Source organism: Panthera tigris, chromosome B2 (genome assembly GCF_018350195.1).
Source record: "Panthera tigris isolate Pti1 chromosome B2, P.tigris_Pti1_mat1.1, whole genome shotgun sequence".
Classification (NCBI taxonomy): Eukaryota; Metazoa; Chordata; class Mammalia; order Carnivora; family Felidae; genus Panthera; species Panthera tigris.
This window is the reverse complement of record NC_056664.1, coordinates 118,005,845-118,150,023: the sequence shown is the minus strand read 5'-3', so window position 1 is coordinate 118,150,023 and position 144,179 is coordinate 118,005,845. Positions and strand designations below refer to the sequence as shown.

Sequence of the window (144,179 nt, the reverse complement as noted above, 5' to 3'; positions counted from 1 at the left end):
GAATAATGAAGCTAAGGATCCCTACCTTACCTTCCTCACCCAGCTCTGAGGCAGGTGGATAATTCTAGTTGATCAGGAATCAGATCACTCACACAAGAGAAAGACAGACAGAAAGAAATAGGGAAGGGAAAGAAGGAGAAAGAAAGAAATGAAGGCAGAAAAATGAAAACTCATTATTCTTTTCAAAATTATTATCCATTTATATGCCTCCAAGTATATAACCACATTTGATATGCATATATAAAAGGTCTGACTTTTTTAAAATTCACCAATCTGGGGCATCCCATTTTTTCTATCCATATGGTCATGAAAGCTGGTCACGAATGAGCATGGGACCCAAAGGGCCCACCCAAAGGACCACGTGGCCTTTCTTCTCACCCATGGGAAAGAACGTTTGTTACAAAGATGCCATAATTGTAGGATAGTCTGAAGTCTTGGGAGAAGGTAAGAATGTTGCAGCTGTGGGTCCCAAAGAATAAGAATGTACTCTTCCTCACTGTGCTGGTGACATTATCCAGGGCAGCAGAGGCTGAGGTCTGGCCTAGTGTAAGACAGAGTTTTTAATACTTATAATATGGAGTATAGTGGGGCAGAGGGAAGTTCTCTATCCTTAAGCCACCTGAAAGGAAAACATTGGAGAAACAGAATAAAAAAGGGATATGTCACATTTTATTTCAAAATAAACTTTCAAAAAATAAAATGTAAACATACACATACACAAACAAAACAAAAACAAAAAGAAACTCACAAATGCATATAAAGAAAATGTAGATGATTTTTTAAAAATTACCTCATAGTTCTTGACCTTTCAAACAAATATTTTTTGAAAGAATAAATGAATATGAGAGATAAAGTATTATTTTTATTAATAGGCAATGAAATTTATAAGTATTTAAAGTTAATGACAATTTAAAAAGTTTTGTACTTAAGAAAAATTATAAATGATCCAATTTTTTTTTAAGATGATCCAATTTTTTTTTTAAGATAGCTACTTAATGGAAATAGAAAAGCATACAGCCAAAACATTGAAAGCAATGTCTTCACTAATAACAGGAGAATTTTCAAAGAAACGCTGAATTGCCAATGAAATAAAATTAGACAAAACATTTAAAAACGCTTTTTTCATACTGAGTACAGGCAGGTAAGAACTGCTATCCTTTATATAAGTAAAACAGAGTGATCTTTATATTTGATCAGCTTATAACCGAAAGGCAACTTTGAGGCCACAGGGAAGACAAATCCAAACAAACCCTATGGTGTCACTAAATCGAAGAGTCAAATATTGATATTCAGAGAAGTCAAAACAGCCATGATCTATGGGAAAAATTATCAGATAGGAAATAACTAAAAGAGAGAGAGAAGGGAAAGTGGGGAGAGGGTTACTCTGAGCATCTGTAGAGGTGCCCTTAAGATTTTGGGGGTCATGGGGCACCTGGGTGGCTCAGTCGGTTAAGGATCCAACTTCGGCTCCGGTCATGATCTCACAGTTCCTAGGTTTGAGCCCCATGTCGGGCTCTGTGCTGACAGCTCAGAGCCTGGAGCCTGTTTCAGATTCTGTGTCTCCCTCTCTCTCTGCCCCTCCCCCTCTCATGCTCTGTCTCTATCTGTCTCAAAAATAAGTAAACATTAAAAAAATTTAAAATCTGGCCAGAATTATGTCCAGATGGCATTTAGGGGAAAAAAAAAGACTTTGGGGATCATTTGTGTTCTTACTGGCCAGAGTGGAAAAGCCTTAGAAAACACAGGTCACTATAGATTCCTCAGAAGATTATTACCTTGACAATGAAGTTGAAATAGACCCAGCCAAAGCTGGTCTGGATCCACCATACAAAAGCTTAAAAGTAGCCTTGATTCCAAGTAACCAACTAACTATGTGTTAAAGCAAAATCCAACACAATTTAAAGGAATACAATAAAATTTAGCAACGGACAACATAAAACACACCATGTCAAGTGTCCAGTCAAAACTTTTCAGACATTTAAGGAGGCTGAAAAATATGATTTTTACTATGAGAAAAACTAATCAATAGAAAGAGACCCAGAAACGACAGGGATGATGGAGCTGCAGATAAGGGCTTAATAAAATGTAACAGCCCAATTCTTTTTTTTTTTTTCAGTAGCGACTTAGGAAAAATAACAAAGCATATTATAAATATCATACACTTATATACATATTACATTTATATACATATTATAAATATTCTTCATATATTAAAGAAGTTACAGGCAAAACAGTAGCATGATGAAGAAAAAAATGAAAGATGTTAAAAAAATGTAACTTCTTGTGATGAAAAATGCAATATTTGAAAAGAAAAATACACTGGATAGATTTAAGAGCATATTAAAAACAGTATATAGAAAGAACAGTGAAGTTGAAGACACAGCAATACAATCTATCCAAAATAAGTACACAAAGAAAAAAATATGACTAAAAAGTAATGAACAAACCATCAGGGACCTGAAGGACATTTGAGGAGCACAAATGTAATTAGAACTTCAGAAAAAGATTTTGGGGGTGGAGATGGGGGCGGGAGTTTAGGAAAAAAAATATTTGAAGAAATAATGGAACAAAGTAATTGAATAAATGGATCAAAATTTTCCAATTTTTAAGGCATCTATCAACTCACAGATTTCAGAATTTGAACAAATGCCAAGCAGAACAGACACGCAACACACACACACACACACACACACATACACACACACACACACACACACACACACACAAAACTGTATCAAGGCACATCGTAGTCAGATTGCTGAAAACTAGCATTAAAAAAAAATTTTAGCAGCGCCTGGATTGTTCAGTTGGTTAAGCATCTGACACTTGATTCTGGCTCAAGTGAGCCGTGACTCTGACCTCATGGCTCATGAGTTTGAGACCCTTGTCAGGCTTTCTGCAGACAGTGCCCACTGCTTGGGATTCTCTACCTCCCACTCTGTCTCTGCCCCTCTCCCACTCACGCTCTCTGTCTGTGAAAAATAAATAAATAAACACTTTTAAAAAGTCTTTTAAAGCTGTATTATATGCAGAGGGGGTTAGAGGGAAGATAAGAATCACAACAGACTTGTTGGAATCTTTTGCAGCAATAAGATATGGAGAGACATCTTCAAAGGAAAGAGAGAAAAAACACTTGTCAAACTAGATTTCTTTACCCAGTGAAAAATATCTTTGAAAAACAAAGGTAAAATTAAAACATATTCAGACAAACTAAGCTGAAAGAATATATCCCCAGCAGAATTGTACTATAAAAAAATATCAAAGGAAGTTCTTCAGAAGAAGGAAAATGGGATCAGACCAAAATTTAAATCTATACAAAGGCATAAAGAGTATGGGAAATTGTAAATGTTTAGATAAATACAGGGATTTTTCTTTTAATATCTTTAGAGTAGAATTCACTGCAGCAAAATTAATAATAACATACATAGAAGTCAAAGACATGGCAACAATAACATGCAACATGGGAGAATGAAATGGAAATTTACCACTATAAAGTTCATACCCTATGGGTGAAGTGTTACAAAATTATTGGAGGATAAGTTATGACATGTTCAAAGATGTATAATGCAAACTTTAAGTAAACCACTTGTAAAATAAAACAAAACAAAGAGCTAATATGCCAATAATGGAGATAAAATAGAATCATAGTTAATTATTCAAATTAATCCAAAAAATAGGAAAAGAGGAAACAGGAAAAAAACAAAAGATGGGAATATAAAAAATAAATAATATGGTAGATTTAAATCTACTTATATTGACAATAGCCTTAAAAACAAGACGTCCAGGGGTGCCTGGGTGGCTCAGTCGGTTAAGCATCCGACTTCGGCTCAGGTCATGATCTCGCGGTCGGTGAGTTCGAGCCCCACGTCAGGCTCTGGGCTGACAGCTCGGAGTCTGGAGCCTGTTTCGGATTCTGTGTCTCCCTCTCTCTCTGACCCTCCCCCGTTCATGCTGTCTCTCCCTGTCTCAAAAATAAATAAACGTTAAAAAAAATTAAAAAAAAAACCCAAAAAACAAAAAACAAGACATCCAGATGGCTGACAGACACACTAAAAGATGCTCAACATCGCTCATCATCAAGGAAATCCAAATCAAAACCACAATGAGACACCACCTCACACCTGTCAGAACGGCTAAAAGTAACAACTCAGGAAACGACAGATGTTGGCAAGGATGTGGAGAAAGGGGAACACTTTGGTATTGTTGGTGGGAATGCAAAGTGTTGTAGCCATTTGCAAAAACTTTTGAGCCATTTTTTCCTCAAAAAAAAAAAAATAGAGCTCCCTACAAACCAGTAATTGTACTACTTGGTATTTATACAAAGGCTACAAAAATCCTGTTTCCAAGGGGCACATGCACCCTAATGTTTATAGCAGCACTATCAACAATAGCCAAATTATGGAAAGAACCCAAATGTCTATCGACTGATGAACGGATAAAGAAGATGTGGTATATAGGTACAATGGAATATTAGTCAGCCATCAAAAAGAACGAAATCTTGCCATTTGCAACAATGTGGATGGAACTAGAGTGTATTATGTTAAGTGAAATAAATCAGTCAGAGAAAGCCAAATACCATATAATGTCACTCATATGTAGAATTCAAAAAAATAAAACTGATGAATGTATGGGAAGGGAAGGAAAAATAAGATAAAAAACAGGCAGCGAGGCAAACCATAAGATACTCTAAATACAGAGAACAAACTGAGGGTTGCTGGAGGGGAAGTGGATGGGGGAATGGGCTAAATGGGAGATAGGTACTAAGAAGGGCACTTGTAGGGGTGAGCACAGGGTATTATATGTAAGTAATGAATCACTAAATTCTACCCCTGAAAAAATAATAATAATAAATGGACTAAAACTGGGGCACCTGGGTGGCTCAGTCAGTTAAGCATCCAACTTTGGCTCAGATCATGATCTCAAAGTTCACGAGTTTGAGCCCCGCATCAGGCTCTGTGCTGACAGCTCGGAACATAAAGCCTGCTTCAGATTCTGTGTCTCCCTCTCTCTCTGTTCCTCCCCTGCTTGTGCTCTCTCTCTCTCTCTCTCTCTCTCTCTCTCTCTCTCAAAAGTAAATAAGGATTTAAAAAAACTTTTTTAAATGGATTAAAGCTACCTTAATTAGTTTCCATATTGAATAAAAACGCAAAACCCGATTTCATGCTATGCATAAGATACTCACCTTAAATGTAAAGACAGATAGGATAGATGAAAAGGATGGAAAAAGATATACCATGCAACATTAATCAAAAGAAAGCTAGTTGGGGCAACTTAGTGGCTCAGTAGGTTAAGTGTCCAACTTCAGCTCAGGTCATAATCTCATGGTTTTTGAGTTTGAGCCCCACATCAGGCTCTGTGCTGACACCTCAGAGCCTGGAGCCTGCTTTGGATTCTGTGTTTCCCTCTCTCTGCCCCTCCCCTGCTTGTTCTCTCTCTCTCTCTCTCTCTCTCTCTCTCTTTCTCTCTCTCTCTCTCAAAAATAAATAAATAAACATTTAAAAAATGTGAGCATGTTATAATAGTATTCAACAAAGAAGTTTAAAAACAAACAAAAAACAAAGAACTTACCAAGGATATCAGACATTCTCTTATGATAAAGGGGCCAGTTTATCAAGAAAATGTAACAATCCTAAATGTGAATGCACTTAATCAGAATATATATGCAAAACCTTATAAACTTGAAAAAATAAATCTACAATAATACTTGAAGATTTCAACACTTCTCTCAGTAATTGATAGAACAAATAGAAAATCAGTAAAGATATAGAAGAATTAAATAGCAATATCAACCAAAATGACATAGCAGGCATATATATAAAAAACTCCACCCAACAGCCAAATACACCTTTTTTTTCATGTGCTTATGGAATAAAAAACCAATATAGATCATAAGATAAGCCACAATATTTTTAAGAGGATGGAAATCATACAAAGTATGTTCTCTGAACACAACAGATTTAACCTAAAAATAAAAACATTCCCAAATATTTGGCACTTAAGTAGCATACTCCTTTTTTAAAACAATTTTTTCATGTCTATTTTGGAAAGAGACAGAGACAGACTGTGAGCAGGGGAGAGGCAGAGAGAGAGGGAGACACAGAATCTGAAGCAGGATCCAGGCTCTGAGCTGTCAGCACAGAGCCTGATGCGGGGCTGGAACTCATGGACCACGAGATCATGACCAATGCCAAAGTCGGACACTTAACCGAGAGCCACCCAGGTGCCCCTTAAATAGCATACTTGTAAATAACCCTTGGGTCAAAAAAAAAAAAAAATCACAGGAGAAAATGGAAATAGTTTTAATTTAATGAAAATGAAAACATAATGAATCAAAATTTGTTATAAGCAGCTAAATCAATACACACTGGAAATTTTATGATGTTTAAGCTGGTATCAGCAAAGAAGTTCCTAATCAATGACTTAGAATGAAATGAATAAATTAAATTTAGATAAGCTGAGGGAAGCAAATAGTGAAGAGAAGAATAGAAATTAATGAAATTGAGAACAGAAAAAAGGGAAGAAAATCAATGACACCGAAAATGTTTCTTTGAAAAGTTTATAAGATTTATAAACCTCTAGTTAGGCTTACCAGGAAAAAAAAAGAGAGAAGTCACAAATTCCCCGTATTGAAACAGGTGACACAAACACTATGAGTCCTCCGAACATTAAAAGGATAATATTATACACAATTTTATGGGAAATTCTAGAAGAGCAAAACTATAGTGCTGGAAAGCATGTCAGTGTTGACTATAAACGGGCACAAGGAGGCTTTTGGGAGTGATAGAAATGCTCTATATCATGATCGTGGTGGTTCATGACTCCACGTACACACATGTCAAAACTCATGAAACAACACACCTAAAAGCAAAGAATTTCACTGTATACAAAAAGTGCCTCAATAAAGCTGATTTTTAAGAATTAAACAATGAAGTAATATGAACAGAGACTTCTGGGAAATGGTGATGGATCAAAGCATATATATTTTCTTTCTCTTTCTCCCAAACCAAACTAAAATAACAGAATGATTTTTTTTAAAGGCATAAATCCACAAGGGCAAAGAGAAGTGGAGAAGAGATGACCAAGAATATATAACTTTGGGTGGAAAAACAGATGGACCCTTGGTAACTGCTTTAGGAGACCGAAGAAAGTTTAACCCTAAACCAGAAGCAAAAAAACCAAGATGCAACTAGATTTATATGTAGAATGAGCTGCACCTGTTACCTCTGTTAGAGGGCATAGGAGTTGGACTTAAAAACAGGATAATTGGTTAAAAGTCTGTTTAAGAAGTAGAGAGCCAAATTCTCTCCCAGCTCCATACAGTTGGCCTGTCTCTTCCTTCTTTGTCAGCACAAAACTGGATGTTTATTCTGTGGAGAAAATAATTCTATAGAATTAGGATGGAATCCTATCCAGTGGTAGGATGTGGTCAAAGAAGGATTCCCTGAGGAAGTGATGCTTGGACCAAACTTCGAAAGATAAGTAGGGTTTAATGAGAGGAAGACCCAATGATTTTGAAAACTGAACTTTGCTGATTGTGTAACATCTGTAGAGAGGAAGAAATGAGATAAATGAATCATGGGTCATAAACTGGAGACCATTCACATATCAGTTTCTTATCTGCCAATTTTATGGGTTCCCTTTTATACCTGAGAACAATTCAAGATACTCCCAACATTGACGGAAATATTTTTCGGAGCCAGATAGCAGGGGGGCACTTGAATTTACAAGTGGAAAAAAAAAGAAACTTCAAAAAGATGATGACAATAATACACATTTGAAATGGGATTCGGGTATATGCATTCTGAAAATAGGAAGAGAAATAGTAAATTAGATAAAATATACATTTGAAAATAGATTCAAATATGCATTTTGAAAATAAGGGGAGTCACATAAATAAGAAAAGTTATACATCAAAAAGGAGATTTGAAAAGAAAGCAAGTCGCAGAATGATGTCAAGGAAGGAGATCAGTAAAGATATTTTTTGTTTTAAATTAATTTGAGTCCTGAGGCACTGCAACAAGTGACCTAGAGGCGGTTGTCACAGGAAATTGAATGTCTTGTGCTTTTTCTCCTCAATCATATGAAGTCAAACTTTCAAAGACACTTCATAGGAATGAATGCTTGACTGAGAAAAAAAAACTGTAACATAAAGATTTATTCTGTTTTTTTTTTTTTTACATTTTGTTCAGAATAGAGATGTTTATAAATCACAAATCGTAAAAGGTATCAAAATTTTATTTAGTAGATTATTATGTGTCTTTCAAGACAGAAGGACGTGGACTCCATGGGTCACAACGTTGGGCCTTTGTGCATAAAGAAGAAATTGGCTTCCCAGCTCAGAGGTGAGACTGCTACGTGACCTGGAGGCCTAGGCCCCCTCTCTAGCAATTGCTGAAAATTGTAAACACAAGTGAACTAATTCCCAGGAGAGGCAGAAGGACTTTAAGGTTTCACTCAATCACGTTCTTCTGCTCACTAGAAGTAAGCCATGATTGAGATTGGAAAACAGCTGTTGGTGACAGACGCATCTGGTGAGCAGCTGAAACATGAAGTTGCTTTTTTTGAGCCAAGGCTTAATGCCAATGGTATCTCTAGAATTAAACTTACTTGAGAAGAGCCAGTACAAAAAGAACACTCTGACTCTTTCTCTCCGACAGCAGAAAATGAGTGTCCCATGCGAAAGGCACCCTCCCTGCACCGGGATATGGAGACATCCTTATTGCTAAAGATAGGGAATTCAAAGTCAAGTAGGCTTTGTAAACAAACTGCTTAGTTTCCTCATCAGTTAGCACACAAATCTAAGTTTCCTTGTCTTATCACTTCTTCACAGATTTATTGTTTCTTTGTGTAAAAGGTATAAAAGCTCCCTCCTTGGGTCATTTCTTTGGACCTCATTTTCTTATGAGGCTCAGTACATACAAAATTAAATTTATTTTTCTTCTGTTAATCTGTGCTATGTTAATTTAGGTATTAGGCCAGTCAAAAGAACCAAGAGGGGTTGGGGAAACTGTCCCTTCCCTAACAGTTTTGGCACAGTGGGCAGGATACTTCAATGGCTGGACACCGTGTGTTCTGGGACTACAACTGGAAGATCCCAGGGCCTCTGATAAGCACCAGCAGTAAGTAAGAATTCTTACCGGTCAGCCTCCCAGATCTCTATCTAGAGAATTCAACAGAAGTGTAAGTGGTGAAAATCCTTTTGCTCTTTTATGAAATTTGGATTATCAGGAGAAAATATTTGTGGAACTAGTTCCTTGGATAATTTTTTTTAATGTTTATTTATTTTTGAGAGAGACAGACAGAGCGTGAGTGGGGAAGGGGCAAAGAGAGAGGAGACACAGAATCCGAAGCAGGCTCCAGGCTCTGGGCTGTCAGCACAGAGCCCTATGCCAGGCTCGAACTCACAAACTGTGAGATCATGATCTGAGCCAAAGTCAGATGCTTAACTGACTGAGCCACCCAGGTGCCCCACTAGTTCCTTGGATATAATGTCTCTGGTAAAGATTTTGTATGAGTACCCTCAGTTTGTATTGATCCTTTTCCTCCCAAACATGGCCACTATTTATTTCTCTTTGTTTCTGTCTATTATATTATTTATAAGGAGGAAGAATCACAGGGCAAAACACAGGCATAGACCTTGTAAGCCCTGCTGTTCAAGCTAAGCTCACAGACTGGTGAGTTCACAGTTCTTACCAGACCAGTGTCAGTTTACAACAAACTTTGCTGTGGGTGTCCTGTGTGAAAGCTAAATGAGGCTTTACCTTTTGTCCTGTTCTATGTCCTGAGAGTGTGACTTTATGACCAACAAGAATATTCTCTCTGGTCTCCACCATCCAGAAGATGCACTCACCAGTGTCCACTTTGGTGGCCAGTTGAATGGACTGGGATTTCAAGATACCAACTTACAAGCAGCATTCTCTTTGTCTGGATGTGCAGCTCTCAGGGAAATTGGTCAAAACAGGTCCCAGTCCATAAGGGACCTTTGTCATTTCAGCCTTGTTGTCCATTGATGCTACAAAAGTCTCAATTTAGTAGCACCTGCCCAATGTCACAGATTAGTGGGCCTACAACTGGAGGCATCTCATGTTCCTATGAGAGACCAGAAAAACCATTTTCACTTCACCATCCTTTTAAGCTGTCTGGATCTATGAGGGTTGTAGCTCTTGCACTCTCTTGTGGGATGCCTCTTGCATCCTTGGTTTGTTACGGAACCAGGCTGGAATGCTGGCGGAAAAACCAAGCAGCACTTGGAGATCTTGGTGGATCGGAGATTTATTTAACAATGGCGGGCTCAGAGGAGACCATTTCTCTAAGGATCTGAGCCCCGAGTGCAAGTGGGAAGGGTAATTTACAGTTGTCAGCTTCCATATCCATGGCGGGTTTTCTGCGCATGGCAAACAGGGCAAGAAGGACCTGGAAGAGAGGTCTCTAAGCGAGAGACAAGAGCTTGTTTTAGTCCCGTCAGCCATCTTTGGTGCAGTACTTTATTCATTTTTCCAACAGGTTGAGTCATTAAAACAAAGCAAAAACAAAAAACCTGCTGGTTTGAGTCACTAGTTATATTAGTATAAGATCCTATTCATCAATGGTCATACAATGGATCCTTTGAATTGAAAAACACTTCTACATTTTAGACGGCCATCATCCTAAACAATTGTCTGATTGGTACCTATAGAAAGACCAAATTAAAAAGTCAATACAAAAAATATGACGGCCAGCCTTAGGGACTCCATGAACAAGATGAAAGAACAAAATAAACTTTAAACAAAATTAAAGTCCACATCCAACATAAATTCCCCTTCTTAAAATCTGGTCTCATCTTCCCAAATTTTCTTAATACCTCAAACCCCTCCACCCTCCCCAGAAAATCCCTTAAACACTCAGCTGCTTGTTTTAACTTCCTTTTCCCTATAAGATTTACAGAGAGCACGCCAGCCTAATCTCTAGGCCCAAAGTCTACAAGTTACTCATGTAAATGCTAAAAAGGACAGAAATAAATTTAGCACAAATACCCGGTAAGAGCAATCAGGCTCCTTTTGCTGGGTTCTATAATCAGACTTTGCCAGCTTCAGGTCTTCCTATGCAAGGTCCTTTGTGGTATCCAAAATGCCCTCCCAAAAAAATTCATCTTCCCTAGACAGCAGAACATAGAAATCTTTTGATTTCCATCTTAGCTGGGAATTTTCCAATAGATATAAAAAGGCAAATTCAAAATAAAGTGGTAGAGTGGGCAAATCAACCTCTAAGCATTCTAAGGGCAAAGGCTACCCAACTCTTTAAGACAGCTTGTGGAAGCTCAGATTTTAAAAGAAGTTAAAATCAATGATTCTTAATTTATAATGACTTGAGAAATGCAAAAGCAGAATTCTGAGAGCAGCTCAAAATTCACTCAGACCCTTTTCTATTTGCCTTCAGAAATTTGCAGATATTATAAAGAAACCAAGATACTGAAAACAAAATTGTTCTGTACCTGAGAAAAAGAATGAAAATTTAAATAGTAGTTACTTCAGGCTTACCTCCAGTAATAGGCAAATATACCCCAAAACTCTGAGGAAAACACTTGTATTCTTCCTCTGTTCCTTGAAGCTGTAAATCTTATCGTGTCTTTGAAATGGAAATACAACCCACTGAGGCTTGATACTAAGGGGGAAAAGAGAAAAAGCGCTTTTAAAAAATACAAATACTAAAAAGGCTCCCTTGCCCAAACTCCATATCACAGCTTCCTGAAGATCACTTCCAGTGACAAATAAAAATCTTTAAAGTCTTCTCCACAGGGGTGCCTGGGTGACTCAGTCAGTTCAGCATTAAACTCTTGATTTTGGCCCAGGTCAAGATCTCACACTTCATGAGATGGAGACTTGCGTCAGTCTCTGTGCTCTCAGTCTGCCCCCCTCTCTCTCCCTTTCTATCTGTCCCCTCAACCCCTCCTCTCTCTCTCTTTCAAAATAAATAAACTAAAAAAAAAAGTCTTCTTTGCAAATAGTAAAAGGCTTTAGCTATCTGAATGGATACACTTATTCAGAATGTTATTGATAACCTAGTGAGTTTGATATTGTTATACCTGATTCATAACTAAAATTTTAAAATTAAAGCCATAGGATCTCTATTTATGTTTCTCCTCTATGTATGTCTATAATATGTACATTAAAATATAGTACTTTTCTACCTCTGGACAGTATCACCAAAATTAATTCATAAAAGAGCTCTATTTAATCGGGTTAATAAGTGCTTATAAATTAAGTATTTCCAATTCTCAAAAAAAAGGTAATAGAAACTAACTCTATTGCTCTTCAAAATTACATGCCTTGGGAAAACAGTTGTTATTAAAGCAAGTTTAAGTTTATTGGCTTAATTAATATAGATATGTCTTTAGAGTTCTCAGCATTAAATATGATACTTTTATTCCACCTAGGTTTACTAAAATTCAAATAAGCTCATGTTATCTCTGTCACAAAATTTGTCCGCAAGAAAAAAACCTAAGGTAATGACTAAGTGCTTTAATGTCTCGAGAAATTCTCATGAGTAGTCTAAATATGATAAGAATAAATGAGTTAAATAATAACAACAATGATGTTGATGATGATGATGAGTACTTACTCATCTTCTTCAAACAGAAGAATTTTTAGGTGGACTTTTTAGCAATGATTGCATTATGATAGGTGTACTTAAAAAGTTTTCCGAATCTATTTGGTAACTTGCAGAACTTCCACCCTTAGGATTTTGTTAAGTTAAATTAAATTATGGGAACTTATTGAATATCTAGATCATTTCCAAATAAGATAAAATACCAAAACATTAATTGCTAAGCAAGTCTAGGTTTACCTACTTTTGACCTTTTTTTTAAATAAAGAAACTAAAGAGATTTGGGTGTATGAGTAAACATATCTTGTGTTATGTTAAATAAATTGTGCTATAAGGAGATATATACTTCTAGAAATTATGAAGTGTATTAATAATTTTGCCAGTCTAGGAATACTGATATAACAGTTCATAATTGCTTACTTTTTAATTTTCACTAGAAATTAAAGTTTCTAACAGTTAAGAATTCTAACTAATATATGTGATTAAAACTACTAGAAATAAGAGAGATAACTCTGTATGCAAAAACAGTAGGATATATGTTTTTAGCAAGCAAATGAATGAGGAATAAAGATGCATTTTTGTTGAGAGAAAAAAATTAATTTTGTCCCAAAATAAAGCTGATTATTTCTGAATGGGAAAGATAACAAGAGACAAACTAAAATGGACATAGAAAGTTGTACAGGGTTTATGGTGGGGAAAGAATTTTTATGTGATTTAGCTGGACGGGATTGAATTGACTTGTTATTAGTATTGAAAAGATAAGCTTGAGGGATGCCTGAGTGGCTCAGTGGGTTAAGTGTCCGACTCTTGGTTTTGGCTCAGGTCATGATCTTGTGGTTCATGAGATCAAGCCCTGCATCGGGGCTCTGTGCTGACAGTGAGGAGCCTGCTTGAGATTCTCTCTCACTCTCTCTCTCTGCACCCCCCATGCTCAAGCCTTCTTTCTTTCTCTCTTTCTTACAAAAATAAATAAATAAACATTAAAAAAAACAAGCTTGAGTATCAATAGTGTACTTATATCAAAATGGAATTTAGTTTTCTTTCATCTGTTAAAAGAACAAATAAGTTTGCTTGGACTATTGGTCTGCTTCTCACATGAATTTATGTTTCTTATAAGAGATAATAAAGGTTTTTTATTTTTTTAAAGAAATCTGCTTAGAAAACAAGGATTCTATGTTTTTCCAATACAATTTCCTGTGTTATCAGGTCTTTGATTACTAAATTAAACCCTCTTGATATTAAAGGAGCTAAGTTTTGCTCAGAACTATGTAACCATCTATGTTTGCCTATAAGGTCTATAATTATCACTTTGGTTAAATAGATAACTAAGTATTGTTTCACAGTGACCTATGATCCTATTTCACCAAGTGTTTTAAAAGCTTTTCAGTATTTTTGACAAACTTCCCCCAAATCAAATTCTAAAAAAAGTCTTTTGACCTCAAACGTTGAGAATCTTAACAGGGTCCCTGGGATATCTCAAAAGATTTATTCTCTCTTTTTATAAAAGAAATATTACACAAATTAGGCTTATTTAATATATTAAATTACATAGAAGCATTGTCGAATAAGCCATGGTAAACTTTCTTAGGTTGTATGATATAAATGAATGTTAATAATATGAGCATTCTAAGAATTATATAACATTCCTAGAATTGTGATATGTCCTAATATCAACCATAATTCTATTTATTATTATCTTAAAATGTTATGTGTCACAGAAATAAATGATCTTGTCAATTTTTTTTGCATTATAATGAGCTCTCATCAGATGTTTAACTATGGCTATTTTAAGTCTTTTGTTATGTATAGATGGTTACCGTTTTATTTGGATCCTTTTACAAAAGCTTCCTGAAAACGTGTTTCATCTTCAGAGAAATTCATGAAAGGAATCTAACGGGTACTTCGGAGTACAGATTTCTGATAACTTTCAAATATCACTCAACTAAGTAAGAATTTATAGAACCCTTGGTGGAGACACTGCTGGCTTCATAATAAAAGATCAACAAGAGGTAATTACACGGGACTGAATGAATTGAGAATAACGCCTATAATTTTTATGACTTTTTATTTGAAACGTTGCTATTTTTTTAAGGTTATTTATTTATTTTTGAAGGAGAGAGGGGCAGACAGAGGGAGAGAGAAAGTTCCAAGCAGGCAGCAGTGACCTGCACTTGACGTGGGGCTCAATCTCACAAACCACGAGATCATGACCTGAGCCAAATCAAGAGTCGGAACTTAACCAGCTGAGCTGCTCAGGTGCCCCGAAACATTGCTAATTTTGTAATGTTTGGTTTGCTAGATATAAATAAAGCTTTTTCTTTTTTTCTTAAGCTTCCTGTGACTTAGGGCAAAGATAAAACATCTTTTTTTCCCCTACCTGATCCCTCCAAATTTGGCACGGTCAGTGAATATTTTTATATTTTTCTGGCAATTGTGGGACCCAAGGAATTTAACAAAAATCCCCTACCCCTGGACAAGCAGAGCAAGACTAACTCCATTTTGTGCTACACCCACCATCTCATGTATAACCCCCACATGACCTACTTATTGCTTAAGACACTCCCCCACCCTAGTCAAGCCTCTGAGCACACCCTTACTGGAAACCGGCTCATATAGGAATACGGAACCCCTAACCGCCGAAGAATGTAAACCCCACCTTTTGCCCGCCAAACTTGCACGCCAATTCTGACCAGAGTGATAGGCTAGTTCAAACAGTTACTATAGGGTAAATTGTAACTCAATTGGCCACCTGCGTGTGGACTGACATGACTATGCAACTTTCTGTGTGTGTTGCAATCTCATTGGCCCCTGGCCCCTATAAAACTGCTACGCCTCTTAATCTAGGGGTCCAAGTCCCTGCTCTGCTGTGTCGGGTATACTTGGGCCCAAGCTCGAACTTGTAGATAAACCCTTGTGCGTTTGCATCAGTATCGGCTCCTTGGTGGTCTCTCGGATTCGAAATCGGGGGCATTACACAATATAGTTATTTGCATAAGTTCAATAAAAATCCATATTTCACGTATTTTTTTCATTGTTTTCATTACATCAATTCTGTGATGCACTAAAAACATCCTAGTACTTACTTGCCCATCTGTTGTGTGGAATCCCAGGGCAGTCATAAAAATCTATATAAAAATACTCTTTCTAGGCCTCCAACATGTTTGGTAAATCTGCCTCCTAAATGTATTTACTCATACAACTTTTTCCATTAGTTGCAGATATTTTCTTTGGGGATTCTTTTTTGAAGAGCCAAGATTCTCTTTGAAGAGAAGGGACAGTGAGAGCAGGAAGGGAAGCACATGATTAGGTTGTGCCTGATATCCATGGATCCCGACTGGACTGCACCCAAATATACTATTTTGAAGGATCTGCAACTATTTGTTAAGGTAGTTAAAGAAGTATCGTTTTGTGGTGAGAAAAGGTTTTGTAATCAGAATACCTTTGTGGAAGTCCTAGTTTCTCTATTTCATAGTTGAATGACCTAGCCCAATTACCTCACTTCTTTCTGCTTTGGTTTCAACATTTTTTTTTTTTTACTTATTTTTTAATGCTTTTATTTATTTTTGAGACAGAGAGAGAGAGAGAGAGAGACTGAGCACAAGTGGGGTAGGGGCAGAGAGAGAGAGAGGGAGAGACACAGAGAATCTGAAGCAGGCTCCAGGCTCTGAGCTGTCAGCACAGAGCCCGGGACGGGGCTTGAACTCCTGAACCACGAAATCATGACCTGAGCTAAAGTCGGACACTCAACCAACTGACCCACCCAGGCATCCCTGGTTTCCACATTATAAAAATAAGGATAATATAATACTATCTGTTCTGCTTATCTCGAAAGGCTGTTTGAAAGATAATTAAGGGGCGCCTGGGTGGCTCAGTCGGTTAAGCGTCCGACTTCGGCTCAGGTCATGATCTCACAGTCTGTGAGTTCGAGCCCTGCATCGGGCTCTGTGCTGACAGCTCAGAGCCTGGAGCCCGTTTCAGATTCTGTGTCTCCCTCTCTCTCTGCCCCTCCCCTGTTCATGCTCTGTCTCTCTCTGTCTCAAAAATAAATAAAGGTTAAAAAAAATTAAAAAAAAAAAAAAAGAAAGATAAGATTCTGGACGTTGAAAGCACTTTGTAAATTTTAAGGGACCCTTAGAATTGGTGATGGTGTTCCTGTTATAGTCACTGTGGAGCAGGTGCAAATTGAAGCCAACCATTTATTCCTAAAGAGTGAATCTGCCACTTTGGAGTAGTGGTTTGTTTACTCTCAACTTCCTAGGATTTTATTTTTTTTGTTTCAAACGAAGCATTGGCAAACATAACTTGTTAACATTATGTTTTAAATTAATGCTCATTTTTAATTTCAGACCACGACTACTGGAACACAAAAAGGTGTTTTTACCTTGAAAAAAACTTTTCAGGTTAAAAACCACAAAGGAGGCAAACTGGTTTTTCTTAATTGCTCCAAAGGACCTTCTATCCTGAGGTGATCATTGTGTAAATTTACAGACCTGTCTGAGGATCCAAAGTAAATTTCTAAACACACAGAACTCTATGCAAGAAACTAACCCTTTGTTTCAAGGTAAAATGGGAGTTTAAAAATAAAAGTCAGAGTGCTTTTTTATAAGATCTGTGATAAGATAAACAGACCTGCCCTCCCTTTCCCCTCTCCTGACTATAATGACTTTCATTCCTAAAAAAAACCACTTAAGACTTCTTTGCCACTTAATATCACTTTTTGACACGATCCTGGCCTATTTTCACTCCCTTTGAGCCTCTTATTCCAAGACGTCATCAGCTCCAGGTAAAATGGAATATTCAAATACCCTTTCATAAGGAAGATTCTGGATGTTCCTTGATCCTATTGCCCAATCGTCAATATCCCATGTGGTTTTTTTCCCCAAAGATGTATTATTATCATATGATGCATATAATGTAATTTGTATATCATACAATAGTTCTGCTGATTTTAAATTACTCTTTGGCTAATAGTAAAAAGAAGTATTTGAAAGATACCATACTGCTAAAAGAAACAGCCCTTTGTTTTGTTTTCTTTTTTATTGAAGTATAATTGGCATACAATATTATATTAGTTTTAGGTGTTCAATGTAGCGATTCAATATTTACATATATACACTACAAAAATGATCACCATAACAAGTCTAGTTACCATCTGCCACAATACAGAGTTAATACAATATTATTGCCTATATTCCCTGTGCTGGACATTACATTCCTATGATTTTATTTTGTAACTGAAAATTTGTGCTCTTGATCCCCCCTTTATGCATTTTGCCCACCCCCAAATGCCCTTTCCTCTGGCAACCATCAGTCTGTTCTCTGTAACTCTGAGTCGGGTTTTGTTTCATTTTGTTTGTTCATTTGTTTTGTTTTGTAGATTCCACATTTAAGTGAAATCGTATATTTGTCTTTTTCTACATCTTACATATTTCACTTAGCACAATATCCTCCAAGTCCATCCATGTTGTCAAAAGTGGTAATGTTTCATTCTTTTTATGGTTGAGTAATATTCCATTGTGTGTGTGTGTGTGTGTGTGTGTGTGTGTGTGTATGTACCATTTTTTTATCCACTTATCTATTAATGGACACATGTACTTCTATATCTTGACTATTATAAATAACACTGCCATGAAGGTAGGGCTGTATGCCTCTTTTCAAGTTAATGTTTTTATTCAGATAAATACCCAAAAGTGGAATTGCTGGGTTATATGGTAATTCTATTTTTAATTTTTTGAGGAAACTCCATACTGTTTCCCATAGTGGCTGCCCAATTTGCATTCCCACCAATAGTACATGAGAATTCCTTTTCTTTACATCTTCACCAAGACTTATCATTTCTTTTTTGTTTGTTTGTTTGTTGCTTTTTTGATAATAGCCATTCTGACAAGTATGAGGTGATATCTTGTTATGGTTTTGATTTGCATTTTTCCAATGATTAGTAATGTTAAGCATCTTTTCATGTGCCTGTTGGTCATTTGCATGCCTTCTTTGGAAAAACGTCTGTTCAGATCTTCTGAATTAGATTTGTTGTTTTTTCCTCTTTAATTATAAGAGTTCTTCATATTTTTTGGATATTATCGATAGATGATTTGCAAATAGTTTCTCCCATTCAGTAGGTTGCCTTTTCATCTTGTTGATAGTTTCCTTTGCTGTGTAAAGCTTTTTAGTTTGCTGTAGTCCCATTTGTTTATTTTTGCTTTTGTTGCCCTTGCCTGTGGATTCAGGTAGAAAAAATACCGCTAAGAGCAATATCAAGAAGCTTATAGTCTATATTTTCTTCTAGGAGTTTTGTGTTTTCAGGTCTTACATTCAAGTATTTTATCCCTTTTGTGTCAATATTTGGATATGGTGTAAGGAAATGATCTAGTTTCATTCTTTTGAATGTAGCTGTCCAGTTTTCCCAACATCAGTTATTAAAGAGACTGTCTTTTCCCCATTGTGTATTCTTGTCTGCTTTGTCGTAGATTAATTGCTCAAAAAAAAAAAAATTAAGCTCATAAAAAATAATTACTTGGCTTGCATCGAATCCTAGGTTCTAAATTTTCCACCAGTATCAGGACCAGTCTGTGCACAAGTTTTAAATTTGGGAATCATTAAAAAAATTAGGGAATCATGACTTTATAAACAGCAGGCAAACTAGAAGGGAAGAAAGAAAATATGCTCATCAAATTGAATTATTCCAGTTGGCTGGGTTTTTTTAATCAAATCACCAGAATGACTGCCAAATCCATTCTTTGGGTGGTATGCCACATGCTCCTAATATGACCAAAATACCAGGAGTGTTTAGAAAGGTAAACTCCCTACAGGGAGGAGAACTAAGAAATTCCAGTGTTTCTCTAGCCCCCACCCCAACCCCGACTCCCAAGCCCCAAACCCCAGGGTGACCAGGACCCCTGGTGAAATACCCATACTTCAGACCAAAGATCTTCTGTGGAGTATATTAGACTTTCAGTGAGGCTTGTGTATTTGGGGGGAAATACTATTATGATACAATTTTATATTTAAAACACTAAATAAAAATTTTTATTCTAAAATTTCAAATCATTTATTATTAATTTGGATTTCCAAGAGGGAGTTTGAAACTTTGAATCCTGTCCATACCTTTTCCTCCTTTCTTCTTCTTGTGGGAATTTGCCCGACTTCTCATGCCAGAACCAAGATCTGTACTGAGAGTGAGTGTCAATGAGACCACCACTCTCCCAGGGTGCAAGAAAGAGAATTCCAACCTCCATCAGCTCCCTGGGCACCGATGTTCCATATTTGCCCTCACTCTTCTCCTTCTCAATAAGCCTTCCTGTAGAAACTATAAACGTAATGCCCAAGGGTTCTGTATGAAGCTTGAGTTAAATGTCTTGAGAGTGAGCTGATGGAGATCCGGATGAGTCCGGTTCCAAGGAGGGTCACCATTTCAGACAGAGCGATTTTCTTCCACACCAATTTCCTTGGAGAGAAGTAGAATGGAAGAGAGGGAAGGGAACCCTGACCCATATTTATTCAGTGTGGGCTTACTTAAGACTTTTGCTAAGTAAACATAGAAAAATACACTGAAACAGCCAGACTTATTACTACAACCAGAAAGTATTTTTCATGATTTATTGCTTCTTAATTTCCAACTCCTGGAATAGAGCTCTGCTAATGAGAACGCACTACTAGTTCTCAAACCCACGAGCAAAGTTAAAATAACATATGCCGGAATTATCAGGAAATATTAACACTTACATGTTGCTGTGTCGATGATTTCTTATAGAGAAATAAAGATCGAAGTCTTACCACACAGAGTAACCAGTGATAATTGACTAGCCTTCTTGATCAGTGATGACTCCAGAGGAATAAAGTCTAAAGTTTTTGTGGTCTCTACAATCTAAAATCAGAAATGAAGCACTGGGGCATCTGCATGGCTCCATCAGTTAAGCGTCCAACTTTGGCTCAGGTCGTGATCTTAGGGTTCGTGAGTTCGAGCCCTGTGTCGGGCTCTTTGCTGACAGCTCGGAGTCTGGAGCCTACTTTGGGTTTTGTGTCTTCTTCTCTCTCTGCTCCTCCTCTGCTCATGCTCTCTCTCTGTCAAAAATACATAAACGTTAAAAAAATTTTAATAAATTAAAAAAAAATGAAGCACTTATTGTGCATAGATCAGTCTCTCTAGGATCACAAAGATAACCAGGCAGAGGAAGCACCAATCTGAAGGTGGTGGGCATGGCTGGGTGTATCTCATACATGCGTTCACGGACATAGACTTTCATTTCAGAAACCAAAACCTCCAGGTTCCAGTATTCCCTCATTAACCACAAGATGCTGAAATTACACAATAACTATGTTGGGAATGCTTTCATTAGCTTAATGCTTTATTTACCTATATTAACCCTTTATTTACCAAAATGCAAGTATTGTTGAGATGGATGATAGAATGTTTTATCTAGCATTTATATCTCAGTGGAGAAAAGTTAATGACAACCGGGAGCTGGTTCTGATAGGGAAAGAAGAGAGAGAGGATGAGGGCACGGAGCATCTGAAATGACTATGACAATGCAAATGCACACAAAGGGCACTGTGCACTCTGAAATCAGCTTATTCATTTTCTAACCTTGTTTTATTGAACCTTACTCCTGACAGCATTCCCCCACTTGAGGTAGTGTAGGTTATCTGGATAAAAGAAAGAAGGAAAAATTAGTGAATAAGATAAATCAGGATTTCATACCTAATGAGGCAAGTGGAACAAGATGGAACTTCCCTTGGCTAAGAGGGAATTTAAAAATCCACAATAAGTGGCTAGGCACATCTGGAGAAAGGTTTCCAGAAAACAGGTGTGGAAAAGCTCTAAGAACACGTATAGCCTTGGTATGAATTCATGTTCTGTATTCCCAAGATATTCCAGTTGCCCTGGTTTCTGCTGCTTCCTAGTGTCCTTTCTGCTCCTCACCATCCTAGGTCTGTCCCATCCACTCCGTAACAACCTATGATGTGCTCCACCCTGCTGACCATTGGGTTCCTATGTTATTTTCTTCAGAGTCCTGTTTCCAGAAAACTGTACTCTTAATCAGTATCAATGACATAGTTGCCTGGAAGTCCTCACCAGTGGTCTAATCTACTTCCAATATAGAGCTAGCAGGTCATAAATAGGTTTGGGGTGCCTGGGTAGCTCAGTTGGTTAAGTGTCTGATACTTGATTTCGACTCAGGTAATGATCTCATGATTGTGAGGTCGGGGCCCACACTGGGCTCCATGCCCAGCATGGATTCTCTTTCTCCCTCTCCCTCTGCCCCTCCCCTGCTCATGCATGCATGGGTGGCTCACTCTATCTCGAAAGAAAGAAAGAAAGAAAGAAAGAAAGAAAGAAAGAAAGAAAGAAAGAAAGAAAATAAGTTAATAAGTTTAACCTCAGCAGGCCTATCAAATCCTCTCCAGCCCTCAATCTGTCCACCTTGCTATCTTGAGCTGCTTTAACCTTCACTACCACCATTGCTACCACCATCAAGGCCCTTCCACCCATTTTTTATGGACATTCACCTCTGTGTGTGACAGAAAGATACTGAGAGCCTATTACATGGCTATTGTAGACTCTGGGTCTAAATTTCTCTCTTGTCTAGCAAAAGAGAGGGATGCAGTATTGAAAGTGAGAGATGGCTAATGTCCAGGAAAAGACAAGAGCCCCAAATAAGGGTCCTTGCCCGTTTTTATTAGGATCAGAAGGCTTACAAACATGGCGATGGACGTGCATAAAGACATAATGAATCTGTGAATATTAACTTGTGGATGTGAGGAAAAGGGGGTCTTGGGATATTTGTGGTTAGGGGTTTGGGTTAATACAAAACCAAATCTGGGCGCCAGGCAGTAGGGAGGAAGGTTGTTTACAGGGGACATGAAGCAGCACCTCTGTTTATCTTAGCTAGCCTCGGGGATGAGACAGGGGAGATAACCTCAGGGTTAATAAGGCACCTTTTCTTTTGTTAACCATCTCACTCTGGGCTGCTTTGCCTGCAGGGCAGCAATCCATAGTCCAATTCACCAATTTACCTAACATGGCCATATCCTCCTGTGAAAGCAGCTTTTCTGCTTTAGTACTGAATTGGGGTGCTTCCACCCTGAACATCTAATCTTGTTTATTTCATATACCTATGTATTGGGTACCTTTGTGCCGTTTCTATTTCAGGCCTTTGCCTCTCCATCTCTATTTTGGGGGCTCAGCAACCCTTCTCTATTTTGGGGTGCCTTTGCACCTTCCTATTTCTGGCACCGTTGCACCCCCCCATTCTTGGGGTGCCAATCTGGTTTACCCAAACTTGGGTGTGAGCATTTTATGATTGTGTATTTCTTTATGCCTTGTCAACCCATTGGAATAAGACTGGGGGATTCCCAAGCTTATCCCCCACACATGGCTGGCACTGGTAAGGTAGCAATGAAGAAAGAGACACAAATCCCTGCCTTTCTGACACTTATGTTTTACTGGGGGGATGCAAATAACAAGGAAAATAAGTAAATAAAACACATAGTGTATCAGCAAATGGTAAGTTCTATGGAGAAAAACAAGTGGGAGGAGGAGAGGAGTGTTAGGGAGGGATGGTTACAATTTTAAGCATAGTGGCCAGGGAAGGCCTTACTGAGAAGGTGTTATCTAAGGCCTGAAGGAGGTGAGGAAGGGCATCTGGGGAAGGAGTGTTGCAGGAATAGGGACCTGGCAGGTGCACAGCTCTGAGGCTGGTGCCTGCCTGGCCTTTCTGAGGAATGCCCAGGGGTCCAGTGTTGCTGCAGCAGAGTTGGAGAGGGAAGATGAGAGCAGATGAAGTGAAAAAGGGGAGGAGGCTGGGCCTTGGAGGTAAGAAATAACCCTGACCATCCCCAAGTCCCACAAGCACTGAACTAACTACCACCATGGGAGGCCCCCCTAGAGAGTATCTTCTGGGACTTCATACCTTTATCCAAGTGCAGCCAGAGAATTTACTGTCTTGATGTTCTGCCCTTTGTTTCGAGCCTCTGCCAATTTAAGGCAAGATCCTCACGTATTTCCTTGTTCCCTCGATGGCAGTTATGTTGACAGGTTTTCATTTGGAATTGTATTTGCTCTCAGTTTCTACAGAGATCTAAATCTGCAAAGATTTCTTTTTTTTTTTTTTTTTTTTTTTTGCTGTTGACTTCTTCCAATTAAGTCAAGAGCAGAAAAAGTATATGGGAGGATTCACAATCAGGAATGTAGGCATTCCTGAGCTGTGACAGTAAGAATGTGGTGATAAGATAATGACCTGCAGAAGATGGGAGAGGCAGTTATGAATTCTGAAGGGGACACATTGGCCTACACCTGTTGCAAGGTGTGTCCACCTCTACTGCCCAGGTGAGTTCATTGTCCTTCCTTCTGCTGAATGAATGCCTGCCTTTCTTCTTCTTCTTTTTATGTTTATTTATTCGTTTTGAGAGTGTGAACAGGGCAGAGGCAGGGAGAGAGAATACTGAGCAGGCTCTGAACTGTCAGCTCAGAGCCTGACATGGGGTTCAATCCCATGACCCTGGGATCATAACCTGAGCTGAAACCAAGAGTTGGGTGTTTGACTGAGTCACCCAGGTGCCTCAAAATGCCTGTTTTTCAACAAGCTAGTAATAAGTTGTGAGTTAAGACTTGCTATCTTTTGAACTATTTTAAACTATTTAGTATTATGTTTCATAGTACCCGGATGCCATTGTAATTTTTTAATGAGGAGAAGACTTTTAAGGAAAGCCCAAGATTGAATCCAAGGGTAGGAAGCATTCAACAGCAAATTAAGGTGAATTGACTCTGGATTCTAACCCCACCCTACTTTATTTATAACCACAATGATGTTTCATACAAATTGTCTGTATTCGAAGCGATTATTTACAACACTTCTGTACCAGATGATATCTGTACCAGATGCTATCATAAGCATGTGTTAACTCTACATGTATTAGCCCATAAAAAGTTTCTGATGTACTCACTTAGTAAACCATTTTATATATTTAAAAATTTGATGCTTAGAGTTTAAAAAATTTGCACAGCGTTGCTTTGTGTGGCTGCCAAAGGCACATATTTTCATTTACTCTGCAGAGGGAGGTATGAGGAACTGGTAAAATATATTCAAACCGTAAGAAGAAATAAGCAGACTGATATCACTGGCTCTGGCTGTGATATTTAATCTAGTTTATTCCTTGATGGATTTCTCTGATGAATGAGTGATATACACTCTGATGAATGATCTGCTTTAGGTCGAGAAAGCCACAGGAAATCTTGGCTTGTTCAGATTGTACAGGCTTGCCAACTGGTCTGAAAACATTGTAAAAATAGATATAGACACATTATTTCACTTTTTCCATATCTGTGTCCAGTTTCAACTGGAGAAGTCAGAATTATGTGTTTTGGGAAAATCATAGAAATCAACTAACTAGATACCATCAGTTCTTCCAGAGCTCATGCAGCACTGTTGCTCTGTGTGTGTCCCTTCCTTATCTCGGGATGAGAAATCCAGAAGATCTCCAAGAAATGAATGAAGTAGGATGTACATGAAGGGTCTTGGCCATTCCTTTTTTTAACCACATCAGACAGAGGAGGTAGTGGCTCTAAGACTCAAGAAAAGCTCTTCACTGAGGACACGGATGAATCAATCCAAGGACACATGATGGTTTACTTTCCTTGAGGTTGGGTCACTCAGGAGCACAGAGTCCCAAGGGTCTCAAAATCCAAACTTCTGATGGTTTTTGCATCAAGATATTCCACCCACTGTCACCCCACCATTTCCTTGCTCTCCTTCCACTGCCATCCATAGCATTTATATTAAGCGAGTCTCTCTTTACAAGTTTGAGGCATTCTAGAAAAGTTCTGACTTACTTTTTTGCAATGTTTATAAACCTTATTAATGCTTTTCCTTGGGGCACATTGTCATTTCAGACATTCCATCTCACTTGAAGAGCACAACTTATACATCTGTATACACAGTTTAAATTTACATATTTATATATATTTAATAAATATCTATTTTTTCACGAGCTACATTAATAGTCACATGTCATGATGCCTCAGACTTTTTGAAATGTCATATTTAAGAAGACTATAATTTCTGATCAAATCATTTTTTAAATTCTGAATTAAAGTTGGTGGATACCTGTGGCAAAACAGCATGGCAGTAACAATGGAAAAAATTTGAAAAATTTTTTCTTATCTCTAAATATTTTCAAATCAGTATCCCTCTTCTAAACTTGAAAAAAAAATCCACTCTTATTTATTTATTTTTTATTCCACTCTTTTAACAAATATCAATTTATTTAATAAATACGAATTGAGTGGCTGATACCTGCCTCGAGCACCTACCACCTCACAGGCACATTTGCTAGACGACGGAAACATAAAGAAGAAATGAGCACTAACAAAGGTGATCCCTGTCCTCATGCAGTTTAGAATCTAATGACGGTGCTCAACGAATCACACCAACAAATATAGTTATAAGCAAATGAAGATGAAGACAAGATGTTTAGGACTTACCAATTATTCAAACCATTTATAGGACAAATCATTTTATCAATAAACTACATGAGGATGCATATAAATTGTTTGGGAAGTTTCCGCCTGGTTACTCCCAACTGCATTTCAGTATCTAACCAGCACCTAAACCACAATACAACAAAAGTAAGCTCCTTATCTTCACCCCAGACTTTCTGTTTGAGTTGACACCATGTTTATTCTGTCAGCTGCTTAGGGCAAAACCTTGGTGTCATCTTGACTTTTCTTTCTCTTTCAATTCTTTTACCCACTCCTTCAGCAAATCCGTGGCTCTACCTTCAAAATACATGTAGAATCTGACCACTTCCCACTCCCACCTCTGCTCCCACTGAGGTCTGGATTATCAGAACACAAGTGATATCGAATCTTGCCTGGATTTTTACAAATACCTCTTAAACAGCCTGTCTTCTACATTTTCCCTACTGACAGTTAATTCTCAATGTGGGTGATATAGTGACCCTGCTGAGGGTTAAGTCACTTCACTGCTCAAAATGTTCCAGTCCACACTACCTACCCATTACATTCACAGCCCTACAGGGGCCTATTTCCACTCTGACCTCCTCTCCTTTCCTTTGCCTTTCACTCCCTATACTCGACTCTCCTGGTCTCTTGTTGGTCCCTGGACTAGCCAGGGACCATTCCCTTTCTAGAGCCTTTCCTCCCCCAGTTCCTCCTGCCTGGAATGTCTCTCCTCAGAGATCTGCATGGCTCACTCACTCCCTCACTTCCTTCAAGTCTTTTTTCAAATGACATCCATCTAATAAGGCAACCTGTCCTGGGCCCCACTGCTTTCCAGACTCCTTTAATTCTGTTCTCCTTTTCTCTGTCCCCTGTAAGCAAGTATATAAATTTTATATAAAATTATATTGTTTCTTTGTCTTTCCTGCTGGAGTCTAAAATTTTGGGGCACCTGGGTGGCTCAGTTGGTTAAGCATCTGACTCTTGATTTCAGCTCAGGTCATGATCTCTCAGGTTGTGAGAGCAAACCCCATGTGTTGGGCTCTGTGCTGGGCTTGGAGCCTGCTTAAATTTCTCTCTCTCCCTCTCCTTCTGCTCCTCCCCCAACCCCCCCCCCCGCCCGACATTCTCTCTCTTTCTCTCTCTGTCTCGAAAAAAAAAAAATTCATAAGGGCAGGAAGCTTTGCCTTTTTTCATTCACATATCCCAAGCATTTAGAACAGTGTCTGGCATTTAATATATATTTTTCAAATAGAAGAATAGAAGTTAGTTAGCAGGGTAATGTAGTGGAAGAAGTGCAGGCTTTAAGTATGCAAACCTGAATTCTACCACAACTCCGCATGTTCTAGCTGGGTGAGCTTGCGTGAGTTACTACACACTCTGAAGCTTCAGCAACTCCAACTGTGAAAATGTAAACCATAACATCATTGTTGTCAGCATGCAAGACATGGACACACGGCCTCATTTCCAGCCCCACCTTCTACCTTCCACCTTTCTCTTCCCCACCCTCCATCCAAGCCATCAGAGAAGCTGCTGGCTCGCTTCTGAGTGCTGCGTGTCTGGGGACATTTGGACACCTCTGGACACTATTTGGTGTTCATCCCCTCCTATGTGATCTTGGCCAAGTCACTTAATGACAATAACCTGATTTGCACGGAGTCACAACGTGGCCTCCTCTCATGATATCACAGGATCCTCTAACCAGGCTCACGGTACACACGTCATCTCACTTGATCCTCATGACAACTCTGCAGGATGCTGTCAGTGCACCCACTTCATAGATGAGGAAACTGAGGTTGTAGAGAGAGGCGGTTACAACTTCTTACGGTCATATGGCTAATAAATGGAAGAACTGGAATTCAAACTAGGGTTTATGGAACTCCAGATCTCGAGTTCTCTTATAATCCCAGGATGCAGAACAGAGATTGTCGCTATTCCTACCAAAAAACAAAAAACAAAAACAAAAACAAACAAAAAACAAGGCAAGAAAATGAAGAGTAGCATTGTGAGCATCACACATGAAGCACCCAGTGTGACATACATGTAGTTATCACTGATATCATCATAATATTTGTATAGGAAATAGTGAACAAAACATATAAATGCTATATTTTTTCAAACAAGCTTTTATAAGCCATAAATAGAGTTTGAGCACTCAGAAGTATTTGCTCACTTTGGCACCCTAGACACTACCCAAAAGCTCATCAATAGCACAAGCTCTTCTGAGTTCCTCTGTGAGAACTTCAGCAGGTCAGTTAGTTACTGGGAGGTATCAATAGCTGAAAGACACAATTGTCCAAGCCTAGGTTTCTTAAGTCATAAACAATGGCCCCATTAATACTATACAAAGTTAGAAGACCAGAAGGGACAGGTTCATTTCTTGTAGCAAATAATATAATATTGACCAATGACCAAAAGAAAGCAGGAATAGAAATGTGTTCGATTTTGCTTTTTGGTTTTCTTTCACGAAGAAGAGACTTCAGACCAAGAACAATAGAATAAACATTAATGAGAGGATACAGAAGCATAAATATCTGAATATGTGAGATTGTGAGAGAAAGGGACACTACTCGGAACCAGTTCATCCCCACAAGTTAAAGCGGTGGGCTCTTAAGATTTCTTAGCCATTGACAGTTCCTTCTGAGAAGGGAACTGAAATATACTTGCTGAGGGACAGAAGATGACAGTAGGGCTGCTGTCATTACAATTCCCTAAAGTAAATTGCACAAGCCATAGTTTGGCTTTAAAACACGTGTTAAAACCAGTCCAAGGGAGTAACAGGAACCAATTAATTCATGAAGTACGGATTCATTCATCTATTTATTCAAAAATAAACCAATGCCTACCAGTGACATCAGTAAATGTCTTCTGAATGAAAGAAATTCCCACCCTCATGGAAAATAACACCATGGATTTTTTGTTTGTTCATTTGTTTGTTTTCGGTAACCAGTCAATGAAGGCCATGCTGTAGTCAGAGCACAGCTGGATCTTCACCTTGTTACGGATCAGAGGCACAATGAGTGAACCGAGAAGTGAAATTGGTCTGATAGGAGGGAGGAATCATGTTCAGAGAGGGTATAAAGGCCACTCCCTTCTCTGGAGGTGGCCTGCCCCGGAGCACTGAGTTCAGTACCACGTATCACAATTGAAATGAAAAGAAATAGTGTTAAGTCAAGGACAATACAAATATGTTGAGGAGGTGCACAGGCCTGATTGCATGAGGAACACTGAAAAGGAAACAAAACAAAACAAAACAAAACAAAACACACAGGTGTTTGCCCTGAGAGACAAGATTCAAAGAATACATAACAGCTGCCTCCCTTCTAGAAAGAGTGATGCAAGGTGGGTGGAGTTGAGGAGTATGGACCACCTTGGAGTTGGGCACTCCTCTGGGGCATTATCTCATTTAACCCTCATGTTTAGCTTTATGTGTTTGATCCCTGAGGGACACAAGCACCTAATGTCTGTCCCCAAGAACAAGAGGAACACTGAAAGACATCCTTTATGGATGGCCAGTCCCATCTTCCCAGGCTCTGAATTGTTGCTTTTGTATTAATTGATTCCCATTGTTTGCAAAAGTTCCAAGCAGCTGGGGTCACCTGGGTGGCTCAGTCAGTTAAGTGTCCAACTCTTGATTTTGACTCAGGTCATGATCCCAAGGTTGTGGGATCGAGGCTGTGGGGCCTGCATAGGACTCTCTCTCTCTCTCTCTCTCTCTCTCTCTCTCTCTCTCTCATTCTCTCCACCCTCCACCCTCTTTCTCTCAAAACAAAACAAAACAAAACAAAACTTCCAAGCAGTTAACATCAGTGAAGATTCAGAAAAGAAAAAAAGTATTTGACTTTAGGGGCAGATGGCAGTGGAGAAACCACTCCAGGGATCATAAATGACTGTACAAGCTGAAAAGACACAGGGAACACAACATGAAATGCCACAGCAGCCCAATCCCATAGAAAAGTGTGCTGACACATGGCACGAGCCTGTGCAGACACAGCTGCTCACTGATTTCCTAAATGGGCTGTTGGACCTTTAGAATGTGGTGTCCAGGGGCATGTGGGTGGCTGAGTCGGTTAAGCGTCCAACTCTTGAGTTCCACTCAGGTCATGTCGCAGTTTGTCTGTTAGAGCCCAGCATCGGGCTCTGTGCTGACAGTGTGGAGCCTGCTTGGGATTCTGCTCTCTCTCTCTTTCTCACTCTCTTTCTCTCTCTCCTTCTCTCTCTTCCCTTCCTCCACTCACTCTCTCTCAAAGTAAATAAACTTAAAAAAAAGTATTAAAAAAAAAAAAGAATGTCATGTCCACTTCGAAAATGAGCAAAATTGGTATGCCTGGATAGCAAAGTCAGTTGGATTTCTCCAGTTCAATAAACATTTCTGAATCTGGCTTCTATTCCTTCAAGAACCATGCTTACCTTCAAATCCATTTTGGTTTATAGAGGCCATCTTCACCAGCGTTGCTCACAAAGAAAGGGATCCTTTCAGGGAGACGTCAGAAAATATATGAAAAGGGTCTTTGAAAGCTATCACATTTGAAACTGACTTTCAATGAGCTACTGCCAGCTGCAGGGATCAGTTCAAGTAGATTAATGGCTTTTCTTTATTTTTAGTATCTAATAGTTCACTTTTTCCTACTATTCTCAAATAACCTAAATATTCTGAGCTTTCCTGTGTGCCCTTAACAAGGAAATGGACAGACAGCATAAGAAGAAGCATTCTTTTTCTCTGGTAAATGTTCCCAGGAGATTTCTGCACCGCAGATGTACTATGGTTAATGGGCATACATCTATAAGCATAAATTTAAGAACTATTCAGGAAAACAGACATCCAAAACATCACCTTCATAAAATGGTAGTGCTCTTTTAAATACTATGTTTTGGGGTTGAGGAGCAGAAAGAAATAGCAGCCTAGATGACTCCGCGTGGGTGAGGGTCACCTCCCCAACATGGCGGATTCTCGTTATAAACTCCGTCCAGTATGTCTTTCCACTGCCTCTCAGATCAGGTCAATCCTTAGCTCCCCTGAACTGTTCTGGGCTCAGGTTAACTTTTTTATTTTTTTTAATTTTATTTTATTTAAAAAAAATTTTTTTTTTTAACATTTATTTATTTTTGAGACAGAGAGAGACAGAGCATGAACGGGGGAGGGTCAGAGAGAGGGAGACACAGAATCTGAAACAGGGTCCAGGCTCTGAGCTGTCAACACAGAGCCTGACACGGGGCTCGAACTCTCGGACGGCGAGATCATGACCTGAGCCGAAGTGGGCCACTTAACCGACTGAGTCACCCAGGCGCCCCGGGTTAACTTTTTAAAAATACTTATTATATGCCAAGCAGTGCAGTTATGAGAGGTGAAATAAAAGAGAGTCACTTATGTTAATGGATGTTAAAATGGAGTCAGGAGACCATTTAGAAACTGGGCCTCATGCATGTCTTCTCCAGTGGGAACCCTGAACTTTTGAACTGAGCCAAATGGCAAATATTCTGGTTGGAACTCTGCTCTGAACATGCAACTTGCTACAGTAATGGATTTCTGCTTAGTGACAGCCGTAGCAACCAATTATGTATAACCAAGTTTAGTTTTCTGTCACCAGCACCAATCCAAATTCCTTGTAAACAATGTATACAAGTATTCCCTTTTTGTCTTTAAAAACTACCCTGACTTTGCTGCCCAATATGGGACACTTTTACCGTGAATTGTGATTCTTTGATCCCAAGTGAATGTTTGGGATTATTAATTAATGGGATAATTAATCCCAAGTTAATTATTGCCTTCTGGCAATTTTAGGTTGACAAAGAACACAACTGAATTTAATTTTCACAGTAACGTCTTGAAGTGGGTACCATTTTTATTCCCATTTTACAAAGGCAGAGACTGAAGCTTAAAAATTTGCTTAAACAATTGGCTGGTAGGGTAGGTGGGGATGCGGGGCTCGGAGCCCTGGTTCTTCACTGCTGCACTGAAATGCTTTTCTCAGCCAAGTTCCTTCCACGTAGGATGGGTCTATAAATGCCTAAATTTAATCTGAAGCATTCTAATGAAAAGAAAAATCCCAGGTAGAAAACAAGTTGGTGGGATATAGAATCTCTGGCCACTAGAACCAAAAAGATGTCCCTGGCAAAAACAACAGTGAACATTGGGTGTGAGATCAGTTATTTTGGCTGGTTCAGCCACAGCCGTGGCCACAGCCTCAGCCTGGAAGAAGAGGTCAAGGCTGGCCATGTAAGCACAGAGGAGAGACTCTAATTCTTTATTGTTCTTTTTTATTTTAACTTTTCAAGATTTGTGGGGTTTGGAAATCTGCCAGAAAAGCCTGAAAACAGCCTGAGCAGAACTGTTGGCAGTGTCCCTAGGAGTTGTTGGCCAAAAGCTGCAAACTCTTCTCTTCATCACTGAGACATGTCTGTTGGGAGTAGCCCAAAGATAATCTTTCAACCAAGATAATTAGCTTAGCAAAAGGGAGCCATTGTGGTTGAGAGAGCTCACCATTGATTACTAGGTCAAGATAAGGACTGTTTTCTCCTTTTTCCCTCCTGAGACCTCAGATAGTAAAGTACTTTTGACCTTGTGCAATAAAGATTCTCTTTCCTGTTGGGAATTATGTAGGGAGGAAGGGGAAGAGGTGGGAAGAAGTCAACATTCATTGTATGACTTCTCAGCACTCAAGTTTATGCCATCAGCCTTCACTTTCCCCACAGGCATGTGGCCCTCACCAGTAGAATCAGAAGAAAAACATAACATGTCTAAGACCAGCCACAGCCCTGAAGGGTTCAGAAGAAGCCAACCCAAGATATGTTGCTTTGGCATATTGATTATTTTAAGTTGAAGGCCCTTGAGAAAGAGCAGATGCAGGAAGCTCCCCCCCCCCACCCCGCCCCGCTTTGTATGTAAAAACATGTCATAAAATATGCCATGAGAAATATGCCATCCCTGCACCAGGAAGAGAACATTCTTATGACCAGAAATGAGTATACAAGCAAACTAAATTAACTGCCACAATTAACACACAATTAACTGTCTTGAGCCCAAACCCTTTTGTCTTATCACATCTCCAAAATTTATCATTAATTATTATATATTTTTTTAAATAATAAAAATTGCCCCTGTCATTCATTATTTTAAAAGATATGTAGACTTTGGGGCCTAATGGCTTCTTCTGGTCACCATTTTCCTTTTGAAGACTCACATGTACACAATAAAAACATTAAATAAAATTTGTTTGCTTTTCCCCTGTTAACCTACCTCTGTCAGTTTACTTCTTAGGCTCAGCCACAGAACCTTCTAGGGTGGTGGGAAGCTGCCCCCTACCCCTCCCCAGCTGAGAGCCCTCTTGGAACTCATAGAAAAGATTTTTCCAAGTAACTTGATGACAAAAACTAGCCAAACTGATGAAATGCCTCTTTGAAATATTTTTTCTCCTTTTTCATTCTTAGGCATTCTGTTCACAATCATTGATGAAAATTTAGAAAATATAAACAAAAAATAGGTAAATTAAAACCACCCAAAATACCACTATGCAGAGATAATTACCATGAATACCTTTGTGCAGATTCTTCCAAACTTTTTCTATTTAAGTATGAACATAAATTACTTCTTTAAAAAAAAGGGGATCAAATCCTACACATGGTTTAGTAATTTGCTTTTTTTCTTATTGTGTTGCTGGATAGATCACTATATATGAGCCCACCATCATTTACTAATCAGTTCAACATTTAGGTAGCTCCTTACTTATCACCCTTACTTTAAGCAACAACACAACATCGCTCACACATTTTTTGAGCACTTGCCAATTATCTGACAATAAACTGCCCAAGCTGAAACCACCGCAGTTGTTAGGTCCTAACTGTGTTAGGACACAGTTCCGAGACACTGTCCTCCAGAAACATGGTATCCGACAACAATTTCACTAACAATGTTTGGAAGTTCCCCAAAGTCCTTAGCATAGCAAACCAGCGAGCCCCTAAATGATGCCAGAAGAGGGAAGAAGAGTCACATTTCTGTTTTGCCAGGAGGCCTCTCCGTGGGGGCTCTCACCCTTCACTAAGAGAATGTAAACGATTGTCATTCTGTGGCCCCCATCCCAAACTTGTAAAATGAGACAGCAGCAGAGTTCCACTATCATCCCAGAACATCCCAGAACAATGAAGAGTCCTCCAGGACCTTCTGAGAAGGCATTGCCACAGGGTGCCGTGTTGTTCAGAAAACAGAGCAAGAGCCAACATTTGGTGTAGAGGCCTGTCTGCAGCAGGTGGTCAAAACTGATGCTTCAGAGATGCAGAATTGTCTATTTATTTAGTTATTTTGCTTTTAATTAATTAATTTACTAAACGTTTCAAGCTTCTATTTAAGTTCTAGTTAGTTAAAATATAGTGTAATATTGGTTTCAGGAGTAGAATTTGTAGTGTGTGTGTCTAACCACACAGAAATGATGCCCATCAGGGAGCATCTTCAATCAGACTGAGGCATCCGCAACTGCTCCCACATATATAGGGTAGCAAATATTCAATTTTCCAGTCAAGCAGAAAGCACCATTTAACTGTTATTGGAAAAGTAAAAACAATGAAAATGGAAATTTGGACACAAAAAGCCACATAATGCCTAAAATAACTAAAATGGTTTTAGAGTGTAACATGTTCTCTGTACCTGATTCAGCCCTGGTTTCAACGGTCATTTATTAATTTAATTTTTTTCTTTTCCAGGGAAGGTTCCATTTTCTTCTTTAATAAATCATAATTGGACTACCTAAGACCATAATTTCCCTGAGGCCTATGACATATTTCATCTTTTTGAATCCCCCCAAACAACTATTTGGGAAAGTACTGAAGCTTAGAAAGGCTAAGTGATTTGTGGTAACAGAGGCAGGACATGAAGATGTCTTCCAATGACTTCCCTACTCCATCATATCTCCTGGCCTCCAAAACCTTACAACAGGCATGAAATGAAGCAAAAATGTACTGAAGTATGCTGATATATTAACAGACATAGGTAATTAGATAGACAAATAAATATCTAGATACCAAAACCTTACAGCACGCATGAAATCAAGCAAAAATGTACTGAAATATGCTGATATATTAACAGACATAGGTAATTAGATAGACAAATAAATATCTAGATTCATACATATGCTATTTCATGCATATTGAATTCAACCATCTGATGAATTCATCTCCCAGAACTCAAGATCACCTATTCATTTTATGTATGCATGCATGCATTGATGTATATATATATAATATGTATGTATTTGCTCACTTTTGGTCAGCTTTCTCTTGCATATCCCACAGAACTGATTGTGGGTTTGTTTTTTTTTTTTTCATTATGGTAAAAATTATGGTAAGTGTACTCTTTAAGCCCCATCACCCATTTCACCCATGCCCTCACCCACCTTTTCCTCTGGTAACCATCAGTTTGCTCTCTATAGTTAAGAGTTTCTATCTTGGTTTGTCGCTTTCATTTTTCCTCTTTGTTTGTTTGCTTTGTTTCTTAAATTCCACAGATGAGTGAGATCATATGGTATTTGTCTTTCTCTGATTGACTTATTTTGCTTAGCGTACATTGTTGCAGATGGCAAGATTTCATTCTTCTTTATGGCTGAATAATATCCCATTACACATACACACACACACACACACACACACACACCCCTTCTTTATCCGTTCACCTATCAATGGACAATGGACATTTGGGCTACTTCTATAGTTTGGCTATTGTAAATGCACTAAAACATTGGGATGCATGTATCCTTTTGAATTAATGTCTTTATATATTTTTGGTAAATACCCAGTAGTGTGATTGCTGGATCATAGGGTGGTTCCATGTTTAAGTTTTGAGGAACCTCCAATCTGTCTTCCACAGTGGCTGCACCAGTTTGCATTCCCACCAACAGTGCAAAAGGTTCCTTTTTCCTCACATCCTCACCAGCACTTGTTGCTTGTTGTGTTGACGGGTGTGAGGTGACCACAGAATTGATTCTTAAATTTCACACCCCAAGCCCTCTGGCTTCTTTTCTCTCTGCAGTTGACAGAGAAAGTTAAGGCCCATCTTTAATTCATTTATTCATATGTTTACTCATATGCATGAAACTTCCCTGGAACCTTCTACGAAACTTATAAAAACATCCTCAGTGTCTTTCAACATAAACACACACACACAAACGCATACATGCACGCACCTACATTCTGCAATCCTGAAATCTCTCTGGTTTCAGTAGCTTACAGATATGATCTCAAATTCTTCTTTTAGTCATTAAACATTATATTATTTCAAGCATACCCCAAGGACCATACTAATCACCTAGGTTTGACAAGTCTTAACATTTTAACATTTTACCTAATTTTTCCTTTTATTAAAGGAATACAACATTATAAATACCATAGGAGCTCCCATATGCCTCTCCTTGACCTCTTTTCTTTCTCTTCCTCACCGAAGGTAACCACCAACATGACTTATCATATGGGGTTACATCTTTTATTATTTATATATGTATTAGTTAACACTAATCTTTCGTACTCTTAAAATTTCCTTTAAATGGAACACTGAAGTATCATTCTGAAACTCTCTTCATTCCTCCAATATTGCTTTTGAAACTTATCTGCAACAATACATGTCGTCAGTTAATTGTAACTGCGTTTTAGTAGTGGGCTTCTGTAAGTACATGTTACCATTTGTTTATACTGTTACCTCTTTATGAATATGTAGGTTATTTCTATTTTTTTTTTTAATTACAAGATCCCATCTCCTGCTCCTTCATGGAAACTGAGCTCTCAGCCCCAATATTGGGACATTCCCCGGAGGCTGCTCACCGCCTGGGAGTGAAGTTATTCCTTTGTGTATGGGCCCTGGGGATATCTCTTACTTTTTGCAAATTCAGCTACACATTTGAAGTATGGTTGCCATATTTTATCCAACACAGTGTTACTTAGCAAGGATGTTTTCTGGTTAGCAGATCCTTCTTACCGCCTGAAATGGGAACGTTACTACTTTCTTTTCTAAACTTTCCTTTTTGTTGGTGTCACCACATTCTGTTGCTTCTCTCCCTTTTTGCTCCTCTTCCCATCTCTTGTCTTTTAAATATCAAAATTATCACAGGGTTTGTCTTAACCCTTCTCGCTCTAATGAGTACTTCCTGGGTGATCATTTTCGTAGACATAACTGACCACAGCATGCTGATGACTCACCAATCAGGAGCCCAGAATTCTCTGACCAGAATCTTCCTCACTTTGTGCTCTGTATATCCAATTATCTCCTGTTTATTTCCACCCGAATGGGCCACTGGCACTTTAAATTCAGCACTTCTAAAACTTAACCCATTCCTTCCCCACAATTTTCTCTTTGTCTTATATTTCTAATGTCATCCACCCAAGTCAGAAAATTTGAAGTCAGTCTATACTCCTCCCTCCCTTTCACTCAGACCTTGGCTTTCTGTATCCCACAGAGTCATTAACTACCACATCCACTCAGGTCCACCTGCCTTCTCCTCTATTCAGTCCTCCCACCCCCCGCGTTTTTTTTTTTTTTTAACTTTTTGAGGTCTTTGTCATCTCTCTTTGAGCAATCACAAGAGTCACTTTGCTCTTGTGCTTTCCAACTACGGTTGCCAAATTTAGGAAATAAAAATACCGAGTTGTCAGTTAAATTTGAATTTCAGGAAAACAATATTATTTTAGTGGAAATATACCTCAAATATTGATGGGAACCTATAATTTATCTGGCAGCCCTACAAACACACCTTTAATATTGCCACCAAAGGGAGCAAAAAACTTTACCATGGTGTTTCCAGCTTCATGTCGTCCAATTTCCCCGTTGCCCACAAGACTGTCTTTGGACAAATCTTCACCTGGGACACAAAACCTTCCATGACCTGGCCACTCTATACCTCTCCAATTTTCCTCACATATCTATCCCCTCATTCACTGTGTTCCCACCACACTAGCCTTAGTCCTGGAATGCCTGGAGCTGTTTTCTGTCTTAGAACTTGCAGACCCACCTACCCGGATCACTGACCCTCAGATCTTTATATGGCTGACTGATTCTCATTTCTCCAAACTTAGTGAACTGTTACTTCTTCAGAGAAACCTTCTTTGGGCATACTATCTATAGTAGTTCCTGGTTACTCTTCGTCTCATTCTTGTTTCTTTTCTTGATAACACTTTCATAATCTGACAGAATTTTGCTTATTTGCTCATCAGTTTATTATCTATCTTTTCATCAGAACATAAATCCTATGAGATCAAAGACTTAACTTGTTCACCACTGTACTCCTCAGGCTTAATACAGTTCCTAACACATAGGTGGTATCCAATAAGTATTTATAGAACAAATGAACAGGTGAAGTAATGAATGAATGAACAAATGATTGAATATTTAAGCCCATGAGTTCCTTCTGAGTCCTTGCTTACACTTTATGCTTTCAGCCTATCTTTGTCAGTTTGGGCTGCTATAGCACAATATGGTGGTTTAAACAATAGGCATTTATATTCTTACAGTTCTGGAGGCTAGAAGTCCAAAGCCAAGGTGTTAGCATCGTCAACTTCTGATAAGGAATCTGGCTTTTCCATGGTTGCCTTCTCACTGAATTCTCACATAGTAGGGAGAGACAGAGTGAGCAAGCTCTCTGGTATCTCTTTTTATAAAGACACCAATCCCATCATAAAGGCCTTACCTTCATGACCTCATCTAAATCTAAAGATCTCCCAAAGATCCCATGTCCAAATACCATCACACTGGGGGTGAGGGTTACAATATCTGAGTTTGAGGCACACACAGTTCAGTCCATAGGATGTTCCAAGTGTATTGCCCTCTTTTCCCTTCTGAGTGCTCAAGAATCTCTATATAGAGATTCCAGGTAAAATAAATCACTTCTTCCTTTGAACCTCACCAACATCATATGTACCTGTTGTACTTACTGTAATGAGTTTTTTACACAACTGTCTCCCCCTCTGAGACTGTAAGTTCTTGAGGGCTGTACCACCTCTCTGTGCCATGTCTGGCATGATGTCTGGAACTATATTCACAAGGTTTAATACAGTCCAACCCATATTCATCAACTGCATAGATAATTGGATGAATGAATACTAACATCTAAGAAGTCAATATAAAATGACGAGGATTTGAGCAGCCAATATTCATGTTATGTAGCTCGTAAAAGCTACTCCTAGAAGATATATTCCTGGACTATTTCAAAGCCTATTTATAGTTAGTTTTCATGGTATTCATTAATTTGGTTACATGATTTTCAAATCAATCTATGTTAGTTTGCTGGGACTGCCATAACAAAGTACCACAGACTGGGTGGCTTAATCAACAGAAATTTATTTTCTCATAGTTTTGAAAATTAGAAATCCTCAATAAGGAGTTTGGCTGGGTTGGCTACTTCTGAGGGCTGTGAGGGAGGGATCTGTTTCTGACTTACTCCTTGACTTATAAATGGCCATCTCCTCCCTGTGTCTTCACATCATCTTCCCTCTGTAAGTGTCTGTGTTCAAATTTTCTCTTCTTATAAGGACCCTACTCATATAGGATTAAGGCTTACCCTAATGACCTCATATTAACTTGATTATACTTTCAAAGACTCTACTTCCAAGTAGAATTACATTCTAAAGTATTGGGGTTAGAACTTCAACACATAAATTTGGGGGAGAACACAATTCAGCCCATAATGTAATCTCCATTATGCAAATGAGAAAAGTGGAAGACAAGGCCGGTCTAAGCAGCCACCTAACTGCAGAGAAAGAAATGATAAACAGTCATCTGAAAGCAAGGGACGGAATATGGTGGGCATGGGATGCAGAGGAGAACACAGTGAAAAGCAAGTGCACGCGCGCGCATACACACACACACACACACACACGCACGCACGCACGCACACACACGGCTGACCAAAAAGCAGTGTGTACTGCTGTATAATAAACAGAGCCTGTAGGATAATACTTGGTTATGTTCAGAATGGCCTGTTTAAAGGGGCAGGAAAGGCTGTGATACATTTTATAACATGATCCTTCAAGTAAGGTTAAGTATTTGTAAATATAGCTTCTTAAGATGAACATCCAGACACATGAAAAAATTCATTACTCAGCCCTCCAGTGGTCCCAATGGTTTCTAATAGCTCCAATTTTAATTTAATGAATTACCATAGATAATAGAGTAGAAATGAAAAACCAAAATATCAAGTTGTTCCCCAAAATGGGTTAAAATACCAGGAATATGCATTCAGGTGAGAAATACCATGTGTAAAATAAGATACATTCTAGCATTTAATTTTTATGTTTGCCCTTAATTTCTCCTTTGCCACCCACCTTCTAGAACATCCTGGAAGAGTGAATCACCATGTGTTAAGGAAACTCAGGAGTATTGGTTTCTTGGAAGTCTGGCAGGTGACTCATATTTCATAGATTTTGTCTTAAACAATTTCATTTGGAAAAAAGTCTTCACATTTCCCAAATATACAGTGTGTCTGTTAAAAAAATTAAACATGATAAAGTAATTCATAGCTTGGTAAATCTGGAAAGTGTTATACACTTTTTGTAGCATAAGGTATTTTCACTTCATCATGTCGACTTCTACACTCGTGTTTGTAACCATAACTACAATCAATAATTGTATTGATCATGGTAATGCTAATTGTTTTGGCGAATACATGACCAAAATCAGGTTTCTGTTCGAACACAACAACCTTGAATATTTTATTTTGGACAACTCAGCTCTATCTTGGCAATCCTACCACTTCTATATTTGAAAATAAGCTGACTATGAGGGCACTTCCTATTAAATTTCAATCAACAAAAAGAGAACTCTGTACATTGGATATTCCTGAATTCTTTCTTCTGTAGATTAGATAGTTTGGTTTTGGTCTGGATTTCTTTATATTCCTGAAATCTCCTTGTGGACTTTTTCAATTTAGGCCAGTGTCTGGACCAAAGCAACAATGGATCTTACCTTTTCAAGGCACCAAAGCCATAAATAATAAAAAGAGTGCCCTTGTAGAACTCTCAAAGCAGTTAATTTCTACTTCTTTAGACAGTCATATATATCCACACAAATGAGATAGCATTTATCTTTTGGTATAAAAAGAGGTTTAGTAAAATACTTTGTGTAGAGCATTTAGCACAGTACTATTATATGTAGGAGACAGAATAACCAATACCCAGAAGATGACCTTATACAAGCAGCACTTAGAAGGATATGCATCCAGATATTAGCAGTGATTTGCTCTGCTTGGTCATATTTTGGGTGTTATTTCTTTTTCCTATCTGACTTCTCTGTTTACAGAAAGCATGTACAGCTTTGTAACAAGATTCATAGGTGATGTTTAGTTTTTAAGATAATATTTTAAATTCAGCGCAAGTGTTTATTTATTCATCTCTTTTTAAAGCTGAAATTCCCCTGTTAATTGCATAGTCCAAACTACCCATTTGCACAATGGGCCCTATTTCCCCATTAAGAATTTCATGTGTTTAGGGGTACCTGGGTAGCTCAGTTGCTTAAGCGTCCAACTTTGGCTCAGGTCATGATCTCACGGTTCGTGAATTTGAGCTCTGTGTTGGGCTCTGTGCTGACAGATCAGACTTGTAGCCTACTTAAAATTCTGTGTCTCCCTCTCTCTCTGTCCCTCCCTCCCCCACTCTCTCTTTCAAAAATAAGTAAACGTTTAAAACATTTAAAAAAAAGAGTTTCATGTGTTCAAATTTTTGTTAGTAACATAAATTATAAGGCATAAATGAAAGGAAATTTTTCTTGCCTAAAAAAGTAGTCACCCTCTTTGGCTTCAACATGCTAAATTTGGAGGAAAGTATTAATGGCAGATAACATGATAATCATAACAGCATTTTCCATGGAGATCACTGCCTGGAGGTTTGAGGAACCAGATGTGCTCCCATTCCCCTCCTGTGCCGACTCTGAAGCCAAACTCAGCTTTTTGCCACATCTCCCAAATAAATCCAACACTACAATGCATTCGTAAGTATTAGCCAATTTTACTGATGTTTTCTCGGGGGAAGTGAGGAAAAGAAATTACAGCACATATCACCCAGAAAAACTTAATGAAAGTTGATCTTCACTGTTTGTCCCCACATTCCCGTCTCTCATCAACAAACAAACAAACAAGCAAGCAAACAAAATCTTTCTATTATCTTTACATTCAGATCCAGGCTTTGACTTGAGTTCCTCAGTTATCAAAAAGAAACCCAGGCAGGTGACCGGCAATGCCGTCCACAGACAGCCATCATCACCACCACAGTGAAAAAACCAGATCAGTTGACATTTAGTGTTAGTTAAGTCTGGCCCGTGGGTGTTTCATGCTTCATCTCAAGCAGTTTATCAAAGTATTCACCCACCAAAGCAGGTGTATGTGTTGGTGGTGGGAGTGAAATTCTGCAGCTAAGAGAGTATTATTTTCGCCAGATAGACAAATATGCAATATTGTCATATATCTGTATATGTATAGATAAATATACATGTATTTATACACGTATAGATAAATATACAACAGGAAAATGACAAGGACTCTTTGACTTTAAGTCCCCTGTATGTGGGAGCCATCTATATGCCCTCTCAGAAAGCACAGAGCAGTAGCTTCTGAGGACACATGGAACCTCAGTACAAGTAGTTTTTCAATAATTTTTTTTTCAAATGTTTATTTTGGGAGACAGACTGACAGAGTGGGGGAAGGGCAGAGAAAAAGGGAGACACAGAATCCGACGCAGGCTCTAGGCTCCTAGCCTGTCAGCACAGAGCCTGGCATGGGGCTCGAACCCATGAAGCACAGGATCATGACCTGGGCCAACTGAGCCACCCACATGTCCCCCTCCCCACCCAGTGCAAGCAGTTTTTAAGAAAACTTAAAAAAATTTTTTCTCTATACTTTTATATAACACACTTGACTGATCAAGATGAGTTTTAATTGGAAATACCAAGCAAACTTTTACTTTGCTTCAATAGTCATGGGTCTTGTTGGTATATAAAGTTATCTATAACATAAGAATAAGAAATCTTACCTTGATAGCTGTCACGAAGCCACATTCAAGCGTTTTTCCAACTATTGACGCCATCACTCAGCAACCAGTTAGTAATTGCCTAGTTACTGTTTCCAAGTATGTAGGCTCTGGCTTGTAAAGTCGGAGTGGGAAAAAAGGAAAACCCAGCCTACAAAGTTTCCATCAAATAAGTCTGAACTCCAGACATGTCTTGAGTCACTCTGAGTCTACTTGGTTATTGAAATTATATGGAAACTTTTTCTACTCATTGGCACCGCTAAAACCTCCAGACAACTGGTTCCCAGCCTAATGGAGTGCTGTGCTGTTTTTCCCTAATTGCCTCTTGAAACGTAAGAGAGTCTAACTCTTCCATTCTCTTCTTTGCTGTTTTGAGGTTTCAAAATTTATGTTTGTGTGTTATCCAGGTCATTCTTATTTTGAAATAAAGATAATTGCCACTTTAGATTTTAATATTGCACTTCTTCATTTGGTATTGCTCCCCAAAACCAAAGTCACCCGCTTGTCTAAAGTGGCTACATTCCATGGTCGTCCCAGACGTACCTGATGAATACGGAATACGGCTTTCCGGCAGCAAGCGTGAAGGAGGATTTATTTGCCCTGGGTTGCCCCAAGCTCTCCTTTTGTGGATCCTTTCTCATTATCAGCATCTATCCTCCAAGTTTTACCCAGAGCTCTCAGGCAACTATCATCTCTAGATATCTTTAATAATAATAATAATAAAATAATAATAAAGAATTGAGTGAGTTAATCTCTTAGGGATACATACAACTCAAAATAAGGCACGCATATTTAGGATGAATTTAGCAAATCTCTGGTGGGAATAGTTAAAACTACAAAGGAAAACATGTCAGGACATACTTTTCAGAGGGGGGGGGCGGGCATCACACTGGGATAGGAACAGTACTCTAAATTTTCTGACCCTCACTTGCTGCCTCTCTAACCTCAGGATTGTGTAGAAAATGAGATTGTGTAAATCGAAATAAATAATATTGTGTAAAACATGTAAAGAGTGGTGGGGTCTGAATAAGGCCAATAGTCTAGTTAACAGTATTATACAATGGCATTTCCCAGTTTTGATATTTCACCGTAGGCACGTAAGATGTTACCACCGGGGGAGGCTGGGAGGAGGGTATACTGGACTCTGTACTGTTTTTTCAACTTCCTGTGAGTCTATATTATTTCAAAAATACTTTCTAAAAAGATGAGAAAGGATTTTAGAGTCTTCCTAGAAAGGTAGAGTGCACTGAAGAAATAATATTAAAATCTTATGTCTCATTTCCAATTATCTTCTGTGTCCTGAAGAGCAACGTTATCCCCTCAGTATAACTCATAAACAAGAAGCATCTTCAGTTCTCAAAAAAAAAATTATCTTTGAAAAGCATTATTGTAATTTTTCTCTTGTGCCTATTTTGAGCACAGTTATTCATCCTGACTTGCCCAAAGGTGGATAAGGGTGAAGTAGGGAAAATTAATATGTTTTTCATTCTTTAGCAAATATCAAATAAAAAACACTGGTGTTCTGATAGTCAAAACTAGGACTTTGCCCAGAGACATTAACCTTTCACCACAGATTATTATTTGGGGAAATGATTATGTGAATTCCTTGGTCTCCTCTTCAAAATATTCAGAAACGGACTTGACTGCCAAAACACAGAGCTTTCAGTGCAGCAGATCCAGAAGGAGAAGAGGCTGCTCCTTTTTGGCCTCGTTGGACTGTGGAAAGAAGGAGAAAAAAGAAAATGGCAGCAATTAGTTGTCCCTGTCAGTTTTTACATCGCTGGGCTGCAGACCAAATGTGGTAGGTTTGTGAGGAAATAACTTATGAGGATACAGGGGAGGTGGCCCTGCATTGTGGACTTTGGGAGCAAGCTGCCTGGAACCAACGCAGGGAGACGGGGCACGGTCATGGAGGCATGGGGCAGATGAGGCCCCTGAAGCTCATTTTCCAAAGTTACTGTTTCCCTGTGGCATGGATCCTGGTTTGGAGCCAGCTTGTGTGAGAAGAAATCCCACATTCGGGGATAGGATTGGATTTCAAGGCCAGCTGGATAGAAAAGATGATGCTGAGGTGCCTTAGCCAAATAGATGGACCTTGAGTTCAGACTGGTAGATTTCAACGCTGGAGACCAATAGGGCATTTCCATGGCAAGGCAGAGGGGAATTTACCTGTAAGCACAGAAGACTTGAACCCAAGTCTAGTCCTGTTTAAAGCCTATTGTGGCCTTATAATGTAAACAATTGTTTTGGGTCGTATTCAGACACTCTAGGATGAGAGATTCTTTTAGTCTGCTGTGTATGTGTGTTATAAGTTACGGGCACTCTACAGTGTACCTGGGAAGCTAAAGAAAAGAAAAAAGATTAAAATTAAGCAGAGTTTATTCTCACTTAGATTTCAATATACGTCAGGACAAATCATGTTATTGCATCGTCACGAGTAAAGTCTCTCTGAGCATAGTTTAGTATAGCTGAAGCTCTTAGCACTTTTCTAATGCAAGTTTAAATGGGCGCAGATAGGTTTACTTATATTTTCTGAACTGCTTCCCGATCAGACACCCTGGTGGTTGCTGGGACAAAGATGAATGAGATAAGATTTCTACTCACAAAGTGCTCACAAGCATATAAATACATAATTATGATATAATGAATATATGCACTAAAATTACTTTCAAGAGTAATGGTATCAGCAGAAGTTCTGAAGTTATGGAGGAAACAAAGATCCATCAGCCAGCTTTTCGCTAAGACTCTATCCAGCAATGTCATTGAATCAATAATGTGTCTAGTAATAGTACCATCTATAGTGGTTCAAAGGGTCATATTTTAAAATTTGTACATTGTTTTATATTTTCCAAAAAAATGCATTATTTTCCTGCAATCCAACTTTTAAGACTAAATTCTTCCACATTGGAATCTATAATCCCAAGGTTAATTCTCAGGGCAAGTAGATTATAATAACAGCAATTTTCACTTTTCAGAGCATGTGTCCTGTGTTAACTCACTTAATCTTTACAACAGGCACTGAACTATCCACACAGAGTTCATGCAGTATGATACAAGAGCCCCACCTTTTAACCATTGTGCTGTACTTCGGTTCCCTGTGCTTTCCCTAAAGCACTTGGCAGGCCCTTCCATGTAGTACTGGGCTTACAAATTGGCTCCACTGCTCCATATTTACAAGTATATTCCTCGGAACACTAGCACTATATGCACAGCTTACTGGTGCCTTTTGTTTTTAGTTACAAAGCTTTTGTTTTTCTTTTTTAACTGAAAAACGTCCTTGGAGCCTTTGATATATGAATGTGCACTGTATATACTTCTGAAGGACACAATAGTGTTTAATGCTTCCCAAACATATAGACTACTGGGTAATTGAGCATTCCAGGTTTGTTAGGTTTCTCTAGAGAAACAGAACTAATTAGATATGCACACACACACACACATACATATATATACACATACATCTATATAAATAATAAGATTTATTTTAATAATAAACCGACTTACACAGTTATGGAGGCCAGAGAATTCAAAATCTACAGGGTGCTCCAGAATGCTGGAAACCTGGGGAGGAGCCAATTTGCAGTTCAACTCCAAAGAGATAATGCTGCAGATGAAATCTGAAAATGGTCTTCTGGAGAATCCCCTCTTGTTTGAAGTCAAACTTTCAGATAATTGGATGAGGCCACCCACATTATGGAGGGCAGTGCACTTTTCTCAAAGTCCACCTATGTAATTCAAATTTTATCCAAAAACATTTTCTCAGAAACATCCAGAATATATCCATCCAAGTTAACACACACAATGAGACATTATACCTGAAGATCAGGATTCCAAAGATATCATCTTAGAAAACACTGCCTTGGTTGAATTGTTAGCTCCTTGAAGGCAAGACCTGAGGTTTGAGATTCTTGTATCCTTCAATATTATCATTGATTGATAGTAATAGACTGTAATTATGGTAAAATGGAATGAGCACTGAACTTGGAGTTAAAAAACCTGGAGACCAATCCTGGCTTAACGTTCCAGGAACTTTGAGGTCTTGAGTAAATAATTCAAACTCCATTCTTATCAGGTTTGTTATATGTGAAATGGGAACAATAATAACTGTGTCAAAAGATTGTGGAATTAAATGAGGAGATATGTGAAAGTGTGTGGTGCATTTTATGAATTGAAAAGTTTCATAAAGCAAACAATGATAACTCCATGACAAAAGACTGTCAAAATATGGCAATGTCAAAGTACATCTCTGAAAATCAAAATGCTTCATTTTATTTCAATGTCACCAAAACATGGTATCGGTTAAACCATAGGAAATTGTCAATGTTTAGCATATTTGTAGTTTCGTACGATTTTTTTTGATACTATAACATGAATAGAGCATAAAATGCAGAGTTATAATACTTGAGGTTATTGCTAACAGACTTGTTATTGCAAACTAGAACTTGATATACCCTATTCATTATTGTCTTTGCCCACAAGGAGATTTTAGTCTGGAACAGGGTGACTCAGAGTACCTATTAAACACAACAAAAAGGAAAAAAAAAAAAACGATCACTTTCCTGAGTTGGTTGCAACTTTGAAAATAATCTCCCTTATCTATTTTGTAAGGTGGATCCCAGGAAATGGTTATAAGTCTGAGAAGACAAGAAATTTTTTCTAACAGCCATTCTGGCTTTCTACAGCTCCCTGAACATACCTGTCATGTGCCTTTATAGCTTCCCCCATGAATCTGCCTGGTTAATACCTCATCTTCTAGTCTGCTCATATCTCGCCTTCTCAAGGAAGGCTACCCTGACCACTCTGTTTTATATGTTCAGCAAACTGCCCTCACAACCCATTTTCCTGATGCTTTCTACCATTTCTTTCTTTCTTTCTCTTTCGATAGCACCTATCACTTTCTTACACATATAATTTAATTTTCTTATCTGTTGTATTTATTATTTATTGCTTGTCTGCCTTGCTAGAATATAAGCTTCTCAAGGGCAGGGATCTTTGTCAAGTTTGTTCATTGATTAGCCTAAGCTCCTGGAACAGTGCCTGGGATATAGGAACTCAATAAACATTGGTTGAATAAATAGATTTAATAAGAAGATCTTGAATAGGCAAGATATGTTGCTGAATGGCTAGGAAAAGGTAGGTTGCTTCCAGATTCAAAGGGAGAGCAAGAGAAGAAGGTATTTAGTATCAAAATAATTTTTAAAAAGATTATTGGATTAATTAAGATTATTACCAAGATTTGATTCTAAATTTCTTATTTTCATTTAAAAAAATTGCTTAAATGCTTTAAGAGGCCAAAGTTGGAATCTGAAGTGATACTTGGTGAAATCTCTGCAGAATAAGCTTATTTTCTGAGATGAGATCCACACAAATCTGGAAGAAACTCATGAAACTACTGCCAAGGCCAGTTGATCTGAGCCACTGTGGTCAATCCATTTCCGTTTTTTTTTTTTTCTTTCTTTCTTTCCAATATCCCAGAGTAACAGGATTTACCATGCCATGATTCCTTTTCCCCCCTCCCCCCGCACCCTTAAATTGCTTATGTGGCCATAACTTATAAAATATTCTTGGACCTAACTAATGCATAAGGATTGTAATAGAGGCAGGCCAAATTTAAAGATCAGGGCAACCACAAACCATGATGGAGGATGCTATTAATGTGACTAACTCGTCCTGGCAGGAAATATAGGAGTCAAACCTACAAATCACAGGACAAAGATCAACTTGACACAATCCACAAATCTGAGTCACTAAGATTGTGCCTAAACCCAAGTGAAGCAGTAGCAATTGCCTGGTTAGCTCAAAATGAGTGCTTTCTATATTCCTTAGGAGACTATCATAAACAAATCTCATAAGTATCACATTAAATAGACAAGATACTGTTGTAATCATTAAGCAAATTTCTTAATTTCAAGAAATAGGAGAACATTTTTAGATCTTTGTTCATCTCTTAGAGATATAGAACATTATTCCTTAATTGATTAGCCTTAAGAGAGAGACTAGATGGCCTCTCCAGATTTCTTCTAGACCTATGAGTCTTTAACTTACACATTAACAAACATAGTATCATAGGAGAATGGAAATAGTATAGTTCTAAGTGCCAATCCTGCTTTACTAGTCATCAATCAACCATCTCGATACTGTGGATTTGGGAGTCAAAACTGCATGAATTCTCTGTCACTGGAAGACTGAGGTTTGTTCCTGTCTGGAAGTTTGTTCAAGTGTGAGTCCACTGATTGAGGGAGTGATTGTGGTCTGCCAAGGGTGCTGTGTAAAAAGGAAGTTGTTTCTCCCAACAGCCTTGTTTGTGTTTTCAAAAACTGTTTCAGTTTATGTTCTGTTTCCATTCCCATGCCCAGCCCTCCCAAAGTAAACAGATGACAAGTAGTGGTGGTGGGATAGTGGTGATGCAGGGGTGGGGATGGAGGTGGAGGAAGGAAAGAGATGTCCCCAGGGCAAGAGGATTTTCAAAGGATTTACAAATGTAATTTGGAAATGAACTCAAGTGCCAAACCAGATGGGATTTATACCAACAAGATCAGCCCAATCTATAAGCATAAAAACAGACTCCTAGAAGTTCCATTTACTTATTTGAAAATGATCAAACACTGATGGGCACTCTTATACTAAACAGCTAAATTAGTGGCTAAAGATGAATCTTTGGCACATCAAAAGGTATACCCCTTTCTTCCATTCATCCCAGTCTTCCACTTCTATTTGTCCAGAAAACTAATTTATTTCTCAGAATTTCTAGAAGAATGGACCCTGAATTCTCTTAATTCCAACTATGGCACTAAAAACTCTGAAAGGTTAAAAAAAGAAAAAAAGTAGAAAGAGAAGGAAAAAGAAGCAAATGCACTGAGAAAATAAACTTCCAGAATTTTAACTAAATCTGGAAAATAAGTCAACATTTAGAATTTTCCTTCTTTCCAAGTCTACTCCCAAGACCTTAGGTGACCTCAGTTGGATTAGAAAGTTCTCTTTCTACAAACAAAATTAACTATAATCCTTGATTCAGTAATATTGGAACTCATAAAATCTTCCTTTTATATGCCTGTCTACCAAAATACATATAACTTAAAATAGTAGTGCTATGTGGTTCTTCTATTTAAAGGCAAGTAATTCTATTGTATTAAATTATAATTTATATAAAAAGCACTTGTCAAAATTTAGTTGATCACATATTCCTATGTTAGCAGAATAAAAGAAAAGATAATCACATCACCTGAGATGACATAGTTCTCTTGTCCAAAAGTAAAAAATAGCTACATCTATCTATCTATCTATCTATCTATCTATCTATAAAATAACAACATATATATATATATATGTATATAGTTTGTGTAGTGTTACAGTGAGTATGTGTTACTTTTATGATTCAGAAAGCATAAATTATTTCCATTTTTGGTGGGGGAGAACTTTATTTCATTAAATTCAGATTTTAAATACACCAATTTAGAAATTAAAGTTGTATCAATATAGTACTTATAGTTTTAGAAAATAAAGCTACTATATATATGTTTGCCCACTTCTAGGAATATTCACAAGAGATATTCTTCCAACAAAACTGCATATGCATACGGTTATACACTGGTGTATATTTGTAACTATAAAATATTGGAAAATCTAACTGCTCTTACATAGAAGATTGACTTAATAAACTACGGTAGCCCACAGGTTTGATAACCTCGATGAAACAGACCAAGTCTTTGAAAGACATAATCTATCACAAGAAGGAATAGATTATTTGAATAGACCTATATCTTTTTAAAAATTGACTCAATCATTAATGAACTTCTAAAGCATAAAAAAACCAGGCCTAGAGAGTTCACTGGTAAATTCTACTTAAAGAAGAAATTATACCAATTCTCTACAATCTTTTTCAGAAGATAGGAGTGGATGGCATACTTCCTAACTCATTTCATGAGGTTAACATCACCTTAATACCAAAACCAGAGAAAGACATTATAAGAAAAGAAAGCTAAAGACCAATATCTCACATGGACATAAATTCAAAAATCCTCAACAAAATATTAGCAAATTGAATTCAATAATGTATGAAAATAATTGTACTACATGACCAAGTGGGATTTATCTAGGTATGCAAGGCTAGTTAAACATTTGAAAAGCAATTAATGTAATCCATCACACCAAAAGGCTAAAAAAGGAAATGTTAATAGTCTTATCAATAGATAGATATAAATAGAAAAAAGACTAGAATAGAATAGACAAGAACATTTAACAAAATCCAGGACCAATTCATGATAAATAAGTCTCAGTAAACTAGGAATAGAGAACTTCCTAAACTTGATAAAGAATACCTACCAAAAAACTACCACTAACATCATACATAATGATAAGAGACTCAAAACTTTCCCACTAAGGTCAAGCACAAGGCAAGGATGTTCCCTCTTACCTCTCCTTTTCAACATCATGCTGGAGGTTCTAGCTGATGTAATTAGACAGGAAAAAGATACAAAAGGTATACAGATTGGGAAGGAAGAAATAAAACTGTCTTGTTTCTCAGATGATAAGATTGTCTATGTAGAACATCCAAAAAAATCAACAATAAAAACAACAAAAACTCTTGGAACTAATAAGTGACTTTAGTCAAGTTTTAAGATACAAGAAAAAATTATAAAAGTCAATCATTTTGCTTTATGCTTGCAATGAACAAGGGAAATTTGAAATTAAAAACACAATACATTAGCAGCTCCCCAAATGACATACTTAGGTATAAATCTAACAAAATACATATAAGATCTAAATGAAGAAAACTATAAAAGTGGGAAACGAAACAAATAACTAAATAAATGGAGATATATCCCATGTTCATGGATAGGAGGATTCACTATTGTCAGGATGTTAGTTCTTTACTTGATCTATAGATTCAATGCAATTTCAATCCACATTCCAGTAAATTATTTTATGGGTATCAACAAACTGGTTCCAAGTTTATAAAGAGGTAAAAGGCCCAGAATAGCTATCATGATATTGAAAGAGAAGAACAGAGTTGGAGGACTGATGCTACTTGACTTCAAGACTTACTATGAAGCTAGACTAATCAAGAGAGTAGTATTGGTGAAAAACAGACAAAAAGATCAATGGAATAAAATAGAGAGCACAGAAATAGACCCAAATAAATATAGTCAAGTGATCTTTGACAAAGGAGCAAAGGCAATACAATGGAGCAAAGATAGTCTTTTCAATAAACAGTCCTGAAGCAAGTGGAGAAAATCCACATGCAGAAAAATGAATCTAGACACAGATCTTACACCCTTAAAAAAAGTAACTCAAAATGGACATATATGTAAAGTGCAAAACTATAAAACTCTTAGAAGATAACTTAAGAGAAAATCTAGATGTTCTTAAATTTGGTGATGACTTTTTAGATATAACACCAAATGCATAATCCATAGAAGAAATAATAAGCTGGATTTCATTAAAATTAAGAACTTTTTCTCTGCAAAAAGACAATATTAGAAAACAAGCCACAGACTAGGAGAAAATATTTGCAAAATATACACTTGATAAAGGACTGTTATTCAAAGTATACAAAGAACTCTTAAAACTCAACAATAAGAAAACAATCTGATTAAAAAATGGGCTGTAGACCTTAACAGACACGAAACCAAAGAACATAACAAATAAACATATGAAGCTTCTCCATATCATATATCATCAGAAAAATGCAAATTAAGACAATAACGAGAGGTGCCTGGGTGGCTTAGTTGGTTAAGCATCTGACTCTTGATTTTGACTCAGGTCATGATCTCTCACAATCGTGAGATGGAGCTTCCTGTCAGGCTCCAAGCTGGGTGTGGACCTTGCTTAGTATTCTTTCTCTCCTTCTCCCTCTCTCCCTCTGCACTCCCCCACTGGCACACACATGTGCTTTCTCTGATATAGATATAGATATAGATATAGATATAGATACAGATATAGATATAGATATATAGATATACTTATGCACACATATATATATACACAATGTATATGCATATATACATATATATACATATATACAATACAGTGTCTGTGTGTGTGCGTATATATATATATATATATATATATATATAATGAGATACAACTACACACCAATTGGAATGGCCCAAATCCAGAACACTGACAACACCAAATGCTAGCAAGGATGCGAAGCAAAAGGAACTTTGATTTATTTTTGGTGGGAATGCAAAATGGTAGAGCTGTTTTGAAAGACAACTTGGCAATTTTGCACAAAACAAAATACACCCTTACCATATGCTCCAACAATTTTTCTCCTTGGTATTTACCCAAAGGAACTGAAAACTCACGCCCATACAAAAACCTATACATGAACATTTATAGTACCTTTATTCATGATTGCCAAAACTTAGAAGCAACCAAGATGTTTTCAGTAGGTGAATGAATAAATAAATGAGTATATCCAGACAATGGACTCATGGTTTTTTGTACACATAGTTATAAATACGAGTAGAGATACAAATAAAAAGATCCTAGACAAAAAGATGTAGACATCAATTGTACTTTCGTTGACTCAAGTGGAACAGGTTCAATGATACTCCAGAAGTAATGAGGGCACCAGTGCCCACTAAATAGAACCAGGGCTCCTTGGAGAAAGAGCTGATTCCAGAGTTAATATAGGGAAAGTATAAGATGAACCTAAACATTTTTTATACCACAAAGTAAGGAGGTGCTCTAAAAATGATAAGGATATGTCAAAGAACACAGAGTCCACTTAAAGGAGCTCCCACAGGCCAAATCTGGAGCGATTTGAGTACCAGAACAAATAATAATAGTGTATTTTATTTCATTAGGATAAAAAGAATCCGTGAGTCTATATAAATCATAAACAAATGAACACATAAGAAAGGAAAACTTTTCCTTACAGTGGAATGCTAATAAATGTAGAAGGACTAATGGAATTTTAAAAAATCACCCTTTTGCTAACTATCATAGTAAAAATTTAATCAGGGAAGAATTATTAATGGATACTAAAGACAGTGGATGATTTAATGAAAAACAGGAAGTTTATAGGGTCTCAGGTATACCCCCAAAATATCTTATAAGTTATGAAGGGGGAAATACTACCTTTACAGAAAGGAAGCCAGGTAAATACGGACTTCACCAACTGATCAAATTTGGCATCAGTAATAATGGCACAGTTGAACATTTTGTGCTTCCTGATATGAAGTGCTGAGAACACACTATCACTGATGTAGTATTGTTCTTATAAAAATGCAAAACATGGATCCAATTATGAGGAAATGCCAGAAAACCCAGTTTGAGGAACAGTCTACAAAATAAACGATCTGGACTCATCAAAAATGTCAACATTATTTGGTAAAGGCTGAGGAACAGTTGTACATTATAAGAGAACAAAGTGGAAAGAAAACTTGATGCAATGAGTGATTCCCTTCTGGATCCCAGAAGAGAAAATATTATAAAGGACATTACTGAAAATATGAGAAAATTTGAATTAGGCCTATAAATTAAATAACAGTATTGTACCAACATTAAACCTCCCACTGCGGTTGTATGAGTTAATGTCCTTGATCCTAGGAAATACACATTGAAGTTTTGGGCATAAATGGGTGTGATGACTACCATGTACTCTCAGAAAGTTCAGGGAAAAAAATAAAGATGTATATAAATTATATCATGAGAATATTAACAATTGGTAAAGTTGGATGAAGGTTATAGAAAAGTATAACCTTATTTATTTATTTTTTAAATGTTTATTTATTCTTGAGAGACAGAGTGCAAGTGGGAAAGGAGCAGAGAGAGAGGGATACACAGAATCCAAAGCACTTGTCAAGCTCTGAGCTGTCAGCACGGAGCGCGATGCTGGGCTTGAACTCAAAAACTGTGAGATCGTGACCTGAGCCAAAGTTGGACGCTTAACCAACTGAGCCACCCAGGTGCCCCAGCCTTATTTATTTTTGAGAGAGAAAGCACAAGTGGGGAAGGGACAAAGAGAGAGGGGGGAACAGTGGGATCGGAAGTGGGCTCTGAGCTGACAGCAGCAAGCCCCATGCAGGGCTCAAACCCATGAACTTTGAGATCCTGACTTGAGCGGAAGTTGGACCCTTAACCAAACTGAACCACCCAAGCACCCCTAAATTCAGGTGATCTTATCTAATTTCCACACTGTGGTGGGCAGAGGACATGAATTGGAGGAATTCTGACTATATTAATTTTTGCCATGTAGCTGGGAATAGTTTTCAGTTTGTGCCTTACATTTTTCACTGCACAATTTTTTAAACTAAATCCTACAAGTGGAGAAAATATGTTTAAAAAATCCAATGGCATTTAAACTATCATTTCAATTAGTTGTAGTTAATGATCATACTTCAATTGACCTCCTAATAGAAATAGTTTATTTATTTTTTTGAAGCTCATGTCACAGGATTTTTCATCACTAGCAAAGCCTTTGTCCCCTGAATGAACTGGTCTTTATATCAGAAAATAATCTGGAACATTGCTAGTCTAGTAATCCAAAAATCTGACTAATGGCATTGCTCTTCAAATAAGTATGGGATCTCTTTGATTAATAACTATATTTTGAAAAATTAAAGATAAACATATACAAAGTGATTTTTTTAAATTTTAGATAATCCCGAAGGTCACAAAATAAAAATTTTATTTCCTTATTTCTCTTTACTATTAATTCCTACCTCTCCCCACCCCAGCTTTATTATGCAAATCAGGAGTTGACAGAGTATAGCCCATCCAAGGGTTTGGGTTTTTTTGTTTTGTTTTATTTTGTTCTGGCTTTTGTTTTTTTTGTTTTTTGTTTTTTGTTTTTTGTTTTTTTTGCAAATAAAGTTTTCTTGAAGCCAAATCTAGCCCTCCATGGTGTCTTTTGTTTTTGTTTTTGTTTGGTTGTTTGTCTGTTTTTTGTAAATAAAGTTTTCTTGGAACACAACAACTCTCCCCCTTTTTAAAAATATTATCTATGACTACTTCCTTGATGTAATGGCAGAGTTGAGTAGTTGCAAAAGAGACTATATGGCCTAAAAATTTTTATTATCTGGCCCTTTAAAGAAAAAGTTTGCTGACCCCTAAAAAATGATAGAATGCTATTCTACCTTGTTCTTTATTTAACAATAGACATACATTCAATATATAGATCTACTTCTTTCTTCATAGTATTGGAATAGCATTGCACTCATATTGTTTGTATAAACAAATTCCAGAATTTGTTCAACCAGTCTTTTAGGTTGTTTCCTAGTCTTTCCTACAGTAAAACATATACTGGCATGGGGTTTTTTTTTATTAAAATTTTTTTTAATGTTTATTTATTTGAGAGAGAGAGAGAGAGAGAGAGCGAATGGAGGAGGGGGAGAGAGAGAGGGAGACACAGAATCTGAAGCAGGCTCCAGGCTCTGAGCTGTCAGCACAGAGCCAATGTGGGGCTCGAACTCAGGAACCGTGAAATCATGACCTGAACCGAAGTTGAACCCTTAACCAAGCTGAGCCACCCAGGCATCCCTGTTGGCAGGTTTTACAAGTGAAATTACTGAATGAGGTAATGTGCTTCTTTTAATAAATATTGTCTAATTGTCAAATGCAACATTTCTTGTATAACCTTCACCAAAGTGACACTTAGCCTGGTCTCCTTTCTCTTTAGATAATGCTGGGCAGAAAATATGGCCAAAGATTATAAATAAGATAATAAATATAATATGGTAGGTATACCACAGCACAATCTCTGTGCAAAAAAAAAGAGGAACTTTAAAATAACACACACTTGTAGAGATGAAAAAGAGAAGGGAATAATGAAAATTCTGTGACATGGCTTTTTAGAAGGGTTAAGGAAAAATAGAACACTTTATTTTGTGATTATTTAACAGAAAAATCATTTACATTCTGCCCCAATTCATTTATATATTAAGTTAAATAACGGTTTCAAATGTGGGTAAATATGTCTTAAGTTGCAAAATTTCAGAGACAGGCTGTACTTTTTCCTGGTAAAAGTCCAGCCCAGTAAGAAGTTCCACATCGCGGACCCGGGCAATGTGGGCTTTCCATCTCTCTTCAATCCAAACAGCTTCTGGTTTATCTTCCTGTAAAAGCGAAACAAAAGCCTGTTTTTCTTAGGGCATTATTTTTTATTAACAGAGGGATCTTCTATTATTTAGAGGTTTTCCTTTTCCCTGTGTTTTTTATTGCCTTAAATCTTAACTTGATACAGCTAAATTTTGTTGTTTACTAAAATAAAAGGAAAACAGAAGTACAAAAAGTACGTTATAACAAATACAGACCACCACAAAGTCATAAAGCTTAGCTACTTTAGTATTTACTTCAGATATAAAAGAAATAAGATAGTACAGATGAAGTTAAATCCCCAATGTCCTTCTACTCAGAACTAATAATTAGCACAAGTCCATGTTTTAAAATTTTTACAGCACATCAATCTACAATATATAGCATGAGTTATGAGTGTTCCAATTTATATAAGCGGTATTATAAGTGGTATTCTATAATTACTTTCTCAATCAGTATTACATGTGCAGGGGCGCCTGGGCGTCTCAGTCAGTTGAGCCTCTGACTTCAGCTTAGGTCATGATCTCACATTTCATGGGTTTGAGCCCCATGTTGGGCTCTATGCTAACAACTCAGAGCTTGGAGCCTGCTTCAGATCCTCTGTCTCCCTCTCTCTTTGCCCCTCCCCTACTCATGCTCTGTCTCTCTCTCAAAATAAATGAACATTAAAAAAATTAAAAAAAAGAATTATGTGTGCAATCTATCCATAGAGATATATCCAGAGCCAGTTAAATCAGTTGTTTTTAGCTGTGGTTTGTGGTAGCATAGTTTATTTTCTTTTTATTGCCATATTGATAGTATTTTTGGCATTGTAAATAATACTGTAATGAATAACTTGGCACATGCCTCCCGTATCCAAGAATATGAGTTTCTAGGATACATAAATGGAATTGCTGGATCATAGTGTACACGCAACTTAATTTTCCCAGATATTAAACCTCACATTCCTCAGGTTATTTATACCAATTTACACTTGCATTGATAGTGGAAGAGAATACCCACTTCCCCACATCCTTGCCAAACCACAGTGTGAAACAGTGTTTTATCTGTTTGATTTTATTACCCTGAGTATCATCAGAGTTGAGTATCTTTTCACATATTTCTTGGCCATCTGACTTTTAATGGGTTTTTTACTATATAAAAATTAGTTCGATCCTTTAGAGCTATGGATTTCTATAAAATTTCTTATTTTTTATATATTAATTTTCTGATATTCATATGGTACTGCTAATTTCCATTTAGATTTTTTTAAAAGTAAGAAAATTTAAAGGTTTGTTTAGATGAATGTGTTTTAATAACTCTCATTTGACTTCAGCATAGTAGTTGTTTTTTTTTTTAATTTTTTTGTTTATTCATTTTTTTGAGAGAGACAGAGACAGCGCGAATGAGGGAGAGGCAGAGAGAGGGGGAGAGAGAGAGAGAGAGAGAGAATATCCCAAACAGGCTCTGCACTGTCAATGCAGAGCCGACATGGGGCTCGAACTCACGAAACCATGAAATCATGACCTGAGCCCAAACCAAGAGTGGGATGCTTAACCGACTGAGCCACCCAGGTGCCCCTGGTTTACTTGTTTTTTTAAATACGCAAGCTTAACATAGGCAGCTATTATTTGAGCCAGAGGAAGTGTAAGAGGAAACTACTTCTTGTTTCTAACCACTAAAGCATTTCTCTGTGAGATTCACGATGTGCATTAATTTTTTAAGTAAATACGCAGTGTACTAATTTGAGCCTATTTCCAACGAGAATCTAATTGATTCTTTTTTTTTTCTGCCCTTATTTCCCATTTCAGCAGCATTCACTATTTTTTATCACTTTTTTCACAAAGTTTTCTCCCACTTGATTTATATTACTCTGCTCCCTCATGGCTTATTTGGTACCCATCCAACTAAACGTTCACTCGACACCTGACTAGGTCTACCCTCTTTTAAAACTGCAATGAAATAAACCTAAAGCAGGCCACCTAACTCTATCTAGTCAGGGGTAATACTCAAGTTCTTTAATACCAGGTAGTTCACCTGCACCAAGTAATCTGAACAGAAGCCAGCAATAGACAACTCTTACTGTACTAATGCATCCAACAGAAGAGCAGCCTTGCAAACATAGAGTGATTATGAGCTATATTTAAAAACAACTGACCCTTGAACAACATCGGCTTGAACTGTGGGGATCCACATATATGCAGATTTGTTTCAATAAATACAATACAGAACTGTCATTGTATTTTCTCTTCCTTGTGCTTTTCTTAATAACCTTTTCTTTTCCCTAGCTTACTTTATTGTAAGAATACAGTATACAATACATGTAATAAAATATGTGTTAAATGGGCTACTAATGCTATTGTAAGGCTTCCAGCTAATAGTAGGCTATTAGTAGCTAGATTTGGGAGTTAAAAGTTATATGTGGATTTTCAACTGTGTGGCGGTTGGCACCCTTAACCCCTCCATATTGTTCAAGAGTCAACTGTGTATGTGTTCAAATTGTTACATAAACAGAAGTCTTATATACCCCTAAAATACAATGTCCTTTGTTGGGTTTTTCAGGCAATATCAGTTTCAGTATTTTTCTACCCTACTTCTTTATCTTCTCCCCTTAACCACATACAGTTTGGTTATTGCTGCTACCACACTAATGAAATTGCTTTGGCAAGGATAACCCAGTTGAGTGGGTTTTTGTTTTTCGAACTTTCACTTAGTTGATCACTACAGGCTTCTAAAATTTCCTTTTTTCTTGAATAGCTCTAACTGATGACTTGTTCAGTGAACACCCTCTATCTCTTCAACTGATTCCAGTGATTTCCATCCTAGCAGATAGACATTTCCCTCAGTTTGAACTTTGGATCTCTTCTTTCCACTTTCTTTCCTTTGGCAACTTTACTTCACTCCCATGATTTAATATCAGATCTATTTCTACAGTTCTGGTTTCTCTTCCAAGTTCCATGCCTGCATTTTCCGATATCTGCTGAGCAAGCTACAATAATGACAGTCACTTGGACTCATGACAACATTCTCTTTTAACTGACAGGGATTTAACAATACAAAGCTGAGGGAAAAAAATAAAAAGGGGGAAAAAAAGGCAGAAAATATGGAAAGGACAAGAGAAGGAAGAAAATAAATGAGGCAGCATGAATCTAATTCCCTAGACCAAGCGTGGGGTGGAATCATGAATCTATCGTTTCTACAAATGGTGTTAGTTGCCTCAAACCTCTTCCAGTGGTGGAGTGATTATTTAAAAGTGCAGTTTCCTTACAACATACCCCTGAAAGAAAGACAACAATTTCATTGGGGGCTTAAAGCACTCGTACCTTTTCTAATGCTAGTGGAAATATTGGTTGATTTAGCCATATTAGGATATAGTTTGTATATGTACTGGTACTTATTGGGTGATTTGATATGTAGAGGGTTTTGCTTGTATGCAAGTTCACTTTATGTTGACTGTAGCTCCAACATAAGATGTGATTTCTTTAAAACTTGTCTAATGCTCACAGCAATTTTATTAGGGAAGGTGATTTTTTATACAGTTGAGGAGATGAACATTCAATTATTTACCCAAAGAAGCCATATCAATAACTGAACACAAGATGTCCAACTCCCAAATCCGTGCATTTAAGATCTATCCTATGCTGCTTCTCCTGTATCCTCCTAGATAATCAACTAGCCTCTCAATCTGAAGACTAAAAAGAGCGAATTCATCCTTCCCAAAACAACTGATTGTCTTATATATGTCCTAGTCAGTTATGCCTAAGTTTTCAGTTACATTTGACCCTTTCCATCCTGCCTCTCACCTCCCTCATGTCTGACAGCCACATCTTGTTCACAATCTCTCTCATAGCTTGGTTTAAATTTGCTTTACACTCGTCATATTATGTCTCATAATTACCTTTAAAATTTTTTTTCAACGTTTTTTATTTATTTTTGGGACAGAGAGAGACAGAGCATGAACAGGGGAGGGGCAGAGAGAGAGGGAGACACAGAATCGGAAACAGGCTCCAGGCTCCGAGCCATCAGCCCAGAGCCTGACGCGGGGCTCGAACTCACGGACCGCGAGATCGTGACCTGGCTGAAGTCGGATGCTTAACCGACTGCGCCACCCAGGCGCCCCCCATAATTACCTTTATAAATGCCATACCCTTATTAGTATACTTCAAATTCCTTAAAATCTTAGATAATGCTCAATTCATTAGGGTTGATGTCTTATTCCATGGAGATGACACCCTATTAATTCCGAGATCATCTTTACTTGGGATGTCAGAGGCTTTATAGCATTTGTTCTTTACCTTGAAGTGTAGGTAGAATTTTTAGCAGATGGAAAACAAGGGCATTATAGGAGAGAAAAGTAGGAGCAGTGGCGTCGAGGTAGGGAAACCCAAGATATGTCAAGTAGTTTCAAGGACTTCAGTTAGCCCACAACTTGGGTTTGCAGGTCTAACTGAAGATAAATTGTGAAGAGTCTTAAGTGCAGGCTAGGAGTTTTTTGTTTGCTTGTTTTCATTTTTTATTCTGGGTAGATAAAGTTTTGGGATGAAAAAGTATGTCATAATGAAAACCTAAGGTTTAAGGTAAACTGGTATACTACAGAGGTGAAGGGGAGGAGGACAAGAGACAATGAAGCTACTTAAGATTCATTTTCAAAAGTCCTGATAAAAGGTAATAAGGACCTAGATCAGGGATATCCAATAGTTCCTTCTACCTAGAACCCGTTGTAAAGAACTATTTAATTCTGATTCAGTGGTAGCCAGCACCATACTGTATTAGTCACCACTGTCTGCCCCTGGAAGAGTAAGTGAAGAATGATGGCTTCCCTGTTTTTGGAAAACTTTCCCCACTCTAGGACTATGAGAGACCCACTGTTTAGCCTCTAACCTATGCCCTCCATCTTTAGTCATTGAAAAACCATTCAAACATTCAAGTTCACATCCTATCTTCAAGACCCAGTTAGAATGTCGCCTTCCCTACCAGGAAATATTTCTCCTTTGAAGTCCTATAGCAATTTTATCTGTCCTTTGTGCCACTTTTCTCTTCTTTCTTCTATTTTACTAGGTATCTATGGGCTAGCCTATGAGCACTTTTGATAGAATTCATGTCTATTTCATCTGTGTATCTCCCACAATACATAGTATGATGAAGGCAGTTATGTGTTGAACATCTAAAAGAATAAAGATGAATCCCAGTCTGGCCTAGAACCTACGCTTTTTCCAGTCTCTACTAGCCTATGGGATTTTCCATGTGAACGCCTATTTCTACAACGGACATGCCTAAACTTAACTATCTTATCTACCTGCCAAAATAGTTCTCATTCCTAACTTCCCTCTATGTTTTTTTTTTTTTTTCTAATTACCTACATTTAAAATCTCTGATTCATCTTCCAGTCTCCTTTTTTCTTTGGCTCTTGCATCCAACCCACTACCAAATCTTTTCTCCACTGAAAGTTCTTCTTAATCCTCTCAATTTGTACAAATTCTGCCCATTCTCAGGGCCCAGCCCTACTCCCTTCTCATTTTACATAACCTTCCTTTATTGATTATTCCTGCCAAATGTGTTTCAAATTTGAAACACTAAATCCTTATAACAGTATTTAGCAATTAATAACAACTTTGTGACATCTCTTACTTTTATATTTTTAAAATAATTTTTATATTATCAACTGACCCATCTACATGTCCATATTTAATTTATCCTTATTTATATTTCACTTTTATGTCTCATTTACATATCAAAGTTATAGATGTACTCTGTGAGGGCAGAGACTATGTATTTCTCCTTGGTGCATTCTAAAAAGTTTCTTTCACAGTGCTGTACACTGTGAAAATATATTTGTTGAATGACTAGTGAAACCGAATTACAAGAATACATATTTTTTTCTAAAAAAATTCAGGCAAATTTAAGTAACTAGTTACATACAATTTTCCTTGATCCATTAAGATGCTGAAGTAGACTAACACATGATGTTTAAAAAAGAGTTACTTTAACTCATTGTGTGTATGTATATGTAATTAATTTCAGTCCTCACATTTCAAGTTGATGGAGTTTTTTTTACGTATTCCTTCAGGAAACATTAATTTAGTGCCAACTTTGGCACAGCACCTTAAATTTCTATATTAAGAATCAAAATGTTAATAAGGTACCAACCCTTCCCTTCTGAGTGAGTGTGAATAAAATGTGTATGAATAAAATACATAAGATACGCATATCTAAAAACATGTTCATGTAGGCACATCCATATTTAAATTGATATCTATTACATAAAGATCAATAGTCTAAGGAAAAGTTTAAAAATGTGGTAATTTTTAGTACAACCCTGCCCATGTTGTAGCCAAAGCCACTTTTATAAAAGCCTGGAGGAGATCTGACTAATCATTTTCTCAGGTCCTGAGGACTCTCCAGGAGCATACTCACAGGGCAGCTCTCCACGTTGGTAGGTCGGTGAGGGATAATAAAGGGCAGGACATCCAACCACCCAGGACAGGCGTTGGGGGTGTGGCTCTTATTTTTGCAACTGCTCAGCACCACAAAGTAATGAGTTGGGATGGGAACACTAGTGTTCTTTATATATCTAAAAACACAATGGAAAAGATTGGATGTTGTTATACTTTTGCTTCTAAAATTTATAAATGTCATTATATAAATATTTTAAATGCCAAGGTAAAAATATAGTCCAAGAAAAAAGTACGTGAATAGGAAGTACAAAATCTTATCACATATTTTTAGACTTCCATGAGCCAGAACAGAAATTTATAGAAGTCCAAACTTGGTCATTTTAGCATAAATGAAGAATATTAGAATCCAAAGAAAAGCAGACCATGACATTTTGCCTCCTGTGTTTCCCAGCTTTGTTGACTTTATACTTCACAGAGACATTCTCCAGGGGAGCAGGGACTGGGACAAAGAAGCCCCAATTCCAACCCTAGCGGTGCATTTCCACTAGATATTTGGGCGGGTGCTGATCCTCTAAGTTTCTATGATTTAGTAAGTTTCCTCAACTTTAACATGGAGGTGATCCTATGCTACCTACTTCACAGTGCAGATATGGAAATAAATCCATACAACAGATGACAGTCTTTTAGATAATGAACATGAAAGTATTTTTTAAAAAAATTAAGAGCACGATAAAGGAAAGCTATTATTATGAGCCTGGTAAAAAAAAAATATGAGCTGCTACAAGGAGCGATATTACTGGGATTTTAGGATTTTTACATGAACCAGAGCTAGACTTCTGGGTTTGTATCTGGCTTTGCCACTTAGCAGCTGTGTAACATAGACAAGATACTCAACCTCTCTGTGTCTCAGTTTCCTCCTCTCTAAATGGGGGCTAAAAGAATCTAACCTAAGAATGTTTTATGGACTAAACGAAGTATATGTGTACAGAAAAATACTTGGCATATAGTAAAGTGCTATCAAAGTGTTTGTTAGAATTATTAATTGGTGAAATATAGGATTAATAAACACTAAAATAAGAACAAGGCAAATGAAAATAGAAAAAGGCCACACACTGAGTCACCAAAAAAGTTAATCAGAAGGTATAGGTAGAAATTGTTGTGTTACACAACGTAGGCTTAGACAGCACAATGATTTAGTTTGCCTTTCATACATTTTGATAATAAAGATAAAACTTCTAAAACTCTGTATGCCTGTATGCTGCACTCAAAGGTAGTTCTTAGCAACGTATTATGACCAGGTTTGGTACAAAAATGTACAGATTACTAGGACTGCTTTTCTAGGGGAAGCCTATACCCTCTCCTGGAAGGTATTTTATGGATCACTCACTATTGGACAACATTGTGAATCGTCACTACTTGACATTTTATTTATTTATTTATTTTTTGCTGGAATGCTTCTATGTTTACTGATATACAGTGAGTCTTCCTTATCTCTTTAACTTTTACAAAATCACATTTTCCCTGTGCCCATTTGTTTAGAAGTTTTCCAAATAAAAATTTTGCTGAACTCTTCCTTGTCCATTAGTTTAAATGTTTGCCATATAAAAGTTTTGCTATATATTTAGATGGTTGAAAATAGTCAATGATAACATCTCTATATAAATATATTGTGTAATATTTCAAATACTAAGCTTTTATTTAGAGTACTGAGGTTTCCCCTCATGATATCCCACTGCTAAATCAAAAAGTCCATTTGTTTTCAAATTACTTACTCTGTAATTTCATTTGGAGCATCAAAATGACCATCATAATTATAATCAAATACTGGCCCACTAACCACATTTACTCCATTTCTTTCCATGGCATGTTTTACAAGAAGAACACTGTGGAAGTAATCCCACATTTCTAAAAATAATAGAATAAGATGTTAAAAATATCAACCCTTATTGCATATAGAAATATTTTCTATTACAGACAGGTACATTTAAATAGCATCAGAGACTGCTTCGGTAATTGTCCATGGTGATTAGGTAATTCTGCAAAACAGTCCATACAACACAATTAAATAAAGAGCCACATTGATGATATTTCTTGTTGCCGATGTAGTTGCCGTTGTGAAATTACAGTAAAATTGTTTCCAAGTTCCTCCCTAGTGCTGAGTTGCTTTGGGGACAGTGATACTAAATAATGGTCAGAACCTACAGACTGCTGTATTGATTATGATTCTAGGGACAAACCACCTAACATTTACTTACGGTAAGTGTCAGTAAAATTTTGTTTTGTGAACAGCCATTTAGGGCTAAATTAGGATTAAAAATAAATTATTGAAGCTCTAGTCCCAAGGCACCCAGAGTTGAAGTAAAAAAAAATATGCCAGAGGTCCTTCCTATTCCTAAATTTAAAGCAGTAGAACATAATGACCCAATATCATGGAGAAATTGCCAAAAGGATGTGTTTAGTTTGTAAGTTCACAAAGTCACTTAGGCACTTAAATTAATAATCTAAATGTATACTTACTTTTAAATGCTTTATACATAGGGACCAAGTTACTTGTGATTAAAGCATCATATTGACTATCAGAAGTTCTATTGTTTGCTGCAAAACAAATGAATTTGATTAAATCAAACTAGAAGAGAAAATATATCATACTCCATACTAAGCAAAATACAATTACATACTAGTGAAAATTCATTAGCAGTCAAAACATAGGGATACTAAGTACTCTCCAGCAGACATTATCAACAATGCCAGCAGTTTTACGCATTTGATGCCTGTAGGTTGAACGGTGACCCTCAAAAAGATATGTCCAAGTCCTAACCCCGCTGTACCTGTGAATGTGATATACAGAAAAATTGGGTCTTCACAGATAGAACTGAGTTATGGGTCTCAAGATGAGATTATCCTGGACTTAGAGAGGGCTGGTGTTTTTTATAAAAAGAGAGTGTGTTGAGAACAAGAGAGAGTCAGGTGAGAAGGCACTGGGAAGATGGAGGCAAAGATTAGGAATGATGAGCCATGTATCAAATGATGCCCGGAGCCCCCAGAAGCAGGAAGAGGTAAAAAAAAGGATTCTCCCCTAGATTCTCTCCTTCAGCACCAGAGAGGTGCTGGCCCTGCCAACACCTTGATTTAGATTTCTGCTGTCTAGATCTGTGAGAGATACATTTCTATTGTTTTAAGCTAGTGGGTTTGTGGTAATCTGTTACAACAGCCCTAGAAAACAAACACTATACCAACGTGAATGCATAGTTATTGAATGTGCACAAAATAATAATGCTATTATAAGTAACCATTCTAAAGTCAAATTTTCTTCAGGGAGCTAGTTTTAACACAATGAAGACTGCTAATGACACCACACAGGATTGGTTCTGAGGACTCATGGATGTGCTGTCTAGCACAGTGAGTGCTGGGCATAGCATGTTCTAGAACCAAGACTACCTCGGTTGGAACCCCAGCTCCATCACCTACCAGCTGAACCACTAGAGCAAAATGCTATGTCCCTCTGCATTTCATTTGTCTCATGGCATCTATGTCATATAAATATACTGAGGATTAAAAAAGCTGCAAGCCTGTAAATGTTTATTATAATTATAATGCTCTTTGTGTTTAAACATACATTTGGGTGTGTTAACTAATATTTAAATGAAAGGCTAATGAGGGGGCACCAAAAGGCAAGGAAAAACAAGTTGTTGGGTTTTTTCTTTAAAATTTCACATGTTATTCACAGTCCTCAGAACCCCTAGAAGCCTTTTCTACTTTTTATTTTATTTTATTTTATTTATTTATTTTTTTTAAATTAACGTTTATTTATTTTTGAGACAGAGAGAGACAAAGCATGAACGGGGGAGGGTCAGAGAAAGGGAGACACAGAATCTGAAACAGGCTCCAGGTTCTGAGCTGTCAGCACAGAGCCCGACGCGGGGCTCGAACTCACAGACCGTGAGATCATGACCTGAGCTGAAGTTGGCCACTTAACCGACTGAGCCACCCAGGCGCCCCTACCTTTTCTACTTTTTAAACTAAGCTCTGAAAGTTGGGATAGCCATCAATATAGCATTACCTCCTTTTCAGAGAAAAATAAAATTAACTTACAACAGACTTTTTAACAGAGTAGTGGAGAGTTAGCAGAGTTTCATTTCATCCTTAATATTTTTTGAGACAAGTTGTTTACTTATTAATTTCATCTCTTTGTCAAGGCAAACATTTATATATCAACAAATGCCTTATGGCTCAACAGATACAATATTATATGCCAATTTTAAAATTTTATTAATAAAATGTTGCAACTGTGTAAGGTTTATCCTATGGTTTGTGTAAGTTTGGGAGCTTTGTCTGAAGATATTTTAATAAGATATATCAGCTTATTTGTCCTAATTCAGCGTTAGGAATTTAAACTGACATGCTACTTGGTTTCATTAAACCTTTCTTTCCTTACTGTAAGAATCCCTAAATTATAAATCTCTAAACTGACCTCATAGGTCATGGCTTCCAGGAAAATGAAGCCAAACAGCAGAAGCAAACCCATTCCCAGAAGCTGAAATTGTTGAAAATCCCATGAGTGAGTTAACAAATATGACATTTCCTGCTGAATAGGGAAAAGATTTGAGTTTAGAAAAATGACATGGGTGGGGCACCTGGGTGGCTCAGTCAGTTGAGCATCTGACTTCAACCCTGGTCATGATCTCACAGTTCATGAGTTTGGCCGCGTCGGGCTCTCTGCTATGGGCGTGGAGCCCTCTTGGGATGCTCTGTTCTACACCCCCCCCGCCCCTCCCCCACTTGTGCTCTCTCTTTCTCTCTCTCAGAAATAAAAAATAAACATTTAAAAAGAAAAAAAGGGAAAATGACACTGGCTTTTGTATGTTCCCAAGAGAAGAGACGTTTTCTAAAACAAACAAACAAACGAAAAACGTAAAGTTCATTCAGCTATTTAATCCATGGTGTGAAATTGTCGGACATGAGCTTGCCCCATGTGTGACAGGCCAGAATTCCAGCCTGATTTCTTGCCACGGGCACAGCTGCACTCTCGGTGCAGGCCTTAGCTGGGGTGGCAGCCAGAAAAAATATTTTTTTAGACGCTTTGCATCCATCTCCAAAGAATCTTCCGTTTTAAAATTAAACTTAAACCTGACGAACTCTCTGAACATCTGGGCCAGATTAGAGCCAATGTGTGGTTCCCACTGCAAAATTTATTAGTCTTTATTATAGCTGTTACACTGTATCAGGTCAGCCCACAACCACTGGAAGCCTCTGGGCAGCTAGTTTAGCCCAAGCAGGTAGTTTAGGTGGGGAGCATATGTTTAAGGCACATGCCCACATCCAGCTGATGAGGGCTTTCTAAGTTGTTGCCCTAAAAAAGAGTTATACTAACCAGGAGGATAGAGGAAGCCGTGGGTGATATTCTCGTCTGCTAAATAAAAGGAACAGTTTTGGCTTTCAGAAGGAGCAACCCTAACATCAGCCCGCAGACAGTCTGGGACAGTGGGAGGAAGAGGCGATGTGTCTCCCTGTTGAAAGAGAGAAAAAGAAAAAAAAAAGTTACACCCACAGTTGTGGCTAACCCATCACCTTATATGGTTTGTAACTTCCCTAGAATGTTTTTCATTTAACCTTTTCCTATTTTCTTAGTGAATCAGGTCTACGCAAGCAATGGAAATGGATGTCTTCAGCAATGTTTTCTTCTGTGGTTCCCTTCTGGTTAGGGACACTGCGAGGGCAAATCAAATACATCTTGGAAAGGAACATTTACAGAATAAAATCCTGAACTGGGAGTAAAAAAAGGAATAATGGGAGCTACTGCTAAAAACCAAAATTCTTTTTAGGATCTAACTTTTAGGTGGTGAAATATATTGTACCTGCAAGTAAATTTTGAAAATAAATAACAAACAATTTATTTTAAAAATACACATATGAACTAAGGATGTTGTTATTCTTCAACTGGGCAACCTGAGATTAATTCAAAGAAGCTATGGTTGTCTGATCTTACTTATTTGGGGATTTAAAAAAAATTGTAGCCATGTTTAATTTATCATGAAATATAGGAACAAGTTTTTTATAATTTTCCTTGTAACTCTATTTAAAGACTAATACAATAATTTATCCACTAGCAAGTGTCCTATAAATATGCTGCCTAACCCAAGTACTTAAGGTAATACAGTATTAAATCATCATCATATTTCAATTAGGTTGTAACCATGAGTGAGTAAACATTTTGTTATTCATTTTTTTTTCAGATTTTGATTCATATGCCCACTACTGCCCACAATGTGTATATTTCTTAACAAAATTTTTAAAATAATTTATAAAAAATGGTTAAATTAATTTAAGATATCCTTTATTCACTGCATGCACTAAAAGCAAAAATAAGCTATGATGTCTAAAATGTATATGGTAATCATTTTACAATATACGAATCATGTTGTATACTTCAAACTTATACAATGCTATGTGTCAATTATATCTCAATAAAGTGGGAGAAAAATAATATGCATAAGCTCAATTCACAAAGAAAAAGGCAAAAAACACTGTGCACTACATTCATAGGCAAGAGAGTACGATGAATAGGTAGGAGAATAGACATTGAATAGACATAGAATAGGTAGGAGATAAAGATGAGGGAAGTCTGGGGAAAGTCACCCAGAGAATGTACCCCCTAACATACTACAACACTTCGGTTGTAAAACACTTATACAGAAATTGAATAGACTTGTCAACTTGATTGAACACATTTATCTCTGTTCCCTTCTGAAATCCCTTGAAAAGAACATTGATGATGAAGACACATAATGGATAAGAAATTTTCAGAAGCTGGAAATCCTATTTGTTTACTATTGTAACATGACTTGACAGAGCAGTAAACACTGACAACCAAAAGCCTGTGATTGGGGAAAGCACAAAGAAGCTGATTCCTACTGCCAAACCCCAAGGGTAGAACTTGGGAGTTTCCTAAAGACAGGTAATGTACATAGGGCCAGAAAGAAGAGTATAGGTTGAAAGTCTGTAAAAGAGGCTAGATAAAACATCTACTCACTAGAGAGGTTGAATAAGAGGGATGTCCAGACTAAAGGACACCTGCCCAGAGAGCAGGTGCACCATATTGAAAGTAATGGGATTAAATAAAAATCTATATACTGAATGATAAGACTCCTGTCAGTCTCATTGCTACCATGAAGGCTACCAATTATATATGCTGGATCAGATTAAAAGTGTCCCTTTTCAGGGAAACAAAAGCCAGCCTGAAAGGAAACCTGGATGCTTACCATTGGGAATCCCCAACAAAATGGCTGGTTCTCACCCTGATCAACCTATAGCGAAGTCTATCATCTTGCAAGCCCCAGCCACATAGCTTAGTTCCTCTCCCTTAACATATAAAATTACAGCCAAGGATCATCAGGCATTTTGTCGGGGTGGGGGAGGAACCAAGACAAAAAAGAGACAATGAGGAGAGAGAAGAAAACTCACTCCTTAGAGAGATGAGAGTATGTATGGCATCCATACAGAAAGAAGAGCACACAATAGAAAAGCAGAAAGAGGGGCGCCTGGGTGGCTCAGTTGGTTAAGCATCTGACTTCAGCTTAGGTCATGATCTTGCAGTCTGTGAGCTCCAGCCCCACGTCTGGCTCTGTGCTGACAGTTCAGAGCCTGGCGCCTGCTTCAGAGTCTGTGTCTCCTTCTCTCTGCCCCTCCCTGAGTCATGCTTTGTCTCTGTCTCTCAAAATAAATAAATGCTAAAAAAAAAAAAAGGCAGAAAGAGCTCTTGGATATAAAAAGTTATGACAGCAGAAACAAAATATTCAATAAGAGTTATAAGATAAAGTTGCAGGGGTGCCTGGGTGGCGCAGTCGGTTAAGCGTCCAACTTCAGCCAGGTCACGATCTCACAGTCCGTGAGTTCGAGCCCCGCGTCAGGCTCTGGGCTGATGGCTCGGAGCCTGGAGCCTGTTTCCGATTCTGTGTCTCCCTCTCTCTCTCTGCCCCTCCCCCGTTCATGCTCTGTCTCTCTCTGTCCCAAAAATAAATTAAAAAAAAAAAAAAAAAAAAAAAAAAAAAAAAAAAACGTTGGAAAAAAAAAATTTAAAGATAAAGTTGCAAATATCTCTCAAAAAGTAGAATTTAACAAAAGATGGGAAAAAAATTAGAGAACATATAAAAACATTAGAGAATCAGTCCAGGAAGTCTTATTAATTTGAAGAAAAATCACCTCTAAAATCTAAACGTAACCCATCAAGTAAGTGTGTAGATAGAATAAGAATTTGTTAAGATGCACAAAGTCGTTGGGGCGCCTGGGTGGCTTGGTCAGTTAAGCGTCCGACTTCGGCTCAGGTCATGATCTCATGGTCCATGAGTTCGAGCCCCGCGTCAGGCTCTGTGCTGACAGCTCAGAGCCTGAAGCCTGTTTCAGATTCTGTGTCTCCCTCTCTCTCTGCCCCTCCCCTGTTCATGCTCTGTCTCTCTCTGTCTCAAGAATAAACGTTAAAAAAAAAAAAAGATGCACAAAGTCGCAAAAATGTACCTTTCCGTCTTCCTTTCTCAGGAAGTTCCTGAGTGATATAATCTACCAAACCAAAAAGTAAACCAAGAAACATGAAGATTTTTGTGTTAGAGGCAATGGATTAGCTCTCACCATTTATTTCACTCTCCTGGTGCAGACACTGGAAAGCTAAAAACATCTGTTTATATTCTTTCAAAAACACACCCTAGCAAATACTTCTCAATGACCAGGTTTCTCCACTTGACATAAAGGGGCACGTGAAGATGTTGCAAAATGGGAGAACCAACAATATCGACTGTCAGCTGCGTAGACAACCAGAATATTGTGAGTTGATGGTTCCTACCACACATCCCTATCGCTTTCCTCTAAATCTTCACATGCTTTGTAAGCTTTACTTGAAGTGTGCAATACATGAATGTAGCCACGGTCACATTTTCCGTAATGTAAGCAAGGTGAAATGCCTGCATTCAACAGTTAAAATAATAAAAATGTTAAGGAGGGAAGGGTACTGTAATTTTTAATGAGACTGCAGCTGTAGAAGTTGTACTCAAATAACGGGCAAAAATATTTACTATTTTCTCTAAGTAGCATAGACTTTGGGGCACATGGATCAAAATGGGTTTAGTCAGAAAGTACTAAAAAAAAGTTACACTTTTTTTGCTTACTGAAAATCCTGTTTCTTACATACCAAACTTGAACCCCAAATATAAGTGCATCAAGACTAGGAAAGACAGGATGTGGCCTCCTGTATGAACATGAGGTTATGCATTAGGCAGCCCTTTAAAAGGATAGAGGGGAGGTGTGGTCACGTCATTTCTGAGTCCTGGGTTCCTGAGAGAAGATACAGTGAACCATCGCACCCCCAACCCCCCACCTCCACACACAGAAACAGGTTCAGCCCTGCTAGCTTTTCAGAGTTCCTTAGAGTTTTTTAAGCCAGGGGATAAAAGTCAGGAAAAGAATAAATAGAACTCAGACACTCAGATAAAATCTGAACTCCCTAGCTCTCAAAATTCTTCAAGAGAAGTAGGTGATGAGCACAGACAGGAAAGCAAGACACTTTCATTTCTAGTCTGGCATGGGGTTAAAATAAAACTTGAATAGGAGATAAAAGTATTTTTATTGAAGCTACAGACTCTCTTTACCTGTAGGCTGATCATAAAAGCTAGTTATTTATTTGAAGATTGGATTGTTACCATCTGAACTTATGGTAAGAATACTAACTGTATACTTTTTAAATTATTCTTCTGGGCATGTGGGTTTTTTCTATAGGGAAAAATATTTCTTATAGTTAAAAAAATGTTTGCAATACATAATAACGTTCCTAGTTTTTTAAAGAGTCACAAAATACGATTAAGTCATAATTTATAATATTAGCGCTAGGAAACTTTGGAAACAAAACAAGGCTATTTAAAAATCCAGCGAAGGAATGTCTGGGTGGCTTAGTCGGTTGAGTGTCCGACTCTTGATTTTGGCTCAGGTCATGATCTCACGGTAGTGAGATTGAGCCCCTCCTCCCCGTCCACCTCTCCCTCCCCCCACCCCCCCCCCCCACCCCCGCCAAAATCCAGTGATAAGCGAGGTATGTACGAATATAGATCAAGAGAGAGAGAAGTGCTTTGCAAGTGTGCTACATTTTCTTCTCTGAAAAAGTTCTTTGATTTATTTTAAATTTATAAGGCATACATTCTAAAACATAATCATAGTTCTTGCTCTTAATTTCAATTTTTCACCTAGCAACAGAAAAAGCCATTCATCTGGCCCTACTGAGCAGGCCCAGAAGCAAAATGCATATACAGTCTAATCAACTCTAATGGTTTTGAAGCAGTTGTTGTTAGGACCATGATTTCAAATCACAGCTACTTCTCCAGAACTCTTCTGAGATAATAACAACAACAAAAATTAGAAAACCCACCAAAACCACAGAAAAACAAAAGCTCCATAAAACTTAAAGGCACAAGCCAATTGGGCCCATGCTCCAAAAAGTGCTTATTTAAAGTCTGATTTTTTTTTTTTTTCAAACACAGGGCTGATTTACAACTTTTTTATGTGAATCTCAAAACATCCTTGTATGTAATTTTCTTGAACCACAACATACTAACAGAGTAATTTCTGAATTAGAAAGCAGAAAATTGCTAGAATTCCATCCTGTCACATGGAGGGAGAAATATACAAGTAGGTCTGTGGGATCAGTGAAAGGGCAGGAACTTTTGGTAACAATGAAGCCAGTTTTAAAACAATAACAAAAAAGAATTGTACTAAACGCCTGGTCTGAGCCCACTTAAAATCTCTCTGCCTCTGACTTCCGCTAAAGCTCATATAAATTCAGGAATGCAAGACAGCAGGGGAAAGTATTAAAAACATCAACATTCCCCTTAACTCCACAGAGTCCCTGATAACCTGGACTTTTCAAAATAGAGAACTGAATAATAAGACTGGCCTTAAATATACTGCCCTTCTCAAAAACAAAAACAAATAGAAATTATTTCAAGGAATAAACAACTTCATATTGTTGTTCCACAGTATGTTGAAGAAAATCACAAACACCATGTTGTGTATTAGGAAAGTGATGTTGCCATTAACCATACACATGAACTCAGGTAACTGTTGGTAAAATATTTGCCCACATTGGGAAATATCAGGGCTCTCCTACCACTGACCACAATTAAACCATTGTCAGCAGCAGAGCTGGTGTTCAGAACACACAAAGCTTCAATTAATAGTGGGAAAATATGCTTATTTTTCTCCAGAAATCTTAAATTGGAACAGAAGATAAGTAAATAAACCAATCACTTCCTTGCCATTAAAAGGGGTGGAATATCTGTACCCTTAGGAAGAACAGTATAGGTTGACGTTTGTCATCAGAATCTTTGGATCTAAGATATCAAGATTTTCTTTACAAAACAGCTTCCTGATTGTTTATTTACCCTGCTGGTTGAAAGTACTGCATTGTCCTAAAGCCTTTAAAAATAATGGTTGGGATTAATCTGGCCAACACAGTCATTCAGGAAGTATTGACAGGGCAGCTCTATTGTGCGGATACGTTAAACAGGACCATCCATGCCCTGAAGGGGGTTTTGACTGGTTTTTGGCAGACTGATTTTTGCTTTCATTTACATTTCCCTGATTGCTAATGAAGTTCAATTGCATGGCTCATAGTCTTTGTCCATTTATTAACTAAGAAGTTTATCATTCTCTTGTTCTCTTGTTTATTGGAAGAAATTTATTAGCTATTCTAGATCCTAATTGCCATTCTGGATACTACCCATCTCTTGTTTCTTATATGCAATGCAAATATATTGTCTCATCCATAACTTTGTCTTTTTGTCACACATTAATGTTAATATGGTGAAATTAATAATTTTTTTTATTCTTGGATCCTAAGAAATCCTTTTCTATCCCAAGGTCATAAGGATATACGCAAAGGAAAACAGATTTGCTGTTCACGTTTAAGTCTATAAATCTACCAGCAATTTAATTTTGTATATGGTGTGAGTTAGAGATCTGACATTTTCTTTATTTTGCTAGCCACATGTCCCAGGGTCACTTACCCAAAAGGTGTTTTCCAGACAGTGAAAAAGGAAGAGAATATAAACAGCTGGATTCTCAACTTCAGTCTGGAGAGCTCTATGACAAGGGACATCTATACATATAAGTCCAGCCTGACTTATTAGAATACTGCATCCTTCAGGGAAGGATTACTTTTTACTCACATTGTGTTCCTTGTGCCTGCCATAATATACACAGCAGATAGTAAGGTATTTGTTAAATAATCAAATAAATATAAAGCCCTTTATAATCTAGTTACCATCACCTTCCAGGTGCACCCACTGTGTACGTAGGATATACAAAATAAACGGTGTGTCTCTGTACTTCCTGTTGCTTCTTTTTGAAATCTTTCCTACCTGCCTTACCAATTGGCCTGTAAGCACCTTCTAATTTCTCCAGGCAAAACTCAGTGTGTTCCTCTTTTGCACCCATACAGCACCTATAAATACCTTTAAACAATATCTGGGCTATTGTCTTACAAGACAAACTCACTTTGGGATCTCTACTGAAAATCAAAATTCAATTCTTAGAATATTAGAGAGCTACAAATGTTTTTTTTCCCCAGTCTTTGGGGATCAATGGACAGAGAAACTTACTGGCTTGAGTACTGTATATGAGCTCCACATGGGCATCCTGATAGCTTTTCCAAATCCACTGACATATTCCCTGTGATAGAGAAGACAGTGCTCCTTGTTCTTCTGCATGACCCTGGGCCTCCCAAATGGCACATTTAGTTTCTCTGTGGCTGTTACTAAAATGACAATAACATAAAAATGGTTGTAAAATTAGCAAATGCTTCTATGTGTAACGCTATCATTCTCAGGGTGCCTGGGTGGCTTAGTTGGTTAAGTGTCTGACTCTTGGTTTCAGCTCCATTCATGATCTCCGTTCATGATCTCCCTTCATGTGGGTTCGAGCCCTGCATGGGCGCTCTATGCTGACAGCACAGAGCCTGGTGGGGATTCTCACTCTCTCCCTCTCTCTCTGCCCCTCCCCAACTTGCTCTCTCTCACTCTGTCTCAAAATAAATAAATAAAAACTTTTAAAAAACCATCATTCTCTGGTGGTTTATTATATGCCAGTTACTCTCCTAAATATTTTACATACTTAACCTCTTAATTCTTACAACTCTGAAGTGTTATTATTCCACTCTATATATTACAAAACTAGGGCTTAGATAAGTTATTTAGCCAAGCAGCTAACAGCTCACAGGGCATATTTGAAGAGGGAAAACCTCAAAATCAAAAGGACATACTTTGTAACAAAGATGACCTACATTAATAATTATCATAGGAACAATGTTGCAATTTTATAAAGAAAAGTATGTCCTGATGTATTTATTTTTATTTGCCTGTTAGTATATTCTAAAACTCCATCAATTATTGATACTTTAAAAACCTGCAAGGTATTCATGCCATGGAATAACACTCAATAGATTATAAAAAGATTTTCAACCAACCAAGACATTGACTGAACTTTTACTGTGCGTCAGGCACTATTTTAAGTGCGCACATAGATTAACTCATTTAATCTTCATAAAAACTCTATAAAGACGGTATCCCCATTTTATAAATGATGAAACAAGCCCAATGAGTTTAACACAAGAATACTTTAAAGATAACGGATAATAATAATGTCGCTACAGGCCAGGCACTGTTCTAAATTCTTTCCATGGATTAATTCCTTCAGTCTTTACAACCACATGAGGTGGGTACCATTATTATAGATGAGTAGACAGAGGCACAGAGACGTTAAGTGATTTGGCTCAGGTTACACAGCCAAGAAGCAGTAGAGGTAGGAGTCCAACCCAGGCAGTGAACCCTGTTCACATCTAAGAAAGGGAACAGGGGACCGTAGAGAAGGTACAACAATTTCAAGGAATTTGTTGTGTTCCTGGAACCACTATAACTACCCAGGCTTGCAACTGATCTTACCAGATCTAGTTCTGTTTTTTTCCCCCTCCTATATGTTGGCAATACAATCTTTATGTTCACAAGCCTCTGTGAGTTTATTTTAAAGAACCCCCAAAAAGGCAATATTGTGTTTTGTTGGGCCTAAACATCAAAGACTTGACATGTTTTCTACTGACTTACTTTCATTTTGGGAGAGATTTAGCATTAGATTCACATGTTCTAAAGCAGCATTCTGTAAAACAATGTGGGGAAGGGAGAAAGTAAGTCAAAGTGATAACACATGTTGTAAAAGGTGATCAGGATTATTTCCTGATCAGGATTGCAGTAATCACATGAATATTTTACTACTCAACAAAGAAGCCAGACTAACTTGAGTTTAAATTCCAATTCTGCCACTTACTCAGAAATACAGAGATACTATTACTCCTTAAAAGACTTTGTGTGGGAGTTTGCAAAGACGCAATTGATGTTGGGGCAAAGCATTTTGACCACAGCTAGAATCAACTGCTAAACTGAAATAACAACATCCCTGGGCTTCTAGGGCTTTAATAGGAGTACAACTCACTTGAGGGTCTTGTTAAAATGCAGATTCTGATTAGTAAACCTGAGCTCAGTGGGGCCTGAGATTCTAGATCTCTGAGCAGCTTGCAAGTGAGGCAGATGTTGAATCCTGTGACCACACTCTGAATAGCAAAGGGCATTCTTCACAGAGAATAATTTGGAAGCTGGCAGTCCGGAGGTAGACCAAACATCCTTGACCTGGGACAATTCACCTGACTTCTCTGACCCTTCTTTGTCCCTAAAATGTAGACTAAAACACCCACATTGTGATGTTTATTATTATTACCATTATTTTGAATGGCACTTCCATCAAAGTTGTCTGTAGGTAAGAAACCCGCATCCATACTTTGATCTTGACTGTGGATTTGATTTCTATTGGGAAGCTTGACTGGACTTTTACCGTTTAAAGCCTCTTTTGGTTGGCATCTATCTATATACTTTTTGATCTGTGTGGTGTAATGGTATTTGGAGGATTATAGAAGGTCAAGTCTTTGCTGACTCCTGGTTATAAGGAATAATTCTTGGCGGAGGCAGCCCGTGCTTATTGAACTCTACAACCACATTTTGAACTTGGCGTCAGATGCACGTTGACATTGGTTTTAACTGGATGGATTCCTGATAAAAACGGGCTCTGATTCCATTCTGAAACCCCAAGGCCCATCCATGTGCTCTAGTTCTCACAAGGAGAACTTGCATTTTGAGCTCCTGTTCTGACTCCTTGCCTTTTGGGGGTGGGGGTGGGGGTTCCTAGCACTGGAATCTCACCTTACTGACGGTCTCCTGGGATCTGAAGTCAAGCTCCTGAACTCAGCCAAGTGCCTGATGCACTAAAAAGACCTGTAAGAGGTCTTGTAGCTGTAAGAGGGATGGTTTACCAAGGAAATAAAAAAGAGCTCCAAGATTCTACCATTTTGAATGGTTAAGGACACTTAGCTCACAAGGGAATTAATAATTTCCAAATAGTGCTTTCCAATTTACAAATCATAGTCACGTACTTAATTGACAATGCATCTCTCATCCCCAGACAAGGTTCAGAGAAACCACATACATTTACTTAGTAAAGATCCTAACTAGAACACAAACCTGGTTGTCAGCTACCCTGACGATAATCCTGGTTATGGAAATTAGTTTGCCCCTTTATATTCTTATGAATATATGAAGTTATTACTTACGCTTTGTAGCACAGGGCATGAACAATGGAGAGTATCTGTGGGCAGTGGGACAGTAAAGCCACAAACAGAAAACTTCGACACTTCCTCTGCATGGGATGGCTCATAAAAAGGGACCTTCAGAAGATGGTTTAAACTACCATGGGTGCCATTATTTGGTGCTGGTTGAATGTGTAGAAGGTCTGTTTTTAAAAATAAGTTCAAAGTAGTTTTAAGTTAAAAGGCAACAATATCTGTCTAGGAGATGGAGGAAAACAAAATTTCCATTAATAAATTCCACAGTAAGGGGCACCTGGGTGGCTCAGTCGATTGAGCATCTGACTTCGGCTCAGGTCATGATCTCGTGATTCGTGAGTTCGAGCCCCACATCGGGCTCTGTGCTGTCAGGCTGACAGCCCGCTTCAGATCCTCTGTCCCCCTCTGTCTGCCCCTTCCCAGCTTGTGCTCTCCCAAAAAATAAATAAATAATTAATTAATAAATAGATAAATAAATAAATTCTGCCATAAAACAGTCTTGGACTGCATGTGCCATTGGGTTTACTGACTCTTGCCCCATGGTTTCACCACCTCCTCTTTCTAGAGAATGGGGACCGTTGCTGTAAGAGCTATAGGAATTTTCAGGAACTGTGTCTGCTCCTCTACAGAAAAGTATTATTGCTTAAAGGATCACTTTGTTCTTTAAGCATATCATGGTCTTTCTAGCATAAGAAGCTATAGTTTTATCAAAAAACAATTTTGAAGAAGTTAAATAATTTACAATCTTATTGGTAGTATATTTACTTAGTTATATGAAACTTCTCTAAGGACAGATACCTTTAAAAAGTTAAACTCATAGATTTTGCTTAATATTTAGATAACTTTTTCTATTTTGTTCTATAACAATACAATATACAAATATTTTATGGACATAGCCTTTTAAGTGGCTCCTGCTGAATACCGCCTAATAGATCTCTTCCAGAACTTAAATCCTATCTGGTTCCTTCTAAGCTTCCCCACAAAGGGCCAGCATCTCTGACCACACATCCAGCTGGGGAACCAAGAATCAAAGTTGTTAAGGCTACAACACAGTATTTTCAAATGGATACTCTTTGGTTTCTAAGTCATATTCAATCACCACACGCCTTTGGCAAGATTAAGAGTGACAATGGTGAGGATATTTATGTCAGAATTCTAAAGCTCAAGGTGAAATTGCAACTTACCCATTACCTTGCCTAAACGATTTGTTAATACAATGGTTTGAAGTAAGCATGTAGGCATAAAGACAGGGGAAATCCCCTAAAACTCTAATTATTTAAGGTTTTTTTTTTTAACACTGAGTATAATAATAAGCAGCTATACAAATAGGATTTCTATCATCCTTTTATGCCAGAAGCTTTTTCTCTGTAATTACAAGAAAATACTTGTGTATTTTCCTACTCTGAAAAGTTGGAAATGTGATCTTACTCACCTAAGTTTTATTAAGTTTTCAAGTAGTAACTAACTGATAGAAAGGCTCATCTCCTGAGATCTAATCTTTGTCATTACCAGCAATCAGAAACAATAATTTCATAAACTACTATGGCTGAATAATTCAGAATGGTGATTCATTCTTATCTTTTCTACTTTCTGTCTTCTTAGTGCAGAGCAGCCCCCTCTGGGATTCAATTTATTGCCAATTTCAAAATATGTATTTTTAAAACTACATCCACATTTTGATGTTAAATTTATATAGATATACTCACCACATATTAGGTTATAGACTTCGATATTTTCGAATGGTTCAATTTCAGTCTTCTCTTTAAAACTGGGTCCATGTGCCAAAAAGATAGCCTAGGTGATGACAGTCCTACTGTTACTAGATGCCATCTAAACTCAAAAACAAATGGTGGAAGAGACACAATTGCCTTCTGTCACAGCTCTCCTAGCTGTGTCTCCTGCTATTATAAGGATTTCTTTTCAGATTTGAAAATGACTTGTATGTTACCTCCACCCGTGACTGGGATTCCACAAATCCCAATCAAATATAATGCATATTGTATTTATTTTTTTCTAAATGTACCTGATTCCACAGCACCTTGCGTGTCAACAGACGAGGAGAAAACAAGCAACAATGGACAATCAATGTCAGCACAATTCTACAATATCTGGACAGTATAAATTACAAATTCATAATATAACATCAGGAATTCTTTTGGTTGTCTTTTCATATCATTGTTCAAATATGTTAATACATGACCAAAACATGCTGAAGTTTCTAAACACTAAAGTTTTTTCACAGCTTAGACTAACCCACCGATTTCTCAAATATATCTCCCCTTTACCTTTCGGATGAAGAATTCTAAATACTTTTTATTTATATTTAAATAATTAATGTTAAGTTAATTATGTTATTCATAACAATCTAATTCTTTCAGATTGCAAATAACTAGAAGAAAAGTGTCAAACATAATTATTTTTTGGTAATAGGACTATATAAAACATATATATCCTTTTTTTCCAAGATAGCAAATAAACGGAGACATAGGTTTTCTTTCTAGCAATTAACTTAATTATCAAATAGTACTCTATTTGATAGAAAGGCACTCTGTCTCTAGAGACTTTTCAAATGTTTACAAGGGGATATAATGCATCACAGCAATGTTAAAAGGCAGTATATTCATAATGGGCCCAACACATTTTCTTTATTTGAGAAGGAATGTGTGTGTGCGTGTGTGTGTGTGTGTGTGTGTGTGTGTGTGTTTCACACACACACACACACAGGAAATAGGAAAGACAATGAGGTTGCCTGTTAGAATGGCTAAAATTAACAATTCAGGAAATAACAGATGTTGGCAAAGATGTGGAGAAAGGGGAACACTTTTGCACCGCTAATGGGAATGCAAGCTGGTGCAGGCACGCTGAAGAACAGTATTGAGGTTCCTCAAAAAATCAAAAATAGAGCTACCCTACAACCCAGCAATTGTACTAGTAGGTGTTTATCCAAAGGATACAAAAATGCCAATTTGAAGGGGCACACGCAATGTTTATAGCAGCACTATCAACGATAGCCAAAGTATGGAAAGAGTCCAAATGTCCACTGACTGACAAATGGATAAAGAAGATGTGGAATAAGACTCCTTGGTGATGAAAAAGAATGAAATCTTGCCATTTGCAACAGTGTGGATGGAGCTAGAGGAAATTATGCTAAGCGAAATAAGTCAGTCAGACAAAGACAAATAACATGATTTCACTCACCTGAATTTAAGAAGCATACTAAGATGAACATAGGGGAAGAGAAGGAAAACATAAGATAAAAACAGAGAGAGGGGCAAACATAAGAGACTATTAAATACAGAGAACAAACCGAGGGTTGCTGGAGGAGAGGTGGGTAGAGGGATGGGCTAAATGGGTGATGGGTATTAAGGAGGCACTTGCTGGGATGAGCACTGGCTGTTGTATGTAAGAGATGGATCGCTGGGTTCTACTCCTGAAGCCAAGATTCCACTGTGTGTTAGCTAACTTGAATTTAAAGAAATAAATTTTTTAAAAAGATAATGAGGTTGCAGAAAATCATGAAGTTTACCTATGTGGGCATATCCGCTACACTTCTCTCATGGACTCTTCCAAATAGGCTCTTCCCTGGGCTTCCAGGACATACTCCACTCCAGGTTTTCTTCTTTGCTCACTGGCTATACTTCTAGGTGTCTTTCAACCTCTTCAAGTAGAAGTGCTTAGAGCTCAGGACTTGGTCTTCCTCTCTACCTGTACTCACTTTCTAAGGATCTTGTCTAGCTGCGTATCTTTTAAATAATTGATATACCTAAAACTCAATTTTTTGTTTATTTCTGGGTAGATTCCCTTTAGGTGCCTATAAAGCATCTCTACTTACATGTCTGATAAATATTTTCAACTTAACATGCCCAACTGAACCTTCACTCCTTCTTCTCCAATCAGCCACGCAGTCTTACATCCTTCCAATAGCTGATGAAGGCTCTCCTGCCCCCAACGCGTCAGGCACAATCCTACCTTTGGGCCTTTGTACTTGGCTGTTTCCTCTGTTGGGTACACCTATCCCCTGAACATTTGAAAGGCTGATTCTTTCACCTTCTTCAAGTCTCTGTTCAAATGTCATCTCAATGAATCTTACCCTCTCCACCTTATGTAAAGTTGCATACTGCCCCCATGGTACCCTGGGACATGCCCAATTTCCACCTACTCTGTGTCACCTTTATTTCCCATGGCATTTATCCCCTAACATACCAAATAATATATTTCCTTATTATGCCAATTGTCTATATCCCTCTGTTAGAATGAAAGCTTCATGAGGGCAGGGATCCTTATCTGTGTTGTTCACAGGTGTATTCAAGGGCCCTAAAGACTGCCTGTGACAAAGTAGGTGCTCAATAAATATTTGTTAAAAAAAATAAAATAAAGCAGTAAGTTACCTCCATGCTCTTAAACTCATTGTTATAACCGTGGTTGCCTCCTCCACAGGATGAATATGCTTTACTCCTTTAAAGAAATGATATTACATTGCAATTAATACATTAATATGAGACCTTATTGTAAACTGACCTTTAACGGATTTTTATGCCACTTATGCTTTTATATAGGTAAATTTTCTGTCAACAACAGCATAAATATATTTTCATGCTCAAGTTCATAACCACAGAGGAACAAACAGAATGGTAGCAGAATGGTAGCAGGAAGGAGAACTCCAGAACCAGAAGTAGAATTCAAAAGCCTTTGACTCGTAGACATTGACAAGATAATAACAAAGGCATAGGTTAAAAAAAAATGAATATAACTTCATGTCAGCTATATGTCAATAAAAATCTATTAATTTAAAAATGTAAAAAATTGTCTTCAAGCTTATCTGTATCTTTACACATTAATGTCTGTGTGGTTAAGAATAGTTTAATTAATATACTACTTTAAGCATTTCAGTGCTTTAGAAATATGTCTTTGAAACTGGGAAAAATATTGATTCCTATTCTACAGTAGAGATAGGTAGGGAAATAATGTAAAAGTATAAAGAATACTGAAGGAAAGTTCATTATAACACTCGGTAAGAAGAAGCTAGTATATTCTTGTAAATTTAGAATTTATTTCTAACTTTTGGGCTTTTCTTCTATAGGCTGTTGTGTTCTGTTACTTGAATGACTTTTCAAATTTAATTTGCCTTTTACCCACCTTCTCCTATTTTAGTATTTGAATTGAGCAATTTTAGCAGTCCAAACTGGCAATAAATAAACCTAGATTTTTTTTTTTTAAAACAACAATGCCATACTGGTTCAAATTAGGTCTCTAATGGAAAAAGAGACTCTTATTCCCTAAGAGATTTGTCTCATTTGCTTTCCCACCCCCTACCTCCCACTCCTCAGGGAAAACATACACACACAATGTTTTTGTTTTTATGTTGTAGGCAGGACTTTAATTTAGTGTCCTAAAAGATCAGCTTCTAAAACATTCATAACTGAGTCTCAGCTTAATTAAAAACAAATCACAAAATAAAAAATAAATCATCACACTGAGCAGGCTACACTCAGCTACACTCAACACTACCCAATAGAGGGAAGAAAGGAGAGGCTAAGTACTTACTTACTAGCTGGATGGGGAAAGAAAGGGAGTCCTATTTATAAGGTGTTTAAATTCAATTACCCTAAGATGCCAGCTCATTACCTTAGTTAATTCCAATAAAATGTGGGGCTTAAGGTAAGAGTTGTCTTAAAAATATTTTTATCCTTCTTGCATACATATTTGCTTCCTTCAAGATTACTGGAACTAGGGGTGCCTGGGTGGCTCAGTCAGCTGGGTGTCCAACTTCGGCTCAGGTCATGATCTGCCCATTCGTGGGTTCAAGCCCCATGTTAGGCTCTGTGCTGTCAGAACCTGCTTCAGATTCTGTGTCTCCCTCTCTCTCTTCCCCTCCCCTGATTGTGCACTCTCTCTCTCTCTCTCTCTCTCTCTCTCTCTCTCAAAAATAAATAAATAAACATTAAAAAAAGATTACCGTAACCATTTGGGGATAATTCAGTTTTAAATTCTGTGTGGGAGGCTATTCATTAATGAAAGAACAAAAAGGTCTTTAGAACCAAGTCATTGGTAAAATTCTCTGAAATTTGGTCTGTTCTATATCTTTCTATTTTCAGAAATATCTCTTTTTATAATATTTTCAACTCCTAACCCAACTCAATCAGAAAACTTTAGTCAATATTGCAAAGCTTTATTCAGAAGTAAAAGATAAAAATTAGTGTTTGAAAAAGCTCTATTTTCTCTTCTCAAGTGAAAATGTTACAAATTTGCTCTTCTAACTGCTCATGTTTATGCTCTCCAGCCATTAATTTGGCTCTGGAAATCCATATGGAAAAATGGAAGCTGGCATTTGGAAAAGATGAGTTGATTTTATCTGTCATGATTTAGCTCAACTTCCAAGTACCATATGAAATCTTCTGGAACAAACTCTCTTTTATCTTCTCCATGTCTAATTCATAAAGTCAAAATCAAGGCCAGTGTCTCTGCCACAGTCGGGTAATGACACAGATGGGAGACGAGTAAGACTTCTTTCCTGACCGCCCCCCGCCCCTCCAGGCAGTTGCCAACTATCTGCCTGTGTAGTCCTTTCACACCTTCCCTTGCTTTCCTACTCTGCCACCATTCTAAGCTAGACCCTTATTACTTCTGAACTGCACGAAGTTCCTAATTGGTTATCCTGACTCTGAACTTCAGAATCTTCCCACATAAAACACACACACACACACACACACACACACACACACACACACACACGCACACACACCTAATCACATTGAACACTGTGAGCTCTCAGAAATGCAAATCCACACAACCACATATTCACCTGCAGCCACCTTGTATCTACCAATGGTCTATTTTCTTCCCAGGCAAAGTCACACTTTTCAGTCATGACAGGTAAGGTCTGTCAGGCGGAGAGTGGCTTCATTTACCTGGTGCTCTGGCAACACAGAACCAGTGCAATCGAGGGCATCTAGCCTGTCTGCCTGCAGACCCTCCCTTGACCCCAGAGCAGCTGCTGGCTTTAAAAAGGTGCCCCATTGCTCTGGGCAAAATATTTAGAGAAAGAAGCACCCCTGAGAAGACACAGGCTGGCAGTACTCAAGGCTTGGCAAGAATATGGATGCCTTCCAGCAAAAGAAAAGTGGTCCATGGCCTCCTGCAGACAGGCCCCCCATCAGGGCTCAGTGAGCTGAGCAAGGGTTACTTTTCCACTGCCTCTCATGTTCTTGGCTGAGTGCCTCTGTACAACGCACAGACTGCCCAACGGCCTGGGGCAGACCTGTTGTATGTGACGGCATTTAGCCGATCTCATCCTTAATTTTCAAAGCCCAGAGCAGGAATCACACCTACCAGGAAGCATCCTCTGGATGTTCTGTGACATCCACATCTGGTCTGTGTAATCACTCTTATTGTTTAGGAAAGAGCACATTTGTGGTGATCCTAGTGTGGCCATTGTTATACCTGATTATAATTGTTGTCTTCCTCCCTGCCTGGGCAAAGATCCTTAGGGTGAGGACTGGGTCTATCCCCATTTCGTAGAAACGTGCCTGAAAAGTATTTGTCACTTTCCGATCATAAAATAAAAAGCTATTATTCATGTTCTCTAAGGGGGCAATACTTCAGCTGTAGTTTCAAATAATTGGGTTTCCCCAAATTAGTGAAATCCAACACGTTTTAGGCAAAATGAGGATAGTGATGATGATGATGATAGGTTGTACTAAATGACAAAGTTTGCTATAACTCTGGGAAGGGAATACAATCTAGTTACCAAACATTTGACACTATAACTAAAGACAACATACTTTGCCATAGAAACTAGGTAGCCTGACGCTCATGTGTTACGAATTGGAGGTACAGTGACTTAACCAGATGAGAACTTGGTTGCTCTGGTTAGGGCTATAATCAACATTTCTTTTGAGGTAAGTCGGTTTCCTTTAACATCAAGAGAATAATAAAACCAGGCGAATCTTGTGTTACAGATGATGAAAATGAAGCCCCAAGACATTAATTTGTTTACATTTCCCCCAAGCTAGGCGTGGAGGCGGGTCTGGAACTCAGCCTGCTGCTCTTTTTACATCTCACTGCTAGCTATTAAATATAAAAAGCTCATAATTTGAGACTGGGTGTTATGTAATACCCAGAGGTACCCTGGCAGCTGGACTCTCCTTCTACAACCCACAGGGCATGTTATAGGATGGATGGGCACTTTCTTGTGTTGTACCAGTGGCCTCCTAACTTCTTTGATCTCATACTCTCAACAGTAAGTATTTGGAGAATATACCCACATTTGGGACTATATTTGCTTACATATTACCCGCATACATTATTTAAAACCCGATATACTTAATATAAGTAAAGCTTAGTCTTTTAAAATCTCCTGGAGAATGCTATGTTGAGCCACACAGCATATAGCCAAGGACCTTCACAAAGGGTTATGAAACTTCTTATCCCAAGAAGAGAGGCCAGTGCCATCTAGTGGCCAGGTGTGAACATGCACACTCTCTGGCCTAGCGGTGTATTGCTTGGGTTTCCTGGTTACCTCACAGAACAGGCTCTCCCAACTCCCTCATCTTTTTTGTCTCCTCTTTATTAAATATATCTTCCAGCATCTGTAATCCCATTGTCCTCTGTATCCCCCGACATGACGTAGCATGCAAATAAGGCCAGAAAACAATGTGATCCTGATTCCATTTAAAACCACTTATGCACAGGGAAAAAAACAAAACAAAACAAAACACTGGAATAAAATACAAAAAAAAAAAAAAAAAAAAGGAAATATTAGCTAAACTATCAGAAAGTGTATATTTTTTGGTTTTCTGGCTTATTACCAGTCTTCTTCATTTGACAAGGAAGGCAGGAATCCTGTCTGTATCCCAAATGCCTGGAACAAAGCCTGGCATACACAATAACAAGCATCAATAAAATTTTGTGAAACCAACGAATTCATTGGTTATCTTGGGATGAAGCGATCCAGAATGGTTTTTATCTTCCCTAAATGCAATTGTAACTTGCAGATGCTCAACAATCAACATGAATTAGAACTAGAAAAAAAAAAATGTTCACCTAATTGGTTAGCTTAGCCACAAATGTGCTCTTTCCTAAAAACCACAAAGATGACAAAGATTTCGATGACCTATCTAATCAATTACTTACTGCCAACCTGGAAGACAACTGATGTCATCTTTACATCCTGTCAACTACCTGAAAAAAGATCTAACTGGGGGTTAAGAATGTGCTGGTACTTGTGGTTTCTGGAACGGCCAATCAACAGTGCTAACCCTCTCCCTTCTGTGCATCTATATTGTGAGGATTACGATGCTAAGATTGGCCCCTGATATTTCAAATGCAGAAATGCTAGGTAGCATACAGAAAGTCAAGGATTGAGGCACCTGGATGGCTCAGTTGGTTGAGCGTCTGAGTCTTGATTTCAGCTGAGGGCATGGTCTCGCTGTTCGTGAGATCAAGCAAGCCCCAGGTTGAGCTCTGCGCTGGCAGTGTGGAGCCTGCTTGGGATTCTCTCTCTCCCTTTCTCTCTGCCCCTCCCCTGCTCAAGTGCACCGAACGCTCACTCTCTCTCTCAAGAGAAATAAACTTAAAAAAATACATATTGAAAAAAGTCAAGGAAATACCAATGCTCAGGAAAAGTTGCATGATCATAATAGACCAGTAAAATTAAGGCAATTTATAATGAAAGATGGTGGTTAAAAGTATTATGAAACAAGTAAATAGATGCACAAACCTCACAGCCAGCCACTGTCGGTCCACCAAAAGATGAACTTTGTCAATTCTGACATTTTTAGCAAAGTGTAGTCGTTTTGGCAAATCAGGAGTCAAATAGGGTTTGAAATGCTGATCAGGTTTTCGGCACTAAATAATAGGTAGATTGTTTGTGTAAGTTATAAAATATGCAGGCTAATTTAACAATTTCATTTGCTAAGACAATTAAGCGCTCTTTAAAAAGTAAGAAGATTTAAGCATGGCTAATAAAATAAGGCTATTAACCCTATTCTCAGTGTGGCCAAATTCCCCAATTAGGTTGCTTTTATTGTTGCAACAATACTTAAATTGCAATTAAAATGTGATTTAAATTATGATTTTGTGTCTGATGTTCTAAGTTTTTATATTTTTAGCCACCATAACCCTCCCCTCCTTTTTTGACAGACAATAGATATGTCTAGATTTCAAGTGGCAATTACAATTTTTGAATTTAAATTATGTATGCATATTATATAACACATTAGTAGATATCAGTAAAAATTTTAAAAACCAGTTTAATTGCACCAAAATCCTTTTACAGTTGATTCAATTTACCCTTGAAATAACCTACATTTGCTTAATTCTCAAGTCAAGTCAAAACCTAGTACAGGCTCCTTATTTGTGAACGATTCATGGATTTCTCACAAACTGGAGTGAAATTTTGTGTCTTTCATAATTACTGCTGTAACTAGATGGCATATTTCAAAACTGTGTAAAGATGCAACTCAGTCATCTAAAAAAAGAAGTGAGGAAATGAGAAACAGAACTACAAAGGAATTTTTTCTCCCTCGTGAACTTTTTTTGAGAAACAAGAGGAAAAAAATACAGGTACGCATATGGGAAAATAATTTTTTTCTACTTTCTCATTTTATTTATTTTAAGCCTTGATAATCACACAAATATTTTAAGTCTGTGTCACTGCTGTTTTGGGCTCAATTTATGTAAGAAGAAAGATACTATGAAATTGAAAAAAAAAAAAAACAATAGAGCAAGGAGAGTAACAGAATGAAAAGGGGAAGAGAAATTATTTATTGCACAGATATTTCGGCCAGTTTTTCTTTGCTTATTTTGGTATCTTTACCGGGCTTCTTTTTCTTTCTAATTTATCATTACTTCCTGTTGAAGTCAATATTTTTGTAACATCCAGGCAAGTACACGATGGCAGCAGTTGGTTATGAAGCTTCTTCAAACATACAAAGAACTAGAATGTGCCCTTGAGGACCACAGATCATCTGACAAGTCACACTTTCCTAGCTGGTGTGTAGCCAGAGTAAATCCAGAGGAAAGTGGAGGCACACTGCCAATTTCCGAAGCAGGACGGGGTTATACTTTGCATTTGAGAATTTAGGATGAAGACCTTAGAGTTGGGAAGACTGTGCTCATTTTATCTAAGAACAAGGATGCCATTGTCTGTCATGCAACCAGAATGCTGTTGAACTTAAAGAGTCATCCGTTCATGTTTGATTACGTTTGTCCAATATAAGCTCAAAACAGGCCTACTGGGAATACTGTACCCCCACATGGAAAATTTCCTGGGAATAATGGACTATTCAGGAAATGATGGTCCATTTCTTCGGGGTTCTATAGCTCTAGGCCCAGTCTTTATTTGCGATACCATTAATGGTTTCCAAAGCCTGTGGTATCCAATCCTCCTCCACTACAGGATTATTAGAGATTTTCCCTTCCTCAGCAACAGGGCTTCTGCTTTATGGCTCGTGAGGTGATGGGGAAAAGGACAACAATATGTGGTTTTAGAGAGTCCATCTGTTGAAAATTCTGAAGTACCCATCCAATCAGCATGAACACACTGCCTGTATGCCCTTCGCCAGCAGAGGGAGACATTGTCCACCATGTTTACTCAAGACCAAAATATCAAAGTATAAGAGAAAAAAGAAGTGATTAACACTCTAAAGAATTGCTGCTCTAATGGTCATTTCTGCATCAGACTTGCAGTGGGTCCTAGGTGACAGTAACATTCTTCATGCGGTGTTTTCTTACCTTCAATCATTCCCAGTTCATCCTAACAGTTTTCTTCTATAATTGCACACGACCTATATACTTAAATAAACATAGCTCCACCCCAAGCAATGATAAACTCATGAATTCCATATAATAGAGAATATGCTTGTGAGTATACCTTGAATACAGAAGTATTAAAACTACATGCAAGAACATTTCAGGTCTCTCTAGGAGTAGGGAATTCTACTTTGAAAAGTCCAGTTTGCTTTAAGATCTGTATCTCGAATTTGCCCCACTAAGTTTACTCACAACCTGGAATGTGGGAACCAGTCAAAAGAAGTTGGAATTAGAGGGTAAAGAGATGATTTTTCTGACCTCTATGAAAAGATGTGTAAGAGTTCATGATTCACTATTTTCTTATGTTAAGTCACACAACACATGTGACTGGCATGGCCCTTTTGAATGGGACAGCAACACACTCAGTAAAAGCCAGGAGTCAGGGCCACTGTTGTCACAAACTAATCTCTAGTGGTAGCGACTGTAAATGAAAACACCTAAGACAAAAGCAGCTGATCTGCAGGTAAAATACTATTAACGGAGGGTTTAAGAAATAAATTTCAAGTGGATTGGACTCAGAAATATGGAACATAAATTTCCTCAAATCCAGATTTTAAGGACATTATATTAACTTAGATATACGTATTAGGACACTGTATACTTACACTGAGGTTCCTAACAATTTCTTCAGAATTAACTATTTCAAAAGACAAAAATAAATAAACCACATTACAAATGTGAACATATCAGATGAATTTCACACATACATTTATTAATGACTATGACCTGGTAAAATTAATAAGAAATTCTTTTAAAATTTATTGATTTTTTTTTTGAGAGAGAGAGAGAGAGAGAGAGAGAGAGAGAGAAAGGGAGCATGAGCCAGGGAGGGGCAGAGAGAGGAGAGAGAAAAATCCCAAGCTCCAGGCTCCATCTCACAAACTGAGATCATGACCTGAGCCAAGATCAAGAGTCAGACACATAACAGACAGAGCCACCCAGGTGTCCCTAAATAGGAAATTATTTTCAGCAAAGAATTATTTTAGAATTTAACGTATAAGTAGAATATATATTTTAACCTAACGATTAAGTAGAATATATTAATATTTTTGTAATATTAATGTTTAATTGATGTTTTAATTATAACCTAATAATTACATGGAAATATCAATATTTTATTAATAGTAATGTTTGATTGTATTAATTAATATTTTATTCATATTAATATAGTTAAGTAGAGTATACTTTTACCTAACGATATTTGATATTACCATAGACTTTATAGGCTGATGATATTTAAACAAGGACGGGGATTTCTTATTTGCTTCTGTGTGGTCTTCCCAAGAAGACAGAAGAGGGGGCCTGGCAATCCCTGTATCCTCAGAATCAGGAAGTTATGGTTACACACTTTCAATTTTACCCCTTTTTTCACATGGGTGTCTTCGTACTTACAAGTGTAAAAGTCCTGAGGTATATTACGAGCCCTGATACGAGGGGCAGGCCCTTCATACATGTAGAAGTTTATTCGATGAAAATAATTAGTCATATATTCCATCTTGTCACAGTAAGTCTTATCCATTCCTGAATTAAAAAAAAAAAATCCACTGAATGCATATAGATGGTAACAATTAGTTGTCTTTCATGATGTCAAATCAGAGATATTTTATGTGGCAGATCTCAAACTAAGTTTCACTGAGAATCTATATTAATTTAACCTATTATTTCACTCTAAATGGCAGATCTAAAAAATCCTGGCAGTGGAGGAGAAGGGTCGCATTGATCAGAGAAGAATAAACAAGAATTATAAACAGATCATTTGTTCTACATAAATCAATTAATTTCAAAGAAGAAAATCCTCTGTAGAAAGCTCGTTAGATCTTAGGTGTATTATTTAACTTTATATAAGTAGCATGTGCTTAAAAAAAAGATTTGGTAGTTAAAACTTCTTCTATTTGTAGATTCTTCAGACTGCCCTTAAATTTTTATTTTCATATTTATTTATAAATTTATTTCATGTTTTATAGTATCTTTTATCAAAATGCACATTAAAATGGTTCCCTTTAATTTTAAAACAATAGGTCAATGCGTTAAGAAAACATTTCAGAAATTTTTAAATAAATTACTCTGTTTCTCATTATCTTGTTGTCCTAAAATAAAAACTAGGGTTCTGTAGACATGGTCCTTTTCCTCCTCTCTTCCTTGACTGGTTCCTTCAAAGCCTTTGGAGCTTAGCTTGACTAATGTAGAAAGTGTCACCCCATCTAGAAAAGGCCTATTTCTGCTTTACATACCTCCAAACACACCATATCTAGGAAAGTACTTGACATTGAGTAGGCACTCAAAAAATATTTGGTTGACTAACAACCCAACCATATCTCTGTTAAGTACTATGACCTCCATTTTCACAAAAAAGTAAGTATAAGGATGGATTTTCATAATGAATGTTAAAATAATTAAAGTAGAAATTTTAGTTTTAGTATTCTATTCATCACAGCCTACCACAAAACGTATTCTTTGCTTGTTCGAGAACCTTTAGGTCTAGAAGTATAGACTTTAAAATATCACTATCCTTTTTGCATGCTCCTTGAAGTGAGAAGATATCATCAATGATAAAATATAATTTAAAAAAAAAGCGTACCATGGTCGGCCAAAAGGATTATATTGACACAATTGTCTAAGTTCCGCTGTTTTAGGCCTTCCATCAACATTCCAAAAGTCTTATCTACCAACTGTAAGGCTTGAATTACCTAAGGGGGAAAAAAATGGAGTTAAGACTGTCTTCATAAATTAAAATTTAATTGATGAAATCATTATCCAAGGGAGTGAGTAAAAACTGAACACATTTCCTTCTCTGAAATTTCTGGATTTTGAAATAGGACATCAGAGCCCAGCACTGTGCTACCACATTTACCAAATACCAATTCCCTGAATTTCTATAAGCAAATAAAAAAAGGTAAACCATGTTTTCCACAAGGGAATATAGACTACTGTCCAATTAGTATCTGAGAAAAATGTTCTGCCTCAACAAATATTCAGCTGCAAAGGCTTTCATCATAATACCCAATGCTGGAGAGGGGAGTCCATAGACACTTCTATAGAAGTCCACATGGTTATTTGGGTGCTGAGGGATTATGTGACAATGCCTAACCAGAGCGTTAAAAAAAGGACCTACCCTATAACCTAGCAATTCTATTTCTGGAAATTTGTCCTCATAAACACTTATAGTACAAATGGCTATTTACACCTAGGACTATTCATTACTTTATTTATTTATTTATTTATTTATTTATTTATTTATTTATTATTCATTCATTCATTCATTTCTAATTTCAATTTAAAATATAAAATTTCAATAAATTTCAATTTCAATATAAAAATAAATATGCCACACATGCTTACAAACATTTCAAAATGTATTTTAAAAAACCATGGCATGGGGAACTGCTCATAAATACAATGCTAAACATAAAATATTAAAACTAAACTGTATGTACCCACAGATATTTCATAATCCTTTCATGTTTAAATATATTTAGCACTCCTTAGTAAACACACATGCACAGAAAACAAAAAAGAAATACATCAAGGGAATATTAACAATGGTTGTCTCTGTATAGTGAATTGGAGTTCATTTTTATTTTATTGGTTATATTCTTTTGTGTTTTAAAATTTTCTACACCTTATCAGCATAGTACATTAAACTATTTTAAGTGTGTAACTTTTTTTTAAGTTTATTTAGTTTGAGAGAGAGAGGGAGAGAGAATGAGCAGGGAAGGGGCAGAGAGAGGGGGAGAGAAAGAATCCCAAGCAGGGAGCCTGATATGGGGCTCAATCCCACAAACTGTGAGATCATGACCTGAACCGAGATCAAGAGTCAGATGCTTAACTGACTGAGCCACCCAGGTGTCCCTTAAATGAATAACTTTTAATTGACTAACTGTTCATTATTTGTTTCAGTGAAGAGGAAACTGTAATAGCAAATGGATTGGGGGAAAATGTGTAATCTCTTATAGTACTATTATAAAAATTATCGCTTTTTTTATTTTTTGAGAAGGAATTTTACAAGCTAATTATTGTTAAGAGCTTTAGTACATTATCTCATGAAATTGTTATGGCAAACATGCATGGTTGGTGCTACTTCCACCATCTGGAATTTCCAGTTGGAAATACCAGGAAACTTGAGGCTTAAAAATTTTAAATAACATGTTTATGGTCCTACAGTTAACAAGGGATAGAACAGAATTGACTTCAAACCAGCTCTATCTACTGCTAAAATCCATCAACTCGGAGATAACTTTCCTGACTCTCATTCTTACGGTGACCATGCACTCTGATTTACGAGCTTAAGTTATGGTTCCTGCCCATTGTCATGGCATAATTATGTCCCTTTTCACAGTCACCCTACTCACTCCTCCCAACTGCAGTAATAGCCCCTTCTCTGTCCTCTCCCAGCACCCTGGCATCTGTTACCATTGGACTCTCCACAGATTTGAAATCATCTGTGCGTATGTCTGCCTCCCAAGAAGAGTGTGAGCTCCTGCAGGGAAGGAACCGGGCAACCTAACTCACCACACGCTTTCCAAGCATAGGGTTTTTCACACAGTATCCACTCCACAGATGGCACATATTGCTGAATGTAAAATGACTAGATGCCAGCCCCTTACTCTAGCCCAGACAAAGGAAAGAAGAGAAATCCCTGTGACAGACCACAAGTGAGCATTTTGGGGGGTGGTAAGATAATAAATAGGAATAGAAATGTCTGCAGCTTTGGGGTAAACCAAGTCTGGGTAGAAAACCTTGCTTGTTTCACATGGAATCATGATCCTTCACTTTCACAGTGGATATTGTGGAAACAGTAAAATCAATCCTGATAAAATGAGTTCAATGTTAAGACCCTCAATAAACAGTTGCTTTTTGGATCCAAACATTCCCTTTTGTAAAATGAAATTCAAGACTGCAGAGGATCCTGCTAGTAGGAAGCTCTATGCAGCATTAACATAGTGGGCTTTTCAATAGGTACAACATCCTTCCTGTGTATTCTACCTCCACATGCTTTCTTGTGGGGGATAAGCTTAGGAATCCCCGGGGTTTACACCAATGGGTTGACAAGGCATAAAGAAATACAAAGTCATGAAATGCTCACACCCGAGTTTGGGTAAACCAGATTGGCACCCCAAGAAAAGGGGGGTGCAAAGGCACCCCAAAGTAGAGAGGGGGTGCAGAGCCCCCAAAATAGAAAGGGAGAGGCAAAGGCCTGAAATAGAAATGGCACAAAGGTGCCCAATACATAGGTGTGTGAAATAAACAAGATTAGATATTCAGGCTCGAAGTACTATGCAGAAAAGCTGCTTTCACAGGAGGATACGGCCAGGTTAGGTAAATTGGCGAACTGGACTTTGGACCCCTGTGCTGCAGGCATGGCAGCCCAGAGCGGAGATGGTTAACAAAAGAAAAGATGCCTTATTAACCCTGAGGTTATTTCCCCTATCTGTCTCATCCCCTAGGCTGGCAAAGATAAACAGAGGTGCTGCCTCCTGTCCCCCGTAACCAACCTTACTCCCGACTGCCCAGCACACAGATTTTGTTTTATATTGACCCAAACCCCAAACACTGTATGTCTTCAAAAATCCCCTTTTCCCTCACGTCCCCAGGCTAACGTTCCCAGTTTCTTTGTCTCTTTGTACACACCCATCACTTTTGTAAGCCTTATGATCTGAATAAATACAGGGCAAGGACCCTTATTCTGGGCTCTTGTCTTTTCCCGGACATTAGCCATCTCTCACTTTCAATCCTGCATCCCACTCTTTTACTAGACAAGAGAGAACTTTAGACCCAGAGTCTATGACACTTTCTCAAAAGTGGAGGTCCTCAGTGCTGTAGAATCATTCTACCATGTACATGAGCATTATCAAGAATTAAGTCGATCTGTTCTTAATTTCAATTTTCTTTCCAAATTGAATTTTTCTTCCTAACTTTTGTTTCCATCTAACATGTAATAACTTGTTTTTCAATCATGAGTTAACAGGTGAAACTTGTTAAAGTATTAGAACATTACTTAAGGTTATTCAAGACCCATCAGGACATTCTGTGCCTAATTCAACTTCAATACTAGAGAATCATTGAAACAAATTTGGTATCAAGAAGTTTCTGGGGTGCCTCAGTTGGTTAAGCGTCCAACTTTGGCTCAGGTCAAGATCTTGAGCTCAGGTCAGTTAGTGAGTTCAAGCCCCACGTCAGGCTCTGTGCTGACAGCTCAGAGTCTGGATCCTGCTTCGGATTCTGTGTCTCCCTCTCTCTCTGCCCCTCCCCTGCTCACACTCTGTCTCTCTCTCTCTCTCTCTCTCTCTCTCTGTCTCCCTCTCTCTCTCTCTCAAAAATAAATAAACATTTAAAAAAAAGAAGTTCCTGGTTTCACAAGACTTTAAATCTCTCCACCACCTTCTACATCCCTAATTCATAAAGCCTTCTCCAGCTATACCAGGCCACAATACTCTTCCCATTTTAACACTGTTGTTTTTAACTCAGGAAACAACAGATGTTGGCAAGGATGCAGAGAAAGGGGAACACTTTTGCATTGTTGGTGGGAATGCAAACTGGTGCAGCCACTCTGGGGAACAGTCTGGAGGTTCCTCAAAAAATTAAAAATAGAGCTACCCTATAACCCAGCAATTGCACTACTAGGTATTTATTCAAAGGGTACAAAAATGCTGATTTGAAGGGGCACATGCACCCCAATGTTTACAGCAGCATTATCAACAATAGTCAAGTTATGGAAAGAGCCCAAATGTCTACTGACTAACAAATGGGTAAAGAAGATGTGGTATGTATACACGATGGAATACTACTCGGCAATCAAAAAGAATGAAATCTTGCCATTTGCAACAACATGGATAGAACTAGAGTGTATTATGCTAAGCAAAATAAGCCACTCAGAGAAAGACAAATATCATATGATTTCACTCATGTAGAATTTAAGAAACACAACAAATGAACATAGGGGAAGGGAAGGAAAAGTAACATAAAAACAGAGAGGGAGGCAAACCATAAGAAACTATTAAATACAGAGAACAAACTGAGGATTGCTGGAGGGGTGTTGGGTGAGGGGATGGGCTAAGTGGGTGATGGGCATTAAGGAGGGCACTTGTTGGGATGAGCACTGGGTGTTGCATCTAACTGATGAATCACTGTGTTCTACTCCTGAAACCAAGACTACACTGTATGCTAACCAACTTGGATTTGCATTTTTAATTTTTTTTTTAATGTTTGTTTATTTTTGAGAAAGAGAGACAGAGACAGAAACAGAGACAGACAGAGACACAGACAGACAGAGACAGAGTGTGAGCAGGGGAGGGGCAGAGAGAGGGAGAGACACAGAACTGGAAGTTGGCTCCAGGCTCCTTGCTGTCAGCACAGAGCCCCACGTGAGGCTCCAACTCACAAACTGTGAGATCATGACCTGAGCCAAAGTCAGAGGCTTAAAGGACTGAGCCACTCAGGCGCCCCTAAATTTTTAAAAAAATGTAGGTGTGAGAAAAAAATAAACACTTGTTGCTTTAATTCATTTTTTGAGAGAGAAAGCGCACGTGCACAGGAATGCTAGCATGCAAGTTGGGGAGGGGTGGAGGGCGAGGGATAGAGAGAATCTTAACCAGGCTCCACAGCCAGCACAGATCCCAACACAAAGCCTGACCTCATGACCATGAGATCATGACCTGAGCTGAAGTCAAGAGTCAGATTCTCAACCGACTGAGCTAGGCACCCCTAAACACTGTTTCAGCTACCAAAATTTTAAAGGTTTCTTAAAATAAAACCTTGCTATACATTAAGTCATTACTTGTTTGTCCTTTCAACATAGTTACTGGGTAATGGCTTCATTTTCTTCAACCCCTAAGAATGCCCAGCACAACATCACGCCCACCAGAAACTATTAAAAGTAGACCTTAAAAGGATAGCGGAGCAAGAGCAAGAGAGTATCGATGACTGAAAAATGTAGAAGTTAATAAGCTTGAAAAAGAGTGAGTGAACAAACAAACTAAAGTAGCCTTTTGCTTTCAAATTATGTCACATTCACTCCAAACTAAAGTATATGACTAACAATAATAACAGCAATAAAGCCATAAAGCTTTCCAGGTTCTCCATCCATTTTGCCTCTTCTAAAGTTTTAAATGAGGCATGGTCTTAATCCTTCTATTTTCACTTTTCACTCTCTCCTTAGGACATCTTCACTTCCATGCACCATCTACATGCTGCCAAACTGCCTGATTTCATCCCCTTGGAGGTTTCAATCCATATTCAATTGCCTTCTGGGCATCTTCATTTGGACACCACAAGCCCCTTAACCACGACAAGATCTTCTCCTTCAAAATTGACCCCCTTCAGTCGCCTCATTGATGTAAATGGAAACACCTGCCAGCTAATGATAGCAATCTGACAACTGTCCTTGATTCTCCACTCCACCACCCGAATCCTACCAAGCCGTGCCAGGTCTATCTCCCAAATGAATCTCAAATGCAACTCCTTCCTCCCATGATGGTTGCCACTACCCTAGTTCAAGGTGCAATTATCTCTTTTCAGGAATGTTGCAAAGCTAACCCATCTCTCCCCACCTTCCTCTGTTCCCTCTAACCCATCCCTCTTGCATAGTAAAACTGATCTTAAGATACAACCCGATCTGGTCATGTTGCTTTCTTGATTAAAATGCCTCAGTGCTTCCCTTGCACATTACATGGCCAACAAGGATCTGCATGATTTGGTGCCTGCCTCCTTCTCTAGGCTTCTTTCTAGCCATTGCCCCTGGGTCACAATGCTCCAGACATGGGAGGGAGATAATCCTCATAGCGTTCCAAACAATACTTGGCAAAGAGGAGCACACAAGAAGAGTTAACTGCCATTACCATTCTTACCATTATCACCATGTCTATTTGTCCCTTTGCCTGTCTGTCCCTTTGTTCATTCTGTGCATTCCTCTACCATGCTCACCTCCTCCCTCAACCAGGCTGTTTGTGAACTTTTTTCCTTTTTCTTATTCAGAGAACTTTCTAACCAGTCACAGTCCCTGCTTCTCCTCAGACTAATTAGGACCTCCTCAATCACCCCTCAGGGCACCTTGATCTTTTCCTTTGTGGCACTTTTCAACATTACACTTAAAATTTATTTGGGAGCTAAACTAGAGCATTGACTAGAAAAAAAGATATGGTGCCTAATATTAACTCAGCTGTATGGGTCAGACAAATACAGATTATAGTGTCCCCTCTCAAAACAATTAGCCTTATCAAGTGTGGATAAGAATTAAAACAGAAAAGAAGTGGTGAATGTACTTCAGATAGTTACTATGCCACTCACCCTTAAAATAGCCTGAGTAAATGTTAAATTCTGGGATATCACTGAAGTGGTGTTGGAATATGGAGGACTAATGGGTTAAAAATGGTAGGACTTGATGGGGCGCCTGGGTGGCTCTGTCGGTTAAGCGTCCGACTTCAGCTCAGGTCACGATCTCACGGTCCGTGAGTTCGAGCCCCATGTCGGGCTCTGGGCTGATGGCTCAGAGCCTGGAGCCTGCTTCCGATTCTGTGTCTCCCTCTCTCTCTGCCCCTCCCCCATTCATGCTCTGTCTCTCTCTGTCTCAAAAATAAATAAACGTTAAAAAAAAAATGGTAGGACTTGAGCAAGGCCTTGTATCAGGAATCATTTTGGTTTAATGGGAAAAAAGAAGGGCATTTCTGATAAACCACAAAGTCAGGGTACCAGAAGAAATATGCTTTGTTTTCCAATGGAGGATAACTGTTAAATAAGTTTCCATGAAGCAGGAAAATGCCTCCATACTCATGGAGGTCTTCATAGCTTTACATTATTATGCCCAGGACAATACAGGCTTCAGTGTAACAATAATAACAGCAATAAAGGAGATGACTTTTTTTTTTTTTAAGTAATATTTAAGGTCTTTATTTCTGTAGTAAAAATGTAACATAATGGTTTAGATAACGGCAAAACTAATATTTAAAAGTCTACTTCAATTTTAATGGAGGCCCAGGAGAGGAAGGACTCTGCTGGGGGCACCAGCATATAAAGTCCAATTATAAGGATCTTATGAATGGAACATAGTGTGTGAATAGACAGCTGGATAGTTCACAACAGACTTGCAAGTGACTTAATTTGGAATGAGCTACATTAACATGTTGAATTGGCATGCAGTATCTAGCCTTGATGGTTCCACTGTATGAAATAACAGTGCTACATCTAAGTTTTCAATGAATGTTTATCAAATGAATCAAGATGTAGTCATAAACCAGGTATATCTTTTAGACTTTTAATTTTTTTGGTAATTTTTAAAATTTTTAATAAGGTAGAGATACTTTTAGACTGTTCGCTATTTTAATGTCTTCATGTTCATATCAGATACATTTGTATTCAGTGAGAATTAAAGAATATTTTACTTTGTGGGTTAGGGCTAGATGATTTTATATTTGTTCAATAAAACCAACTTACTCCGGCACTGACTGGCCCATTTTTATGTCCTGCAGAATCAGGCTCTTCCACATAGATGGTATAAAAAGCAGGTCTAGGGGTAAAATTGAAGCAGAGAAAGACATTATCAACTTGGAATAAACCTACGGGTTGGATTTGGCAAGTGCATAGGTTTAGAACTTGGTGGCAGTTTCCTTCCTTTTCTCTGGCTTCCTTGTCTTCATCCAGGCCCAGTCGTTCCACTTGGCCCAGAGGGGAGGTACTCGTAACAGGAAGTAAGACCTTCCTGGGCATGAGCGTTGTTCTGACTCACTTATGAAAATCTCCCTTATTCTTTCTGCCAAGACCTCTCTTGGTGTGCCTCAGCCTTCTATAGTTTCCAGTCTCTGACTTTCCACCCGCTCTTTGTTCTGCCATTTGAATTCTTTCTTTAGATGGCTGGTTTCTGAGGCGCTGTTGACATGTTGCTCTCTTTCAGGATGCTCTGACTCAGGACTGTTGACAGGGCCTTGCTCTGGCACCTCTAGCTCCATGAGTCAATCCTCATAATGAAGTTTCAGACCCTTTCGCCACTCTGCCTCCAGTCTACATCAGGTTCTGTGTTACTTGCCTCTACTCCTGGTACTGGCTCTATCTCTATTGCCCCATAGTGCCAGTCACATTCTCAAGAGCAAAAACTCAACTCAACTGCTCTCAGGAATAATTCTTGAAAATTTCTTAAAAAAGAAAATTCCAAGTTTCTTTCAGAAGGGGTCATTTAAAGTAAAGAAATAATTGCATTTTATACTCGCAGATATCCCAGTGTGCCAGCCCTTCTCTGATTCTAAGTAATACCTTTCAGCTTTGGGCAGGTCCAGCCATTTCAACAATGTAAAGATCCTCTCTTCATATGGGATACTTCTGAAAAGGAGAGAAAAAAATAATTTTCAAAAACTACTCAAATAAAAAAAATAACTCCACTATATTCCTACTCAGAAAGACAGTTAATATTTTCAGATGTCCATTTTGTGTACATATACGATCAGAATACTGAAGGGGATTCAGTATTACTCAATGGGATTCCTGTTTTCAATACTTATATAGAGATATGTTTGTCTCAGTGTAAATTAAATATATATCGTTTTCTTTCTTTCTCATCCTTCCATCTTCCGACTTTCCCCCAACTGAAATAAACACCATTAATTACTATCCATTCGGTTTATTTTTATTTCATTTATTTATACATTTGTGTATATTGGGCACCTATTTGTTCATTTTAAACAATATTTATCAGTGGGAAAACCAAAGATGCTTTCCTTCCTAGAGATGACATTCTAGTGAAGACAAACCATAAACAATAGATCTGATATATAAATAAATTCTATTGTGTGTCTCAAGGTGACAAATGCTAGGGATAAAAGAAACACCAGAATACAGTAAGGTGAGAATTCAGGGTGGGGGATGGTTTGGAATTTGAAATCTTAGTTTAATCAGGCTAAGACAATATTGAGAAAGTAATTTTCGAGCAACAGCCTGAAGAGGGTGACAGAGCAGGTTATGCAGATACATGGAGTGAGTTATCTCAGGCAGAGGGAACACCCCACACAAAGGCCCTAAGCAGACAATTCTGGCGTGTTAAGGCCTACCCAGGAGGTCAGCACCAGGTGGAATAATGGGAGACAAGGTCTGAGACACAGTGGGGTGGTTGGGGTCATACCAATAGGACCCTGAAGGCTTTTACTGTGAGTGAAACAGGGATCCATTAAAGTTTTTAGTGCAAAAGAACGTCGTAATTGGACTTGATTTTCAAAGTTAACATTCTGGTTGGTAGATACAGAATAGATGGTAGGAGACAAGAACAGAAGCAGGGAGATGGGGAAAGTGCAATAATATAGGCAAAATAATACAGGCAAAAGATGATGGTTGCTCCAACCACAGCAGTAATGCTGGAAATAACAAAAGTTCATAGATGGCATATATTTTGAATTAGAGTCACAAGCATTTACTGACAGACCAGGTGAGGGATGTAAGAGAGAGGAATCAATGATAACTTCAAGATTTTCGATCCAGGGGCGCCCGGGTGTCTCGGTTGGTTGGGCCGCTGACTACCGCTCAGGTCATGATCTCACGGTCTGTGAGTTTAAGCCCCCCGTCAGGCTCTGTTCTGAATGCTCAGAGCCGGGAGCCTGCTTCAGATTCTGTGTCTCGCTCTCTCTCTCTGCCCCTTCCCTGCTTGCTCTCTGTCTCTCTCTCGCTCAAAAATAATAATAAAAAAAATTTTAAAAAAAGATTTTTGACCCAAACAACTGGAAAAATAGAATTACTACCAAGGTTAGTAATCATACCTGCCTAGGAGCAATCATATCTTAACGACTACCTGTTATAACTCATATATATAGAAGGAAAGGAGCCATTGATAGCGACGTCTGATCCAGGCCAAAAGAAGCTACCAGCTTTTAAACCTTGATACGTTGCTGTCAGCCAGATCTATAAGAAGAGAAAACCTAAGGTAAGTGGAAGTCAAAAGAATAATCTGTTTGGGTAGAACTTGTAGAAATGGTGCCATTTTTTAGCAACTGAACAATATTAATTAACATTCACAAAATTTAATTACGTAGGGATCCACCCCAAAAGTCAAGAACATAGTAAGGTAGTAAGAAAGATCACTCTTTTTCAAATTGGTAAAACTGTATAGCTCCTCTTTTGCTTTTAAAGAAGTATAAAACAGAAAGGGGGAGGGGAGGAAATTAACAGAAAACCCTTCTGAGAAACCTCTAGATTGTTATGTTTAGAATACTACATCCAAGTTTCAACAGAAGGCAAGTTAAGTGAACAATCATGAATATTTACATGATTTAAATTAAAATTATAAATGGTGAAACACCTTCCCATTACACCCCGCACTTAGAAATTAGAAAGATAATGTAAAAGTGCAGAAAGGAAAGTGATCCACTATCACACTGAAAAATGGAGATTATTTTGATGCCACATGTAGATGCTACATACTGGTTGCCCTTGCCACCAAGCTGGATTGTTTTTCTCCTTTGATGAAAGTGAAAAATTCTTGTTGAGGTTTACATCATACATATTATTATCAATGATGCCATGGGATTCTGGATATAATCCCTAAAATGATAATTTCAAAAAAGATTTAAAATAATATATCAATCAATCACTTTTAAATTAAAATATCATAGGATCTATAACTCATATCTTAGAAAGACATCATATACTTTTCGATACAAAACCCCTGGGTCTGAACCTAAATACCAAATATATATACATGTATATGTATATATGCAGGCATAGGTGCAAGTGTAGGTATTGGTATGTATAAGTGCAGATATAGGTACAGGTATGTATGTAGGTAGGTATAGGTATAGGTAGGTGTAAGTGTAGATATAGGTACAGATATGTATGTAGATAGGTATAGGTATAGGTAGGTGTAAGTGTAGGTATAGATGTAAGTATAGGCATGGTTCCACCATGGTCTAGAGCAGTAAATGAATGATATTAGGCAGATGGCTTGTGCCAATGACATTAATATAACTCTTACATGATTAATAACTGTTAATTAAAGTTTCTTATATGATAATAATGATCAGCCACTGGTTATACTGGCAATAATAGCAAGAAATGCACTACTTAGAAGCTTTTAAGTATCAAATATCTTGGCTAAAGGGGTTAAAGTGTGTTACCAGCACTTTAGAAGGGAGCCTGCCAAATTTCTCTCCATCTTCCCTTCCACTTATCCATCAATCCAATCATTTTTTTCAATCCAATAACACATATTTATTCAATTATTCCACACATTTTATTGAATGCCTATGATATCCCATGCATTTGTAACTATTTCTAGATAGATTTTAGGGTCCTTATTTCAGAACATCACTATATGGATACATATACACATACACAGTAAATTAATAGCACTTATGTATAACACCTTATTTATATATACATACATATGTGTTATATATAATGTGTGTATATTTATGTATATATGCACACATATAGTCAATTCTTTTTTTATTGAAGGATAGTTGACATACAGTGTTTCAGCAGTTCCAGGTGTACAACACAGTGATTTGACACTTCTACACATTACACTATGCTCACCATGGTAAGTGTAGTTACCATCTGTCACCTTACAACATTATGACGTAATTATTGACTATATTCCTTATGCTGTACTCTTCATCCCTGGGACTTATTTATTTTATAACTGGAAGTTTATACCTCTTAATACCTTTCATATATTTTGCGGATTCTCCCCAACTCCCTACCCTCTGGCAACTACCAGTTTGTTCTCTGTACTTATGATTTGTTTCTGTTATTTTGTTTTGTGCTTGTTTGTTCATTTGTTTTGGCTTTTGGATTCCACATATAAGTGAAATCATAGGGCATTTATCTTTCTCCGTCTGACTTATTTCACTTAGCATAATGCCCTCTAGGTCCCTCCATGTTGTCACATTGCAAGATATCATTCATTTTTACAGATGGTAATGTGCCATATACAACTCATCTTCTTTATACATTCATCTATCAATGGACACTTAGGTTGCTTCTGTATCTTGGCTATTGCAAATAATGCTCGTTTTTATATGTCTTTTCATTTTCTTTGGGTAAATACCCAATAGTGGAATTACTGTATCTTATAGAATTTTATTTTTAATTGTTTGAGGAACCTCCACATTGCTTTCCACAGTGGTTGTACCAATTCACATCCCTGCCAACAGTGCGTGAAGGTTCCAATTCACATTCCCGCCAACAGTGCGTGAAGGTTCCTTTTTCTCCACATCCTTGCCCATACTTGTTATTTGTTGTCTTTTTCATACTATCCATCCTTATAGGTGTAAGGTGATACCTTATTGTGGTTTTATTTGCATTTCCCTAATGATTAGTAGTCAATTCTTGTTATCTGTGGTAATTATGTTCTATAAAGTTGCTACAAACACTGAATGAGTGAATACTGAACCATTGCTCCTAGGGAAAATAAAGTGCAAGCCTCTAGTCACAACACTTTTATCTGCTGATCAATACATAATCTTGTTTTTGTCTATTTCTGTTTAAAAATTATCATTTAATAGATATTGTTGGTTCACTATAACTCATGCCTGAGTGAAGCTTATCTAACACACATATAGTCAGTACACCGTGAAAACGTTTGTTTGCTACATGAGAGTTAAAACAAGAAAGGCAGAGTGTCACCTTTTAGACCTCAACTGGGAATATGTGAGCTGGGCAACTCAAATATTTAGGTAAAATCTGCAAATATATATATATATATATATATATATATATTTACATATAAAGTATATATTTATTTATATTTACATATAAAGTATATATTTATTTATATTTACATATAAAGTATATATTTATTTATATTTATATATAAAGTATATATTTATTTATATTTATATATAAAGTATATATTTATTTATATTTATATATAAAGTATATATTTATTTATATTTATATATAAAGTATATATTTATTTATATTTATATATAAAGTATATATTTATTTATATTTATATATAAAGTATATATTTATTTATATTTATATATAAAGTATATATTTATTTATATTTATATATAAAGTATATATTTATTTATATTTATATATAAAGTATATATTTATTTATACTTATATATAAAGTATATATTTATTTATACTTATATATAAAGTATATATTTATTTATATTTATATATAAAGTATATATTTATTTATATTTATATATAAATTATATATATTATATTACACACATTATATATACATTACATACATTAGACATTGCAACTTAAGAGTTAAAATTTAAATAAATTATAGTTACTGTCCTATAGTAATAAAAGAGTAAATGCAAAGTGGTAAAGACATAATATCCTTTGGTAATAAAGTCTGAGGTAGAGGACTCCTTAAGATGTGTTGTAAATCTATAAATGTTAAAAAATTTAATTTGCCTTTGAGTTCATTTTGATCATTTCACTTATGTCTTATTACACATTAAGGAGAATTCACTTGGTTTATTTGCTTTATCTAAAGACATATAGCCAGCATGCATTTATTTATCAAACAGAAGTCTTTGTCAAATTAAATACAATGAAAAGATTAGGGAAAAAAGACATTTCCTACTTCAGAGTGGCTGTCTTCACACATAACCTACAATTCCCAGCAGACTCAGAAAAGTGGAGGCAAATCCAAAGATCAGAGGAGAATGGTATTTCTCACAACCAAGAAGCTATCCTGGCCTGTCACACAGGTGAATTAGCCTATTGCTGGGACATTCATTCATACGTAACATCTCAGAGCACTGGATGGCCTCACAATGAGATGCTACCTCCTAGCCTGAATGAAGCCACATGTGCGTCTGAAATGTGTGTGTGACATGGGACTCAGCCACTTCCTGTGTAAGCGTGTCTGTCGTGGTCAGTTGCCTGTCTATGGCCTGTCAGTCTTGCCACTGGGCCAAACACTTACCGTGACAATAGTGTAATGATTTGGGAAGGTTTTGGTTGGATAGACAGCTCTCATGTATTTTGAATGAATTCCACATGTTTCTGCAACAAAACATAGTGAGAAATTAAGAAGTTGTTTTTTCCTGGTAAGTTTTTTTGAAGTAAAAATCTAAACATAAAGTTTTTACAGAGAAATAAAAAGCTAACTAAAGAGTGGATTGAAGATGGAAAGAGGTTGAAATTCTTTTTTTTTATTTAATTTTTTATTTTTAAAAATTTACATCCAAATTAGTTAGCATATAGTGCAACAATGATTTCAGGAGTAGATTCCTTAGTGCCCCTTACCCATTTAGCCCGTCTCCCCTCCCACAACCCCTCCAGCAACCCTCAGTTTGTTCTCCATATTTATGAGTCTCTTATGTTTTGTCCCCCTCCCTGGTTTTATATTATTTTTGTTTCCCTTCCCTTATGTTCATCTGTTTTGTCTCTTAAAGTCTTCATATGAGTGAAGTCATATGATTTTTGTCTTTCTCTGACTGACTAATTTCACTTAGCATAATACCCTCCAGTTCCATCCATGTAATTGCAAATGGCAAGATTTCATTCTTTTTGATTGCTGAGTAATATTCCATTGTGTGTGTGTGTGTGTGTGTGTGTGTGTGTGTGTGTGTGTATACCACATCTTCTTTATCCATTCATCCATCGATGGACATTTGGTCTCTTTCCATACTTTGGCTATTGTTGACAGTGCTGCTATAAACATGGGGGTGCATGTGTCCCTTCGAAACAGCACACCTGTATCACTTGGATAAATGCCTAGTAGTGCAATTGCTGGGTCGTAGGGTAGTTCTATTTTTAGTTGCTTGAGGAACCTCCATACTGTTTTCCAGAGTGGCTTGCACCAGCTTGCATTCCCACCAACAACACAAAAGAGATCCTCTTTCTCCGCATCCTTGCCAACATCCGTTGTTGCCTGAGTTGTTAATGTTAGCCATTCTGACAGGTGTAAGGTGGTATCTCATTGTACTTTGATTTGTATTTCCCTGATGATGAGTGATGTGGGGCATTTTTTCATGTGTCAGTTGGCCATCTGGATGTCTTCTTTGGAGAAGTGTCTATTCATGTTTTTTTGCCCATTTCTTCACTGGATTATTTGTTTTTTGGGGGGTGTTTTTTGGGGGGTGTTTGATAAGTTCTTTATAGATTTTGGATACTAACCCTTTATCTGATATGTCATTTGCAAATATCTTCTCCCATTCTGTTGGTTGCCTTTTAGTTTTGCTGATTGTTTCCTTCCCTGCGCAGAAGCTTTTTATCTTGATGAGGTCCCAGTAGTTCATTTTTGCTTTTGTTTCCCTTGCCTCCAGAGACATGTTGAGTAAGAAGTTGCTGAGGCCAAGATCAAAGAGGTTTTTGCCTGCTTTCTCCTTAAGGAGAATGTATGACGGCTCCCGGTCATACATTTAGGTCTTTCATCTGTTTTGAGTTTATTTTTGTGTATGGTGTAAGAAAGTGGTCCAGGTTCATTCTTCTGCATGTCGCTGTCCAGTTTTCCCAGCACCACTTCCTGAAGAGACTGTCTTTATTCCATTGGATATTCTTTCCTGCTTTGTCAAAGAATAGTTGGCCATATATTTGTGGGTCCATTTCTGGGTTCTGTATTCTGTTCCATTGATCTGAGTGTCTGCTCTTGTGCCAGTACCATACTGTCTTGATGATTACAGCTTTGTAGTATAGCTTGAAGTCTGGGATTGTGATGCCTCCTGCTTTGGTTTTCTTTTTCAAGATTGCTTTGGCTATTCGGGGTCTTTTCAGGTTCCATACAAATTTTAGGATTACTTGTTCTAGCTCTGTGAAGAATGCTGTTGTTACTTTGATAGGGATTGCATTGAATATGTAGATTGCTTTGGGTAGTATCGATATTTTAACAATATTTGTTCTTCCTATCCAGGAGTATGGAATTTTTTCCATTTTTTTGTGTCTTCTTCAATTTCTTTCATAAGCTTTCTACAGTTTTCAGTGTATAGATTTTTCACCTCCTTGGTTAAATTTATTCCTAGGTATTTTATGGTTTTTTGTGCAACTGTAAATGGGATCGATTCCTTGATTTCAAAAAGGTTGAAATTCTGATGCCTACAATTCCTACATTCTAAGGAATGTCAGTTTTTAATAGAGAAGTGAAAGACTCTACAACATTTCTCTATAAAGGCCAGATCATAAATGTTAGGCTTTGTAAGTCCATATGTTCCTTGTTATAGCAGCTGAATTCAGCTATTGAGGCCAAAAGCATCCATAGATGCTACACCAACAAATAAGCATGGCTGTCCTCCAATAAATCTTTATTTGTGGACATTGAAATTTGAACTCCATGTAATTTGTACATATCACTAAATATTCTCTTCTTTATTTCTCAACCAGTTAAGAATGTAAAACAATTCTTAGCATTTACTAGGCCACACAAAAATAGAGTGGGCCACATTTTGTCCATGAGCCACATCTTGGGGATCATTCAGCTAAGCATACCCCAAATTACACACTGCCACCAGCTTTGTATGTTTGTGTTGCTCCTCTCTTTCTGACTCAGGTCATTATGATGAGAATTTCTATATAACATTTTCATCCCAGCTAATAGTTCTTATGTGACAGCATCCAATATAACAAAAGTCAACACAACTATCTAGGTAACTGAAAAGGAATTTGCCCTATATACGAGCATAAGCCTATGTCACGTAGTAACATTTATAAAATAAGTAGTAAATAACTTTACTACTTATTATTTTCAGTACAGTTTCCATTTGATCAGTGAAGTTTCCTGTGATCTGTTTTCCACAAAGTGCGGCATCAACTTTGCTTTCAAATGTTCTGCTGTTTTCGATCTGTGCAATAACACCACTCAAGGTCAGAACCACTCCAGCATTGCTATTTCCTCTCCAACGGTGAAGGATAAGAAATTTTCCATTTCAAAATACTGTCAACTCAAATTCTAAAAGAAAGCTTCACCATTATTGATTTTATTTAGGTTAAAACAAAAAGCAAAAATGATTGTTGTCCAGAAAGTTACAAAGTTTATAGTTGGAAACAATGAAAGTTTTCTCAAATAGGCTTGGAGTTGGTCCAATATGCAGTGTTTCCAATATGACCTAGGGATTATCTCCTTCAGAACCTTCTTAGGCTCCATATCAAGTTTACTAAATAGGACTCTAGTAGGAATGGAGGGGTAAGTAGAAGATGAAGAAAAGAGATCTGGAAAAAAAATCAACATTTGTGGCAAGCCACCCAAAGTGGTTCTGATGTACCTAAGTTTGAGGCCTGCCCTAGGATTTGATTTCTAAGTATAATTAAAGATTAAAATAACCTTTTTTTTCAGTCAATACTACCATAAGTCTCATACTTAACCAGAGAAAGACAACATTTATTATTTTTAAGAAGTCATACAATAAGAAAATAAAATGAGATCCAATTCTCTTATATAATTAAAAGAGGGGCGCCTGGGTGGCGCAGTCGGTTAAGCGTCTGACTTCAGCCAGGTCACGATCTCGCGGTCCGTGAGTTCGAGCCCCGCGTCAGGCTCTGGGCTGATGGCTCGGAGCCTGGAGCCTGTTTCCGATTCTGTGTCTCCCTCTCTCTCTGCCCCTCCCTTGTTCATGCTCTGTCTCTCTCTGTCCCAAAAATAAATAAAAAACGTTGAAAAAAAATTTTTTTTAAATAAAAAAAAAAAAATTTAAGTGGGGGGGGAAGCATACAATAAACAGAAATATTAAAGTCAGTTTTTATTTTTATTTCCTTCAAACATGGGTGATGTAATCAAATTCTTAAATGCCTAAAGTCATGGAGTATAAAATAAAATACAAACTAAGCTACCAGTAATGTAAAAACATGACATTAGTTGGGATGTCCCAAATAGGACACACCTGCAGACTATCCATGACTCATGCTACAATTTTGGATCACCTGCCTTTGAACAAGAGCTGTTGTAGAATAGCTCACAGAAAGCAAAAAATTCTATAATTGTTTCTTCTAGAACTTAATAATCTAAATCATAAAAGAAGGAAGGATACACAAGAAGCCAACAAGAGTAGATGCTTCTGCAGAGATAAAGCTAGAAAAATCTGGAAAGAGTTTTTTTTGTTTGTTAGTTGGTTGTTGTTATTCTACTATATACATTTTAATATCATTTTTAAAAGTTTATCATTTGTGCATTTTACTCTTTAAAGAACTTTTTCAAAAAGGAAGTACCAACTCCCCAAAAATCTGGAAACATAAATAGAATAAACACATATCCTTACAAACTATAAACTTGGGGCATCTGGGTGGCTCAGTCGGTTGAGTGTCCGACTTAGGCTCAGGTCATGATCTCACAGCTCAGTGAGTTCCAGCCCTGCTTTGGGCTCTGGTGCTGACAGCTCAGAGCCTGGAGCCTGCTTTGGATTCTATGTCTCCCTCTCTCTCCGCCCCTAACCCACTCTCATTCTGTCTCTGTCCCTGTCAAAAATAAATAAACATTAAAAAAATTTAAAAAAAAAGAAACTATAAACTTTAAGAAAGAGCACAAAACTAAATGCGTAGTAGGTGAAACAGCTGACAGATACAGCAAAAACAGTACGAGGATGGAAGTGTATAGCAACAAACAGCTACATTAAAAAAGAAATTTTACATAAACAACCTAACTTTACAACTCAAAGAAGAAAAGGAACAAACTACATCCAAAGTTAGCTGAAGGAAGGAAACAATAAAGATTATAGCAGACATAAAGGAAACAAAGAGAAATACTTGTAAGAAAAATACTTGTAAAAGTCAAGAAAATTAAAGTTGGTTTTTTGAAAAGATAAAATTAACAAACCTTTAGCTAGACTACACCTTCTCCAGAGAAAAGTCTAGGATTAGAAGTCTCTACTGATGAATTCTCTCAAGTATTTAAAGACAAATTAATGCACGGGGCTCCTAGGTAGCTGTCAGTTAAGGGTCCAATTTCAGCTCAGGTCATGATCTCATGGTTCGTGAGTTGGAGTCCTTCATCAGGCTCTCTGCTATCAGCATAGAGCCCACTTTGGATCCTGTCTCCCTCTCTCTCTGCCTCTCCCCCTCACATGCTCTGTCTCTGTCTCTGTCTTTCTCAAAAATAAACATTCATATGAAACCAAGAAGAATCAATGGCGATCATTCTTAAACTCTTCCAAAAAAATGAAGAGAAGAAAACTGTCCCAAACTCATTTTATGAAGACAGCATTTACCCTGATACCAAAACCAGACAAAGACACCACAAGAAAAGGAAACTACAGGACAATGTTCATCCCTGATGAACATAGATGAAAAAATCTTCAACAAAATAACAGGAAACTGGATTCAACAGTACATTAAAGGAATCACACACCATGACCAAGTGGGATTTATCCCTGGGATAAAAGATGGCTCAACATATGAAAATCAATTAATGTGATATACCACATTAATAAAATACAGGATAAAAATCACATGATCATCTAAATAGATGCAGAAAAGACATCTGATAAAGTTCAATACTCTTTCATGATAAAGACTCTCAACATACTAGAAATGGAGGGAAATTACCTCAACATGGTAAAGGTCATGTATGGAAAGCCCACAACTAAGATTATACTCAACAATGAAAAACTGAGAGCTTTTCCAGTAAAATTAGGAACTAGGCAAGGACCCTTTCATATACCATAAACAATATCTAACTCAAAATGAACTAAAGACTCAAGAATCTTACAAGAAAAGAGGAGGAAAGATTTGTGATATTGGTTTTAGTAATGATCTCATGAATATGACACCAAAAACACAAGCAACTAAAGCAAAAATAAACTAATGGGACTGCATCAAACTAACAAGCTTCTGCATAGCAAAGGAAACCATCAACAGAAACAACATATGGAATGGAAGAAAATACTTACAAACCATATATGTGGTAAGGAGTTGACTTCTAAAATAGATAATAAATTCTTACAATTCAATAGAAAAAAAACCTAATAACCCAATTAAAAAATAGGCTAAGGATTTGAATAGATACTTCTCTGAAGAAGACCTACAAATGACCAATACATACAAGATGATCAATGTCATTAAACATCAGGAAAATGCACGTCAAAACCACAGTGAGATATCACTGCACACCTGTTAGGATGGCTATTATCAGAAACACAAAAGACATGTGTTAGTGAGGGTGTGGAGAAAGTGCAACCCTTGTGCACTGACAGTGAGAATAAAAAAGTTATACAACTATCATATGATCCAGCAATCCTACTTCTGGATATTTATCCAAAATAATTGAGATCAAGTTCTTGAGGAGATATTAACACCCCCATGTTCAATGCAATACTATTCACAATAACCAAGATGGTTAGGTTTTTTAGGAAAAAACCTAAATTTCCATCAATAGATAAATGGATTTTTAAGTGGTGTATATATGCAATGGAACTTGATTTGGCCTTAAAAAAATGAAACCATATAAATGAATCTTGAGGACATTAAATGAAATAAGCCTGTTACAGAAAGACAAATACAAATAATTCCACTTATATGAGATCTAAAAGAGTCAAGGTCTTAAAACAAAGAATAGAATGGTGATTTCTAGGGTCTGTGGGGAGGAAAAAAAATGGAGAGTTGCTAATCAATGGGTATAAAATTTCATTTACGCAAGATGAATAAATTCTAGAGATCTGCTATACAACATTGGGCCTATAGATAACAATATTTCATTATACACTTAAAATTCTGTTAAGTGGTTATATCTCCTAAGTATTTTTACCACAATAAAATTAAAAAGAAGAAAGAAAGAGGAAGAGGGGGAGGAGGAAGAGGCAGCAGACAGTAAACGGCATCTGCTGTGGAGAAGTTAAGAATTCTGTTGTTTGTGAAAGTAAACTTTGCTAACTAACTCTGATCTTCAAAAATCTACAAATGTTGCCTGCCAGATACACCTGTTACTACTAGTCTTAATCTATCCCCAATTTCCTACCTAACTTTCCAGGAAGCCTGACTTGTGGTGCAAGTCGAATTACTTCCATCTCACCTGACAGTCTGCTGTTCTTGGGCCTGACCCTTTTTTTCCTGTCCCCACCCACACTAAGACAAGATAATGACCTTGTCCTCTCACTAGAGTTGAGTCTGAGTCCTTGTAAGTCGCCAATATGACTCACTGTGCTGTGGTATTAGTTCATGTTCAGCTTCCCAGACCGCTGTCACCCAACTCAGGCAGCTTCTTGGGATACCGGAGATGGGGTTCTAGACTTCCTTAAAGTGATGTCTGTTGTCACACACCTCACCTCAAGCCTACTTTTCCCAGGAAGTCCTAATCCTAAGTCTCATTCACATCTATTCTTAATCAGGCCTCCTGGAAACTAACAGCCCATTTGCCTTGGTAGACCTAGTTAGTGATGTCTACACATTAAAGAATCAAATGTTGTCTGCATGACTTTAAAAAATACATATTAAGCTTTAAAAAGGGAACATTCTCAATGGCCCAATGTTTCATTGGTGTCATTTCCAACCCTGAGTGGGATGAACAAATCAAATAATTCCCCTTCAGAAGGGGTTCGGTTCAGCCTGGCTAGCTAAATTCCCTTTTGGATACAGAATTGGATATCCCGATTGTCAAAGAAAATTCAGATGAGGAAATACAAACTGGGAAGTGTTAATCAACTTTCCAGGCCAAAGTAACTCAGCAGTTAAATGACAAATCCTGAATTTGAAGCTAATTTGGTCAGAGCCCCAAACTCTCAATGTCTTGGCTGCAGTTCTGCCTCAGGGAATAAGAAAAATGCTGAAGAGACAAAGTATCTTGTGTTGTAGGGGGAAGCAGTTCGTCTCTCTAGAGTCATGGAATTTTAGAGCTGGAATTAACAGTGGAATTCCATAAAGTTAATCCTCTCATTTTACAAATGAAGAAACGAAGACCCAGATGAGGTAATTGACTTACTCAGGCTCAAACAGCTCTTTTTTAATAATTTGGAGAAAAATAAAAACAGGCTTCCAGTAAAATTGTGATAAACTTTGAGAACCTTAGAGGCAAAGGAAGGCCTAGTAGAAGGGGGAAGAAAGAAAGGAATTGTCAGGCAGTGAAGAATACAGACTCTGGAACCAACCCTCTGGTTCCAACCATGCTCTGATACACTTCTTGGCTCTGTATCCATAGGTACTTAATTTCTCCTTATTAATAACTTTATAAAATTGTATGAAGGCCAAGTGTCCTAGAAAGAAGCGTCACATCCTGATAAAGATGATAACAGAAACAATAATTACAATCACAGCTTAAAACCATTCAGTGTGTACCACATATACATTCTCACAGTATTTGCATCAGGTAGGAAGTGACCATTTTACAGCTGGAGAGAAAGAGCGCCAATAGGTGAGATAAGTTTGCCCAAGGTCTCACAGCTAATAAGTGGTGAAGCCAGGTTCCAGGCAGTTTCATTCCAGAACCAGAGAGAGATACTAGACGTTTTGCCTTTTGGAGCGTATGATGTGCTGACTCTGCTCTGCCATCCAGACTCTTTCAGGATCATGTCCTTGCTGGTCATATGCTTGTTGCTAAGACCCAGAACCCAAGTCTGACAAATACCGCTTTTGAGACATTATATGTGAACAGATTTCCATAGGATGAAGTTATATTCAAATACAAAACGAATCACAAGAAACAAACAAAAAGATGAGCATGCGTCAAAAAAGAGGAGGAGCCAAAAGTATGAAACTAGGTATCCTGAGTGGTGAAGTCCTCAGGATCTCCAGAGGTCCTGGGAGAAGACAAACTACTAATATGGAAGGTCAGGAAGAAAGGTGCACATCTACAGGATGGCTAACTAGGTGTTCTCATCGTTTGTGTGCCTGTGGTTGTGGAGGACTTACTCAGTTTATGAATATTAGGTAGGAGAGTATCCCAGGTCTGCAAATATTCAGCTCGAAATCCATCCATGGAAAACAAAATAACTGGTGGCAATTCAAATCTGAAAGTGGAAAACAGAATTAGTACATGTTTTTATTGTAAAAAAAAACAAAAACAAAGATGTCTGTACTACTTACAATTCTCTAAATTAGAAAATCCTTAGAAAGCACATTAAGACAATTACCGTGTTTTTTTATTTCCCTTTTTAAAGATTTATTTTTTGATGTTATTTATTTTGAGAAAGAGAGAGAGCATGAGTGGGGGAGGGACGGAAAGAGAGGGAGAGAGAGAAAATCCTAAGCAGGATCCGCACTGATGATGATGCTGACTTAATTCTCACATGAAATCTCCTGAACTTGGCATTATTATTGTTATTATTATTATTACTACTACTACAACTTTAAATTTTTTAATGTTTATTTTTTGAAAGAGACAGAGAGAGACAGAGAGAGAGACAGAGGCAGAGACAGAGACGGAACGCGAGTGAGGGAGGGAGACAGAGAATCCCAAGCAGGCTCCAGGCTCTGAGCTGTCAACATACAGCCTGATGCAGGGCTCAAACCCACAAACTGTGAGATCATGACCTGAGCCAAAGTTGGACGCTTAACTGACTGAGTCACTCAGGCGCCCCTCTACTATAATTTTATAGATGAAGTTCAGAGAAGTGACTAGTGCAGAGTCTCAGGGGCAAGACCAGGAGTCAAACTCAAGTATCCTTTTTAGTCTAAATTCTTGGCTCTTCCTCCTGGATGCTGCTGAACTGGGCAACTGGACCTGAGGACTGGGGTAAACCAAAGTGGCATGGTACAAAAACAGACATGATCCACACACATTTTTTTTTATATAAAATAATGCTATCTAAAAATGACTGCACTAACTCTTCCTATAGCCAGGTACTCCTTTTTTCTTCTACCTCATCATCTTCCTCCCACTGCTTGGGCCAGAATGAAGTAGGGGACGGGCATAAGGGGCCACTGGAGAAGAAATCCATCCTGACTGGGACATGCTGTGGGCATGTTTCCAGGATTGGGAAAAGTCCAGTAGCAGCCACCCCAAATGTGTGGAGGAGATGCATAGGAGGGGTCAGCGAGGGGTTCTACCTCACATGTTCATCACGCAGGTACACATAACGAGTCCTCCTCATCCTTCAAGATCTACGTTTCCTTGTGAGGCCTTCCATGGGCAAACTTCTTCCCCTTCCCTCAGTAAGCATAAATTCGAGGTACCGGGATGTGAATAGAGAAGAGCTCTGGCTGGAGTAATTCAGATCTAAATTCCAGTCCTGATCATAGGACCTTGGGAATGTCAGTATGTAATAGTTCAGCAAATCTTTTTAAGTCATTGTTGTAAGACATGAATATAAAAAAATTAATTTAAAAATGCTTTGTAGACAAAACTCTGAGTTTGAAGTCAGAAGAATCTTCATCGTTTCTTAACTTTATTGTTTTGAAATATAAATATAGTGGAGGAAATTCCACCCTGTGTCTCAACTACATTCCATGTGCCATCTGTTAAAGGAGAATAAAAACTGCCCTTATTCTCACCCTTCTGGACACTGAGACGGCTGGGCTGTGCCACACTCTTCTTTCACCCATGGGGTTTCTCCTAAAAAAATGTAAGATCAAAATCTTTAGACAACTACACCATAAAAAAAAGAACAAATGTTCAATGACCTTGATCTTTCCAAACTACTTAGTCCATGTTATTCCAATGATTTAATTCCACCAGAACATGTTAAGTGTTATTCCACATGGTGAAAAGGTCAGTGCGTCCAGATATTTGCACAGATCGAATATCAAGAAGCTCATCTTTACCAAGAAAAACAAAGGAGATTCATTTAACTGGAAAGGGACAATTAGAAAAAATGAGTTTAACAAATACAGATATACCATCTAAAGAAAGGAGGAAAGAAATCATGGTGGGGGGTGGGGGGTGGGCAGAAGCAGCCAATGAGAATAATTGATATCAACTGGGAAAACCTGAACAAAGATCTTAACTAAAAAAATTTGACTTCATAAATGTTTCTGTTTATAGAACATTCCAGCTGATTAATGAAGTAGAAATGATAGTGCATAAATGTCATCACTTGCACCCCTTGATGGATATACGCAAGATCATCAATGGCTAACATCCCAGAAAAGGTGACAAGCAGTCAAGATGTGCCTCTTGATGGAAGTAATACCACCGTCTACGGAGTATACTTGCAAAATAAAAAAATAAATAAATAGCACCTGAATCTGAACAGTCGTCTGATTCTGATTGCAACTACCAATTTTCAGGAAATGAGATGACAAACTGCTTAAGTTACAGGGGATGCAGTCTACAAAGCTCAGACTGGAAAACTGTAGAACAAATGGCCCTTTTACTCCAACACGTAAATTGCAAGGGGAAAAAAAGAAAGAGAACCTACTTTTAAAGGACTTGAAATACATCAGCCACTTGTAATGTATGGAATCTATTTGGATCCTACTTCAGACAATCTTTTTAAAAAATGTTATGAAACAAGCAGAAAAATCAGAACAGTGGATATTTGATGACAACAAACAACAATTGATATTTTTAGATCTATTAATGGTATTATAATTTTGTTAAATACTTACATTTTTTAGATATGTCCTGAAAATATTTACAGATGAATATTAACTCTAGGATTTACTTAGAAATAATCTAAAATTTAGGGAGAAAAGCTGGGGTGGATAAAATTACATTTTTTTTAAGAAAAACAAAATCCAAAACTTGAAGATAAGCAAAAGGAGGACTGATCACTAAACTTCATTTTAATATCATTCTGGGAATTATCTAAAATGGAAGTTATCTAATCAAATGGATTATCTAATTACCTAGGAATGTATACCTTTATTTAGCTTATTCTTTACCATTTATTTTACTTCACAGTAACAATAGCAGTTAATTGGTAGAAAAGTGATAGCAACATAACTGATTCTTGTCTGATAACAAAGAAATTTTCCTGTAGAAATGCAAATCATTTCTATCCCACCAAAAGTTACAGTACTTTTTACCTCATTCTAACATTCTTTCCATACTATATATACTTAGTCTCTTTCATTCTCTTTAAGCCAACTGAACATTCCAGTTGGTTATCTCATGAATGAGCTAATTACTCTTTGACATGTTCACGTTACATTTATATGAGAGTTGTGTTTTTATCTTTTGAAAATTATACTTTGTCAAGATGAGACAAGACTGGCCATTAGTTGATAATTGCTGGGGCTAGGTGCCGGACATATGGGGAGATCACCATACTATTCTGTTCTGCACATGTGTTAGAAGTTTATCATAAAATCTTTAAAATTCCAAACTTAAAATGTAAGAGTAACTGGCTGGTTTCTTCCAAAATTATTCAAATGCCTTCAAGCTACTGCTTAAAGATTTAATTTTGGCAAAAATCATGTAACCTCTTTAAACAAAATGTTGACTCCTTACAGTAAGAACACATTTACATTTATTTTGAAAAATAAGCTGAAATGATGAAATTAACTCCATCAAAGTGCCCAATTAGTGGTGGTAGTAAACTTCTCCACTGCTAAACAATTATTTTTGTATCTATTAAGTTTGAACAATATTGTGCAAGGAATTCAGCAGGAAATTTTACCATATGACCTGAGGACCAGTCTTGAGATAAAAAGTTAAAAGTTATATATTTGGGGTAAAAGCTGGGAAAATATAGAGGTCAGAGGCAGTGTGGTCAGTGAACTTATAGAAATAAGCAAGCAAGAAAGTATGCTTGCCTTTGTGAATGTAGCAGAATTTTTAATGATACAATACTAAATGTCAAGCAATAATTATTTGAAAAAGAAGTTACCATTTCAGGCTTTTATTTTTCTTTTTTTGATAGCTCTTTTTAGTTGGTTTTAAATTACATTTTGTAATAAAAACTGATTCATCCATTAGTGCAAAACCTATTTTCTACTAAGAGATTACAGTTAATGTTTCTTCTATAACATCTTCCTCCTAGTCCTCTTATCGGGTGTGGCATTATGAAAAAAAGGTTGATAGCTTGAAGCAATTTTGTTGCTGTGTGTTTATGCTCACTTTTCATAAATTTCATTAGGTGTTCAGAGGGATTAGTAATTAAAAAAAATCTACAGTATCTCACTTAGAGCTGGAATCAGGAGTTGAATCTGTATCCTAATCTTGGCTCTGCATTAACTCTCTCATGGTCGTTAATCAGTAATTTAACCAGTCAGGACACAGCTGTTTCAACAGTAACATTGGTTTAACAGACTAATATACAAGCCAGATAATCTCTTTCCTCATGTTTTAACTTTAGGATCTGCCATCTGGTGTCTCAAACCACAAGTATTTCTATCATAGTCATTGGACTAGAGAAACCTTGCCTTACCAAGAAATACAGAACTTTCACCTTTCTCTTCTTTTCTGTAGTCCCTATGTTATGAGCTCCCTCTCTCTACAGCACACAAGCCGCATTTCTTCCCATGGTAAACACACTGGCCATTTCTTCTACGTGGAGTAGCTCAAGATTCTCTGACTCGTTTTCGTTTATGCAGCCTAGACCAGTCAGCTCTGGGGTCACTGAACCCGTGGAGGCAAATGGTTCAATCTCCTCTGCTTACCTTGACAGACACTGTTATAGTCAGCACAGCAGTCTTTCCTCTGCAGACAATCATCTGAACAAGAGCAGAGGCTGGAATCTAGTCTGGTCTCCCCACAACGAAATCTATTGCATGTCCATATTTGAGCTGTAAAATCACACAGTTCGGTTGCCAGCATTTAACTTCTTGTAAGTATCCAATATCAAACATGAATTCCATGCATTTATCCCTGTATTACTGGGCAGTCAAGTCTTGGCTTATCGCACTAATAAATGAGAATATGTAAGACAAACAAGGGCTATCCACCGCTTTTCTTCATTTGGCACGGGTGCAGTCTTTCAAGCAGCAGCTCTGATCCACCTAGCAGGTACACCTCCGAGTTTGGAGAAACTCTGAACACTGGCTCTGTCCCCACTCACCCCACCCTATTGGGAAATAGGAGTTCCCAACAGCGATGAACCGTTATGCCTGAATGATTGTTGCCACCCGAGAGCAGTTTTGTCTAAGGACAGGCAGCAAGGAAGAGGCAGTGACAACAGAAGTAGCAGGAACACGGTCAGGTGGGTAAGGATGTAGGGAGGTCAGGGCACCTCGCAGCTGAGGGTGACAGAACTGGTGGATGAGCCTCCGCCATGCCCTTGCTGTTCTCCCAGGCTATGTGCTCAGTTATGACATCAGTGTAAATAAACATCTGGGCTAAAAACAGCAAGAGACTGCACCGCCGTTGTTTCCTAGTGCCACCTGCTAGGAGTCAGTGTCTAAAATCAACATCAGCCCTGTGCGGAGACAAATGCATTGAACAGGTAACTGCTGTGTGCTTCCATTGTGCACAAAGTTCTTCATTGCCCTTCACTTATTATTAGAAAATACTGGGAAAGGTTTAGTAAAGGGAATACACATCTTATCTACAGTACGTTATCCCTTCCCTCTTATCCTTTTCAGAAAGCGTAATGTAAGGAGTTCTGTTATTCCAGTCTTACTCTCCTTGAATCACTAGCCACCCCCGTATGCACATGCCGTCGCTGGTTTCTTAAAAAATTAAACATTGTGAATGGTCTCTTCTCCCCAGAGAATAGTGTTTTTCAAGTTGCGTTCTGTGGAGCACTGGCATCAGAATCACCAAGATGATTCTGCTTTCCAAGTGAATCTTATGCATCCTAAAATCTAAGAGCCACTGCCAATGAAACTAAGATGATTAACTTGAGTCATAGTGAAACTCCATTGTGACATCTGTACTCCATGCAACATACACAGCATCTTGTCTGCTAGAGACTAGTACTCCTCAACCTCAATCAGATCAAGTGTGGACTCTATGTTTAGTACTGTAAAGGGGGGAATGGTAATCATAGATCCCATACACAAGCTGTTATGAGTTAAATAATGTCCCCACAAAATGTTGGAGTCCTAGCCCCCAATGTCATGAATGTGACCTTGCTTAGAAAAAGATCTCTGTAGACACTCAAGTTAAAATGAGGTCCTTAGTGTGGGCCCTATCCAGTGCGACTGGTATTTTTATAAAACGGGGAAAGTTGGACATGAACTCACACACACAGGGAAGACTGCGAAGACACAAGAGAACTCTCCGTGAAGACGGAGGCAGAGTTTGGGGTTACGCTACCACAAACCAACAACTGCCAGTGACTGCCAGCAACCCACCAGCTAGGAGAGGGGCAAGGAACAGATTCTCCCTCATAGCCCTTAGAAAGAACCAACCTTCAAAACAGCTATATCCTGGCTTTCTAGCCTCTGGGACTGTGAGAAAATGAATTTCTGTGGGTTAAGTCTCCCCCTCCCCAGTTTCTGTGTTATGGCAGCCCTAGAAAACTAACACACATCTGGACGTGCATTCGTGAAAGCACAACCAACATGTTACAATGAACTTATCCTCAGAGTCCATACTTGATTTCACACAGGTGTCTTCAAAATCCCAGCAACAGTCACCCCGCTGTTTACATTCCATATCACACCGGCAGCTCTCCAGTCCTCTGAATGAAGAATCAAAGCATTTCTTCCTGCAACTGCCTGCAGAGTAGAGGAAATGAGAAAACCAGTGCTTAGGAGTTATCCGGTATCTCAGAGCTGGATGAAGCACGCAGAAGAGGTACCTAGTACAGACCTCTGACCTCTGTAGGTCAAACAGGTATTTTGTTATTGCGCTGTATGATTCATCAGTGCAAAGTGATAAATAATAAGCGATTTTTCCGTAGGACTCCAGAGAGGTCCCAGACTCAGAAATACCAGGCACCATTAGGTGAAGGTAGGAGGCACAGGCAGAGGCTAAATGTAGCGGAATTGGGTGAAAGTCTGGAGCCGGAGCAGCAACTATCCACCCCACTTCTGTCTTCACATTGAAGGCTCATAATCTGGAGAAATTTAGGAAAAGTAGCTTTCCTCACAGAGGCAGACACAGAGGATAGCTACGAGGAGAAAAGAGGAACACGCCATATTCACAAACGTGAACAGATGGTTACCAGACATTTGAGAATGGCAAGATAATATCCAACATAAAAACATAGACCAAAACAAATAAGAAAAGAAAGAAAGAAAGAAAGAAAGAAAGAAAGAAAGAAAGAAAGAAAGAGAAAGAAAGAAAAGGAAAAAGAAAAGCTTGATTGAAAAGGAAACAATGCAAGGAATGGAAGAGTTAAACACAAATATACACACGCACAGCTAATGGTGAGATCCTGTGAAGAGACAACATTGTATCCATGAAATAAGAAAGAAAGCTATAATTTAAAAAAGAGAAATAACATCCTGGGAATAAAAACATGAGAAATAAAAACATAAGAGCGGTAATGAAAAATTCAGTAGAGGGGTTGTGGTAGGCAGAATCATGGTTCCCAACATGATTTGTTCCCCTAATCCCCAAGACTGAATATGCTATGCTGTTTTACACAGCAAAGAGACATTGCAGATGTAATTAAGGCTATTACTTAGTTGACCTTAAAACAGGAATGTGGTACCTAAAAGTGAAAACAAAGAAAGTGGAGATGATATTATTAAAGAATTCACATTATAAAATTCACCAGAACTGAAAAGCTTAAATTATTACATCAACATTTCGCAGGGCAAAACTCACACCAAGAGCTCAACAGGAATAAAGTGATCTTGAAAGCTCACGGAGAAAAATCATAAGCAATCTGTAAAAGATCACAAGTCAGAATGGTATCAAATTTCTTAAAAGCAATACTGGAACCTAGAAGATAGGAAAGCAATGTCTTCATTTTTTTTAAAGGAAAATTATGTTCATCTCAGAATTCAGTATCTAGCCAAACCATTAAGTGTTAAGTTAGGGTGATGAAGATATCTTTATATAGGTAAGAACTCAAGTTAAATCTTACATGCATCCTATTTTAGGAAACTACTAAAGATGTTCTTTAGCAAAATGAGGAAGTAACACAAAGAGATCCAAAAACTATGAGATCCAACACAATGGAGAGTCTAGCAAAATAACAACCATAGGTATATGAGAGCAAACTAAGAGAGCAAACAACACAGATCAGAGCAGCAGGACAGAGGAACAAAAATTAAAATAAAAGATATCACTCTATACCTAACTTTACACTGCCAAAAATGAGAGAGCCAGAGAATGCCAAGAGTTGGTGGGGATACATGGTAAAGACAGAGTAGGCTGTAGCAGCCATTCTAGGAAGCAATCTGGGCCTACTCAACTGAGTTAAAATACAAACCCTAATTATGAGGGAGCTTGGGGCAAGCTGAAGGCAAAATATAGATTGGTACACACACACACACCCAAGTGGAATATGTGTGATATTCCTCGGACACTCCTGGCTACCCAAGAACAAAGGAAAGGGGTTTAAGTGCTTGCCATGGTAATACGGGAAACTAAAGCAAATGAAAAATTAAATTCCCTTACTGCCTACAGCCCGTTGACAAGTCCTTGAGACAGGCAGAGTGACCTCCCTCTAGGAGCTCAGCTGCTGGATAATGCTTTGCTAGGGGCAAAAAGGAATCTTGGCATAACATTATCCCAACTTTGAGGATCCCGTAAGTCTGCTTCCTTTACCCCAACTGCCCCAAGATATATGCTGGCAATCATACTCCAAGCTTATGGCCCCCTGATATACATCTAAAGGGTCTCATGCCTGAGGTTTTATAAAATGGTAATAAATGGCATTTCCCTAGTAACAGCTAGCCCCTCAAGGTCCTGGAAACCCTGCTTCCAAAATTCCTTAGAGACTTACTCTATCCTTGACCCTCTCCCAATCTGAGGGTATGTAATGAGTTACTGGTCAGGACCCCAGTGAAGTTCTTCCTGCCCATGGGTCCTATCCCCATGCTTTAATAAAATCACCTTTTTGCACCAAAGACATCTTCAAGAATTCTTTCTTGGCCATGAGCTCCAGACCCCACAAACGCTCCATCACCCCAAAATTTCATCACTAAGACCCAGGAATTCTATCCCTGGTAGATGATGAAGCAATCTCACACAAGTCCATAAGGGAACCTGCAGGATATATGTGGTGTAAAGGAACTAACGTCAGTCGGGCACTGGGGGGAGGGCATAGGTTAAATAGTACATTAGATACATGCTAAAGAGTATTAAGTAGTTAAGTAGATAGATGCATAAGAATAGATGCATGATAACAATGTAGATCGATCTTAAGAAACATTCAGTGAAAAAGTAACCAAAAAAGTGTTATACCATTTATACAAAAGGCCTTTACATTTTTATATTCACTCACCTGCTTTGAAACATTTTCTGCACATGGTTTCTAGGAAACAACAATCACTTGGCTTTCCTCCCACATTCCTGACAAATTCTTCCTAGGCTTCATCTGTGGGTTTTTTCCCCCACCGCATGTTCCCAATTCTGTAAGGTTAGTGTGTTCCAGTCACATTGCTTTAAGTCCCACATATGATGCTGATAACCACCTCACTGTATGTCCATCTAGAACTTCCCTTCAAAAGACAGCCTCATATATCCAACTGCCTTCGTGGTTTTTCCTCTTGGACATCTAGTAAATATTTCAAATTTAACATGTCCAAAAACGAGCTCCCGATTATTCTCCCCAAACCAGCTTCTTCTACAGTGTTTCCCATCTCAGTTAGGGAATTTCTGTATTTCCAGCTGTTCCTATCAAAAATCTTGAGGTCATTCTTCTTTCTCCGTATCCATTCTGTCAATAAAATCTATCTACCACATCAAAGATATCCAGGACCTAAACATGTCTCACCAGTTACAATCACTGCTGTAGTTCAAGACATAAAACTTGTATGGATTATGGCAATAATTTCCCAGTTGGTGTTCCCCACGTCTCCTCGTTTCACTCTGCCATTTATTCAAACACAGTAGCCTGAATGAGTGTACCGAAAGCAAACCACAGCATGTCATTTCTCTGCTCCAATCACTTCCCAGCACTCTCAGAATAAAAGCCTGTGGCCATATTCAATCTATCAGCCTCACTGATTTGGCTTCTCTTCAGTCCTTTGTTCCATCTCATTTTATGACCAACCTCCTTCTTGTCCTCTTAGTTCGAACTCACTGATCTTGTTACTTGTTAAATGAACTTGCCAGGCAAGCTCCTGCCTTAAGCCTTTGCACTTGTTTTTTTTCCTCTCGCCTGGAATGTCCCTCCACAAATATCCCTGTTTCTCCCTTACTTCTTCAGCTCTTTACAAAAGTTATTTCACATACACCCCCAATCCTACCCCAACTCAATATTTTATAATCCCCTTTTCAGCTTTACTTACTCCCTAGCACTTTATCATATATATATATATATATATATATATATATATATATGACTTATTTATTTTTTTATTGTCTCCCTTCCATGCTAGAATGTAAACTCTTTGAAGTTTCCCAGTAATTAGAATAGTACCTAGCATACAGTCAGTGTTCAATTATTGAAGAGTAAGTAAAAAGCATGTGTACATAAAAGAACACATTTTTTAATGTTTTATTTATTTTTGACAGAGAGAGAGAGAGACAGAGACAGAGAGACAGAGCATGAACAGGGGAGGGGCAGAGAGAGAGGGAGACACAGAATCGGAAACAGGCTCCAGGCTCCGAGCCATCAGCCCAGAGCCTGACGCAGGGCTCGAACTCACAGACCGCGAGATCGTGACCTGAGCTGAAGTTGGACGCTCAACCGACTGAGCCACCTAGGCGCCCCAAAAGAACACATTTATAAGAATACATACAAACTCGGGGCGCCTGGGCGGTCTGTGAGTTCGAGCCCCGCGTCGGGCTCTGGGCTGACAGCTCAGAGCCTGGAGCCTGCTTCGGATTCTGTGTCTCCCTCTCTCTCTGCCCCTCCCCCGTTCATGTTATGTCTCTCTCTGTCTCAAAAATAAATAAATGTTAAAAAAAAAATTAAAAAAAAAAAAAAGAATACATACAAACTCAAACTAGAAGAACTACTTTTAAAATTCACACTGCCTATGAAAAGCAGGTTAACTGGAATGGAGAATGGTGAAAATGGTCCAGGGTTGGGGATTAGGAATCAGTGGTAAAAGAATGAGGAGGTGAATATTTCAAGAGCGCTGGCAAAGGAGGGGCTGGAGTTAAATACCAAAGTCCTGGAGGGGGTGGTGCCACATGAGGGTTGACAGACGGAGATAAAAGGACAAGAATAAGGAACAATGACACTGGGAAGCCAGCCAGTAGGTGCAATAAAATAAGGAGGTGAGAGAAACAGCCAAAATAACCAGAGATTAGTATGTGCCTCTTGCAATTAATTTACGTAATTTAAGAGAACCAAGAAGTGATGTACTTCTGTGCACACTTACATCAGAATAATACTACTAAAGTGGCCCAGAAACACTTGTTAGATCTAGGCCTAGGGCTCTGTAGTTCAGAAACACAACCTGTAGCTCTGTACTATAATTCAGAAACACAACAGCCAAGTGACTCAAAAAAGATAGTAATTTTCCAGGTAAGGTCCACCTTTTCAGTTCTGCCGTGTTCCCATGCTATCCTGGGAGTACTGAATGTTTGTTAATTTTTAAGTGAAAACATAACTGAAAAATTGTTTATCAGTCTCACCAAGAGTCTCCCTAATGAAGAAGCAAAAAGACCTTCCCCAAGGGAGTCAAACTAAAAGTTAATCGGCCAAATTAAAAAGGAGAACAAATGATCTCATGTTCGACCTCCTACTTCCCCTTAATAAAAGTACCCAAACAATACATAACAAAACTTAGACAATGCTTGTAAATGATTTATTTATTGTTCATATTGACCAGATATTGCAAAAAAAGATGTATTTTGATATGTTGCAGCATCTTTCTCCAATTTTTTCTTTGCTTCTCAGGAGGAAAAATAAAGAAACATGAAGCTTTTAGTCTGCACTACATTTCAAGAATGTGTCATTGCCTAGCCAAGAAATAGTGAGATTTCAAGAAGAAAGTGATACCTTCTCCCAGGAGGTCCTGGGAAGGGAGTAACCAAGACTTCTGAGGCCAAGTTTATCAGCAGGTAGGAATGACTAGAGTAGATGTTGAGACAGAAGGAGTCTTTGATCCAGTTATCAAATACTCTATGAAGGTGAGAACAAATGAGGGGAAAATACAGGAATGATATGACTCTCAAAGGAGTAAGGGGTGAGGGTAAAAGAGTGAAGACCAGAAATGACATTGGATAATGCTAACCACAGATGTGGGCTCCTGATAAGTGCGGTGTGGGAGAAGAAGAAACCTTGGATGAGACTGCTCCACGCAAGAGAGAGGGGGCTCGAGACAGGGGACAAGTTTCAATGGTAAAGGTGAGGAGAAAGGAGGAATCAGGAAATGTGTTGAGAAAACACTGAGGGGTTACCTTGCTCCTCTTGTCGCCTGAGTCCAAGCCCCAGGCCCAGTCCAAGTGACACAATCACCAACAAAGCAAGGAGAACCTATATTTAAAATAAGGAAAAGTGGCCTTTACAATTTTTAAAAAATGTACAAAGGTGCAAAGATCCCGCCCTCCATCAGTGAATCTAAAGCCCCACAGCAAGCTAGTTATTCATAACACCAGATCCAACAGTGACAGGGGAACGTACAATTTTAAAGGCCTGAAAATAAGAAAGCTCTGGGCACAAGTTTAAAATAGTATTTATTACAGATCTTTAAATTCCAATGTATGAGTCCTGGTTAGCATAACCCCAGATTGAGTTAAAGGATGGATGAAACTACGAGGGCCATTTACCTTTGCCCACTTCTCATTCTTAACTAGGTACCTGTTTGGAGATGATTTATCTAAGAGCATTCCTGAGTTGTGAAATCGTTAACTACCTCATTCCTAGGGAGCAGGGGTTTCCCTCCCAGCTCTGTCCTATGGAGGGGATGAGAATAGTTAATACGTGTGAAAATACAGCATTCAAATAATTAACTGGCAAATGATCCGCTTTGATCTCTAGCACAGACAACCATGTGGAAGCTCTGTGACCAAAGATTGTGTGTGTCACTCATTATCACTACTGCTGACAAGGCTCTTCAGTGTAGTGGACTTTATGCAATGACTAGAATTAAACTGTGATATAATTGCAGAGAATTATTCCCACTCACCTTTTTCCCCACCCAGTAAGTCCAATGATAAGCATGCTGGATGACAGAGCTTGAAAAACATATATTGCCATAGAATATGAACACAACAAACACATGAATTACTTAGGAATGTATTTTACAACTCCAATAACCTTTGTTATAGCTTTTTAAAAAATCACTTTCATAAAAAACACAATAACAAAATTTGCTTCGATAATACTGTAAACCACTGATTTTGTTTTCACTCTGAAAATCATCTGGAAAATTAACATATCTAATTTTTACAACAGCAGTGGATTCAGGGACTGGGAAAATATGTGAAAATACTATGTAAACAATTCTTTTTTTTTAATATTTTATTTTAAATAATCTCTATACCCAACGTGGGGCTCAAACTCACAACCCCGAGATCGAGAGTCACATGCTCTATGGACTGAGCCACCCAGGCACCCCCTATGAAAACAATTCTTACGTAAAGTCTGAAACTTCGCCCAGGTTTCAGTGACCTTCCAGCATTCAGTGGAAAGAATGGAGAGGGAAAAAGTGAACATAAATAGTTACTAAATAGCATCACTAGCACTGAGTCCCTTATTATGATGCTAAAAAGCCACTCATGACCAGGACTAGGAATACAAAGCAGGGAAACACTGGGACATAGTCCCTATGGTAAACCTCATAGATTTACAAAATCTATGTAAATCATAGATTTAAAAATTGGTATATTTTGGTTTACATCTTATCATTAGTCCTTTTACCATTCAAACTTGATGGGAAAATAAACAGCATCTAGCTGTCCCTAGGATGCTCTAGAACTTTCTCCTGTTAAATCTTAGTGTCTGTTTCTTGACGACTCTACTTGTTCTGTGTATTTTTGGCTTGCTCTCGCATTATTCTGTAAATTCCCTGAGAAGAAGCTTCTTCATTTTAAAAAAATTTTGTTTAAAGGGGCAGAGAGAGGGGGACAGAGGATCTGACAGGCTGACAGCAGTGAGCCGATGTGGGGCTCCAACTCACAAACCATGAGATCATGACCTGAGCTGAAGTCGGACACTCAACCGACTGAGCCACTGAGGTGTCCCAAAGAAGCTTCATTTTTAATCTCCTATAATGACTTCCCCTAAATGAGTAATTCTGAGTTAGCTTCTTGATATTTAGGTGCATATGCATCTTAAACTATTTATGCTAGCTACAAAATGGACAGGGGAGAACTCGGACTCCAAAAATCACCAAGAAGCCAACATTTGGCTTTAGAAAGCTGTATAAAGAGTGCCAGCAACACAGTAGATACATCTAAAGCTTCTTGAATGAAACCTATGTTAAAATTTGGAAACAGGGTATTTCTGAAACTACAATTTTAAAATACTGAGCTTCTAGGGGCCCCTAGGTGGCTCAGTCAGTTAAGTGCCCGACTTCGGGTCAGGTCATGATCTCGCGGTTTGTGAGGTCGAGCCCCATGTCAGGCTCTATGCTGACAGCTCGAAGCCTGGATCCTGCTTCGGATTCTGTGTCTCCCTCTCTCTCTGTCCCTCCCCTGCTCATGCTCTGTCTCTCTCTGTCTCTCTCTCTCAATAATTAATAAGTGTTAAAAAAATTAAAATACTGAGCTTCTATTATACATACTAGTAAACCACTGGAAGGATAGAAAGAAGGAACATAAGTGATGCACAAAATTTTGCTTTCAAGGAGTTTATAATTTCTTTAATTTATAGATGGAATAAATCTAATAAATGGCATAAGAGTTAAAAGAGCACTCTAAAGTTCCCAGAAGGATAATGACTAAATAGAGTATCTTGACAGTTTACTTTGTTATAGTTCCTGGGCTCAATGCTCACACACATTTCTTCATTTACTTCTAGAAACAATGCTTGAGTGACAGAATGGTGGTGACATTACCTAAGGCAGGGAACTTAGGAGAAAAATGCAGCAGGATAGGTGTGAGAAATTATGCAACTGTTTTTGGCTGGAGTTACTGGATGAGAGCCAGCAAGCAGGCATTTGAAATCTTGTGCCAGAAACTCAGCAAGAAGTCAGACCTACCGGCCTACTTGAAATTCTTGGTTGAGAATATGACTTTTACAACCATGAAAAGATGAGATTGCCTAAAGGAAAGATATTTAGACAAGGTTTGGTGGAATGCTATGTGCAAGAAAGAAGAAAGTCAGCCAAGAATGCAGATAAAGAGAAAAGTCATAAAAATGGGGATATTAATGCCATCACGGAAGCATGGGGAGAGAATAATTCAAGATGAGAACAAAACAATATCCACATATTGTTGTTATGGAGACACAGCAGGAGGACAGAGGAGAAGGAAAGACTTTCAAGAAGATGACTTCAGGAGAGTGAAAACAAGCAAGGGCACAGGGAATGAATGGGTGAGTGGTGAGAAAACCGGGGCAGTGGATGGAGCTCCCCTTCCCCAAACATTTGAGAGTAATCAAATCAAGGAAAGCTTTATTTTTCAGAACAGGGAAGATCTTAACATATAAAAAAAAAAAAAAGCAAAGAGAAAAAAGGTAAAAGAGGCCATCTTTAGGAGTAAAGAAAACTAGATAAAAGCAACAGTCCAACAAAGAATATGATATACAGTGATCTTTGATTTTTTACTCTGTGGTCTTAAAAATATTCACGCAATAAAATGGTGATTTGGGATGGGATTATAATCGTGCTAAAATCAATGCTGCCAAGTGTTTTGCCACAAGATGCCAACTTTTTAGGATGGATCAGATATTAACTTGTTATTCAAATTTCTTAGGCAAAATGGTATTCAAAATATTAACGTGGCATTGGAGCTGTCACAAGGGCCAAAGTGAATGCAATCACTTAAAACTTTACACTCAAAAAGCAACACCAATGTAAATGGGGAGTCATACACTTAACATTTATCACAAAGCTACAAAGACTAAAATTAAAAGCTGTACTTACAATACAAATTATCTTATACGTCCTAACAGTGCTCCTCTTGACAGGTTCTTCCATTGATAGAGTCTGCGTAGACTCCATTAGCTGTATAAACCTGTTTTACTAGAAGACAGTAGTACTCCTTCTTTTTTCTAGTCCAGCAAAGAGAAACTGAATGAGTTACACAGCTGTGAGTAACTTCAATGTTTTGGAAGGTCACAGCTCGTTAATGATTGGACAATCAAAAGGGAGGAAAAAGGCTGTAATGACAATAGTGTCATGAGATGAAAGTCCTCTTCCAGGACATTGTAGACAAATACTACATATTAATCAAAATACATGTAACAATAATAATAATCAAATTTTAATACAATTTGATCATTTGTTTTCTTCAAAAATAACCCAAAACAAATGGTTTTGTTATAGAAATTCCAGGGAGTTTCTACATTTGTAATACACTTCATTTCACAGTTGAAAGTCAACATACTAAAAATGTGCTTTAACCATATAGGAATCCCATAACTCTGTTGAATTTATATAAAGTACTTAATTATAAAAGAATTATGTCTTCTTGTTTTAAAGGGTTCACAGTTTGAAATGTTTTCATACGTATTATCTCATATCAGACTTAACAACATCCCTTATAAACATTTTATTCCTCTTTTGTAGTTGAGTCAAATAAAGGTCTGATTATTCAAAGTCAGGTCTGTGACTTACTTGTCCCAAGTCACATATTTACTAGATTCCAGAAGTAGAACTGAAACCCAAGTCTTCTACTCCCCAAATTCAAGTTAACTTTCACTGAGCAATTAAACTCGCTCTTTTCTTCTTTACATAGACAAGAGCATCCTCATACATGCACTTCATGCTGAGAAGGGGAGTACAGGTTTATGATGAAAGAAATAAATTAACAGCAATGTAGCCAGAGAGTTATGGTAAATGGTGGGCATAAGCTCTTCCAGCTTAAATGACCCTAAGGCAGTAATTCTCAAAATGTGATTCCCTGGAACACTAGTCCTATGAAAACCTCCTTGGTTACATAAAGCTTTAGAACTCTTTTCTAATGTAAAGATTATTAAAAAAAATCCTGTAGGCTCAGTATAGTCTTTGGAAAACACTAAACTATTACAATCTTAAAAGCAGTGAAAAGAAATAGGAAAAGAATCTATCCCAATATACAATGACTTATAAATATGAATATTATTTCTGAAAGTCATGTCAAAATCCCTTTTTCTACTATTGGAGCCCATGCCCTTAAGGAAAACTGCAGAATAAGAGCCATGTTTCCTTTTAAGGGTTTGTGCTGTTCTTTCTCAGCTCAGGATACCCCCCCCCCAACTTTACCTTCATGCCTAATCACTGGAAGTACCCGTATGAGTTGCTGACACAGAAGAAATGAGTTTTAGAAGAAGATGCCATAGAGATAACCTAAACCTAAATCAAAGTCCAAAGCCTTCTTTACATGGACAGCAAAGAAGTAAACAAAAACACGTTTGGATGCCTTTGGCAAAAGGTTCTCTGCACAGGATAGACTTAGAAATACCCCAAGAAGTTTTTTTTAATTTTCGTTTTTATTTTTTAAATCCTGAAGCCCAGTCCACTTCAACTGAATTAGAATCTTCTGGATTTGGGGCTAAAATATCCCTCCAAGCCATTTTATATGTAACCAAGTTCAGTGTAAACACTTTGTTTTGAGCAGCACATGCACTTTTGAATTCTCTTTTGCAAATATTTCCTACGGATTCTACTTAAACTTTAGGTTTAAGATAAGACTAGAGGACCTCTAGAGCTTGACTTCTTGCCCAAGATCACCTTGGTTAGTGCTATCTCAGAAGTCAGATTCTGCCTGGTGTGGAAACTGCCGCTTCAGGGGGTACTGTTGTCATCATTGCTGTTGTAGCAAACAGATTGTAAGAAAGAAAAATCCAGTCTACACCACAATTTGTATCAAAATTAGGAGATTCCTAGGAATTATGGCTTTTATCTAGTCTTCAATTTTTCTATTTGCACTTATGACAATCTATCTAGTCTGCCTTGACTCTCATTAACAGTGCTCTTACTTTTACCTTCCTCTCTGTGATGGTAGTTTTGCACATCAGTTTGGCTAAGCTACGGTACCTAGTTATTTAATCAAAAGCTAATAGAGGATATTGCCATGATGGTTTTTTTTTGTAAAGGTGGTAATATCTACAATCATTTGTCTTTTAATGAAAGAAGATTACCCTTAATAATGTTGGTGGCTTTCCATCCAGTTTCAGACTAAAAGAACAAGAAATTTTGCATCAAGATTACACCATCAGCCCAAGTTTCCAGCCTGTCAGCCTGCCCTGCCTTGTAAGTTTCAGACTTGCTAGCCCCCACAATCAAGTGAGTCAATTCCTTTCTCTCTCTCTTCTCTCTCTCTCTCTCTCTCTCTCTCTCTCTCTCTCTCTCTCTGTGTGTGTGTGTGTGTGTGTGTGTCTGTCTGTCTGTCTGTCTTTCTCTGTCCATCTCCCTCTCCCTCTCCCTCTCCCCCTGCCCCCCCACCTCCACCTTGTTCTGTTTCTCTGGAGAATCTTGACTGATACATCCTTTGAACATCTCACATTTTTCCTTCTTGTTAAGACTTTACCTTATTTTAAACTCCCTTCCTTATTTGGCCCTCCAGGATCTATTATCTTGGTTTTTGTCTTCTTGATTTCTAACTCTTTGTCTTGGTATTTTCTATAATAATTTGTATACGTTGACTCCAGAAGGCTTACCTGGTACTGATACCCCAGTTGCACTCAAATGCTCCTTGCTGGTACCCTCCACGATGTCACTTGATTCTATACCAACTTTGTTCACCGGAATGCCACCGACTCTGGCTCTGTATTTTTGTTACTACATTCATTACCTCTCCCCACTGCCCAAACTTCCTTCCTCTCTGCTTCTACCCTCATCCTCTATCTTCTTTCAACCCTGAGAACACAAAAACACCAGATAAGAAAGTCAAGCGGCCTCTGATAAAGTCTTGCCTGTCTCACTTACTGGTTGACTCTTAAGACCAAATTCTACATTTTAAGGTGATCTCAAATTATCTCAAATTTACTAAATTAACGGAAAAATATCTTAGTCCTTCAGATCCTGAGGTGAGCAAACCTCAGGGAATTTACCTGAGACACTTACACGCAGGAGTAGTAGAGACGTTAGATTGTCCAGTCTCTAGTCATATTTTCTGCTATTAGCAATTCCCCTAAATGAACCCTAACCCCAACCTTTTTTGAGTGTCTCAAGTCTTAAAACTTATTCCCAACAGGGGCACCTGGGTGGCTCAGTTGGTTAAGCATCCAACTATGGCTCAGGTCATCATCTCAGTGTTCATGAATTTGAGCCCCATGTCAGGCTCTGTGCTGATAGCTCAGAGCCTGGAGCCTGCTTCGGACTCTGCGCCTCCCTCTCTCTCTCCCCACCCCCACTCACGGTCTGTCTCTGTCTCTCTCTCTCTCTCAAAAATAAATAAACATTAAAAAGAAACACTTATTCCTAACAGTTCACCTGAGCATTGGACTCTGGACAAATCCACACCTTCCATGCAACTTAGACTTTGGAATACACCGTACAGTCACCTGGATCTGATCCTATTACTCTCTAAGTTACTTGAACCTTGTAAGCCACTGTATTCTTTACCCCTGTAAAAACTAGAACAATCTGCACCTTCTGGGTTCTCTGAAAGCTTCCCTGTGCAGACTGTAATACTTAATGGCCTAGAACACTTATGCTCTCAAAGGCAGCGATCATTACATCTCCTACCAATCATAAATATTTCTCACACTCTACAAGGTCCTTGTGCCCACAGAATACTGAGAACTTTTCTAAAATCAAAGAAAAAAACAGCAAGTATGCTGCTGTCTTGGGAAAGCCCCGGGGCATGCCAACATCAACTTCCTTAAGGCTCATAAACCTGTCCTTCCTGGTTCCAGCACTAGAGCTTTGGTGGTAGTTGGACGAGCCAGACTGGGAAGGCCCAGAGAAACTGGATACACTGAGGGAGGTGGTGAAGTTGAGGCAGATACTGGGCTCAGGCCCAGCAGTAGGAAGGAGTCCGTCAAAGTTGAAAGACTTCAAATAACACAGTAACAGAGGGGCAGGTGGCCAACTTCAAGGAGGGCCTCTTTTACGGAAAAGGCAAAAAAAACCTACAGAGAGGTTGACGAGCATGCCTAGCAAGCAAAAAGCTACCCTGATAGGCAGTTCCTTAGTATAGGAAAGGCAGATGCTAGTCTTTGGCCAGTGAAGATCCCGTATTGGAGCTAATTCCAGGACTGGCAGTCCAGGTGGGACTGGTGTTAGCAATGCTGAACCAGGGCTGGAAGGCAACATTTTACCTGAAGGTCAAAAGCTCAGTGTGGGCCTCAGGACCCAAGTTCTCAAAACTGAAATATAAGTAAATAAATAAAGTGTCTGGGTTACTAGACATCCAAACGATGGCTATAATAAAGTAAAATCAATTCCCATAGCTTGAGATCAATATTTTGCAGTACTATGTGTGTGAAATGACATTTTCCAACATAAAACACATAAAATCTCATTGCCAATAAACACAGTTGAACATTTATAATCAACTTAGAGATAGGGAACAGTAATTTTGAACCTCGGGTAAATAAAACATTTTCTCTATAATTATTGTGTTTTGAATTTTACCAATAAAAAATTGCAAAAATTTATTTAACTTCGTATATAAATATGCACACATCTCTGATTTTATATACATAACTACATAATATCTTTAGTTTTGCTTTTTGGCTCACAATGTTTAAAATATTTACTAACTGGACCTTTACAGTATTGCTAATCCCTAATCTACCCCTAAATTCTCCCAAGTTTCAAAGACTGCCACTTACTTACCCAGCCACTAACATACTTACCCAGAGAAACATGCATCAGCCTGTCATTTGAACCACCAATTACCACCTCTTGTGATTCAGAAGTCAGGAAGCTGGTCTGATGCCTCCTAAAGCATTGCAATTATTTTCTACTGAATAATCAGCATTTCTAAGGTCGTCTCTAGGTCCTGGAACACTATTTCTCTTACTTTGTCTCAAGTGCAGAAATATGGCCCAGTAATGTCAGAATTCTAAGACTCTTTCCTATTCACTTCAAAACTCAGAAATAATTTTACTTCCAAAAATTTTCCAAGCTTTAGTAGGCTCTTCGTGTTTTCAATGTTCTCAAGTGGACCTCATTTGTAACTGAAGTTCTAGAGACATCTCCAGAAAGACATCCTAAAACTAGAGGGCTATCATACTACCTGAGTTCTCCAAGGCTATCCAAGGTCTATGAATGTATAGGCTGTGGGTTTGTTCTACTTCTCTGAAGCTTGGAAGGAATTGAATTATTTCCCAAAACTCTGGAATCTCTCTGGCATGTCAGCTCCATGCAGGCAGGAACAAGTTCAGTTTTGGCTTGCCATTTGGTCCATTATCTGTGACAATGGCCAGCACCTAGAAGACATTCAATAGACACTTGTTAAGTAAATCATTAATGGTTTCAGAAACAACCTGGGATGTCTAAGCCCACTCTCATAAATGTCTAATAAACCAAATTATAATAAATTATGATAACTTTATTAGATATAACTTTGTACGTGATCCACATCTTTTCCTACATCTATAGCATTTCAGAAATAGCTATCACTTCAGAGGTAAGACTTGCCCATGAAATAAAAGCCCTTTGGATGCTTTCATTTAATTCAGAGTAAGAAATAACAACTGAGCACCATCAAGCCCTAGATTTTATGCCAGGTGATGCAAGAATGTTTAGCATCTACTCTAAAGATCTTCTGTCTGGCAGAAGAGACATTTTTAACCATAATACAGTGTGATATGTGCTATCTTAGTTGCATTAATGAAGTGCTACGGGAATGGAGGAGGAAATAATTGAAATTTTCTCAGAGACAGGGTGCCTGCATGACTCAGTTGATTAAGCATCAGACTTTAGCTCAGGTCATGATCTCACGGTTCATGGGTGTTAGCCCCGTGTCGGACTCTGTGCTGACAGCTCAGAGCCTGGAGTCTGCTTCAGATTCTGTGTCTCCCTCTCTCTCTCTGACCCTCCTTTGCTCACACTCTGTCTCTCTCTGTCTCTCAAAAATAAATAAAAATGTTAAAAATTTTTTTTTAATTTTCTCAGAGAATTCAGAAAGGTATCAACATTAGTTTGCTAGGACTGCCATGACAAAATACCCCAGATTGGGTGGCTTAAACTACAGAAATTTATTTTCTCACAAGTCTGGAAGCTGGAAGTCCAAGATCAAGTTGATGTACAGCTGGCTTCTCCTAAGGCCCTTCTCCTTGGCTTACAGATGACCACCTTCTCTCTATGACTTTGCATGGCTGGCTCTCTGTGCATGCACCTGTCTGCTGTCTCTGTCTGCATCCCAATCTTCTCTCCTTCAAAGGACACTAGCCATATCGGTTAGGGCCTACCCTATTGACCTCATTTTAACTCAATTACCTTTTTAAAGACTCTGTTTCCAAATACAGTCCTATTCTACAGTACTAGGACTTCAACATATGAATTTTAGGGAAACAAATAATGCCATAACTTAAGAGGTAACATTTCTAATAAACATTATCTGACTTAAAAAGTAACTCAAGCACTATTGCTGAGTAGCAGGATCATAAGTCCCACCACCCATGCCATTTATGTTTAGAGAACAGTCTTTGCCCAGGTTTTGTGCACCTGCATGTGTAGGCTTCAAGGGAAGGTCAGTGAGCCACTTGAAATTATGCACAAACTTGAATTTGTGAATATGTGTATGCATATGGATAAGTGTGTATTTGCTTTCTCTATAGCTTACATCAGGCAAAGAGCTAAACCTTGTAGAAAACACTTTAAAGGAGATAACAGGACCAACATGGCATGAGAAATGAGACAAAACCAAATTGAAGGACATTCTGCAAAACTATTTACCTGGAATATTCAAAAATGTCAATTTTATGAGGTGGGGACAGGGAGGGGTTACAGAACTATAATTTGAAAGGAGGCTACAGAAATCTAACAACTAAATGCAAGATGAGATCCCTGATTGGATCCTGGAAGAATAAAATGGAAAAAAAAAAAAAAAGATCATTGAAGGACAGTATGGAATAATGGAGGAAATGTGAGTGTGGATGCATTCCAGGTAATAGTATTATATTGATGTATAATTTCCTGAGTGTGATGAGTGTATTGTGGCTAGAAAATTTGGGTCCTACATGCATGACTTTCAGAAGGCACATGGTGAAATATTTCAGGTTGAAGTTATGAGTCTGTAAATAATTCTCAAATAGTTCACAGAGAGGTAATTAGATTGGTGGAGAGAGGGAGAGGGGCAGAGAAAAGTGAAAGAGAGGAAGAGACAGATAAATAGTAAATGTGGTAAAATGTTTAAAATATGTGTTGATTGAAAAATTCTTCAAATTTTCTCCATGTTTTAAATTTTTCAAAATAAAAGTTTCGGGGAAAAGGAATAGTTTTTTGAGGAAGCTAACGGAGGATCTGCTCTCCTCCATCTTCCAAATGAGGGAGTATATTGAGGAAGAGGAAGTCATGAAGCTGAGCACACGGAAGATGTTATGTAGGAGAAGGCGAAAGAGAATCACCAGGATGCTATCTGTCCCCTCCCCCAACACACACACATACACAGTAGTCGTGTGGCAGGTATGACAACAGCCAATCCAGACAGGCAGAGGATCCAGGAGGATGCCCCTAACAGGAAGATGAAGTTTATAAATACCTTACGTGTCTAGTTCCTGAGAGGAGATTTACATCTCAGGCAGAGGTTTCTGGATGAATTAGCAATAGTCACATCCAAAACTAAGCAAAGAAGAAAACCAAACCAAACCAAACCAAACAAAACAAAAAAACCCACAAGACAATTATTAACTCCAAATACAAAACAAAAAAATTGTACAGAAAAGGAAAATGCAATCACAATGCACTGTGTTGCTAAGTTGTAAATAATAGCTACAGAGTCAGAACAGTATGAATGGTCTGCAATTATCTACACAACAAATTCTGATATATGAGTAGGCTGGAGAAGGAGGAAATGTGAGTCGTGTCCAAGAACACTAAATGTTTGTCTTTCACGGTAACAAGTTGAAATATAATATCTAAAACCGAAACAGCAAGAAATAGTTGCAATGAAGCATGATATTTAGAAAAAGAATTGCAAGTGACTAACTTCTGAGAAAGGGAAGTTAAAGATGAGGAGGAGTTTGGTTGAAAACTTATTTTTTTAACATAAGCTTTGGAGAATTTTTCATTTTTTTAAATATTTACAGATAGTATTTTGAAAAATAATAACAGCAAAAAGGAGTTAAGAATTATATTAATAGTATTATAAATTGATTTCATGGTGTTTAACCAGAAAATTAAAGTTTTTAATTCTGGACAACACAATGAACACTACTAGCATGAGTCAAAGTACTGTTTGAATCAAATCATCTCTATACAAATAAAATGATCCAGGAAAAATGACGTTTTTACATGGCAAAAATAAATGATAAAAATCAAAATCCTTTAGGCTGTGAAATCTGTGTGGTATGATTTAGAAAATGATACATTTGGAGTTAAAAATCCATTCTTTCAAAAGAAAGAAAAAAGAAGTCACTGGGATTGGAGAAATTTAAACTGTGAGTCTGTAGGAAAGGAAAAGCCAAAGAAGGATCTAAAGTCAAAGAGTTACATGATGGAAGATGTGCTTTCAGAATATTTACCTGGATCTGGAGAATAGAGTAGACTGGAATGGGGAGAGATGAAAATAGAGACACCTGGTAGGTGTGGCTGTTGCATTCCTAGAGCGAGGTGACAAGGTCAATGAAACCAATGGAAACAGGGATGTGTTGAGTTTGAGAAATATGACAGCAGCACCTCTGAACTTAGAGACCAACTCTAAACTAGTAGAAGAGGGATGCACTTAGCAGAAATGTCTAGTGTTCTAGAAAGATGACAAGTTAGGTTTTGGACCTAATAAGGTTGAATTCTTTAGGGAACATACATGTTGAAATCTTCAGCATCAAAAGTGAAGAGACTACCTTCTAGGAAAGAAGTCTCTACTCTATTTTTCTAAGTATCACTTTAAAATAAATAGTCAATCTCTTCTATCTCTTTAGGTAGCCAATATTGATAGTTACCATTTAGATTAGTTTTCTGTGGCTGCTGTAGCAAATTGCCACAAACTTAGTGGCTTAGTACAACACAAATTTATTTTAAAGTTCTGTTTGTTACAAGTGTGTTACAGGTCTCACTGGGCTAAAACCAAAGTATCAACAGAGCTGGGTTCCCTTCTGGAGGCTCTCAGGGAAGAATCGGGTTCATTAACTTTTCTAGCTTCTGGAAGCCACTCACAGTCCTTGGCTAATGGTTCCCTTTCTGCATATTCTAAGCCAGAAATCTCACATCTCTTTGACTATTCTTTCTTAGTCACATCTTCTGATTCTCCAACTCCCTCTTCTACTTTTAAGGATCCTTTTGATTACATTGGATCTATTCAGATAATCCAGGGTAATCCCCCTTGTTTATGGTCAGGTGATTAGCAATCTTAATTCCATATGCAACTTTAATTCCCCTGTGCCATGAAATCTAACATCTTTTCAGGCTCTGGGGATTGGGACATGGAAATCCTTGGGGGGCAATTATTTTGCCCATCAGAGGCAAAAATACTTCCATACTTTCTCCTGATACATGCGAACACATGTCTATACAGATAGATAGTGGTTGACGTTTTCTTTCTTCCCTTCCTCCCTTCTTCTCTTCCTCCCTCCTTCCCTTCTTCCTTCCTCCCCTCCCAGGCTTTCTCCCTTCTCTCCTCCCTTCTTTCCTTCCCAAGAGAAGTGGAATTGTGGTGTGCGTAGTTAAAAAGAGCAGTCATCAAGATTATCCTCACTTTTGACACCCATTCCAAGTTTGGGAGTCCCTAAGACAACACTTAGGTTTGATAATTTTCTAGAAAGACTCATGTTATACCCATGGGTATGGTTTATTATAACTAAAAGATACCGATGGAGATCAGCCAAGGGAAAAAGGCACATAACACAGGGTTCAGGGAAGTTCCAGTTGTTCTCCTCCCATGAAGTTGTGGACAGCATTACTTTCCTGGCATCAATACATGACAACATACATGAGACATTACTGACCAGTAAAGTTTGCTTGAGCCCAGTGTCCAGAGATTATTGGGGATCCATCATGCAGGTATGGCTGACACCCATGTAGCCAAACTCAACCTCCAGTGCCTCCAGAGGTTGACCTCATGAGCCAACCTTCCTCACTCCAAATCACACTGTCAGACTGTTTGGGGTAACCCAAGGGCCCCAGGAAAACCAAAACATTTCTATCAGGCATGACATTCAAAGGGTTTAAACATTATCCTTCAGAATTCAAGGGCAAAGGCCAGATCTCTTTTTGGTCAAAGTTAAATTCTTTTCCTATTGAGGATCATATAATCCTCATTACTGCACAATGTCTTCTGTCCCCACTCCTGCATTACATCACAAAAACCAACACTGAGATGGTTAGATGATGTTCCTTTATAAGATTTCCCAGAACAGCTCTCCAGTGATATCCTTCCAGTCTTATAACAACAGGATAATTTCCTCTTTAACTATCCATGCATTAAGCAAAGATTCAATGTCTCCACCAAAGGTCTTATCCATGAGATAAGGATTCGCTCCCACCTTTCTTTTTTAAGTTTATTTATTCATTTTGAGAGAGACAGAGACAGTATGAATGGTGGAGGGTCACAGAGAGAGGGAGACAGAGAATCCCTAGCAGGGATTCCGCACTGACAGTGCAGAGCCAGATACAGGCTCCAACCCACAAAACTGTGAGATCGTGACCCGATCGAAAACCAAGAGCCGGACACTTAACCGACTGAGTTACCCAAGCACCTCTCCCATCTTTTAAATTTATATTATAGTTTTCCTACACAACTTGAACGCTGCTAATGGTCCCAGCCATCTTGGAGTGAAGGAGTTCTAAAAAGCGCATATATTCCCAAGAGCTATTGATGCTTGATAGCTTACCGTATGCCTGATGCTAGACTGAATCCTTTGAACACATTCACTTCTCTTACCCACAGGACTTAGGTGTTTTGCAGATAGTAAAATTGAAGCTTCAAGAAATGAAGGGGTTTGCTACTTGTTTAGTTAAGTGGGATGTGTCAGGATATGAACCTAGGCTATCTAATGCCAGAGTCCATTTGTCTTGAGTGAGTGAGTGAGTGTGTGTGTAACTACAACTATATATGTAGACTCAGGTCACTCAGAAAGATTGACACGGGAGCTTAACAGACTCTTCCAGTCTTTGTGTCATCTCCATTCCATGTGAAAACCCCATATTTACATTGGGGAGACTGTTCTCAGGTTAATTAACTGTACTTCTCGCTCTAGAATCTAGAAAGAACAGACTTCCAGCATTCCTGGTCTAGCATCCTCTACCCTGCTCCTGTCATCCATGTGCAATGGTTCATTCCCCAGAAGTAGGTCAAAGCTGCCCACCTCAAAAACCACCAAATGCTGATTCCTCA

The 144,179-nt window shown here is 37.9% G+C and overlaps 1 protein-coding gene across 1 annotated transcript; it reads right to left on the bottom strand.

The window, feature by feature from the left end:
• Positions 1-56,835: 56,835 nt before the first annotated feature.
• On the bottom strand, positions 56,836-132,799 carry ENPP3 (ectonucleotide pyrophosphatase/phosphodiesterase 3). Its single transcript, XM_007078621.3, has 25 exons — positions 132,677-132,799; positions 129,048-129,123; positions 123,167-123,289; positions 121,289-121,414; positions 118,238-118,298; positions 116,657-116,754; positions 107,817-107,896; positions 104,339-104,458; positions 103,710-103,819; positions 102,188-102,253; positions 101,375-101,447; positions 93,528-93,636; positions 92,342-92,470; positions 91,555-91,586; positions 88,857-88,984; positions 83,527-83,593; positions 80,845-80,932; positions 79,127-79,305; positions 77,574-77,625; positions 76,077-76,231; positions 68,813-68,948; positions 65,959-66,036; positions 65,214-65,346; positions 63,461-63,617; positions 56,836-57,087 (listed from the first exon to the last, which is right to left on the bottom strand). Exons 1-25 carry the CDS (start codon positions 132,752-132,754, stop codon positions 56,917-56,919), a joined length of 2,625 nt encoding a protein of 874 aa, XP_007078683.1. The 5' UTR covers positions 132,755-132,799; the 3' UTR covers positions 56,836-56,916.
• Between the last annotated feature and the right edge of the window lie 11,380 nt (positions 132,800-144,179).

What these genes read in the sequence shown, in the direction of transcription:
- ENPP3 (XM_007078621.3), bottom strand. Translation starts at nt 132,754, where the DNA reads ATGGAGTCTACGCAGACTCTATCAATGGAAGAACCTGTCAAGAGGAGC. An exon ending in CAGGCGACAAGAGGAGCAAG is followed by an intron (nt 123,290 to 129,047) that starts GTAACCCCTCAG and finishes TCTACTCTGCAG; the next exon opens with GCAGTTGCAGGAAGAAATGC. An exon ending in CCGTCTCAGTGTCCAGAAGG is followed by an intron (nt 116,755 to 118,237) that starts GTGAGAATAAGG and finishes TTCCACTTTCAG; the next exon opens with ATTTGAATTGCCACCAGTTA.